General features: G+C 43.0%; 1 pseudogene; it reads right to left on the bottom strand.

Annotated features, from left to right (window-relative positions):
• Rps27a-ps30 (ribosomal protein S27a, pseudogene 30) lies at positions 134,331-134,743 on the bottom strand (annotated as a pseudogene).

The raw sequence follows: 144,179 nt of genomic DNA, 5'->3' as shown, positions 1-144,179 counted from the left end.
GCCACATAGATAGCCACAGCAGTAGTGAGGCTGAAGAGTTCCCAGGGACAGTAATCATATTCCTTTTTGCTCTTCTCTTGTACCTTTATGAAGAGTCCGAACGGGTTTCATGTCATCTGTCATTTAAAGAGCCCGACTTTCAGCCGGGCAGAGTGCTGCATACCTGGAATCTCACCCAGCACGTGAGAGGCCGAGGCAGGAAGGTTGTACATTAGAGACCAGCCAGCGCTACAAATTGAGAGTAAGTCTTAAAGAAACAAACACACAAAGGAGCATCTAAATAAATGGACTAGAAACGTCTGCCAGTGCAGTTCATTACAAAATTACACTTTCTTTTTAAAGTAATCTTATAAAAGCAAACATTTCATTGTTTCATTTCATCTTCCAAGCGGCCAGTGACAAATCAGAGCTTTGTATTATAGAGAAGCAACCTGTACCCAATATCTGATGATCATCATGCGGGACCCGTGACAAAGTCTGCAATAGATCCAGTCACGTTGCACAACTGCTTATGCAGGGCTAGCTCATGTCTGACGTTTCCACAGCTTCACCTACAAGCTGCCAATGTCAGAAGGAATCCTGTTCCTTATCCCTAATCCTACTCAAAACAACCGTGTTGGGATAAGGTCCAGGCAAATCTTTCATGAGTCAGCCTCTTCCCCAACATGCTGCTCTCCTTAAGAGTGCTTGCCTTGAGATGTTCAACTCTCTGATTTCATGAACCCACCGGAAGGACGAAAGGATTAGTAAGAGATTCCTCTGCACATGTTGAATCGTGGTAGGAAAAAGAAAAACCAGTGACTCCAGAATAAGAATGGGTGTCCACAGAGCAAGCTGAGGGTCCGACATCTGGTATCTGGTGTTATCTGGTTGACGTTTTTCATGTTTCATTGTTCTTGTCTATCGATGGCAGGAAGGCTTTCAGAACCTGTGGAGTTGTCTTAAACTATTTAAATCAGAACTAGCCCTCAGGGAATTGTTTCTTTTCAGTTTCAGGAGCTCCTGGAAAGGAAGAAAACGTTTCATTGATTTTAGTTCCATAATTCAATCAATAATACTGGATCTGAAGCCCAATCCATGGGAGGGAGTACATGTTGATACTTCAGACCTGGTTAAAATCATATGGTTAGGGAGGCTGTAAGCCCTAGAGCCCCAGAGTACTGCTGTAGCTTCATTAGACAGACAGATAGGCTGTCTTTTAAATATTCATAGCTTCCTTCTAAATATTCATGTTCATTGTCCGTAACTAGTTTTGTTCTCAGCCTTATACAGAAAGGCTTCTTTTTGCAATAGAAGTGGTTAACACAGACTCATACCTAGTCAAAATGTTGGGAATATGTGACTGCTGAGTGCAATGAGACTCAGGGGGTCAGTGAATATTTACTGAAATTCACCAGAGGCATGGGAGTAGAAAGATCGAAGAATTAAAGGATGGCACCAAGTGCCATGATGCACTGTCTTCTGGATATCATGTGATTGCAATCAGGGACCTCCAGAAGCTATGCTCACCTGCACAGTACTGGGCCCATCAACATCCTATCCATCCTGTCATGGATGGGGAGATGCTCAACAGGTCCCATCTCACTGGGCAGCTATTGGCAGTTAAGGGTTTGTTGGTGAGAGCTGTCATATTCTTCAGTGTTGTAGCCACTAAGTCAGTTACCCATTCTCCAGTAAATCATCTCCTGCCTATCTTCATACTGATTTTACATTCAGTAGGGTCAAAAAAAAAAAAAGACCCATGGGAAGGAAAGAAATGACAAGATAATAATAATATAAACCTGTCTCCTAGCAATTCATATAAATATATGTAGATTAACAAAATATGAAGTTGTCAAGATACGAACAAAACTACATAAAAGTATGGAAGGGAACTAAAACTTAAAGCAAAGAAGGAGTTGATCAGGAATGAGAGAGGGATAAGAGGGCAATGAAGGGTGTTCATGGTCATAACATTGTGTGTGTGTGTGTGTGTGTGTGTGTGTAAGTTATAAAGCCAAATAAGAGCAAAGAAAGCTAAATGCTTATGATAACAATATAAAGAGAAGAAAAAGAATTCAAACGAGTTACAAGCATACAACAAGAAACTAATATGAAACTAGGTTTAGGCCAGCTCTTAGGGAGCAGAGGCAGGCAGATCTCTGTAGATTTGAGGCTAACCTGATCTACAGAGTGAATTTAAGGTCAACCAGGGATCTGTAGTGAGATCTTGTTATAGTGGAGGGGAAGAAAGAAAGAAAGAAAGAAAGAAAGAAAGAAAGAAAGAAAGAAAGAAAGAAAGAAAGGAGGAAGGAAGGAAGGAAGGAAAATGTTTTAAACTACTACATGAAAATGCTGGAATGTCATTTTGTTTTCCCCTGTTTTTCTTGCATGCAGATATAGTACTTTTTATAATAAAAAGCACACACATGCAATAAAATATTACTAGTATCTGCCTTGCTGTGAGGATGGCTAGGGAGATAAATTACATAATTGTTATGGAAGCGTTTTTTTCTCTTTAAAATGTGATCTCTGTGTCAGTCCCTGTGACCACTGTTATATTATGCCATGCTCCACCACACTCACTCAGTAGAACACAGCTGCCCCATTTTTCCTTCTTCCCTGAAATTAAAGTAAAAGCAAACCACCCCAAGGGCAAGCACCAATCCCTGACACTTACTAATGATACTCTGTTATGCTTGCAGACAGGAGCCCAGCATAACCATCTTCTGAGAGGCTCCACCCAGAGCTGACTGAAACAGATGCAGAGGCCCACAGACAAACATCGGATAAAGCCGGGGAGTCTTATAAAAGAGTTTGGGTAAGGATAGAGAGCCCTAGAGAAGATAAGAACTGTCTTGGAAGACCAGCAGAGCCCCCCTGAGCCATTGAGGACTTTCAGAGGCTGTACTACCAATCCAAAACCATACACGGGCTGAATGTAGCCTCTCCCCAAACATACGTAGTGGATGTGTAGCTCTGTCTTCATGCGGGTCGTGCAACAACTGGAGAGGGACTGTCCCTAAAGCTGTTGCCTGTCTGTGGATCCTGTCCCCCTAACTGGGCTGCCTTGTCTGAACTCAGTTGGAGAGGATGCACTTAGCAGTACAGAGACTTGATGTGCCAGGGTAGGGGGACAAGGGGGACCTCCACCCTCTCAGAGGAGAAGGGGAAGAGGGGATGGGGGAAAGTCTGTATGGTGGGGGCTAGGAAGGGGGCAGTGACTGGGAGGTAAATTGAACAAATAAATTAATTAATAGAGAAAAGGGAATTTTTTTAAAAAAGTGAAAGCAAGCAAGGGCAAATTCTCACCCAATTTCATATATAACTAAACTCTTGGGATGCTCGCCTCTCTTGTAGGACTGATTAAATGAAATTCACCAGAGGCTTATTCTTCTGTAGAATAAAACAGGGAAGGCAATTCTTAATGGCTACTACATCTGTGATTACAGGGATTTGAGTGAGTAACATGTGCTTCACAGCACCAAGACTCTCTTCCAAACTTTCTCCAATTCAGGGCCAGTGTACAAATCTATCTTCAGCATTCATGTCCTGTGATTCAGCTTTGGGGTATGCATAGACCCATCTCCTTACCAAGGATCTCACTTGATAAAGTGACTTGGTAAAGAAGACTCCAGAATGAGCAGCTGAAACCGTTTCCCATCCACATGAGAATCACAAACACAGGATCCTTTGTCTTCCCCTCACAGCCTGCTAGCTCTTCTCCTTTTTGTCTCCAGGCCACAGAACACCTTTATTCATGCTTCTCATAACAAACTTCTTTTTACAAAAATAATATCTGTCCTCAAATTGTTCAGATACTGAGGATTTTACCATGAGAGAAAGTGAGCCCAGAAATGAGGAACTACATAAATTGACATTTATCCCTTTGACATTTCCATCTGGGTAAAATTCAAATTATTTTAGACATTTTTATACTAACCACAATCTCAGAAAGAGATTGTGTTTTTGTTATACTCCCACTTCAGCATGTAATATTTTAGAGTGATATGCAAACTGGTAGGCCTGCCATCTACTCAAAGATCCTTTTAAGTTATTATTCTGTTGCTATGGAGAGACACCATAACCAAAACAACTTATAACAGGAAGATTTAATTGGTGGCTTCCTTACATTTTAGAGGTTTAATTCGTTATCACCACAGAGGGAAGCAGTAGCTAAGAGCTTTATATTCTGATCCACAGAACAGGGTCGGGGGTAGGGTGGGGGAGGATAGGAAAAAGAAAGAGAGAGAGAGAGAGAGAGAGAGAGAGAGAGAGAGAGAGAGAGGGGGGGGGAAGGTTAGGAAAGAAAAGGAAAGGAAGGGAAAGGAAAGGAAAGGGAAGGAAGGGAAAGGAAAGGAAAGGAAAGGAAAGGAAGGGAAAGGAAAGGAAAGGAAAGGAAAGGAAAGGAAAGGAAAGGAAAGGAAAGGAAGGGAAGGGAAAGGAAAGGAAAGGAAAGGAAAGGAAAGGAAAGGAAAGGAAAGGAAAGGAAAGGAAAGGAAAGGAAAGGAAAGGAAAGGAAAGGAAGGGAAAGGAAAGGAAAGGAAGGGAAAGGAAAGGAAAGGAAGGGAAAGGAAAGGAAAGGAAAGGAAAGGAAAGGAAGGGAAAGGAAAGGAAAGGAAGGGAAAGGAAAGGAAAGGAAAGGAAAGGAAAGGAAAGGAAAGGAAGGGAAAGGAAAGGAAAGGAAGGGAAAGGAAAGGAAAGGAAAGGAAAGGAAAGGAAAGGAAAGGAAAGGAAAGGAAAGGACTGAGACTACTATGAGCTTTTGAAACCTTAAAGTCTATTCCCAGTGACACAGTTTCTTCAACAAGCCACACCTCCTAATCCTTCCCAAACAGTTTCACAGGTGACTCAGCATTCAAATATAGAAGCCTTTTGTGTGCATTCTCATTTCAAACCATCACATACAAAGATACATGCTTGTCACTGTGTCAAGTGCTATATGGGTTACAAGAAAAGAAAATTATAGATTTTGAGGTTTAGGAAACTACAAAAGAAATGAATTTGCTGGGATAATTCATCTGGATTGCCAACTTGAGTGGATTGAGAGAGGTGTAGAGGAAGTAAGCATCTGAATGTGTCTATAATGGTATTTTTAAACATAGTTAAGTTATAGCTCCCACCAGACTTCAGCTGGGATTAGAGATTTCATCCTAGAAATTTCCAGAATTAATTCACTTTGTCCTCCCCAATCTATCACTAACTTTAAAAATGCCCTAAAGGTTTGCCTACAGCCAGATCTTATGGCATCATTTTGTCACTTGAGGTTTCCTCCTCTCAGACATCTCTAGCTTGTGTCAAGTTGACATAAAACTAGCCAGGACGTCTATCATACATAAAATAAAATGACCTAATATGACAGACAAGACTGTTTACAAGTGCCAATATTTGGGACTTGAGAAAAATGTCAAAACATCAGAAAACATGGATGTGCAGGGATAGTGGGAAGCTTTATAGAGGATGCAGGAATAGAGGGAGGCATGTACACATGTCAGGCTGATGAACAAACAGGGCAGAGAAATGGGACATAAAAGTCACCCTGCAGGACAGGGGTGTGTATGCAGGTGGAAAGGTGGAGGAAGATATAGGAGAAGAATAGTAGATTTTTGTGGAAAACTTAGAGGAGATTGAGCTGAGTATGGAAAAGAAGCCAACACACTTCTGGGAAATGCTCTCAGATAAATTCCCTAATCTGACTTTCAGTTGGATGCAAATTGATAACGGATTGGTCAAACTAAATCAAAGTGGAGGAAAACATGTGATTCAACTCTGAAAGCGGACGACTAAAGAACACCCAAGACAAATGTCATGATGACCAAGAGACTGTAAGGTACATAACCTTCCCAGTACTTCAGTCAATAGAATGCCAGTATTCTACAGACCTTACCTCTCCGCATTCCCACAAGTCTTTAGGAAAGCAAATAGACCAGAAAGCCCAACAGCCATTCCAAAAGAAAAAAAAGTGTTTACCCTAGCAAAATACCATCCAACACAACTGACTTTTCAAAGAACCCTTCTTAAGTTTCCTCTTCATACCTATATAGATGTTTTTGAGAGGAGAGGTCTCAACTGAAGGATGACTTCTGAAAAGTGCCTGCAGTTCTTCCTCAGATGAAAAGCAACACCAGACTTAAGATAAGATCAGATATTTCATCTAGAAAGAAGTGCCTAGAAGTATCTTGATCTATGCTTCTACTAAGCCCATTTTAAGAATGATTTTTATGATATGATTTAAACAATAGAGGTAAAGCACACAGTATACAGAATATCAGACATTCTGCTAACTCATTCTCATATATATATATATATATATATATATATATATATATATATATATATATATGATTACACCATGTTTATACAAGATACAAATAACTATCTCATCCAGATTGGGCACTAATGACAGACCAAAGTACAGATACTAGCAAAGTTCAACTTGGTGAACCAATAAGTTTTATTAGGAATACTTATAGAAATATGAGCTAAGGGTTTACTTACAGGAACAAAAATGACTCAAAGACAGATACATTACTAAAATCTCATCCCAGCACACACGACAGCTCATCAAAACTGGAAATCTGGAGCACACTGCGAGCCTGCAGGCAGCTCAACATGTTGTTGAGTGACAGTTAGTTCCCTTGTTCTGAGCCTCTTTCAGGCAGCTTAACTTGTCTGAGAGAGTCTCTCAGCAGGCCTTGCTTCTTATATATATTTGAGGAGGGATGGGGCTAGTGAATCTGGTCAGTTAATGGGACTTCCTGAAACCATTGAGTTTCTTACTTCCTGAACTTAGTGAACTTCCCTGAAAGATAGTGTTTCCCCACCCTTTAGCATATCCTGTTGTTTCACCGGCCTGCAAACATCCCATCTCAAAATATCTTGTTGTTTCATCTCCCTTGCAATATTCTGTTTCTTAGTGAGCTTAACTCCAAGGTGGAAGACTTTAACTTTAGAGGAAACTGCTACACAACACATTTCTGGGAAGTAGCTTGATTTCAATTTTCACTTCATATTTATTCTGTTTGACTTGCTCTATTTTTGAGTGAAACGGGGACTTGCTGTGCAGGTCAAAGTAAACTTGAACTGGGGATACAGAGTAGGTTGACTTCAAACTTATAATTCTATTCCCTAAGCCTTTGGAGTGTTGCAATTATAGGTGTGTGGTTGTACTGTCAGGCTTGAATTCCTGTTGTTGTTCATAGCTGCCTGCGTCAGAAGGTCAATGAGAAATAACTTACCCCAAATATTACCAGTCATTAAATGACTACTTAAAGATATGTAGATAATGCTATGGGAGGAAAAAAAGATAAACTGAGCCATCCAAATAACTAGAGAGCCAAGATCTATTACCAGCCCAAGGACTAGGAGAAATGGGACTGATAGCAGGGGTCTCAGGACAGGGCCGGCAGGTGCTACAGGCGTGGAGGAATACATAATGCCAGAGCATGCACTGGGGCAGGAGGAGGGAGGACACTGCATCTGTCTCCCCTTTCTTTCTTCCACCTATTAATTCTTCTCTAGCACCTCACACTAGTCAAATCTAGCCTCAGCAGGCAGGTGACAATGAGATTGGGCACAAAAGGCAAAGACCAGAGAATATTTGTAGGCCCTGTGGAGATCACTGGATCACTATCAGGAAAGCCAATTTCAACTCTGACCCAACAAAGAATATTTTTATCAGCAAAATGTGAGTAAAGCAGGAGTCCTCTTGGCGGCAGAAACAGAGAGCACAGAACAAGATGCAGAGTCCATTGTTTCTCACACAGAGGTAGACATGCACATGTGCATATGTGCAAACACACACATACCTGTACATACAAACATACATACACATACACACACACACACACACACACACACACACACACACACTACAGATTATCACATCAAGCTTCCAAAATAGAAACAGTAATACATTAGCTTCTTTCCATTGCTGTGATCAAACACTATGACCAAAACAGTTGATAAAAGGAAGAACTTATTCAGGTTTGTGATTCCAGAGAAACCATTGTGTAGTCAGTCCTCTTTCATAACCAGGAGACATGGCCGTAAGCAGCAGACATGGCTGCAGAAGGATAGAGGTGAAACATTACATCTTCAAATGCAAACTTGAAGTAGAGCAAGAGAGCTGGCAATTACAAAAGACTTAGTCTCAAAAGCCCAATCCCCAGAGGATACATTTTCTCCATCAAGGCCATACCAACTAAACCCTCCCCAAAGAACACCACCAACTGGGGACCAAGTATTCAAATACCTGAGACTATGGGGGATATTTTGCCTTCAAACCTCTATGAGGCATATAAAAGTTAACGTTCTAAAGACTGAAGACTTCAGCATTCATTCCTTAGCCCCTAAATCAATGCTGGGGTAACTTTTCCAAGGATAATGTGAAGAAGTAGTCGACCAACAGCTGACCAGGGAAACAATTCTACTTAAGTTAACTTGGTAAAACGTGAGTTTTTTGAAGTTACAGAAACATGGGCCAAGGGTGAGTCGTCAAAAGCAGTAACAGAAGAGAAAAAACACATTCTTGAGCAGGGGTGACAGGTGAAAGCTGCATCCCTGAAGCTCTCTGCCCGACTTGCAGGCATCTCCACTAAAGAGTCTCCCTCAGCCTCAGGAAATTCTTATGACTTTTAGAGCCTTTAAGGAGAGCTCTAAATTTTCATGAGCTTCCTAGGTCTTTTGAGCCTGGTTTCAGGAGGAAAGTTTTCACTTCAGAGGAAATATCTATACACTAAACAAGATCCAGGTTTAGAGTCTGTCAGTATATTAGAAGTGCCTTTCCTGATGATTCTGACTCTTCAGACAAAAGAGGCCTAAAGATGGAGAGAAGGGCAGACACAGAAGAATCCCTGAACACTCACACTGAACAAGAAAGAAACCTATGAAGATATGGTTGAAGGTCTCTCTCTCTCTCTCTCTCTCTCTCTCTCTCTCTCTCTCTCTCTCTCTCTCTCTCTCTCCCTCTCTCTCTCTTTCCCTCCCTCCCTCCCTTTCCCCCTCCCTCTCTCTTTCCTTCCCTCCCTCCCTCTCTCTCTGTCTGTCTTTCAAACACATACACAATAAAAGAAAAATGTGGGTTTTACATGCAATATCATGCAGACTTAACAAAAAGAAACCCTGTCATTTGTGATAAATTTAAGAGACGGGAGGCTTGGATCTCTACGACGTTGCCAAGACCATCCCATAGTGAGAAAATACTCTTTATCAACAAATGCTGCTGATAGGGTTGGATACACCCAAACAAAAGTAGGGCTCCTTCCTCTTCTCACCCAAAGGTATGTACAAAATTAACTCAAAATCAATAAAGACATAAATATAACAACTAAAAATCTAAGATTCTTAGAACAACAAAACACGAGAGTAAATCTTCATGACCTTGGATTTAATTATGAAGTCATAGGTACGATACGAACAGAATAATCAATATAAGTGTATAATAGGACTTTGAATTTCTCAAAGGCTATATACCAAATTGGTGTGGTGCTATATACCTGTAATCTCAATATTCAGGAGACTGGGACAGGAAGCTAGTGAGTTTGAGGACAATCTCCATTACACAGGAAGAACCAGGATTTGGTTTGCTTTGCTTTGGTTTTGGGTAGTGGTGGTGACTTTTAAGATGGCTGTGGTGGCACGCACCTGTAAGTTCAAATTTGGTCTGAATAGTGAGTTCAAGGCCAACCAGGACTACCTAACGACATCCTGATTCGAATAAAGAGGGGGAAGTAGGAGATAGAGAAAGAAGGAGAAGGTAGATGTGGAGGAAAGGGGGAAAGGAGGATAAGTAGGAGGAAAGGGAAGAAGAGAAAAAGGAAGAGGAAGAAAAGAGGAGTAGGAAGGGGGAAGCAAGGGAAGGGGGTGTGCTGATGGTAAATCATGTCTCCGATGAGAAATAAGGCACTTAACCATGGGTAATGCATTTGAATAGATATTTCTCCACAGGAAAAACAGATATCGGTACCAAGAACATGCCTTCAAAAGATGCTTAATATCTTCAGTCACTAGAACATGCAAATGAAACCACTGTGAGATGTCACCCACATTCTTGAGGATCATTCCAATTACAACACCACAGAGAAGGTAGTGCTGAGAGCGTGAAAAAAGCTCAGTTCCCTTGCCCTGCTTGGTAATGCCTTTGTGAATTGCCTCAGCTCCTGGGGAGGAAAAGGTGTGAGAGCCAGGGTTAGCTTTTAAGTTTTAAGTACTGTCTACGAGATCCACGAAACAAAAAAACGCCTCTAACCTGTGAGCCCCAAAGGCAGAGCTTTCTGAAGTGCTGGAGCTATTATTGATGGGAGATAACAAAGCATGTATTTTCACTTCCCTGAACAAGCTTGTTTGACTCAACTGCACTAAATGTGCTTTATCACATGTAGGCAGGAGATATATGAGCAGCAAGTATGTCAGGATGTGCACTTGCCCTGATTGAATGTAGACAGGAAGTATGCAGGCAGGAAGTTAATCAGGATATGGCTTGCCCCTGATAGGACCTGATGGGAAACAATAGCCTTATGTGGTTTCTTTTTTAAACCTCTGCAAAAGTGACTCGTTGCCATTTTCAGTTAACCCAAGAATTAGCCAGAGCCAATCATCCTGACCAGTATTTATTTAAAACTTGCTTTAAATTTGGCTCAAAATTGTGGTAATGGTCTTATTCTTCCACAGCGGGAAAAACAAAGTCTTGGCAGTTCATTGTAATTCCCGCTGACCCAGCAATCTGCGATTAGGTAGTGTAAAAATATGTATGAGTGAGAGCTTTTAGCTTTATCGATTTCACACAAAAAGTGGAAGCTGGATGCAGTAGTTAGTGTACAGGGATCTGCAAAAGGAGGATGGCCTAAGCCCTGGAGTTCAACAGCAGTTTCACACATGAGACCTCATCTTAGAAATGTTCTCACGGGGGTTGGGGATTTAGCTCAGTGGTAGAGTACTTGCCTAAGGTTAAAATGGCATAAGTCCCATGGCCACTTCTTCAGAAAACATTGTAGAGGAAAGAGGAGGAAAGGAGAAATGGATGGAGGAAAAGGAAAGGAGGGAAGAAAGGACAGAAGAAAGGAGAAAGAAAAAGTTGAACATTTATATTCATCAATAGATGGGCTGATAAACAAAAGGCAGTATATCATTATTGCAGAAGCTCATTCAGACATGACTAAAACTGCAAACATACATAAATAAAATCTTGAGATATGCTAACATGAGAGAGCTTTGCAAATAGATCCTAACTGGAACCTAGTGACAATTTTATATACATGAAAGGGTCCAGCCACAGAGGCAGTGGGTAACAGGGGCTCTGGGAGGGGTGGCAGTGACTGTTTAAGACAAGTGTTTCTTTCTGGATGGCCTAAATGTTCCAGAAGTAGGTACAGATGACAGAATGCTGTGGCTGTGCTGACAGACCCCGAATGTTACACTGAAAATGGTTGCATATGTAAAGCCAAAACATAAATTTTAATTCATTTTAAAACCAGTACCACTTACTATCTCTCTCCTAGACATAGAAACTCACCTTTCTCTTATATTGGACTTGATGTAGGCTTCGTAGACCATGGGTTCAATCTCCAGCATCACAAACCAAAGTCAGAAACAAACAAAGTTTAAAACACACACACTCTGACTCATCTCCTTTCTGCAGAAGGAATTTTGTTTTTCTGTCAGGCAGGATGGTCCATGGCTACAATTCTAACACTTAGAAGGTGTCGGTAGGAAGATACGGAGTTCTTGGCTACATAGCAAGTCGGAGGCCAGCAAAAACTAAGGCATATTGACCCGTCCAGAGGGTCCAGTTATTCAGGGTCCTGAAGAGGCTTTCTACCTGTGGGTCAATGGGGGTGAAGAGAAGGAGACCAAGCAAAGTTCTGTTGTCAAGGTCTCGTTTATTGAGAGAAATGTACAGCATTTAAAGTTCTGAGGCAGGAATTGAAGCTTAGGGTGGGGGAGCATTGGGAAGTGCCCAAGGATATAAGGTGAACCACTAAACTGCAAGATATCCTCCTTAAACAAAGAGACAACAGTCTTCCGGGGACATGTTCTTTGAAAAGGTCGAACCCTTCTCAGGAATCTGCTCAGGGACATCCGGTGTTTGCTCAGGCTGAAACATCCTGTGATTGCTCCCGAGGTCTTCCTCGGAGAGGCTTTTGTCCAACAATCTCATAATCTTACAGCAGTCACCTAGGGGTAAGCTTTTGTGGCCATACAGCTCAGAGTCATGTAGCCACCTTGAGCTATGCAGTCACAAAGTGGAAAGAAAGGAGGAGGAAGGAAGGAAGGCAGAAGGAAGGAAAGAAGGAAGGAAAGAAGGAAGGAAGGAAAGGAGGGGAAAGGAAGAAAGAAAGGAAGGAAGGCAGAAGGAAGGAAGAAGGAAAGAAGCACAATTACTGAATCATGCTCAGGGTTATCGTGCTTTCTGGAGCTGTGGGACAGCAAGCACAGTCCTGTAAACGTGCTTTATCAAGGCTAACTCACACTGCAAAGTTTAGCGAGAGTCAGAGAAATGAAACTGCAGATAAAGTCATCAGACTCTCCCCTCCTAAAAGTTGTCCAAAAACTACTAAACAGAACAATTTAAAAGCAGCATGGACTTAAAAATAGCCTGCTGTTTGGTGTATCTTGTCAATCTGTTACCACATATATATATATTCTCTAACAGCCCTCTAATTAGCACTGGCTTTCACTACCTCTGCCCCAAAATGTTTACGTTGGAAGTTACAAATTACTGTCTAATTATACTGGCTACTTTGTTTTGCATAAAATATAAATAAAATCCCATAAATGCTATTTTCAAAGTACTGTCATCACTTTTTTCTATAGGATGACTAATGAACTTTCCCAGCTTTCCCCCAAATATGAGCAATAAAAAACTTTAATTAAATGTGGCAATGTAGGAATTCACCACCACTTCCACTAGAAGCAGATTGCTTACAAGTGCGAAAAGTTTGCCACCAAGTAGAAACATAAAATTCGAGCAGAACAGCAAATTCAGCATCTGGATTACAAGTTCCAGCGATGCTTCTCAGAAGGTTTCAGCATCTCCTTTCCTGCTATGCGCTGAGGAAATCACAATACCAGTGTAGGTGCGTGGTGCTCCTCACAACAGGAATGGATTGGGAATGAAGCCAGACAAATGGATTGGGAAGATTTGGTGTATACACGCAATAGGATTTTGTTGGCTTATTTTACAGAAGAATTTTAGCAACAGTATACTTTACTCAAAAGTCATGTCAGTCTGTGCCCACATTATTATTTCTGTTACCCAATAAGTCCAAATTGATGTACTTGTTAGCTTTGTTAACTTGATAGGAGCTAGAGTTGTCTGAGATGAGGAAACCTAGTCTGAGATTTCTGGCCTGTAGATGGCCTCCTATGGGGCACGTTCTTGATTGATGATAGATATGGGAGGGTCCAGACTACTATGGATGGAGGTCTCCCTGGGAAAGTGGTCCTGGGGTATATAAGAAAACAGGCTGAGAACGTGATAAGGAACAAGCCAGTAAGCAGTGTTCCTTTGAGGACCCTGCTTCAGTTCCTGCCTTGAGTTCTTGCCCTGACTTCCCTCAGTAATGAACTGTGAGCAGTAAGGTGGAATAAACCCTTTCCTTCTCAAGTTGTTCTTGGCCGAGGTGTTTATCACAGCACTAGAAAGCAAGCTAAAGCAGGGGAAGCTTGCCCACCAACATAACGCCTGAGTACCAAGACTTAGGCCATGTCAGAAGCCAGCTTGGCCAGAGGTAATGATTCTTTCTCATGTGCCTACCCAGTCTGTCTCCGACTCTGCAGACAGCATGGGCTACCGCCCCAGTTTGTTTCACACACACATGTGTGACAGAGATGGGGCAAGGTCCAAATCCCATCCATCAGCAGTACACCTGCTTCCCACATAAGTAATCCCCTTGTTCAGCTCAGCACACCATCTCAGAGCTGCTCCTAGGCTAATTACTAGCTATTTTGGTCACTACATAAAACATTAACACTCATATAAAATTTGAAATTGCTCTGTCCCTGACAATCTTTATAAATCTCCACAGACTGTAGACATTTTAAGATTTAAGTTACAGATTGTAAAAGTGCTATGTGAAGAGATGCTTGTCAACATAACGGGCTGGCATAATTCTGTTAGAAGGTTAAAGGTCATAATTGAATCACTTTCATACACTCCATGTCATCCACAGAGGCCATAGCTAGGAACAACTTCTTATAGAAACAACAGCCTGGAGCAACACAAAGCATCCATGGAACCTGTTTTCCTGGCTGCAGCAGACGTGCCCCAGCAATCCCATATGCTGTGACACTGAGGCACCCCATCTTTCGGAGGTTTGGGGTGAGACAATATTTCTCTGGCTCACAAAGAGTTCACTCTGTAGACCAGGCTTTGTTATCAAAGAAGGGACTATGGTGAAAGTGATGGTGAGGAGATATGAATGAACAGAGCATCTATCATATTACCCAAGGTTCAGTCTTTCACAAGAACAGAGCATCACTTTTTTGCTAACCTAAAATATTCACTCTCCATTCAAATACTAGGCTGCTTAGAATCTTTAGCAACCATATAAGGGGGAGTCAGAGAGATCTGGCTAGGAACTTGAAAGTCAAGGGTTATATAAATAAAAGGTGAATTAACTTTGAGGTACCTATAAGGTATGCGGCCAATCAAATTGTCCCTTGGAAATGAACCAATTTTCCTTCTTCAGGAGCTGTGCAGCACATGTGATCGATGTCCTAGGCCTGTCCTAAGCCAGCAAAGGCAAGGCAGACAAGGCTTTCATATCAAAGACCGGGGAGCTGAATAAGAAACAGAGGAATATTCATAGTATTGATAAACAGTGTTGTTGCCGTGTAAGTGGGAAATACTCTTAACCTACTCCATACGGCTGGTCAGGGCTTCCTTGGGGAGTCATGATTAAGCTAAACTATAAAAGATGCCTGAAAAATTAATCACGTAAGGGCTTGATATAAAAAGAAGCTTCCAGTGAGTGAAGAAAATGTCTATTAGTCTTTTGGTGCGAATAAGCATGGACCAGGAGGAAGAGAGTGATTGAGGAGTAGATTCTAAGGAAAGAGAGTTGAGGATGAGGCCATTAAAAATCTTTCAGTGAAAACTGATTCCTGAACAAATGCTGGGCACTTTGGGGTCTCTGGTGGGGACATGGAGAAGGTTAAACAATAATGAGATCTGCATGCTATTGTCATTGCTTTGGCTTTAATGTGAGAGACAATAAGAGTGCGGGAAAATGTCCTAGCTCAACACTGCTGAGTGCCTTATGGCACCATTTAATAATCGCAATCTCTATGTGCCAGTAACCCCATGCAACACACATAGATTCTGTAGCGCGACCATAGCAAATATCACTCAATATCACCCAGAACTGTGCGGTCGGCTACTGGGCTCAGAAGGGAAACAAACAGAAAGGCAGTAAACAGAAAGAACAAGAATGAGAGTAGGAACTAGAATGAGAGAGAGAGAGAGAGAGAACAAAAAATAGTAGTCACTGCCCTTTTGCAATCTAGTCTCAGAAGGGCACAGTTACCATACTCTCTTCATTGATAACAAATCACTGAGCCCAACCCACACTCATGGGCAGTGTACTACAGATGTGCATGAATAAGAGGCAGAGGTCAAAGTGAGCCATTTCCCATGCTGCCTGCAAGAGCCATTTTGACACCTCAGGCATGAAATGCTATAGCCAGTTTTAAAGTAGATGCAATTGAAGTAGATCACTGGAACAAATACATGGACAGTGGAAGTAACAAGACTTGAACTGTGGGGTTAGGAGGAGATGGAAGTCAGGAATGAGTCTCAGATTATAGCCTGGGCCAACGACAGCACAATGATGCACTGTACTGAGCTGTGAATACTGAAAAGCACAGATGGGTGGGTTGTTTTCTGAAACAGTCTCTTTTTTTGGATTTTTTTTATTTATTTACATTTCAAATGTTATCCCCTTTCCCAGTTTCCTATCCATAAGCTCCCTATCCCATCCCATCTCCCCTTTCTTATATAAGGGGGTTCCCCCACCCATCCACCAACCCTTCTTGCCTCCCTGCCCTGACATTCCCCAACAGTAGGTGAGGGGGAGGGGTTCAGCCTAGGCAAGACCAAGGGCTTCTCCTCCCACTGGTGTCCAACAGTCCATCCTCTGTTACATATGCAGCTGGAGTCATGGTCTGTCCATGTGTACCCTTTGGATGGTGGTTTAGTCCCTGGGAGCTCTGGTTGGTTGGTATTGTTCTTATGGGGTTGCAAACTCCTTCAGCTCCCTCAATTCTTTCTCTAACTCCTCCAATGGGGACCCCATTCTCAGTTCAATGGTTGGCTGTGAGTATCCACTTCTGTATTTGTCAGGTTCTGGCAGAGCCCCTCAGGAAACAGCTGTATCAGGCTCCCGTCAGCATTAGCAATATTGTCTGCGTTTGGTGGCTGTATGTTTATAGGCTGGATCCTCAGGTGGGTCAGGCTCTGAATGGCCATTCCTTCACTCGCTGCTCCAAACTTTGTCTCCATATCTCCTCCTATGAATATTTTTATTTTTCTATGCTGTTCACATGCTGAGCCAGGCTGATCCTCCTGCCTTAGCTTTCCAAGTACTCCAAGTCCTAGACACTGACACTGTGCCTACCTCTGAAAGAAAAAAACATTAGGGAAGAAATTCATAATCCTATTTTGTACATGTTATGTTTAAGATGCCTATGAGACATGGAAGTAGAGCTTCAAGTAAATTTTCTTTCCGGGTCTTATCTGAAATTTAAAAAAAAAATGTAGTGTCTTTCATCAGATGTTCAAGATCAAGAGAATGTTTTTAGGAATGCATGTTTTAAATAAGAGTCTACACATTTGTTGATCTAGTCCTGTGAATATGTGGATGGATGGATGGATGGATGGATGGATGGATGGATGGATGGATGAACAGAGGGACAGACAGACGGATGGACAGATGGATGGATGGATGATGGATGGACAGATGGACAGACAAAGAAATGAAGCTTTTGGTAAAAATATAGAAATTTCGCAGTAATGAGATTCATTCTGTATTAGTCAGGCTTGTCTATAGAAAAAGGACTTATAGAATGGATTTATTAGACTGGCTTACAGGTTGTGATCCAGCTAATACAACAATGTCTGCCCATGAATTTAAGGTCCAAGAACGTAGGAGCAACTTGGCTCATGAGGCTGGATGTTTCAACTGGTCTTAAGTGTATGCTGGAGTCCTGAAGAAGTGGGCTCTAATCCCACTGAAGGGATAGACTCCCTACAGAGACCAAGAGCAAACAGGCAAAGGGAAAAACACTTTCTTTCACATTCCATATATAGGTGTGGCCTTATATCTAGGTAGCCAGCAGAAGGTATGGTCCAGATTAAAGGTGGATCTTCCTACCTCAAAAGACCTAGATTAAAGCTTTATCTTCCAACCTCAAAGATCTACATTAGAAGCGGGCTTTCTCACTTCAAATGATTCAATCAAGGGGGGAAAATTGCTCACAGTTATGCCTAGTCATTTGGGCCTTAGTTAATTCCAGATGTAGTCAAGTTGACAACCAAGAATAGCCTCACACACTCTATAATTATCTACTCCATAAAATTGTGAAGTAAAGAAAAATACGGGAAAATGCAAATATTTTCCCTCTAGTTCTATTCTATTGAAATTGTACAAATCTTTCACTTTAGATGTGATATACTAAACATGACAGCAGCCTTAGCCTGTTGATATTTAAGCCAAATTTTAAGTTTCATGAGGAAATATTACTGGGATTATACTTCTTGAATGGCGCATTTGTTCCTGAGCCCCTTACCTTTTTCTTCCTACTTCCTATCTTTGCGATCTGAACTGTTTTCCAACACACACTTCCTGCCCTGCCTAATGTTTAGCCTTGTCTCAGACCCACAGGCCATGAACAGAAACCATCAGTTACGAAAAGCTTTTCCACCTTTCAAGCTACTTGTACAGGTGTTTTATCCCAGTGATTTGAAACTGTCACAAAGGATGGGCTTTCTGATGTGGGTAGATTGGGTTAGAATAAAGGATTTGACCATCCAATGTGACTCAGAAGCATGAAATCAGGCAATTGCAAGGAAACTGAAATCAAATCAATCTGCATGAGGCAGCATAGAAACCTGGAAGGTGGATTACTGAACCATCAACCAAAGAACATACTCAGGCTCTCCACACAAATGTAGCAGATTTGCACCTTGGTCTTTATGTGGGTCTGGAACAACTGGAACAGAGGCTATCCCAAAAGCTGTTTCCTCTATGTGGGATATGTTCTTCTAGCTGGTCTGCCTTGTCTGGCCTCAGTGAAAGAGGAAGCACCTAGCCTCACAATGACTCGAAGTGCCAGGGTGAGGGGATACCCAGGGGAACTCACCCCCTCAGAGTAAAAGGGAAGGAGGGGATCAGGGAAAAATTGTGGGAGGGGGTGACTGGGAGGCTGGGAGGGGGACAGTGAGTTGGATGTAAAGTGAATAAGTAAAACAAAAAAGATACAAAAATAGATCTAAGCAGTAAGCGTCCTCCATCACCAAGGTAAGAGTTAAGACCCAGCTGACAAACCTTCCACTGAGACTGAGGAAGAATGTTTTGTTTTGTTTTGCTTTGCTTTGCTGTGTGTGGGGGAAAGGGATTTGAGAAATGTCCTGTTATGTAGATCAGCTGACCTAAAACGCTCTATGAAGCCCTGGCTGGTCTTGAATTTACAATCCTCTTCCCTCAGCCTCCCAAGTACCAGGATTATAAACATAACCACACTAGTTTATATCACACAGGGATTCTTGAATCAACAATTGGATCATTCAAGACTCTCTGATCCACTCTCTGAGCCCTGGGCTCTAAGTCATACGGCAATTATTCCCTTTCCTATTAGGGGTTTCTTCTTTGTGCTTTGCATGTCTTAGAAACAAACAAACAAAAACCCCAAGAAACAACACAAATTAGGAATGCAAAACTTTCCTGGTTTTCTTTGTACTTATAGCATCCAAGAGAATGAGGACTCAGGCGAGATAATATTAAAAAATACACGGGGATAACAATGTTCCAATCCCTCAGGGGTTGAACCAACTTAACATCAGCGGGGTCACTTTTGAATTCAGCAAAGCCACTTTGTCTTTTCAGCTGCTGTTACATGATCCCTTGGACTGGATTCATTTCAGAGGTTTACAGATTTCATCAAGGAAAAGGGTTCAACCTTTGAGAATCTGGCTCATAGCTCCTACCACACAATGAAAATACCCCAAGTGCTGTCAGTCCCGACTTATGACACCAGTCTACTAGGTAGGCTTTGAGCATTTGACTTCTTTCATTTTCAAGGGCAAGATTCTTTTGTCTGGCAAACTCCTGAGAATTATTTCCAGCAAAGGATAAAAGCAGGAAAAAAAAAACCACATAATTGAAAATATGCTTGTCTCTCCCTTTCTGACTCTGTAAAGGCTCAGGAGGACCCTAGAACAGTGGACCATTAAAAAAAGAAAAAAAAATTAAAAAAAGACTTTCAGGAAGAGGAAAAATCTGAAGCCATGAGATAGAAAATTAGCTTTTATCTGCCAAAGCTATAAGCCTTCCATTTTCTTTGAGTTTGAATGAAATGAGGACATGACCACTCCTAGGTCGGGTTGAGAAAGGGGGTTTTATTGTGGATATGAAGGAGAAAACAGCCAGGGGCATCTGGAAGAGTCCACAGCAGGGAGCGGAAGTAATACAGTAAGCATGGCCAACAAAAAGGCCCAACATGGTCCAACCAGGTCACATAAAAAGGGAAGGGGGAATGAAAGAGAAAAGAAAGAGAAGAAAGGAGACCTAGAAAGAGGACCAAAAGAGGAAAGGTCAAAGAGAACCAGGAAAGCATACGGCCGAGAAGGCAGGATTATAAACCAATCAGAAGCTGGGGGAAGGAAGCCCATGGCTAGAGAAGTTTAGGTTAGGGGCCAGGGTGAGAAAAGCTGAGAGGAAGCAGGATGCCAGCATGCTCTTTGGTATATTAATAGGCACACGGTTAGCCTCTATGTTCTCTCTGCGGTTTCGTCTCCAGTCCCTTCCATTCCAATCTCCTCCTCTTCCCTCAAACTTTTCTCACTCCCATCTTTCCTTCTCATCCAATAACAGGCCTCGTTCTATCTTGGACCTGCCTTCAACTGCATAATGACATCCCACACAGCACTCCAATTTTGTAATCTGGACCTCAATCCCATCATCCTCCTGCACCAGCTCATGGACTGCTATACCCTGCACTTGCACCTTCATCTTCCTATTCCTCTTTGCATCTCTCCCATAAGCCTGCTCTCTGAGCCCTCTGGGCCAAGCTAAGCTGCCCTAAGCAGCCCACTATACCAGGGGTGTCTCCAACATCCTGTTACCACTGTCCCTACCTTGATCAGACCTGAGGTTCCAGAACCATAACAGACCTAAAAGGTCTGGAACCATACAGCCCAAGGATACCCATCAGAAGCCTGCCACACCAGGACCATCAAGTTTCACTCCCCTCCCAATACCTACTACAACAAGAACATCCAGGGACCAAAACCATCCGCATGGCTAAAGGCCCTCAAAAGAAAACAATCAACAAAAGCCATGGTAATATGACACACCTCCAAAGCACAGCTACCCCACTATAGCTAGTCCAGGATATCCTAACACAATTGGAACACAAGAAAATTACCTGAAATCCAATCTTATAAAGACAATAGAGGCCTTTAAAGAGATTAATTAATTTAAAGGAAATTAATTTATTTTAGAAATGAATTAACTTAAAAAATTAATTAATATTTAAAAATAAAGGAAACAAAATACAATCAAACAGTAGAGGTCTTTAAAGAGGAAACAAATAAATCCCTTAAAGACATAGAGGAAAATACAGTTAAACAGGTGAATGAAATAAATAAAACAGTGTAAGACATGAAAGTAGAAAGAGAAGCACTAAAGGAAACACAAACCTAGGGAAAGGAAACCTAGGGAAAAGAACAAGAACAACAGATGCAAGCATCAGCAGCAGAATACAAGAGATGGAAGAGAGAATCTCAGGAATAGAATATTCAAAGAGAAGAAATTCCTGACAAAACCTACAGGAAATGTGGGATACAGTGAAATGACCTAAGCTAAGAATAATAGGAATAGAAGAAGGTGAAGGGTCTCAGCTCCATGACCCAGATAATATTCTCAAAAGAATCATAGAAGAAAACGTTCCCAACCAAAAGAAAGAGATGACTATAAGCATACAAGATGCTTATAGAACACCAATTAGACTGGACCAGAAAAAAAAATTCTCCCACTACGTAATAGTCAAAACAGAAAATCTACAGCACAAAGAGAGAACATTAAAAGTAGCAAGGCGGGCTTGGGGATTTGGCTCAGTGGTAGAGCGCTTGCCTAGCAAGCGCAAGGTCCTGGGTTCGGTCCCCAGCTCCAAAAATAAAGAAAAAAAAATGTTAAAAGTAGCAAAGGAAAAAGGCCAGGTAACATACAAATGTTGACCTATCAGAATTATACCTGACTTCTCAACAGAGACTCTAAAAGCTAGAACATTTGAAACAAACAAACAAAACAAAAACCACAGGTGACAACCTAGCCTACTATTTCAAGCAAAACTCTCAATCACCACAGATGGAGAAAACAAGGTATTTCAAGACAAATTCTAACAATATCAACCCACAAATCCAGCCCTACAGAAATACTAAAAGAATTCCCACCCAAAAAGGATACTATAGACAAGAAAACATAGGAAATAAGTGCTTCCATATCAGAAAACAAAAAAGAAAGGGAAGCGCGCGCATACACACATACACACACACACACACACACACACACAAACACAAACATACACACGCAAACACACACTACCACCGCCACCGCCACCGCCACCTCCACCACCACCACCACTACCCCCACCATCAAAATAACAATCACTGGTCATTAATATCTTTCTCAACATCAATGGACTCAATTCCCTCAATAAAAAGACACAGACTAACAGAATGGATGCAAAAATAGGATCCATCATTCTACTGCATACAAGAAACACACCTTAGAAATAAAAATAGGCATTACCTCAGAGTAAAGGGCTGGAACAAAGTTTCCCAACCAAACGAACCCAAGAAGCAAGCTAGAGTAGCCATTCTAATGTCCAATAAAATAGACTGTCAATCAAAATTAATCAAAAGAGACAGGGAAGGATACTTGAAACTCATGAAAGGAAAAAATCTACCAAGGTGATATATCAATTCTGAACATCTATGCCCCAAACACAAGGGAACCCACGTTTGTAAAAGAAACATTGCTAAAGCTTAAAACATATATTGAACTTCACATATTACTAGTGGGAAACTTCGAGTCCCTGCTCTCAACAACTGGCAGGACATACAGACAAAAACTAAACAAAGAAATAATGAAACTAACAGACATTATGAATCAAAATGGAAATAACAGACATCTATAGAATACTTCACCCAAACACAAAAGAATATACCTTCTTCTTAGCACCTCGTGGTTCCTTTTCCAAAATTGACCAAATACTTGGTCACAAAACAAACCTCAACTGATAGGAAAACATTGAACTAATCCCTTGTATTCTATCAGACCAACACAGACTAAGGCTGGTCTTCAACAAGCAACAAAAGCAGCAGAAAGCCCACATACATGTGAAAGCTGAACAATGTTCTACTCAATGATAACTAGGTCAGGAAAGAAATTAAAGACTTTCTAAGATTCAATGAAAATGAAGGCATAATGTACCCAAACTTATGGGACACAAGGAAAGCAGTGCTAAGAGGAAAGTTCATAACACAAGTGCCTACATAAATAAATTAGAAAATTCTTATACCAGCAATTTATAAGTATTCCTGAAAGCTCTAGAAAAAAAGGAAGTAAGCACACCAAAGAGGAGTAGAAGGCAGGGAATAATCAAAATCAGGACTGAAAGGAATGAATTAGAAACAAAGGAAACAATACTAAGAGTTAACAAAACCAAGAGCTGGTTCTTTGAGAAAATCAATGAGATAGACAAATCTTTAGCCAAACGAACTAAGAGACAGAGAGACCGTATCCAAATAAACACAATCAGTAATGAGAAGGGAGACACAACTGACACTGAGGAAATTCAAAGAATCCTTATATCTTAGCCATAAAATACAGGTACCATGCTACACTCCATAAACCCAAAAGAAGTAAACAAGAACGAAAGCCCAATCAAGAAAGCTTGACTCTCACTTAGAAGAGGGAATAAAATAGTGATGAGCAAATGTAGGGAGGGATGGAGGGAGGGAAATGGGGGCGGGGTGGGGAGTTCAGGATCATGTGTGGGGAAGGACAGGAGAGATGGCTAGATGGCCATGAGAATGGATAAAGAGCTGCAGCTGATGGGGTTAAGGAGATGGGGGCATCTTGAGGACATGCCAAAGACCTGGGCTAAGAGAGGCACCCAAAAATCAATGGGGATGACCTTAGCTGTGCCTCACAGAACTGGGGATATAGAACCTAAAGAGGTTACTTCCTGTAGCCAGGTAGGAATCCCAATGGAGCAATAGGGATACCAACCCATCCATAAAAGTTTTGACCCCGAATTTAGTTTGTTTACAAGATATGCAGGGACAGGGGTTGGACCAGAAACTGAGGAAAAGGTCAACCAGCCCAACTAGGGACCCACCCCATGGGCAAGCACCAACCCCTGACACTACTAATGATATTCTGTTATACTTACAGACAGAAGCCCTGCATGAGTGTCCTCTGAAAGACTCTACCCAGCAGCTGACTCAGAGGCAGACACCAACAGCCAAACAGTAGTTGGAGCTTGGTGACTCTTATTGAAGAGTTGTGGGGAAGTATTGATGGCCCTGAAGGGAATAGGAACTCCACAGGAAGATCAACAGAGTCAATTAACCTAGACCCTTGGGTCTCTCAGAGAACTGTCAACCAAAGAGCATACATGGGTTAGACCTTGTTCCCCCTTCCCCTCACATAAGTAGTAGGTGTCTAGTTTGGTCTTCATGTGCATTTGTAACAACTGGAGCAGGGGCATCCTGAAAGCTGTTGCCTGTCTGTGGGATATGTTCTTCTAGCTGGGTTGCCCTGTCTAACATCAGTGAGGATCCTCAAGAAAGGATGTGGCTAGCACTGCAGAATCTTGATGTACCAGTTTGGGGGGGAAGAACCATGGTGGGGCTTCCACCCTCTCAGAGGAGAAGGAGAGGAGACAGTGGGAAGGATTGCAGGAGGGGATGACTCGAAGGGGGCAGTGAACTGGATGTAAAGTGAATACTTTTTTAAATTTTTTAATTAAAAAAAGGAAAAAGAAGAAATGGAAATTTTGTGCTTTCCAGAAAACCAGGCAGACTCTTGCAAGGGGTGGGGATTCTGGAAATAAAAAGTACAAAATCTTTTAAAGTACAAACTATTCCTCCTGTCTCTTCAGTATGGCTTGAAGTGTTCCCACTGTTATGGGATAACTGAAGAGAAAAACTCCCGAGTGCTTATCTAAGTCCCGTGGAGTTTTTATTTATTGTTGGCCACAGCAATAATGTGTCCAAAGCACAGTAGCAAGAAGCAGCCTTGATCTCCAGTTTGCTCAAATTTTTAAAGGCAAGGATCACAATTGTGTTGTCTACAGAAAGGTATGGACATCTGCAGCAAGCAAGCGATGTTTACAGAAGTGGATAGTTAAGTGACCAGGAAGTTAACCTTTCGGTCAGAGTCACGCCATATAGGAATTTATGTCTCATCCAAAGGCCAATTTACCATAGGAATGTATGGCTGGTCTAAATGATAGAGACCAGTTTTTACCCAAGATAGCTTTAACATTAATATGTCTTAGGAATGTTTTCACAAGATGGCGTAACTATAACTCAATAGCTTAGTACACTACCTTCTTAGGGATGTTCCCTTAGCCAGAGTTATTGACCCAACCCAACTAGAATATCATGTCTCCATTCAGCTCAGAGGTTCTAGTCTCTTGACCAGGAGTTTTTTTTCCTGCTCTAAAATTTCCATCCTGCCTCAACAGGAGATTGGACTAAGTAGTCCAGAAGTCACATTTTCCTGGCTCTCAGAAATTGGTTACAGGACAGAGTGAATGGGCAGTAATGAGGACTTTGTGGGTCTTTAGGAAGAAGAACTTGCCTTTTTTTTTTTAAAAACCCATCATGAGTCTAATCAGTGACACATCTGAGCCACTGCTGGTAGCTATCTTGCTCAAGTGCAATTTGATCTTGTCATCAAAGTAAAAGAATACTCTTGTAATGGAGGGAAATGAGATGCATTAAGCCGCTGGACCAAGAATTCACCTGACTGTACTTTTTGATTAGCATATGACTCAATAAGGCCCCTATTCTGCCCAAACTGGACTGACTTAGGGATGTTTAGATTATAAAGATTAAAGCTGGGTGGGTGTGCCTGTCTAGTTCCCTGGTCTGGGTTTCATGCTTCAAATGAGTCTCTTATATAAGCAGAACAGGTACCTTTGGAAAAAAGATCAGCAAGCTGCTGCTCACTCCAAGACATGGTACCAAATCCATCATGGTAAACTCTGAGACTTCAAGAGGCCAGCGGGAGGATCATTCCAGACAGAATTGCAGAGTCATATGTGACTCTAGAGAACACCATCTACTTGGGGGGAAATAAATATGCCAAGTCAAGAAGGGAAAACAAACAAGTCAAAGGTCGGGGGTGGGGGTGGGGATAAAGGCAGTGGCAGAAGCAGCAGAATTATAATGAAAGCCTCAGATACCAAGAACAAGAACATCATGGGACACGAGGCTGAAGGACTGGACATGGATGCTACCAACGCAATGTCAGCAGCCTCTATACCGTGATGCTTTGAGATGACAACTAAAAGATGCAAGGTTATACTTGAAATCTTTATTTACTTAATTGTTACCAGACTTGACTTTTTAAAACTGTAACTCATGTAACATTTTCCTCCTATAAACTAATAGAATAGCCATGTACGCCTGGTGCAAGGCGATGGGCCAGTGATACCCAACTTCCAGAAAATGGCAAAGGTCACAATACATGTCAGCCTTCCGATCTGTTCTATTCGCTGCCTCACTGAAGAAATTGAAAGGCACTAATAAAAACGAATCCTTCATACCTGAAAGGCAATGCCAGTTTAGACGACATTTCCAAGTACAGCGAAAATGAAATCCTAGCCCTGAGGATATGGGGATTATTACTATTGCTACTGCAAATCAGGAAATTAATGTTCCTGGTGTCTAAATAAATGCTTTTCCTAAAGTTGACTAGAATTTCAGAAAGTCTGAGTGTCAGGACTTGATTCAACATTTATCCCTATAACCCAAATCTATTTCCTCTTTGGTCCAAGATCTCAGTGAAAGATAGAGAAACTCCCATACCCTCCCTCAAACCACATCACTCCCTCCCTCCCCCGCCTCTCTCTCTGTCTCTGTCTCTCTGTCTCTCTGTCTGTCTCTCTCTTTCTCTCTCTCTCTCTCTCTCACACACACAGACACACACAGACACACACACACACACACACACACTTGCACACTCGCACATGCTCATTTAAACTAGGCTCAGTGGTACACACCTGCATTCCTTGCACTTAGGAGGCTGAGATGAAAAATTGTGAGGTCAAGACCTGCTTTGTTTATCAGGTTATCAGCTCTTTAAAAATCATACATCATGCCAGATGGTGGTGCACACCTTTAATCCTAGCACTCAGGAGGCAGAGGCAGGCGGATCTTGAGTTTGAGAAGAGTGTGGTCTACAGGGGACAGGGTAGACCCTCCTCAGATCCCCAGAAGTACTGCATACAGGTGGTAAACTTACGCACTGCAATACACTCAGACACATAAACACTTTTTTTTTTGGTTTTTTTTTTTTTTGGTTCTGTTTTTCGGAGCTGGGGACCGAACCCAGGGCCTTGCGCTTCCTAGGTAAGCGCTCTACCACTGAGCTAAATCCCCAGCCCCACATAAACACTTTTTAAACAACAAGTAAGTAAAATCACACACCGAAACACAACAAACAGGACTCTAAGGCAGGAAGATCACAGCTCAATACCGGGCTAGCCCAGTCTATATTGCAAGATCTGTCTCAAAAAGACAACAATCAACCAAAGTTCATCTCCAAATCTTAATTATCATTTTTTTTATTTCCAAAGTCATTGCGAATTAATTCTATCTGATTAAAACTGAATATTTCTGGTTCCATGCTGGTAACCATCGGTACACCGGTCATAGAGAAGACTTTGACATTCGGTAAGTAATTTCCTAACGTCCTCCAATTTTACAAGCCAAACAGCATTAGTATACATATACAAAGATAGGATCTGTCCATCTGTTCATAGACAAACTGTCAGGGAGGGCCTTGGTTCTCTCTGAGCTGTCCTTCACAGGAGTTCAAGCTTGTAATTAACCTTTAGCTGGTCATTGTTTGTCCAGAAGAGAAACCAGAAGTATTTTCTCTGAGTCTATAAAAACATTCTACTGGAGGGACTATTCAAAACTAGATTTCCATCCACCTGCGATGCCCACAGCCAGAAAGGATTTATTTTCATATGAAACTTGACATTCCATTTGGTTCTAATTCCTGGCACTATAATCTTTTGGATGAATTGCTACTGAATATTTTCACTGCAGCTGGTTATATAATAGCAACACTGGAGTGCTTTGCATAGTCATGAAAACTTGTTTACTGGTCATGAAATAAAAATCAACAACCCTTGGAAGTAGGGCCAGATGAATTTATTAACTTCCTAGACATTTGGGAGACAGGGGTCTAATGCAAGTGTTAATAAAAGGACTGAGACACAAAGGGTAGGGTTTTCATTAGTATTGTTTTATATATTTTTTCCTCATTAAAAAATATCATAACTCCTTCACTTGTGGAAAAATCAGTGCCACTTTTAGAAATCACAATGGTGGGGGGCTTGATTTGTAAGTGATAAAAGAAGGGTTCCCTTGAGGTGCACCCACACAGTTGTATAGTTATCTGTAGCCTCAGTGGCTTACAGTTCCCCTGAGTTTATATTCTGGAGAAGCAGATGAGACTGAAGATAGGGTTCCAACCAACACCCTGCCTTCAAGCCTTGGTATTGCGACTAACTGGAGTGTTACTCACACTCAAGGGGTTTTCGATATAGTAATTTATAATACTATATATATTAAACGAACATAACTGGAATATACTGGGGCTGGGCTGGGAATGGGGGTGAGGGGTGAGGGTTCCCTCCAGGTATCACAGCTGGCAGGGAAGTAATCCACAAAGAGATGAGAAAACTTGGCACGGTTGGACTTGCTCAGTCAGACTAGATCAAAATTTCTAGAATCTGATCCTGTGGTCTAATTTTCTTATACATTTAAACACAATAAAACTTTGGGAGGAAAGTTTCCTTGTGACAATATTCATTACAAAGCTTTGGGGCTGGCTACATCAAAATCTCCTTGCAAAATACCCTGCTGTAGCAAAGTACAGAGGCCTTGATTGCAAGAATGAATTCTATCGACTGGGGAACAGTGCCAAGGGCTGGCGCCTAGAGAGGAAGAACTTGTAATAAGCGTAAGGACGAATATATTCATGGAGAGTGCAAAGTCCATGAGGCCTCTTTCTTAAAAATGAGTTTCATTCACTGAGAGACAAAGCCCAGGAGTAGGGCCTAAACAATTCTCAGAATTTGGGTGAAATTTAGGTGGAGGCTGGCTCCTAATAAAATAGCAAAGGGTCACCAGGTTGCTGGAACATGTCCATTCCCACATTCCAAGTGACCAGGAAGAAAGTAGAAAGCAGACCTTCCTGTTTGACAATCCTAGTTTCTCATAATGCTTACTCAAGATTGTGTTTCCTACAGAATCATAGAAAACTTAACCATAGCTGGCATGTGTTATTTGGGGTAGTATTCCATTCATATAATCCATGTTGTCAGTTGAAGCTGGAGAGATGGCCCAGCAGTTACAAGCAAGGGCATCTGGGTTCTTTCCAGCTTCTGGCTATTATAAATAAGGTTGCTATGAAATAGTGGAGCACGTGTTTTGGTTGTAGGTTAGAGCATCTTTTGGGAATATGCCCAAGAGAGGTATAGCTGGGTCCTCAGGTAATGTAATGTCCAATTTTCTGAGAAACCTTCAGACTGATTTCCAGAGTGGTTGTACCAGTTCGCAATCCCACCAACAATGAAGGAGTGTTCCTCTTTCTCCACATCCTCGCCAGCATCTGCTGTCACCTGAGTTTTTGATCTTAGCCATTCTGAATGGTGTGAGGTGGAATCTCAGGGATGTTTTGATTTGCATTTCCCTGATGACTAAGGATGTTGAACATTTTTTTAGGTGCTTTTTGGCCATTCATTAATCCTCAGCTGAGAATGTTTTGTTTAGCTCTGTACCCCATTTTTAAGAGGGTTATTTGGTTGTCTGGAGTCAAACTTCTTGAGTTGTTTGTATATTTTGGATATTATCCCTCTATCAGATGTAGGATTGGTAAAGATCTTTTCCCAATCTGTTGGTTGCCATTTTGTACTAATGACAGTGTCTTTTGCCTTACAGAAGCTTTGCAGTTTTATGAGATCCCATTTGTCGATTCTTGATCTTAGAGCATGAGCCATTGGTGTTTTGTTCAGGAAATTTTCCCCAGTGCCCATGTGTTCAAGTCTCTTCCCCACTTTTTCTTCTATTTGTTTGAGTGTATCTGGTTTGATGTGGAGGTCCTTGATCCACTTGGACTTAAGCTTTGTACAGGGTGATAAGCATGGATTGATCTGCATTCTTCCACATGCTGACCTCCAGTTGAACCAGCACCATTTGTTGAAAATGCTGTCTTTCTTCCATTGGATGGTTTTAGCTCCTTTGTCAAAAATCAAGTGACTATAGGTATGTGGGTTTATTTCTGGGTCTTTAGTTCTGTCCTCTGTACCAATCTCTGTACCAATACCATACAGTTTTTATGACTATTGCTCTGTAATACTGCTTGAGTTCAGGGATAGTGATTCCCCCAGAAGTTCTTTTACTATTGAGTAAAGTTTTCTCTATCCTGGGTTTTTTGTTATTCCAAATGAATTTGCAAATTGCTCTTTCTATCTCTATAAAGAATTGAGTAGGAATTTTGATGGGGATTGCATTGAATTTGTAGATTGCTTTTGGCAAAATGGCCATCTTTACTATATTAATTCCGCCAATCCATGAGCATGGGAAATCTTTCCATCTTCTGAGATCTTCCTCAGTTTCTTTCTTCAGAGACTTGAAGTTCTTGTCATACAGATCTTTCACTTGCTTGGTTAAAGTCACACCAAGATATTTTATATTATTTGGTACTATTGTGATGGGTGTCATTTCCTTAATTTCTTTCTCAGTCTGTTTATCCTTTGAGTAGAGGAAGGCTACTGATTTGTTTGAGTTAATTTTATACCCCGACACTTTGCTGAAGTTCTTTATCAGGTTAAGTTGTTCTCTGGTGGAACTTTTGGGGTCACTTAAGTACACTATCACATCATCTGCAAATAGTGATATTTTGATTTCCTCCCTTCTAATTTATATCCCCGTGACATCCTTTTGCTGTCTGATTGCTCTGGCTAGGACTTTGAGCACTATACTGAATAAGTAGGGAGAGAGTGGGCAGCCTTGTCTAGTCCCTGATTTTAGTGGGATTGCTTCAAGTTTCTCTCCATTTAGTTTGATGTTAGCTACTGGTTTACTGTATATTGCTTTTATTATGTTTAGATATAGGCCTTGAATTCCTGATCTTTCCAGGACTTTTATCATGAAGGAGTGTTGAATTTTGTCAAATGCTTTCTCAGCATCTAATGAAATGATCATGTGGTTCTTATCTTTGAGTTTGTTTATATAGTGGATTACGTTGATGGATTTTCATATATTAAACCATCCCTGCATGCCTGGGATGAAGCCTATTTGATCATGATGGATGATTGTTTTGATGTGCTCTTGGATTCGGTTTGCAAGAATTTTATTGAGTATTTTTGCGTCAATATTCATAAGGGAAATTGGTCTGAAGTTCTCTTTCTTTGTTGGGTCTTTGTGTGGTTTAGGTATAAGAGTAATTGTGGCTTCATAGAAGGAATTTGGTAGTGCTTCGTCTGTTTCAATTTTGTGGAATAGTTTGGACAATATTGGTATGAGGTCTTCTTTGAAGGTCTGATAGAATTCTGCACTAAACCCGTCTGGACCTGGGCTCTTTTTTGTTGCAAGACTTTTAATAACTTTTTCTATTTCTTTAGGAGTTACGGAGTTGTTTAGATGGTTTATTTGTTCCTGATTTAACTTTGGTACCTGGTATCTGTCTAGAAAATTGTCCATTTCCTCCAGATTTTCCAGTTTTGTTGAATATAGGCTTTTGTAGTAGGATCTGATGATTTTTTTAATTTCTTCAGATTCTGTTGTTATGTCTCCCTTTTCATTTCTGATATTGTTAATTTAGATGCACTCTCTGTGACCTCTGGTTAGTCTGGCTAAGGGTTTATCTATCTTGTTGATTTTCTCAAAGAACCAGCTCCTGGTTTGTTGATTCTTTGTATAGTCCTTTTCATTATTACTTGGTTGATTTCAGATATGAGTTTATTTATTTCCTGCCTTCTACTCCTCTTGGGTTTATTTATTTCTTTTTGTTCTAGAGCTTTTAGGTGTGCTGTCAAGCTGTTGACATATGCTCTCTCCTGTTTCTTTTTGCAGGCACTCAGCGCTATGAATTTTCCTGTTAGTACTGCTTTCTTTGTGTCCCATAAGTTTGGGAATGTTGTATCTTCCTTTTCATTAAATTCTAAGAAATCTTTAATTTCTTTCTGTATTTCTTCCTTGACCAACTTGTCATTGAGTAGAGCATTGTTCCGTGTATATGTGGGCTTTCTGTCATTATTGTTGTTATTGAAAACCAGTCTTAGAGTGTGGTGATCTGATAGGATGCATGAGATTATTTCTATCTTCCTGTATCTGTTGAGGCCTGTTTTGTGACCGATTATATGGTCAATTTTTGAGAAGATTCCATGAGGTGCTAAGAAGAAAGTATATCCTTTTGTTTTAGGATGAAATGATCTATAAATATCTGTTAAATCCATTTGGTTTATAAGTTCTGTTAGTTTCTCTATGTCTCTGTTTAATTTCTGTTTCCATGATCTGTCCATTGATGAGAGTGGGGTGTTGAAATCTACTATTATCCTGTGAAGTACAATGTGTGCTTGGAGCTTTAGTAAGGTTTCTTTTATGAATGTAGGTGCCCTTGCATTTCGAATATACATATTTAGGATTGAGGGTTCATCTTGGTGGATTCTTCCTTTGATGAATATGAAGTGTCCTTCCTTATCTTTTTTAATGACTTTTGGTTGAAAGTCAATTTTATTTGATATTAGAATGGCAACTCCAGATTGTTTCTTCGGGCCATTTACTTGGCAAGTTATTTTCCAAGCAGTAACTCTGAGGTAGTGTCTGTCTTTGTCTCTAAGGTGTGTTTCCTTCATGCAGCAAAATGCTGGGTCCTCTTTGCATATCCAGTCTGTTAGTCTATATCTTTTTATTAGGGAATTGAGACCGTTGATGTTGAGAGATATTAAGGAATAGTGATCATCACTTCCTGTTATTTTCATTGTTAGAGATGAAATTAGGTTTGTCTCTCTTTTGGTTTCATTGCAAGGAAATTATATTCTTGCTTTCTATACAGTATAGTTTCTCTTCTTGTGTTGGATTTTTCCATTTATTATCCTTTGTAGGGATGGATTTGTAGAAAGATATTGCATAAGTTTGGTTTTGTCATGGAATATCTTGGTTTCTTCATCTATGTTAATTGAAAGTTTTGCTGGATACAGTAACTTGGGTGGGCATTTGTGTTCTCTTAGGGTCTTATGAAATCTGCCCAGGATCTTCTGGCTTTCATAGTCTCTGGTGAGAAGTCTGGTGTAATTCCTATAGGTCTGCCTTTATATGTCACTTGACCCTTTTCCCTTACTGCTTTTAATATTCTTTCTTTGTTTTGTGCATTTTGTGTTTTAACTATTATGTGACAGGAGGAATTTCTCTTCTGGTCCAATCTCTTTCTTTAGGTTAGGGAAGTTTTCTTCTATAATTTTGTTGAATATATTTACTGGCCCTATAAGTTAGGAGTCTTTACTTTCTTCTATACCTATTATACTTAGGTTTGATCTTCTCATTGTGTCCTGGATTTCCTGTATGCTTTGGGCTAGGACCTTTTTGTGTTTTACATTATCTTTGACAATTGTGTTGATGTTTTTTTATGGTATCTTCTGCCCCTGAGATTCTCTCTTCTATCTCTTGCATTCTGTTGGTGATGCTTGTATCTACAGCTCCTTGTCTCTTCCTTTGGTTTTCTATATCCAGGGTTGTCTCCTTTTGTGCTTTCTTTATTGTTTCTATTTCCATTTTCAATTCCTTCACCTGTTTGGTTGTGTTTTCCAGTGATTCTTCCAGGGATTTTTGTGTTTCCTCTCTAAGGGCTTCTACTCGTTTACTTGTGTTTTCCTGCATTTCTCTAAGGGAGTTCTTTATGTCTTTCCCAAAGTCCTCCATCTTTATCAAAAAAATGTCATTTTTAAATCTAAATTTTGTTTTTTGGTCTGTTTGGATATCCAGTATTTTCTTTGGTGGGAGAACTGGGCTCTGATGATGCCAAGTAGTCTTGGTTTCTGTTGCTTGCCTCTAGCCATTGGGTTGTCTCTGGTGTTTCCTTGTCTTGCTGTTTCTGATAGTTACTTGACCCTGATGTAGGCCTCTGTGTCAGCACTCCTGTAGAACTGTTTTCCTGTTTTCTTTCAGCCTTTCCTGAGAACAGGTGCTCTGTTTTCAGGTATGTCAGCACTCCTGGAGACTGTCTTCCAGCTCTGGGCATGGGCAGGAATCAAAAGGTCCTGTCCCTGATTGCTCTTGTAGGTCCTTGCATCCTATAGGCACAGTTGGCACTATGCGATTCTCTTTTGGGTCTGGACTGTGGGCAGAGTGTATTCTCCTCTGACTTCTCAGGAGTATCTGCACTTCTGAGGGTCCAGCTCTCTCCCCCACAGGAGTTGGGTGTAAGGAACTGTTTGGCCGGTTCAGTTTGGTCCTGGTCACAGACCAGAACCATGGGTACTGGCGGCTGTCTGTTCCTATATCCCTGTGTCCAGAAGCACTGTGCAGTTTCCCCTTGGACCAGGGATGCGGGCCGAGGTGTGCACAGAAGCTTTTTAGTTCCATGGAGCTGATGCTATCTACTGAGCAACTATAGTTTTAATCAGAAAGTATTTGCTTTTGGCTACATCATGAAACAATTTTCCTGCTTCCCTTCCTCTAACTGTGCCAGCATTTCCGGCCTTACATTACATAACCTGATCCATTTGGAGTTGATCCTATGAGAGAGAACATTCTTCTACATGAAGACATCCAGTTTTCCCAGCACCATTTGTTGAAGAAGCCTCTTCTTGCCAATGTATGTTTTTTGGCATCACTACCAAAAATCAGATGTCTATAGGTATGGAGGTATGTATTCCCATTCTCTGTTTTATTCTCTTGATTTATACGTCTGTTTTATGTCAGTACCAAGCTGGTTTTATTACTACAATTTTGTGATGTAACTTTGAATCAGAGAGGTGTGTTGATATCTGATAATGCTGATCCCTCTAGCATTACCCCCCCTTAGGATCCAATTTGTCTATCTAGAATCATTTGTGCTTCCATATGATTTTAATTGTTTTATATTTTTGTAAAGAGTGTCATTGGGATTTTGATGGGGATTATGGCAAATGTATAGGCCTCCTTCCACATTATAGCTATTTTTACCATATCTGTCCATTCCCAAAACACCAGAGATCTTTCAGTCCTCTAGTGTCTTCTTCCAATTCTTTTTTAGAGTTTTGAAGTTTTCATCATAGAGACTTTCAACATCCTTAGGTAAGTTTATTCTAGTGGTATTTTTATTTTTGAGGCAGTTGTGAATAGGATGGTTTTCTGGTTTTGTTCATAGTATATTTGCTATTGAAATATATACTGGAATGCAGCCAGGCTACTGATCTCATTTGTTTGTTATTTTGTACCATGCTAGTATCCTGGAACGTTTTATTAGCTCTGAAAGTTTTCTGGTGTCGTCACTAAGTTCTTTTATGTATAAAACTATATAATCTGTAATTAAGAATACTTTGACTTCTTCCTTTTCTTATCTAGCTTGTTTTGTAAAGAATATAGACTTCTTACTTTTAAGCTGGAACTCGGAAGTGATTGTACTCAGCTATAAATGTTTCAGGGCTAACAGTGACACTTCAAAACTGGTGGATAAATAACCTAGAACCCTGTGATCTCTGAAAAACATGATCCTGAGTTCTGTTCTATGTATTGCTAGCACCCAGTCGTAATGGATTTGTTTCCATGGGTTCGCCATGGTATTGTCTTAACAGTCCACCCTTTGCTGTCTATTTTTCCTTCCAATATCATTTTTCACTTCCTTCATCTTTGCCCAGTGCCACCAAAATTCTCCCTGTTTTGGAACTTTTCTACTTCAGAAGCATCAAAGAGGAAGATATTCTCTCTCAGTCAACTTCAGGGCTCACAATGCCAATAAATGACTCATCTTCCATGGTTCACAGACTTATACAATCTCCTAAGTAGGCGTTCAAAACAACTCTGGGGAAGGAGGAGATATTCTTCCTGGCAGCAAGATTTGATGGGAAAAGTACATCCTGACCTTCACCAAGCAAAGTCTACAGTTTATCTCTGACTCTTGGTTCTAGGATCCCAATTTCCCACACCCCTTAGGGAAAATGAGAACATAGTTGTGAAACCAGACTCTGAAAAGTCAAAGCTCCAGCAAGAATCCGTAGACAAAGATGACATTCCTCAGTGTGACAGTCCCCAAGGGTGTCAGCTCTGACAGATTTAACAAGACTCCAGGCAGAGTTGACTGCAGTCAGTACAGTCTCAAGGAAGTTATTCAGAATTAAAGCCAAGTTGACACACCAGCCCTATAATTGAAGCTGAAAGCAAGAGTCATTGTAGATACAATCTGTGGCAGAAAGGACCAGCATGTCACCTCTGGAAAAAGTATGACTCAAGCCAGCAAGTCACCTCCTACTGCCAGCTCTACAGAGACTTTAATGAAACATTCTTAAGGTTAATTCATCCCAAAGCTTGCTTCACCCTGCTCCTGACAAGGGGTAATTTATAGCGTAAATGGATGTCACAGGCCTTAAAAGTCTTTGGATATCATTTTAAAAAAATTACTGGCATCTTACAGGATTAGTTTTTCAAAAGAACACTTCTACTACTTGTACATTTCACCTCCTTCAGGAATGGGCTTGAGGGTGGCATTGTGAGGATCAGAAAGACATTGAGTTTAGCCTTGGAAAGATCTTATCAGCCCAGGAATCCCGTTTCCAAATGATTGTTGTAGCCTGCCAAGTACTTGCCCAAAGTTTTAACAACTTCCCATTTAGAATACACAGAATAACCATAAAACCCAACCGAGTGATACAAAACTGAAAACAAGATATTTATGCTTTCTTTAAGCTTTTTTGAAATTTAAAATATATTTTTTTAAATGACCAAAAATTTAACAAGAAAAGGCAGTATAATAAAAGCCCATTAGATTAAAAATAATAGTATTAGAAAGACTGAATGACATGAATGAGAATTGGATCCTTATCTCTCACCCCGCACAAAACTCAACCCCAGATGGCTCCTATGCAGATTGTAGTTTTAAATCCTTAGGCTGTTATGTTTAACCTGGAATACCTGTAGTAACCAGAAGACTAGAAAAAGGGACATTAGTTTTGGGGACACCTTAAGGGGCTAGCCTAATAGAAATGATATAGAAAACAAAGAAGGGTATTTTGGGAGGGGATGGAATGTTAAGCAGGAATGAGGGTGGGGTGAGAATAGAGATGGGAGGGAGGGTTAGACAAACTAAATAAGTATGAAAGACCCATATGGCTAAGGAGCCCTTAAGTCCTAGGGGCTAACTTACCACCGTTGCATTGCTAAACTGTCATGGTAGCAGACTGCCTTCTAAATATTTACGTTTATAGCTATATTCAAATGCTACTCCCAGCCTTAATCAGACAAGTTTTTCTCTGCAATGAATGGCAAGAATGCAGAGGTGTCCTGCCGCTCAAAGTGCTGGGGATAAGTGATGGCTGAATGTTCATCCCTAAACAGGATGCTTACACCACCACCACCCTCAAGGCCCAGGAAACACAGCAGAGGGGAGGGCATAAAATAATTGTAAGAGCTGCAAGATGTGGAGAATGGCTATGAAATGCTGTCTTCTGGACATGCTACAAGTAATGCATCAACCTCATTGCAGCTGCTGCAATGGATCTACAATCAAGAATCCGGAGGGGTATGATAAAGTCCTAATCGTTACTAAACTATTGGCTTCTGGGGGGATATGGGGGAAGGCAATCCTTATCTGGAGTTGTGTATCCATTGGAGAGCCCACCAGGAGTCAATGGGCAGATCCAAACCCACAGTTATACAAATCATCCTGGTTAAACTCTGTGGATCTGGGGCCGGGGGAGACATGAGTGGTAAAGAGTCTTGTATGGAGGCAGGGGAGTTAAAGAGGTTAGGGACTTACAGAATGCATACACATACACGATATCCACAAATTTATCAAAGTTATTGCACCAGTATTTCTTCCTGTGTATGCATGTGTGGGAGTTGAGGTGTTGAATTCTTTCCTTCCTGTGATGTTCTATGTAGCACACTGCAGGATGGATAAGGGAGGTACAATTTGCAAATCCTGTTCAAACCTACAAAATCATATTTGATGTGTGTCTTGCCCCAGTATAGCTTAGATCATCATTTTGTGGATCAAGTTTCTACCACAACTATGTTGAGTTGAGCATGAGAGATCTCTGTTCTCTCCTTAGCTCTGTCTCTGGGTCAGCATCCGGCTGAATCCCTCAGGTGGCCAGAAAAATGTTCCTGCAGAGCCAGTGTATAGGAAACCCTGGTTTTTCCAGCCAACCCTGTAATGGTAGTGGCTCTGTGCAGCTGGGCATTGATTCGCAGCTTCTCAGGCCAGTTTTCTTATAGAGATCTCAACTGCTTTTAAGCTCTTTTACAGCACTCATCTCCTGCAGGGATAGATTACTGTGTATTCTCTTAACTGCTGTCATTCACAGAGTCTCACTTACTTAGTAAGGACTTCTTTCTTCTTCTTCTTCTTCTTCTTCTTCTTCTTCTTCTTCTTCTTCTTCTTCTTCTTCTTCTTCTTCTTCTTCATTTTCTTCTTCTTCTCCTTCTCCATCTCCTTCTCCTTCTCCTCCTCCTCCTCTCCTTCTTTCCTCCTCCCCCCCTCCTTCCCCTTCTACTCCTTCTGGGTGTTTTAAACTTCCTTTAATTGTGTGTGTTTATATATTTGTATAGTGTATGTTGGAGGGAGGGGAAATATTCTTCCACTTTGCTGGGACAGGATCTCTTGTTTCTGCCACTCTGGATACTCTAGGTCAGTTGGATTTCTAGTTTACAAGAAATTCTCTTCTCATCTGCTAGTAAGAGGTCCAGCATTGCAGGTCCAAACCATTTCATCTGGCTTTTTGTGAGTCCCAGAGATTGAATTTAAGACATCAGGTTTGTGTGCTAAACACTTTTAACCACTGAACTATCTGATCAGCCCAAGTTTGTTTGGTGCTGTTGGCTTTTAGTACCTGTTCTCCCTACATGGTCCAGGCTAGCCCAGAACTTACATTCATTGCACATCTTGAATGCTGCCATGCCCTGCCATGATTCCAAGTTTTCTGTGTCCATCGACTGGAACATCTTATATCTAATTACAGGACTTACCTCAGCCATACAACTTACACAGTGCTGATATGTAACTACAGGCAAGACACCCACAATTCTGACAATAAGACAGGGCTCAGGGATCACAACTGTCACTCTAGAATCACAGATAACAAAATGTGTTCATCCCTAAGTCACAAGAACAAAATTAGTTTGTATAGGAAAGGGTTTAGCATTGTGCCTAGCATACAAATATTCAATAGAGCCCCTTATTGGTTAATTTAGCATTAATATTAGCCATCCTTCAAACCCAAGTTAGAAATAGCCTCGATAATAGGGATGCAAAATATGAACTAAAACCAGCTTTCTGACAAGCCCGTATGGCCTGACTGGGCCAGGAGAACAAAGTCTATGCAGAGTAATGTTCTGTCCAACACCGTGTGGTACAGCAAGTGTTGTAGCATGTAAGTGTCCCCTTGAGGTCTCTAAGCTCAGCAGGACAATGCCTGCACTACAGTTTCAGTCTAAAGTCAGCCTGGGGTAAAGGAGACACCAGCCAACTCTGCAGGTGTCAAACCCATCTGCCAGAAAGGCCTTTAGAAACTCATCCAACACCAGTGACCCTATCCCCAGGCTCAGGGCCGTGATACAGGGGAGGAATGCTAAGAGTCCCTGAGTCTCTGGGGTCCAAGGCATCTGGGAAATGTCACCTGCAGATATCAGATTGGTACTTAGAGTCACATAAACTCAGCAGGAAAACATTTGCCTGTATTCAGAGCTGGAAGACTTCATATTAGATGTAAATGCCCCATCTCTCCTAGACATTCCAGTATGCAGCCCAGAGGCTGATAACCTGTTAGGGTTTCAGAGAGTAGGCCTGAGCTCCTAGCCCACAGCCTTGTTCACCACAGCCTTGATGTATCTTCTGAGAATCAGACACGATTATGCTGTGAAATAAACTCAAACAATTTTACAAGTAACATTATGACTACTTTATCAAGAATTTTTGTCACAACACTTTGTGCAAAAAAAAGTAACTCTGTAACTGAATCAACTTTTAGTGAAATTCATACTTTACTTATTATAAAACATCACCTTGTTACCCTCAGCAAAACCCACTCTCTTGCATTTGGGTCAAGGTTAAAACTCGGTAGTTTTTCTTTAGCTTCTTCTGAACGAAGAACCTTGGCTATCTCTGGATGAGAGTGATGGGCACGCTATGTTCTCATATTGAAATTTTGGTAAGGAAGGGTGACACCAGGTCTAGTCAATATGACATCATCCATACATCTCCTTTCCTCTCAAGAGTCTTCCCCTGGCCATTTCCAAACTGGTCTTAGATACAAAGGACTTTTTACTGTTTGTTCTGTGCATTTTCATGGAATCCTCTTGGGTTGCTTAGCTATATAAATGGGGTCTGCTATGCAATCACGAAGATCAGGAGAAGGGAGTGGGACCAGCAAGGAGGCAGGGAATATATCACATGGGAAATAAGCAATCACTAGCTTTGAATCCAAAGTCAATAGGGCTAAAATACCATCAACAAGGGGGAAAAACAATACTTGCAGGTCGTTTTAGAGGACTGGAAATTATTCTAAGTAAAATGTAGTCATAGAAATGTATGTTTTTTTTATAAACAGGACTTTTTAGTCAAAGATGGTATGGATTTTAAAATTTTTGACACAAAATTATAGCAGAACTTCTTTTTTTAATTATTGGACATTTTTTATTTACATTTCAAATATTATCCCCTTTCCTGGTTTCCCATCCATAAATCCCTTATCCTATTCCCTTCCCCCTGCTTCTATGAGGGTGTTCCCCCACCCATCCACCTACCCCTTCCTGCCTACCTGCCCCAATATTCCCCTACACTGGGGGGTCCAGCCTTGGCAGGACCAAGGGCTTCCCCTCCCATTGATGCCCAACAAGGCCTTCCTCTGCTACATATGCAGCTGTAGTCATGGATCTGTCCATGTGTACTTTTTAGATGGTTGTTTAGTCTCTAGGAGCTCTGGTTGGTTGATATTGTTGTTCTTATGGGGTTGCAAAACCCTTCAGCTCCTTCAATCCTTTCTCTAACTCCTCCAATGGGGACCCTGATCTCAGTTCAATGGTTGGCTGTGATCATTCACCTTTGTATTTGTCAGACTCTGGCAGAGCCTCTCAGGAGACCTATATCAGGCTCCTGTCAGCATGCACTTCTTGGCATCAACAATATTATCTGGGTTTGGTGGCTGTCTGTGTATGGGATGGATCCCTAGGTCGGTCAGTCTCTGGATGGCCATTTCTACAGTCTCTACTCCAAACTTTGTCTCCATATCCCCTCCTATGAATATTTTTGTTCATAGCAAGAATTCTTACCAGAGATGGTAGAATTAACCCAGGAGACATGGGTTTGAAAACATGTAAAGGTGTGGTTGGTGTACAGTATTGTCCTTTAGAAGCACTGAACATCCTCCAGTGCCTATGGTGATTTGAATGACAACTGTCCCCAATAGGCTGCATATTTAAACACATGGTCCTCAGTTAGTGATGCTATCTGAGCAGATTATGGAACCTTGAGGAGGTATAGCCTTGCTAGAGAAAGTACGTCACTAAAAAGTACAACATCACCCTACTTCCAGTGAGTAGACCTGATTCCTGTATGGGTCAAGGTGTGAGCCCCTCACTTCCTGCTCCTACCACTTGCTGCCGTTCTTTCTCTACTATTCAGTACTCTCCCTCTGGAACTATATGCAACAATAAACTTTTTCATCTTTAACTTGAGTTTGGACATAGTATTTTATCAGAGCAACAAAAATACATAACTAATACAGTGTCCCACATAGCTAAGAATGGCCCCATCCCAATTCTTTGATGCTCCTGATGAGAGACACTGGTTGTCTGGCTATGTGGGCACTAGAGTAGAAGAATAGCATGAGTGACACAGAAGCATTATGGTGCGTGCTGAGATACAGTTACAAGAACAGGCCGGAACCTTACAGTAGAGAACATGAGAAAGAAGGTAAATGCAAGTCAACACTGTAAATTGACACATATAGGTTTCTGAGAAGTTGAGTGGAGTTCTAAAGTCTTCAGCACCTTGTACAATTGTTATCAAGGGTCTTAAAGCCACATTTAAGGTGACTGATATGAAAAGTGTCTTGACTCAAGTCCTCAAGAAGTGAATTATTGAACGATAAAAATTCATTCAGGAATGCCCCCAATGAGCTTCTTCAACATGAATAATAGCAATTTTTCTGTTTTAGAGGATCCCTTCTAGAAATTCACCAGATTAAAGTTCAATATATTACCATGTATTCTCCCCATTCCTACTCCAAGAGCCTCAGAGTAATAGTTTGAGTATTTTCTCCACAGTTTCTTTAAAGCCCTTAAATACTTGCCTATCACTCAGAAAATTAGCTCTCATATGTAATTAGGTAAGAATGGCACAATTTCCATCTGAAATGTGAACATGTTATTAGTAATGAAAGCAACGTATGGTGTGCTTGTCCTTCTTCTCTGAGGAAGGGTGACTAAGCCATGAGTGTCGCATATAAGTTCTCGTCAGTCTTCTCCCAGAGAAGCCAGCTTGGTTAGAAAGATGTCAAGGGGCCCCCAGAATTTGAGAGATCATCTTGCTGTCCTGTGGAAATAGAATGAATGTTCCTTAATGTAAATAATACTGTCTTTGAGGAAATCTGGGAATCAAATCTATTCAGAATCTGTAGCACTCATCCAGACCCTTCTGCCTCTTATCAGTTCTTATAAATATTAGAAACAGTCCTGAAATTAGACCAACTTGGGTTTTTCATTCTCAAGGTGTGGCAGAAATATGTTCAGTAGAAAGAAGAAACTGCAGATGAGTGGGTTTTCATGGGGCTTCAAACCATCAGTTTGAAGCTTGTGTGATGAAAATTCAGTCCTGCATGCAACTATGTTGGGAGGCAGAGCCTAACAAGACATCCTCATTGGTTGATTAATGTTCATGTGGGAATTGCTTGGTCATTTTGACAGTGAGAATGGATAATCAGAGTAACCTTCAGCTCTTCTGTGTTCTCCTCTCTCCCAATCATTTGCCTTTCTGACTTTTTCCCCATCATGCTGAAGATCATGCTATACCACAGAAGACAAGACAAGAGGAGAAGGATATAGCACAGATGAACGATACTAAAGCAAGAATAAAGTTATCTGGACAAAAACCACATTCTGAAGCTCTGTGACAGGGATCTGCAGCTTGCAATGGAATTATCTGGAGTCAAGGGTTTGGGAAGCACTGGCTATCTATCTGAAGCACATATAACCTTTCTCTCAGGCCAGCTCCACTCTATGCACACCATTTTCCTCATTAGATATCTCTTTGTTTGGGCATGACCAACATCCTATGGTCTCCAGTGACACTTTAGCCATCACACCATGCATGGCTTCTTGAGGCCTCCTTACAGGAAATTAAACCCTGCTGCACATTGCGTCAGTGACATTTTGGATCTTTGGAGTTAGTCTTGATAAATCTTTACTCTTTTCCATATCATGCCTGGAAAACCAGGACTGCATGGGCACAAACAAGTTCTACTGCCAGTTTGACCCACTTATATTCTGAGGTTTCCGTGTTCCTTCCAGGATGGCCTTAAAAAAATGCATATCAAGGCATTTGTTTTCCAGCAGGAACTCCCTTCAAAAACATTTTTAGTCCAAACTCTCTCTTTTCCAATGAATTTTTACTGTTTTTTTTAAAGGAGCCCTTAGTTTATTGGCTCCAGGCTTCAGGGCATATTGTCTAGTGCCCCACTTCAGCCTAGGAGGCTTCTCATTAGTAATCTCTTTAACAAAATATAGTTTTCCTCAGCACCAGCTTTATCTACAACTTTTAAACTCCATACTTGGGGCTTAGATAGATGGGCCTATGGCTAAGGGGATCTACTGTTCTTGTGGAGGCCTAAGTTTGCTTCCCAGTACCCACTGAACGCAGTAGGTAACTTCTGTAAACACCTGTGCGTGTACACACATACATACAGAGAGAGAGAGAGAGAGAGAGAGAGAGAGAGAGAGAGAGAGAAATTAAAAATTGTTAAGTCCCCTTTCTCCTCCAAAGAGCACATTTTTCAAATCTTTTTATTTGGTCACTAGATTCCTTTCGCCTCAGACCTATAAGAGCTGTAGCATCAGCCTGATGTTAGCCATCCTATCTTGAAAGTTCCTCCATGCACCCACGGATCCCGGCCCGCAGCAGCTCTCTGCTCCCAAACCCCGTGGGAGAAAGACCTCACCGCATGATCAGGTGGGCACTCCTGAGGCTGCAGAGCGGAGGAGACCACCAACACTGCCCACCCCTGCCCACATCCCTGGCCCAAGAGGCAACTGTATAAGGCCTCTGGGTTCCCGTAGGGGAGGGCCCAGGAGCGGCAGGACCCCTGCGCCTGAGACACCGCCGGAACCTGAAGGAAACAGACCGGATAAACAGTTCTCTGCACCCAAATCCCGTGGGAGGGAGAGCTAAACCTTCAGAGAGGCTGACACACCTGGGAAACCAGAAGAGACTGCACTCTGTGCACATCCAGACGCCAGAGGAAAACACCAAACGCCATCTGGAACCCTGATGCACGGAGGCTCCTGGTAAGAGCCGCGCAGATCTTCCCGGTTGTTGCCGCTGCGGAGAGGACTTAGGCAGCACCCCATGAGCAAATTTGAGCCTTGGAACCACAGGTAGGACCAACTTTTCCCCTGCAAGAAACCTGCCTGGTGAACTCAAGACACAGGCCCACAGGAACAGCTGAAGACCTGTAGAGAGGAAAAACTACACGCCCGAAAGCAGAACACTCTGTCCCCATAACTGGCTGAAAGAAAACAGGAAAACAGGTCTACAGCACTCCTGACACACAGGCTTATAAGACAGTCTAGCCACGGTCAGAAATAGCAGAACAAAGTAACACTAGAGATAATCTGATGGCGAGAGGCAAGCGCAGGAACCCAAGCAACAGAAACCAAGACTACATGGCATCATCGGAGCCCAATTCTCCCACCAAAGCAAACACGGAATATCCAAACACACCAGAAAAGCAAGATCTAGTTTCAAAATCATATTTGATCATGATGCTGGAGGACTTCAAGAAAGACATAAAGAACTCCCTTAGAGAACAAGTAGAAGCCTACAGAGAGGAATCGCAAAAATCCCTGAAAGAATTCCAGGAAAACACAATCAAACAGTTGAAGGAATTAAAAATGGAAATAGAAGCAATCAAGAAAGAACACATGGAAACAACCCTGGACATAGAAAATCAAAAGAAAAGACAAGAAGCTGTAGATACAAGCTTCACCAACAGAATACAAGAGATGGAAGAGAGAATCTCGGGAGCAGAAGATTCCATAGAAATCATTGACTCAACTGTCAAAGATAATGTAAAGCGGAAAAAGCTACTGGTCCAAAACATACAGGAAATCCAGGACTCAATGAGAAGATCAAACCTAAGGATAATAGGTATAGAAGAGAGTGAAGACTCCCAGCTCAAAGGACCAGTAAATATCTTCAACAAAATCATAGAAGAAAACTTCCCTAACCTAAAAAAAGAGATACCCATAGGCATACAAGAAGCCTACAGAAATCCAAATAGATTGGACCAGAAAAGAAACACCTCCCATCACATAATTGTCAAAACACCAAACGCACAAAATAAAGAAAGAATATTAAAAGCAGTAAGGGAAAAAGGTCAAGTAACATATAAAGGCAGACCGATCAGAATCACACCAGACTTTTCACCAGAAACTATGAAGGCCAGAAGATCCTGGACAGATGTCATACAGACCCTAAGAGAACACAAATGCCAGCCCAGGTTACTGTATCCTGCAAAACTCTCAATTAACATAGATGGAGAAACCAAGATATTCCATGACAAAACCAAATTTACACAATATCTTTCTACAAATCCAGCACTACAAAGGATAATAAAGGGTAAAGCCCAACATAAGGAGGCAAGCTATACCCTAGAAGAAGCAAGAAACTAATCGTCTTGGCAACAAAACAAAGAGAATGAAAGTACACAAACATAACCTCATATCCAAATATGAATATAACAGGAAGCAATAATCACTATTCCTTAATATCTCTCAACATCAATGGCCTCAACTCCCCAATAAAAAGACATAGATTAACAAACTGGATACGCAATGAGGACCCTGCATTCTGCTGCCTACAAGAAACACACCTCAGAGACAAAGACAGACACTACCTCAGAGTGAAAGGCTGGAAACAACTTTCCAAGCAAATGGTCAGAAGAAGCAAGCTGGAGTAGCCATTCTAATATCAAAGAAAATCAATTTTCAATTAAAAGTCATCAAAAAAGATAAGGAAGGACACTTCATATTCATCAAAGGAAAAATCCACCAAGATGAACTCTCAATCCTCATCTTCGATTGGTTTATATACAAGTGTGCAATTTCTAGGCTTGAAAGTAAAATGATGCTATCTGGTGCTGGATAGAGGAGCCTTATTTTTTATTATGGCAGCTTGCTATTTTTGTAACATGGTGATTTGGTTGAACACAATAAAGTACAGTAGTAACTGATCTCCCCCTCTTCCTGGATGAGTGAGGAGATGATTAAATGTTGATGTCAACATCCATGAGCATATTCAGATGAGCTTCTGCTTCTGTTGAAAAGGGTGCTGTGTTTGATTGTGGTCCGAAGCTTTGAAGCACTACTTGGCATCTCCTTCCTTGGAGGTCTCACTGTTTAAACATAACAGATTTGATAGCTTGTTGGTAAGGTGAGGTCCAGCTTGTCTCCACTAGGTCATCTTCATGTGAATCCGGTAGTTATACGGTTTTGTTCTAGGGATATTTCATTTCTTTAATAACGGTTTTAGCTGACATTCATGGAGAGAATGAATCCTTAGAACTGTGCCACTAGTGAAAGGAAATCCTGTCTAGAGTTTCTTTACAAAGCTGTGTCACACCATCCTTTGGGCCCTCTGCTGGAAAAGTAGAATCAAGTCTCAAATAATGCCTTTTAAATTGTATCCTCTAGTATTATAGATGTAGGACAGTACTGTATCATACCTCTGTGGATGTAAAATAGCTTGTACCTGCTTTATGATACGTAGTAGTGACCGTGCTTTATCAGAGCTGTTTTTAATGATGTTGCTCAGAATGTTTTCTTTCCAGATGATGATTGAGAAGCTAATTTAAAAAAAAAATGGTTCCAGGTACCACAAGAGTAACAGAACTGTGCTCTTTTCTCGGGTTTTGTTTTTTTTTTACTTTTTTTTTTTAATGGAGTGTGCTGGATGTCTCTACAGTTTTGTTCAGATGACTGCAGAACCTGGAAAAGCTGTTGCTGCTGTTGATGCATAACACACTGCTATTATTGGTCTTTTTATATAAATATAAATATATATATACAGATATATAATTTGAATTTTTTGAAACTTTACCTATGCTGTCAACTTTGGAAAAAAGTATCCCCGTTTACTGTGTTGAGTTGGCACTGTACAGAAATTAACAGCCATATTGGTCTAGAAATGTTGAACTTAAGTTTTTTCCATTTGTACAGGGGTAACACACTGTATTAAATATGTAAGGTCTTATATACGTGGGTTTGATTACAAAATCTAATAAAGTATTCTCCAAATTAAAAAAAAAAGAAGAAGAAGATGAAGAAGAAGAAGAAGAAGAAGAAGAAGAAGAAGAAGAAGAAGAAGAAGAAGAAGAAGAAGAAGATGACGACGACTCAAAATTGAGTGGGAAGTTGGGGGAGGGAATATGAATATGTTCTAAATGCATTGTATGAAATTCTCAAAGCATTAATAAAAATATTATTTAAACAAAAAAAGAAAAGAAAGTTCCTCCATGAAACAAATCAGTCCATTCGTTTTTAATTCATCTTGTTCAAGATTGTGGGCATGGAAGGAATTAAACCAGGTTCTTTGCCAGACTATAACATGAATGGATTCTAGTCCAGTTCCCAAGAGAGTCCATAATACCTTGTGAAACTTTACAAGCTAGGCTTCACAGTCTGCATTTCTCTCTGCATTTTGGTCTTCTGAACTCTAGTCAGATGGCCCATTTAGTGTTGTTTGCAACCTTCTAGGGCTTCTCTAGGTTAGAATTCTAAACTCTTCCACATTCTTCCCAAGAACCTGCTCTAAAGGCCTATGAGCCAAGTGATCAGGTGTATGACAGTAATAACCCCACTCCCTGTAGCATTTTTCTGCACTAGTTACTTTTCCTCATTGTTGTGACAAATTGCAAAAAGCAATTTGAGAAAGGAAAGGTTTATTTTAGTTTACAGTTTGAGGTGATACAGTCCATTGTGGAGGCAAAGGCATGACAACAAGAACATTAGACAGCTTGTCACAATGTGAGCAGTCAGAAAGAAGTGAGCATTGATGAGCAACTCTCCTTATATTTGTTCACTATGGGATTCCCCACTCGTGGACTAACACTACAGCTAGCTAGAGTTGGTCTTTACACCTTAATTAGTCAATTGAAATCTTCACAGGCAAGCCTTTGAGGTTTGCTAACTCAATGTCTATATTCCTGGTAGGTTAACAGACTTCACCATCACATATCACAGAAACTGAAAAGATATTCTCCAAAAGAAGAATGACTATTAGCTGGGAGCCAGGTTCGATCTTACCAATCAACAGGGAAACAAAAATTAAAACTATCAGATACCACATTGTACCTGTGGGAAAGCCCTGAAGATGAGTGTTGTCAAGGGTATGGAGAACAGCGATCTCTTGAGCATTTATGGAGATGCACTTCATTTTACTCATTATGGTAAGCAAATACGGGGTTTCTACACACAAAGGAAACCAGCAAACAACCACTAAAAACAGAAATTGGAGGTAGCTCAGAAGGTAACAGTGAACATTTAATTCATCCAGTCTAAGGGCCAAAATTAAGATTTCTGTAGGAAGTCAGATGCCTGCAAGCATCTGTGAAAGGTCGTACACTGTCTGCTGCCCCCCTTGTGCAGCGCATGTATGTACATGTGCTCATGTACTCAGACACACACAGAAATAAAATAGATTTTAGCTATGTGGTGGTGGCTTACACCTTTAATCTCAGGATGCAGAGGCCAGTGATCTCTAAGTTCAAGACCAGCCTGATCTATAATCAGGTAATTGACCGAGTTTTGTGTTTGTTGCTATAGTAAACACCTGACCAAATGCAATTTCAGAAGGTGTCATTGTTAGCTTCAGTTGTCACCCTGACACATTTAGAAAGATAAAAACTCAATTGAGAAAATGTCTCCTGAAGATTGGCCCATGATCATGTCTGTGGGGCATTTTCTTGATAGTTAATTGTTGAGGGAGAGTCCAGGCAGTGCCATCACTATGCAAATGGACCTAGACTATAAAAGGAAGCTAGTGGCACATGAGTCCAGTACTGGGTCAGTAAGCAGTGTCCCTCCATGGTTGCTTCTTCAATTCCTGTCTCTAGGGTCTTGCTTCAGTGTCCCTTGATAATGGACCATAAGCTGAAATAAACCCTTTTCTCCAATGTTGCTTTTTGGTCATAGTTTATGTCACAGTAACACAAAGCAATCCAGAATATGAAGAAAGAATTGTTTAATCTTACATATTAAAGTCTATCATCTGAGGCAACCTGGGCAGTAGCTCAGGGCAAAAGCTTGGAGCACAAACCAGGAAAGAACAGTGCTTAAGGGCTTTTTCCATCGGGCTAATATGCATCCAATTTTCTCATACAACCCAGAACTACCACCCCAGGGATGGCACTGCCCATAGAGAGATAGGCTCCAGGTATCACTTAGCAACAAGAAAATGCCCCATACACTTGCCCACAAATAAATCTGATGGGGTAACTCAACTGAAGTTCTACCTTCCTCAGTGACTGCAGTTCATGTCAAATCGACAATACAATATAACCAGCATTCTCTGTCAATGCTGGCAAAGATATAGCAACTAAGGCAGGGCAGGGATCTGCCCATATCTAGTACCGTGTTTCACATTTATATCTTTTAACCAAGTCTTCCCACATACAACTGTTTTGTCTCTTATAAATACTAAGCTCAAAAAACACCCAATAGAATGCTTGCTGTAGTGAATTAATAATGAAAATTGGAAGAACATTAACGTCCATCTCTGGATCGATAAGTGATAAGTGATGAAATTTAATAACGTTACCTACATTTTCACTTAAAGAAAATCATAAATGTGTTAACCACCGTCATGTGTCATAGAAGAAATATGCAAATGTTTTGTTACTGTATTAGCCTCCAGGACATTCAAAAGTGCTCTTGAGGAACACTGTGGCTGAAGATCTGAATTGCATGAGAATTAAAGATAATCTGTACTTAGCCTTATTTATAATAGCCAGAAGCTGGAAAGAACCCAGATGCCCTTCAACAGAGGAATGGATACAGAAAATGTGGTACATCTACACAATGGAATATTACTCAGCTATCAAAAACAATGACTTTATGAAATTCATAGGCAAATGGTTGGAACTGGAAAATATCATCCTGAGTGAGGTAACCCAATCACAGAAAAACACACATGGTATGCACTCATTGATAAGTGGATATTAGCCCAAATGCTCGAATTACCCTAGATGCACAGAACACATGAAACTCAAGAAGGATGATCAAAATGTGAATGCTTCACTCCTTCTTTAAAAGGGGAACAAGAATACCCTTGGCAGGGAATAGAGAGGCAAAGATTAAAACAGACACAGAAGGAACACCCATTCAGAGCCTGCCCCACATGTGGCCCATATATATACAGCCATCCAATTAGACAAGATGGATGAAGCAAAGAAGTGCAGGCAGACAGTAGCCAGATGTAGATCTCTCCTGAGAGACACAGCCAGAATACAGCAAACACAGAGGCGAATGCCAGCAGCAAACCACTGAACTGAGAACGGGACCTCCGTTGAAGGAATCAGAGAAAGGATTGGAAGAGCTTGAAGGGGCTCGAGACCCCATATGAACAACAATGCCAAGCAACCAGAGCTTCCAGGGACTAAGCCACTACCCAAAGACTATACATGGACTGACCCTGGACTCCAACCGCAAAGGTAGCAATGAATAGCCTAGTAAGAGCACCAGAGGAAGGGGAAGCCCTGGGTCCTGCTAAGACTGAACCTCCAGTGAACGTGATTGTTGGGGGCAGGGCGGTAATGGGGGGAGGATGGGGAGGGGAACACCCATAGAGAAGGGAAGGGGGAGGGGTTAGGGGGATGTTGGCCCAGAAACCGGGAAAGGGAATAACATTCGAAATGTAAATAAGAAATACTCAAGTTAATAAAAAAATAGAAAATATTTTTTAAAAAAAGATTTAAAAAAAGATAATCTGCATTTGTTTTTCACAAAGAAGTTTCTAAACTAGCATGGGTAATTAACTTGAGAGGGATGATGTAAGTATGTCTTCTTGGCCACTTCTCTAGGCTGCTAGTTTGTCTTCTTCTCTCCTGGAACTTCTGGGAGACGGGTCCGCCATCCCTCACGTCTCTTCAGTCTGCATGGTCTACAGAAGACAGTGCCAATAAGCGTCTTGATAAGCAGGTTATGAGAGACAGTGGCAGTGACTAAACTTAAGCAGATGGCTGAGCTGATCCAGGGTGTCCATGTAGGCTGTCAAGACATATGGGATTCCTGAAATGAGTCATCTTCCTTTGACACTTTAATGATCAAATCTGATAAATTGTTAAGAATCTATCCCTTACCGCCAAATGTCTCCCCCACACTCTAGTATAAATTTCACAAGATGGTTTTAGGGCTACTGTGATATAATTTGCTGAACTCTGGCTCCTGATAGAATTTGTCTCCATGCTTCTTGTGGATACGGATTCTGAAATAAGGATTTACAAACTTAAAACGTTTCTTCAGAAGTGAATCCAGGAAACATAGGTCGATGTGTTGAGAATTGAGAGCAGGAGGCAGGGCTGAAGGGCGAGCCTGTGAGCAATGACACTTTGGCCGACAGGATCCCTTTGCACAGTATAAGACAGACAAAGGGAAGAAGAGACACCACAGAAGCTGTGCCATCACATGCCAGCCCAGTTGGCATGCCACTGCGAGTGGTTCACGAGATGATTTCTCTCTTACCAGGTTTTCAAAAGTAAAAAATAGAGCAAACTGTGGCCAGGACACCCTGATGCATGGCTACAGGACCAGCTGAGGCAGGAAGATTGCTGCTCCCAGATGTATGAGAGATTACCCTGAGCACCATAGTGAGACCCCATCTCAACTTTTAAAGCAATAACTAAATAAAAAGAAAAACGTGAGTCCTGATCTAGAGAGAAAGCCCTCAAGTGATTGAAAGTCCCTTGTGTAAAGTTAATGCCTGAAGGGGTCTGGGTGAGACAAGACTTTACCTTTTACACATATGGTATAGTTAAGTCTCAACTGATAGGGAGAACTGAATGAAGATTTATATCTTGGTACACGGCTTTAAAGAATTTCAAGGCATGCCCACCCTGTGATTGTATTTGCTAACTAATCTGCCTAATTCATTCATTTTCCCTCATCTCTCAACACACATAGACTTAAAAATTACGACGCTTTAATCAGAAGTAAAATATTTTGCCAAAATAGATCACTGTGAATGGAAATTGGAGCTTCTCTGTGAGAAAGAGTGTAGCCAGGCTCAGAGGTACCATAGCCGCAAGAATAGCCCTGGGAAGAGGTCGCTGAAGCAGGGTAGCTTCTCACTAATGCGGGTAAATGGTCTTTAGCGGTTAGGGCAGGAGCATGATTATCACAAGGGGAGTCTCCGGGCATGCTCCATAAAAGAGACCATCTGTGGCTATTTGGGAAGATGTGCATCTAGCTCTGCTTTGGCTTCACAAGAGAGGCCACAGCACCACTTCTGAGTTTGTGTCTATGTCCCTAACCTCACCACACAGGAGGCCAAAAGAATCTTACCCTGGCAGGCATGGATGAGTCTCCCAAGAAGAGGCCTTCAATTCAGGGCCTCTGAGTCTTGTGTAGAGAAACTGTTATAGAAAAAATAGAGCCCTAGAAGAAAAGACTATGTCCCTGACAGTTCTAAGTTAAGATCTAGGAAGAAATTCTCCACCTACCAGCTTTTCACAACAACGAGAAGGTCATTTCAAGATATTGAAGAGCCAGGCATACCCACTGTCACTTGTAAAACCAACAAATGAGAAGCGAAGGTAGTAGGGTCATCATGAGTTTGGAGATAGCCTGGGCTACAGAGTCTCAAAATTCACAAAAACAAGAAAGAAAAAGAGAGAGAGAGATTGAAGAAAATATACACAGCAAAGACATTTAAAATGGTTTCCTCAAAAGAAGCAGAAAGGGAGCTAGAGAGATGGCTCGATGGTAAAGAGTACATATTTCTCTTCCAAGGAACCTGAGTTCAATTCTTAGCACCCACATCAGAGGCTCACAGCTGCCCATAATTCCAGCTGCAAAAGACCCAACACCTCTGGTCTCCATGGGCAAACACACACACACACACTCACACACACACACACACACACACACACACACACACAACATACACTCACACAGACACGTGATTAAAAATATATGTTAAAGAGGAAGACATGAAATATCCATATATCGCCTATGTCATGATGCATACAACCACAGGTTTGGGGGCCAAAGAGCTAGGGGATTGGGGCCAAATGCTTTGAACGGTGAATGAACATGCTTTGTCATGAACCTTGTGTATTCCCCTACCGCACGCCAACTGACACTGTCTACTCCATCTACATAAATTCCATTCCTTAAGTTAAATCTCAGCCTGCCACTCCCTCAGTGACCCTTTCCTCTCTCCCTCTGTAATAAAAAGATGATAATCAAAAATTATGTTCAGCCCTGTGAAACCAGTATGCATACTCTTGTTGCCCAAACAGTTTGAGAAGTAGGTATGTTCATGACCCCAACTCATTTCTTCCTCCCAGAGTCATGGCAGACCTTTTCCTGTGTCCCCACCATAGTGATGTGGCCCTCTGAGGTAGCTCTAGCAGCCTCTGCCTTTTGATTTAATGGTGGTTGTTTGATTTAATGGTGGACATCCAAGTTTTCTCACTGAGAACTGTATCCCGAGGATGTGTAGTTTTCAACCATGCCTGCTCCTGTGTGTGTGCGTGTGTGTGTGTGTGTGTGTGTGTGTGTGTGTGTGTGTGTGTGTAGAAGTATATGCACACACCCCTTCAAGGAAGATGGGCAGTAAATTCTTGCTGTATGAAGACATAAAGAAGGAAATATTTGCCTGAGTTTCTAACATTCTTCACTTTGTTTAAGTTGGTTTTTTTATATCACTATGACCATAGGTGCCTGAAATAAACACGTTCAATGAAGAAATATTGACTGCAGTTCATGGTTTCAAAGGAACAACCTACAGAGGCTTGGCCCTATGCCCTTGAGCAGAATCATTGCAGCAGGAACGCATGAGAGAGGACTAAACACCCGCCAAGGATCCTTTTCCCTGTGAGGCACTTCCTCCAAGTGACTCCACCTCCTAAAGGTTCCCCAACCTCCCCAACAGAGCCATCCACTGACATCTGAATAGCATATGGGCCAGTGTGGCATTTCACATTCAAAGTATAATATCTTCACTAAAACTCGAAGCGTGATTCTGAGGATGGCATTTGTTGAACTGTCTGCTTGCGGCTGAGTGAGTAATTTACGGATACTTCTCTCATTTGAAGGTATAAATGTTCTCATCCTGATATTCAATCACACTCTGGTTAGTGTGAAGCCCAATGGAAGTGTGGTCTCAAGGCCAGATAGCTGTTATCACCCTCTGGATAAGAATAAACAGCCTGGGTCTATTCACTTGCTTGAAAGAAGATGATAGTTCAGGAAATAGGCACCTCAATATCTTCTCTCCATACTGTAGGCATAGTCTCGTGAGCCACATACCCAGGTCCAACTACATCACAGTAGCATTGGCTGCATTTTTACCTGTTTGCAGCCAGGAGCCCTTACTGGTGGCTGTGAAAAATACATGTCTCAAAACCCCCAGACATAATGAGGGTTCTATTAGATGAAGGAATCCTTCCTCCATCCCATACTGCTATTCATAAAAGAGGAACTCCGGGAATGTGAGTTGGAAGCTCAGCCTTTAAAAACTTTAGTGGCTTCTGAGACATCCCTCATAGCCATACTACCCAGCTTTGCCAGACTAGGGCTGGTCTCAGAAGGTTCTCTCCTTAATTTTATCCCTATCTACCTGTTCCAGTATAACTTCCAGCCTCCCAGTTATAAAATAAAATCCCCTATGTACTTAATTCATGGACAGTAGATGCCAAAGATGAGAGGCAGCGATGGGTGGGCCACCTGGGTTCCTAGTCATTGGCTATATAGCAACAAATTTGGAAAGCAAGTATCTGAACAGGTTAATTTGCATTTAACAAGCTCTTGGGTATAAGGTTTGCATTTATTATGCAAACTCTGTGGTAGTTGTATGAGGGTATCTATTGCTGCTTCCCATTACACATTAGGAAACTGTCTGCGAAGGGTTAAATAAGTTAACTTAGGTCTCAAACTAGTGTCAGGGCTAGAGTCTGAATGTATTCTGAAATCTTGCTCCAAAGCTAGGCTTTAATAATACAATATGCCACTTTCCATTTTAGCTTTTTTCCACATAATTAAGCTACAGGTTTCTCTCCTGCCAATGTTTCTCTACCAATCTCTAGTTCGTGGGCTTACCCCTGTTCTGAGTTAAATGAAAATTCTGAAGTCATCCTAAATTGCTCGGGGAAGTCACCTTTCCGAGAAGCCTATATAGTCCCTACGGAACTCCCTGTCTCCTTCTTTTAAGCAGGAAATACACATGAAATAAGACCTTTAATTAGCCCCCACTATTAGCACCTACATCCTGTAATAATTATCTTTGGCGATGCCATCTTCAGTCCCCTGGGTAGCATGGATATTATGGACTATTAGAAGCTGTTCTGAAAGCTGGCCGTCAGTCTGATTCATATTAGGCCAATTACTTTTACTAAAATTAAAATTTGTCAAGGAGACTTTGATGAAGAGTCTTGGCAGCTGAAAGAGCCCGTAATGAGCTGCAAGGCACTCTTTGGCATGAGCACAGTGGTTTCATATCAAGGGGAAAGCCTGGTTGTTAGCAGAAGAACCTGAGATCAAAGGAGCACACTTCCCTGCCTCGCATGGCTACCGCCAGTGGAATTGACTAGCAGTTAGGTCGTTACTTGTTTTATAGAAACAGGGGTGGGTTTGAGTATCTAACAAAGACCAAAGTGGAAAGCTTGAACCCCCGATATGCCAACAAGAAAGTTGGTGTCGCCAATCTAGTAGTTACCTACACTGTACCTACATCTGTCCTTTTCTTGTCCTTTACAGAGCTCCACTTTGCTAGGAGTAGCAGTGTGACTAAAAGCGATCCTTTCTCGTCCTTAGGAAAAGGAGGGGAGCTTTGGGTTTCTGGCAGAAGTTTTCTTTTTCTAAAAAAAAAAAAAAAAACTAGCTACTGCTTTGTCTCCTCTTCTTTTATGTTTGCCAGAAGTGAAAGAAGTGAAGCTCACATCTTGTAACATGAGGCTAGAAGTTTAAGGACAGAACACAACCTGCTCTGAACAGAACGGAATCCAAGAGAAGTGCCCAGTTCCTTGAAGGCTCCCGGTGAGCAGTCCCACAGTGCTGCCCTGATCACCCCTATGTTAACGTTACAGTTCGTTTCATTTGCTTGCTCTTCAGAGTGTTGCCAACCGGTACAACTAAGGAGACTACCAGCAAAGAATACACAATGACCGCAGCTGAGTGGGACAAATAAGACAGTGCAGCTGGGAGCTCATTCCAAAGACAGCGCAGGGCTATGGCCAAGTGTGGAATGAAATGCCGAGGCTCTGTCCCTGTTGTGAGTTTTACTCACTTGCTTCTGTTCATGTGTAGACCGATGCCATGCTTTCACATTAGACAGTGGCTGGGGATTAACTAGAAATATGACAATTCCATAATTATAGGTTTTTTTTACCAACATGCCCATCTATAGATTTCACATTTCTAAGGTGTGTCCAGTATCTCACTTCTGGCAATCTGGGACACTTAATTAAGCCTTTCTACCCTAAGCCCCTGAGAATAGTCTTTTCACGGTGTGAAAAAATCACCTTAGACTAGTGCACAACATCATCACAGGCACACCAGTGGAACATTCCAGAATAGAAGAACATCATAAATCTGCCCTACCAAGTTCCCTGGGCAATGAAGCATCAAGGGCTCCAGCTCCCACCCTGTGTCTCAGGGTTTCATCTTCAGTATGCACGGCTGACCTTGATATAATGAATGTGTTCCTGAAAATCTTCATTAAAAATTGACTCTCTGAAAATGCTAAAGGTATTCATTTGTCCACTATTTTAAAATGCAATTGTGTATGTGTGTGTGTGTGTGTGTGTATGTGCAGATGTGTACAAGAATACCATGCTATAGCATGCACATCGAAGTCAGAGAGAACAAATTTATGGATTCTGTTCTCTCCTCTTACCACGCAGGCTCCAGAGATTAAACTCAATTCATCAAGCTTACACGGTGTGCTGGCTAGTTTTTATGTCAACGTCACACAAGCTGGGGTCATCTGGGAAGAAGACGTGTCAATTGAGACAATACCTCTACATGATTCGCCAGTCGGCAAGTCTGTAGTACACTTTCTTGATTGGTGACTGAGGTGAAAAGGCTCAGCTTGCGGAGAGCTGTGCCACCCATAAGCAAATGGATGGTATAAGAAAGCTGTCTGAGCAAGACGTAGAAAGCAAGCCAGCAATCAGCACTCCTCCGTGGCCTCTGCATCCTTTCCTGCCTCTAGATACTTGCTCTGAGGTCCTGCCTTAGATGATAGACTAAAAACTATAAGGCGAAATAGAATCTTGCCTTCCAAGTTGCTTTGGCCATGGTATTTTATCACAGTAATATAAACTCTAAGACATACATACAACAAGCACCTTTACCTGCTGAGTCATCTCGCTGACCCCACTATTCGACTCATATGTAATGTTTGAAACAAGATCCTTCTAGATTTATCCCTGGTCTGGCTTTGAACTCAGTATGTAGTCCTGGAGCTCACAGAGATCTCCACTCTCGAGTGCTAAGATAACAGTTCTGTGATGCCCCTTCCTGGATCCCTGTTTCAATACTGAGTTTAAAGTCTTTTGTAAGATGGCTATTTTCTCCTTTAATCTGCCAGTAATTTGAAGCTACATTATTGGGCACCAATTTTCTAGGCTTTAGAAAAATAAAACCTTGAGATGATGTCAAGAATTATGCAAAGTTCATCTGCACCAACAAAGTCAATGCTTTGACTCTACCTCACCTTTGTTCTACTCCATGGGTGGCAATTCATCCTTTTGGGTAAAAAAACTTTCAGGGGATTCAAACCCATGACCTCATGGAAACAAGGCAAATGCTTCCCCCCAACCCTTTCTGCTACTGCTTCCTTCAAACACACACAATCAATCTTCTAGAAAATACTATTGACCCTCCTTCCAAAGTACATCCTATGTTTGACGCTTCCCTCTGTTGCATGTAATTTTATAAAACCACACTTGCTCCTTGCCCAGTGCCACGGCCTGCGCTATGCTCTGACATCAGCTGCTACCAATGGCCGTCTCACTCAGCCCCCATGGCTAGCTTCGCCAAGCTGCCCTGGTCTCACTCAGCTCCCCTAAGCCACCAGCTTATGTTTTTCTCCCAAGAAGCACTGGTTCCTCTGTGTCTGTTCCTCCAGCTGCCCCGTTTCTCCTCCTGCCCACCTTCGCTGCTGATAGAAAACACCAGACAGACTTAATATTTTAAAACTAGTCAGATAACTCAATGGCTAGGTGAGAAGAGTCTATTGCTCCAAACTCATCAGCTGTCCTATACCAGAATTCTGCCAGTGGTGGAAGCTGCTAGTTGCTCCCAGACCTGAAATCCTTCGTGCTCCTCTCCCCAAACAAAAGTTCTCTCTCTCTCTCTCTCTCTCTCTCTCTCTCTCTCTCTCTCTCTCTCTCTCTCTCTCTCTCTCCTTTCTCTCCCACTCTCCTCCTCCTGTCTCCTGTCTCCTCTCTCTCTTCCCCTGTCCTCTTCCTCTCTGTCCTCTCTCTCCCCCCTCCTTCCCTCTCTTTCTCTGTGTACTCCTCTGTGTACTCCCTCTCCCTCTCCCCTCCCCTCTGCCCCATATCTCTCTCTCTCCCCCTCTCTCTCTCTCTCCCTCCCCCCCCTTCCACCTGAGACTGGAAATCCCACCTTTTTTTCTGTTCACCCATTGTTCTTTATTGTGTCAATAAAGATGGTGGAAGCCAGTAGTTAGGCAGTGCTCTCAGGAAAAACACAAGCTGGCAGCTTGGCAAAGCTAACCATGGGGGCTGAGTAAAAGGCTGTTGGCAGCAGCTGATCTCGGAGCATAGTGCAGTCTATGCCTCTGGGCAAGGAGCAAGTATGTTTTTATAAAATTACACGCAACATCCCACCACCACCCTCCCTAATCTATGCCTCCACTCTCTCTTGCCTCAGTTACAGCAAGAGGCTCCTCACTAAGCTCTCTACTCCTGCCTTGCCTCACTATAGTCATTTGTAAAGCAAACTGGGGGATTTTTCCCTACAGAAGCACAAAGACCACACAAGAACACTCCCTTGAGTGAACACCAAAGTCCTTCAGTGACCTTAAAAGCCTTATGTGGTCATTCATACTGTCACCTGACTCCTCTCTTTACAGTTGGTTTAGCCATATTGGGAGCCTCACTGTCCCATGAAACCTTTACACAGTCTGTGACTTCTGCCTAGAACATTCCTCCAAGGTGTGTTGGCTACTGAGTTTCTTTCTCCCTGTGCCCCAGCTTGTAGTGCTATTTGGGGAGGTTGTAGAATAACTATGCGACTATGGGCCTTATTGTGTACCCCCCCCACCCTTGCCTCCCTAAACAATCTCTGCCATGCCCTCCTGCCTTATCACAGTCCCAAATTAATGAAGCCAACCAATCATTGACTGGAAGCACATAGTGACACATAGCCATCTGTGATTCGAACTGGGGAGGTCAGGTACCTTCATCTGGCCTCCTATGGAACAAGACACATACATGACACACATTCAGACATGAAGGAAAACATGCATACATAAAATAATTTTTTTTAGTGTCAGGTATTTAGCCTGTTAGACTCAAAGTTAGTCTTAACTACCGGGAGACCCCCTCAAATGAGACAGGAGAACAGAGTTCGATGCAAATGCAAGAGGTTTACTTTCCAACACGTCCAGGTCAACTTTCAATCAGTGGTATACACATATATATGGCAAGTGACTAGAAGGTGACCCCAAATGGCTATAACAAGCAGTTTTTATACTTTTTAGGGGCACAGGTTACCTCAGCAAGGTTACAGTTCAAACTTATTGGCTAACCATATTGACCTTTTAATCTATTGGTTAGCAAGCATGAGCAGATCATGATATGCACTCAAGCTCTATCTGGGACCAGAGGGCCAGGTACATCAGTCAGTCAGTACATCCTGCAGTTTTTCAAGAATATTTCTGCTCCTCCTAAGAACTATGGAGGGAGAATGCAACCTGGCCTACCCTTGACCCGAGACAGATGGGTGTAAGGCTGGTGAAAGCCCCTAGAGTCCCTCAAGTCACCCAACTAACACCCTCAGTTTTTCATAAATACTTGTTTAAGGACTCTGCAAACACACAGTTTTCATTCAGCTTATATTTCTGTTCTTCTCATTCAGCCATTAGTAGGAAATTGGAGTGTGTAATAAGAAAGGAGGAAGGGGAGGGTGTGGGGCTCTAACAACCATCTCTTGAAAGGCCTCAGGTGGCTCCCTGGATGTCTGTCCTCTCTACGTTCAGATCCTTCTGCTGTCCAGCTTCAGAAAAAAACGTGCCCTGAGCATCACTTCACCTAATGATATCTAGCCACCAACAACCCTTTAACCTCTTCCTCAGCCCAATGCACAGGGATGTACATTGATTGGCCCAGCTTAGGGTTGTGCTAACCTCTGGGTCAGCTACCCAGCCAGGAGACAGGAACGCACAGAGATACCATATAGTCGGGAGAAAAGGGGAAAGCAGCACAAGAGGTCTTAAGTTATTCTGAGAAAGGGTGAAGAGATCAACAAATAAACCAAAAGTGCCTCGCGCCGGGAGCTGTCATCTTCCCTGTCTATACATAAGCGACTGTAGAAAGCAGACACCTGAACAAGATGCCCCAGCGGGGATCATACAGCAAGAGGAGCAATGGACCATGAGCCCTGTGCAGGGGCGGAATCTACAGATTAGTAGATGGGTAGTGTTAGTCTTCTGCCCTTTCTGCCTATCCCAGAGGGCACACCCTCCTGCCTCTGTCTATCCTGAGGGAAGAGGGGATTATCTGGTCAATGGACTGCATGATGCCCTCCCACAGAGGACCAGTGTTACCAGGGAGTTAACGCGTGAAGAGTAGTAGGTTCTCACAGGAGTGGGGAACTGTTCTCTGATACTCTAACCTGCTCATGTACCCACTCGGTTTCGCTCTTTGGTTTTTCCCTCATTTCAGCCGCATCCTTCCTCCCAAGTCCTTGGTCACCACATCCATCAACATCATTCTGTCAGAATCTGATCTTTGAAGGACAAGAAAGAGAATGTGAGGAAAGTTTCGAGGACTCTGTGGGAAGACTAGAAAGTGCTTGCTAATGCAGCAGAAGAATCCAGAGGACAAAGATTTCTGCTTTCTAAGAGATGCCTGAGCCCTCAGACCTGGCCCTGAGGCAGACTAGTATCTCAGCAGCCACTAAGCATGGCCATCCATCTCCTGCCTCAGCAGCAGTCAAGCAGACAACCTGAAGGGAGCCTTTTAATTATCCTCCAGCTCAGCCAATAGATCAAATGCTCAAACTAGTGCCCACTCCTGGCTGCCACTGCTATCCTCCTGCTGGCAGTTGCTGGCCCATATCCAGGACTTTGTTTGGAAAACAGTAGAAATAACAACACAAATTTTCTTTAGGGGGAAAAAAACGATTCTCCACTCAACTATTTTTATTCCCTAGGCTGACAGTCCTTTTATAATCTCCAGTGGAGTAGACATTAATTGGGGATTTGAATGCATTATTTTGTAGGTGATAACTACATATTATTGGGTTGTCCTACAGAAGAGCAACTTCTCTTTCCAGTCTCAGGGTAGGAGAATTTTGTTTTGTTTTGTTTTGTTTTGCTTTGTTTTGTTTTGTTTTGTTTTTGCATCATCTCTGAGACATCCTTTGGCAATTCACTGTTGAAAGGCTTCATGAAAATCCCAAAGCACACCCTCTTCTTGACAATGAGGTGCACACAGGGCAACTATCACAAGCTCCAAACTCTCCCAGAGGGTAGGGATTAGGTATGGGGGTTGAGAATCATCCCACAGTACCACAAGGGACTAACTTGCAGCGTAGTTTTTTTTTTTTTTACTTTTTGTGTGTATATGCATTCTGTGTGTATATATGTGTAAGCATGTGTGTGTATGAATGCACGTATGTGTGTATGTATTCTGTGTATATATATGTATGTGTGTGTGTGTACACTGTGTGTGGAATGTGTATGGTGTGATACGTATGTGTGTTTGTGAATATGTAATGTTTGTGTGTAGTGTATACAGCATGTATGAGTGTGTTTCTGTATGTACATGTGTGTATTCTTCACCTGTGTGTTTTCATATGTGTGAAGGCCAGAGGTTGATATCAGATGCCCCCCACAAAATTCTGAATTAAGGGAAGATCTCTCTTAAACAAAAGAGCTCATTCATTTGGTTAATCTATCAAGTTCTGTGGATCTTCTGTCTTTGCCTCTGAAATGGTAGGATCACAGGTGTCTACCATATCTACTTATCTTTTATGAGAATGCTCAGGATCCTAACTCTGGTCCTCAAACTTGTGTGATAAGCACTTGACCTGCTGAGCCATCTCCCCAGTCCCCTCCTCTTGAATTTTCACTTAAAACTCTCTCTCTCTCTCTCTCTCTCTCTCTCTCTCTCTCTCTCTCTCTCTCTCTCTCTCTCTCTCTCTCTCTTCTCCCCTTCCTCCCTCCGTCTTTCTCCTTCCCCCTCTGCCTCTCCCCCCTCCCTCTCCTCCTCTCCCTCTCTTACTTTCTCTCTTTCTGTCTCTGGTGTTTCTGTCTCTTTCCCTTATGACATTCAATAAATTGACTGAGCCCCTAAGCCTACAACAAAAGTCTGCAGACAAATTCTGCCAAGGGTTGGGAAGTCAGGATTCAAACATATTATTGAGACAGAATACATAATCAATGATGACAGGAATTGTCATGAGCAGGAAAGGTTTCTGATGAGGAAGAGGTGACAGCCAAATCCCAACACTGGTCATGCAAACCCTCAGCCAAGGCTCTCACCCCACAAGGTATGATAAGCTAACTGCTACCTCATCAGTTGAGGTCTTCCTGGGTGAGACCATCCCTAAATTACTTTGGAAAGATAGTGGAGTAGAATAAAAGGACAAAATTTTGAAACATGCTACAGCCTAGATGAACCTTGAAGACATGACACTAAGCAAAGTAAGTCAGACACCAAAACATCAAGTGTTATATACTTGTATTTTTAGAAGGTACACAAAAACAGTCAGCTTGGTAGACATAGAAAGTAGAATGGTGGGGCACTCAGATTTGGGGAAGGACAGGCAGTTCATTGTTTGATAACTACAGACTCCCCCATGGAGACAAGGTCCCTGAGATGGACCCTCATGACGCATACACAACTGTCTGTCTGTACTTAGTGCCCCACATCTGTACACTTACGGTGGGAAAAGAGTGAGTCGCTTAGATTTATGCTATAAGTAAGCATTCTGTTCCCTCCACTACGATCTTCAAAAAACCCAGTGATGACTACTGCAAATCCTCTGCCCCTCTGAACTAAGTTTTTTGTTCCTTTCTCTTTTTCTTTTATTTCTTTCTTTCCCTCTCTTCTTTCTCCTTTCTTCCCTTATTCCCTGATATCCTTTCTTAATAGAGAATCTTGCCACATAGCCCAAGTTACCCATCAACTCACAATCCTGCCTGAGCCTAGAACAAAGTAGTTTTTTCTTTTGTATTATTTTTAATTATGTGTGTGTGCAAATGACCATGGAAGCCAAAGGTCACCTAGAACTAGAGTTACAGGCAGTTGTGAACCAGCCAACATGGGTGCCAGGAACTGAACTTGGGACCCCCGAAACACCTACAAATGTTCCCGACTGCTTAACCATCTCTTCATCCCCTCGATCAAAATGTCTGTGTTGATTCCAGTGACCCCTGGTGAACATGCTGTTGGATGTCTGTGGAGATGGGAACAAACATCTCTTCACCTCAGATAGGGCACATGGCAGGCCAAAGAAGTTATTTTATCTGAGTCTAGCTTAAGGACTCGGAGAGTTTATTGGGGTTCCTTACCAGAGTAGGAGTAACTGGAGGATGTCTACATCATTAGAAGCCCGTCCCAGTATGAATGATAATTCACAAAAGTTGCGTCTCTGTGCCTTCCTACAGAGCTGGCAGGCAACTTGAGCAAGGGAGACCCCTACCTGGCAGTTGTTGCTATTGGTGTAATCAGTGATGTCTGTGGCACATGTTACCATCGAGGGCCAAGCAGACTTCCATGATATGTGGAACAGCCTGAAGCCACGTCTGTAGGCCATATTGATGTGAGTAGCCTGCACGGCTACCTGAGGCCATGGTGATGTCAGAGTCTTTACTTCCAGCTAGGACCATGTCTGGGTTGGAGGCTCCACTGGCAGCAGGGCTGAAGCCTGTGATGATGTCCCTTCCGTGGCCTGAGTTACCACCAAAGGCTATGTACAGGTCCATGGTCTGTCACTGAGGCCATGTCACTGTCAGGCACCCAGGCAGCTTCTGAGGTCTTTGTCTGGATCCAGCTCCTACTGGAACAGGGTGATGTGTTTGTGATCTGTGCTGTCACCCGAGACCATGTAGAGGTCCATGGTCCATGCTCCTGCTGTGAAAAGGAGGGAGGCTACTTTTGCTGTGTTATCAATGACTGCAGATGCACAGTTAAAAGAGAGGGACATGGAAGGCTTCTGTAACAACTCTTAACCCCACCACCCCAAACAGGAAGCCACTGGAGAGAGCCCTTAAAAAGTGTAATGGTAATGTTGAAGAGTAGCTCTCCACAAGCGATGGCTTCTGGTGGGGGACAAGAACTGAGTTCGATTTAAGGGGCAGGTCACTGAGAGTTTGACCATGCTCTAGTGAGTATATAAATAATTTTTTTCTTATTTTTATCTTTACTTCTTTGGGAGGGTTCATTGCAGGGGTTGGTGTGGCATGGAGGGACTGGGAAAGGATCAGGGTGCATGATGTGAAACTCCTTGAGAATCAGTGAAAATGTTACATGGGAACACAAATTAAAACAAAGAAAGTGGGCTGGAGAGATGGTTCAGTGGTTAAGAGCAATGACTGCTCTTCCAGAGGTCCTGAGTTCAATTCCCAGCAACCACATGGTGGCTCACAACCATCTGTAATGGGATCCGATGCCCTCTTCTGGTGTGTCTGAAGACAGCAACAGTGTACTCATATACATAACATAAATAAGTAAAACAAAGGAAGTATATCCATGAAAAAGATGACGAGGAGGAAGATGACAAGAAGAGGAGGAGGAGGAAAAGATGAGGCAACTGCTGCTGCTTGTGGGTTATCAGACAAGGCAACTGCTTGTCAGTCTCATGCAAATCCCATGCAAATCAATCCCAGCCAGTGAAAAGAGCATCCAAGGAGGCCAGGAGCCCATCAGAGGAAATATGATGCTTTAGCCAGATGCAACACTTCTAAGAGAAAGGTGTCTTCAGAAGGCCTTGAGAAACTGGAAATTTGTTAAGTATTTTGGCAGAGCTGATTCATCTTAAGACTAATTACTTGGTAATTAGAGACTCAAAGGACTGGTTTGTTCTTCTAAGCAAAATTGCCACTAAAATGAAAATTGAAGTAAATATTATATAAATAATCAGGGGCTGGCAAGGTGGCTGTGAGTAAAGGTGCTTCTTGCCCTCAAGCCTGACCACCTTCGGATCCCAGGAAGGAAGGAACCAGAAAGCTGGTCTGGGAAGTTGTTCTCTGACACTTTGCATGCCTTGGTATTGATACACACGCGCAGACACACACACACACACACACACACACACACACACACACACACACGCATACACTAAATGCAATAATTTAAAATTAAAAGATAAGCAAGTTTGTCACATGTTCATATATTTACTATGAAATGTTGGAGATGTATATTAAATAGATTCTATTAGATTATTTTTCAAGTATCATGCCTGCCCACTCTGAAATGGGGAAGGGGGACCGAGCTTCCTGTGGATGCTGTGTGCATATAGCCTATAGCAGATCCTTTCCTCAACTTCTAGCAAAGATTTGGACATCTGAAACAGGGACACAGGGCAAGGAAGCTTTTTTCCAAAAAGCAGCTTTATTTGTGCCAGCATTGGCTCAGCAGACCCATATCCAAAGGCTGAGGCCTGAGTGCAGTGTGCTTTGATACTTGCATACATATAGACACACACATATATGTATATGTGCATATGTTTGCATGCATACATATACTGTTTATATGTACATATATGTATACATACACATATATACATACATATATCCCTCTAATATGGTAACATACATTTTTTCTGGGAATTTTCTAGCTATATGATTATGTCACAATGCCTTAGGGTGCCATGACACTGAGAGCACAGGAATTCACTAAGAATGCACATGCGCACACTGACACTGATGGAATCATCATGAGGTCTCTTATGTGTCTCAAGGTGCTTATCACATATGAGGGCTACAAATAACATTGAGCAAATCAAGTAACCATCCACACTGTATCATGTCTCACTCCCTTAAGGGGAGTACTTTGCACATCTCCAGGAATAAGAAGTAACATTAACTCCCATAGAGGAGGGCCCAGGAGCAGCAGGTCTGCTGTGTCTGAGACAATGCCAGAACCTGAAGGGACCGACCGGATAAACAGTTCTCTGCACGCAAATCCCATGGGAGGGAGAGCTAAACCTTCAGAGAGGCAGACACGCCTGGGAAACCAGAAGAGACTGCACTCTGCACACATTACTGATTCCAGAGGAAAACACCAAACGCCATCTGGAACCCTGGTGCACGGAAGCTCCTGGAAATGGCGGCACAGATCTTCCTGGTTGCTGCCGCCGTGGAGAGCTCATAAGCAACACCCCACGAGCAAACTTGAGCCTCAGGACCACAGGTAAGACAAACCTTCCTACTCCAAGAGACCTGCCTAGTGAACTCAAGACACAGGTCCACAGGAACAGCTGAAGACCTGTAGATAGGAAAAACTACACGCCCGAAAGCAGAACACTCTGTTCCCATAACTGGCTGAAAGAAAACAGGAAAACAGGTCTACAGCACCCTTGACACACAGGCTTATAGGACAGTCTAGCCACTGTCAGAAATAGCAGAACAAAGTAACACTAGAGATAATCTGATGGCGAGAGGCAATCGCAGGAACCCAAGCAACAGAAACCAAGACTACATGGCATCATCAGAGCCCAATTCTCCCACCAAAGCAAACACGGAATATCCAAACACACCAGAAAAGAAAGATCTAGATTTGAAATCACATTTGATCATGACGCTGGAGGACTTCAAGAAAGACGTGAAGAACTCCCTTAGAGAAACACAGGAAAACATAAATAAACAAGTAGAAGCCTACAGAGAGCAATCACAAAAATCCCTGAAAGAATTCCAGGAAAACACAATCAAACAGTTGAAGGAATTAAAAATGGAAATAGAAGCAATCAAGAAAGAACACATGGAAACAACACTGGATATAGAAAACCAAAAGAAGGGACAAGGAGCCATAGATACAAGCTTCACCAACAGAATACAAGAGATAGAAGAGAGACTCTCTGGAGCAGAAGATTCCACAGAAATCATAGACTCAACTGTCAAAGATAATGTAAAGCGGAAAAAGCTACTGGTCCAAAACATACAGGAAATCCAGGACTCAATGAGGAGATCAAACCTAAGGATAATAGGTATAGAAGAGAGTAAAGACTCCCAGCTCAAAGGACCAGTAAATATCTTCAACAAAATCATAGAAGAAAACTTCCCTAACCTAAAGAAAGAGATACCCATAAGCATACAAGAAGCCTACAGAAATCCAAATAGATTGGACCAGAAAAGAAGCTCCTCCCGTCACATAATAGACAAAACACCAAATGCACAAAATAAAGAAAGAATATTAAAAGCAGTAAGGGGAAAAGGTCAAGTAACATATAAAGGCAGACCTATCAGAATCACACCAAACTTTTCGCCAGAGACTATGAAAGCCAGAATATCCTGGACTGATGTCATACAGACCCTAAGAGAACACAACAGCCAGCCCAGGTTACTGTATCCTGCAAAACTCTCAATTAACATAGATGGAGAAATCAAGATATTCCATGACAAAACCAAATTTACACAATATCTTTCTACAAATCCAGCACTACAAAGGATAATAAATGATAAAGCCCAACATAAGGAGGCAAGTTACACCCTAGAAGAAGCAAGAAACTAATCGTCTTGGCAACAAAACAAAGAGAAGAAAAGCACACAAACATAACCTCATATCCAAATATGAATATAACAGGAAGCAATAATCACTATCCCTTAATATCTCTCAACATCAATGGCCTCAACTCCCCAATAAAAAGACATAGATTAACAAACTGGATACCCAACGAGGACCCTGCATTCTGCTGCCTACAGGAAACAAAGACAAAGACAGACACTACCTCAGAGTGAAAGGCTGGAAAACAACTTTCCAAGCGAATGGTCAGAAGAAGCAAGCTGGAGTAGCCATTCTAATATCAAATAAAATCAATTTTCAACTAAAACTCATCAAAAAAGATAAGGAAGGACACTTCATATTCATCAAAGAAAAAATCCACCAAGATGAACTCTCATTCCTAAATATCTATGCCCCAAATACAAGGGTACCTACATAGGTAAAAGAAACCTTACTAAAGCTCAAAACACACATTGCACCTCACACAATAATAGTAGGAGATTTCAACACCCCCTCTCATCAATGGACAGATCTTGGAAACAGAAATTAAACAGTGATGTCGACAGACTAAGAGAAGTCATGAGCCAAATGGACTTAACAGATATTTATAGAACATTCTATCCTAAAGCAAAAGGATATACCTTCTTCTCAGCTCCTCATGGTACTTTCTCCAAAATTGACCATATAATTGGTCAAAAAACGGGCCTCAACAGATACAGAAAGATAGAAATAATCCCATGAGTGCTATCAGACCAAAATGGCCTAAAGCCGGTCTTCAATAACAATAAGGGAAGAACGCCCACATATACATGGAAGTTGAACAATGCTCTACTCAACGATAATCCGGTAAAGGAAGAAATAAAGAAAGAAATTAAAGACTTCTTAGAATTTAATGAAAATGAAGGTACAACATACCCAAACTTATGAGACACAATAAAAGCTGTGCTAAGAGGAAAATTCAGAGTGCTGAGTGACCGCAGAAAGAAACAGGAAAGAGCATATGTCAGCAGCTTGACAGCACACCTAAAAGCTCTAGAACAAAAAGAAGCAAATACACCCAGGAGGAGTAGAAGGCAGGAAATAATCAAACTCAGAGCTGAAATCAACCAAGTAGAAACAAAAAGGACCATAGAAAGAATCAACAGAACCAAAAGTTGGTTCTTTGAGAAAATCAACAAGATAGATAAACCCTTAGCCAGACTAACGAGAGGACCCAGAGAGTGTGTCCAAATTAACAAAATCATAAATGAAAAGGGAGACATAACTACAGATTCAGAGGAAATTCAAAAAATCATCAGATCTTACTATAAAAGCCTATATTCAACAAAACTTGAAAATCTACAGGAAATGGACAATTTCCTAGACAGATACCAGGTACCGAAGTTAAATCAGGAACAGATAAACCAGTTAAACAACCCCATAACTCCTAAGGAAATAGAAACAGTCATTAAAGGTCTCCCAACCAAAAAGAACCCAGGTCCAGACGGGTTTAGTGCAGAATTCTATCAGACCTTCAAAGAAGACTTCATACCAATATTATCCAAACTATTCCACAAAATTGAAACAGATAGAGCACTACCGAATTCCTTCTATGAAGCCACAATTACTCTTATACCTAAACCACACAAAGACCCAACAAAGAAAGAGAACTTCAGACCAATTTCCCTTATGAATATTGATGCAAAAATACTCAATAAAATTCTGGCAAACTGAATCCAAGAGCACATCAAAACAATCATCCACCATGATCAAGTAGGCTTCATCCCAGGCATGCAGGGATGGTTTAATATATGGAAAACCATCAACGTGATCCATTATATAAACAAACTGAAAGAATAAAACCACATGATCATTTCATTAGATGCTGAAAAAGCATTTGACAAAATTCAACACTCCTTCATGATAAAAGTCCTGGAAAGAATAGGAATTCAAGGCCCATAGCTAAACATAGTAAAAGCCATATACAGCAAACCAGTTGCTAACATTAACTAAACCGAGAGAAACTTGAAGCAATCCCACTAAAATCAGGGACTAGACAAGGCTGCCCACTCTCTCCCTACTTATTCAATATAGTTCTTGAAGTTCTAGCCAGAGCAATCAGACAACAAAAGGAGGCCAAGGGGATACAGATCGGAAAGGAAGAGGTCAAAATATCACTTTTTGCAGATGATATGATAGTATATTTAAGTGATCCCAAAAGTTCCACCAGAGAACTACTAAAGCTGATAAACAACTTCAGCAAAGTGGCTGGGTATAAAATTAACTCAAATAAATCAGTAGCCTTCCTCTACACAAAAGAGAAACAAGCCTAGAAAGAAATTAGGGAAACGACACCCTCCATAATAGACCCAAATAATATAAAGTACCTCGGTGTGACTTTAACCAAGCAAGTAAAAGATCTGTACAATAAGAACTTCAAGACTCTGAAGAAAGAAATTGAAGAAGACCTCAGAAGATGGAAAGATCTCCCATGCTCATGGATTGGCAAGACTAATATAGTAAAAATGGCCATTTTACCAAAAGCAATCTACAGATTCAATGCAATCCCCATCAAAATACCAATCCATTTCTTCAAAGAGTTAGACAGAGCAATTTGCAAATTCATCTGGAATAACAAAAAACCCAGGATAGCTAAAACTATCCTCAACAATAAAAGGACTTCAGGGGGAATCACTATCCCTGAACTCTAGCAGTATTACAGAGCAATAGTGATAAAAACTGCATGGTATTGGTACAGAGACAGACAGATAGACCAATGGAATAGAATTGAAGACCCAGAAATGAACCCACACACCTATGGTCACTTGATTTTTGACAAAGGAGCCAAAACCATCCAATGGAAAAAAGATAGCATTTTCAGCAAATGGTGCTGGTTCAACTGGAGGTCAACATGTAGAAGAATGCAGATCGATCCATGCTTATCACCCTGTACAAAGCTTAAGTCCAAGTGGATCAAGGACCTCCACATCAAACCAGATACACTCAAACTAATAGAAGAAAAACTAGGGCAGCATCTCGAACACATGGGCACTGGAAAAAATTTCCTGAACAAAACACCAATGGCTTATGCTCTAAGATCAAGAATCGACAAATGGGATCTCATAAACCTGCAAAGCTTCTGTAAGGCAAAGGACACTGTGGTTAGGACCAAACAGCAACCAACAGATTGGGAAAAGATCTTTACCAATCCTACAACAGATAGAGGCCTTATATCCAAAATATACAAAGAACACAAGAAGTTAGACCGCAGGGAGACAAGTAACCTCATTAAAAATGGGGTTCAGAGCTAAACAAACAAATCACAGCTGAGGAATGCCGAATGGCTGAGAAACACCTAAAGAAATGTTCAACATCTTTAGTCATAAGGGAAATGCAAATCAAAACAACCCTGAGATTTCACCTCACACCAGTGAGAATGGCTAAGATCAAAAACTCAGGGGACAGCAAATGCTGGCGAGGATGTGGAGAAAGAGGAACACTCCTCCACTTTTGGTTGGATTGCAGACTGGTACAACCATTCTGGAAATCAGCCTGGAGGTTCCTCAGAAAATTGGACATTGAACTGCCTGAGGATCCAGCTATACCTCTCTTGGGCATATACCCAAAAGATGCCCCAACATATAAAAAAGACACGTGCTCCACTATGTTCATAGCAGCCTTATTTATAATAGCCAGAAGCTGGAAAGAACCCAGATGCCCTTCAACAGAGGAATGGATACAGAAAATGTGGTACATCTACACAATGGAATATTACTCAGCTATCAAAAACAATGCCTTTATGAAATTCATAGGCAAATGGTTGGAACTGGAAAATATCATCCTGAGTGAGGTAACCTAATCACAGAGAAACACACATGGTATGAACTCATTCATAAGTGGCTATTAGTCCAAAAGCTTGAATTACCCTAGATGCCTAGAACACATGAAACTCAAGAAGGATGATCAAAATGTGAATGCTTCACTCCTTCTTTAAAAGGGGAACAAGAATACCCTTGGCAGGGAATAGAGAGGCAAAGATTAAAACAGAGACAGAAGGAACACCCATTCAGAGCCTGACCCACATGTGGCCCATACATATACAGCCACCCAATTAGACAAGATGGATGAAGCAAAGAAGTGCAGGCAGACAGGAGCCGGATGTAGATCTCTCCTGAGAGACACAGCCAGAATACAGCAAATAGAGAGGCGAATGCCAGCAGCAAACCACTGAACTGAGAACAGGACCCCTGTTGAAGGAATCAGAGAAAGAACTGGAAGAGCTTGAAGGGGCTCGAGACCCCATATGAACAACAATGCCAACAACCAGACCTTCCAGGGACTAAGCCACTACCTAAAGACTATACATGGACTGACCGTGGACTCTGACCTCATAGGTAGCAATGAATATCCTAGTAAGAGCACCAGTGGAAGGGGAAGCCCTGGGTCCTGCTAAGACTGAACATGATTGTTGGGGGGAGGGCGGCAATGGGGGGAGGATGGGGAGGGGAACACCCATAAAGAAGGGGAGGGGGAGGAGTTAGGGGGATGTTGGCCCATAAACCGGGAAAGGGAATAACACTCAAAATGTAAATAAGAAATACTCAAGTTAAAAAAAAAACAGTACCTTATAGTAAGAAGTGACATTAATATGAAATTGAGAAATAGTGTTACCTAAAAATAACCTTCAAGGGTTTTTTTTGTTGAGAGAATGTCTCGTGCTGTATGTAGGTCAATAGTCAAGGATGTCCTATGCTCCTAATCCTCCTGCTTCAACGATCTGGGATGACAGGCCTGTTCTATAACACTCAACTCTCCTTACTGGGCAAATGCCTCTTATAATAACCAGAAAATAGTTTCAGCTTTGTGGGGGTGTCAGCTACTTACTCAGTCCCACTAGTCAACAAACTTAGGAAAGTCTACAGTATACCATAGCAGCCCTATCAGACTGTGGTGAGTAGAGACTGTGCCCCACAGACAAAACCTCACCCTCCCTCAGCCCTGCAGTCTTGCACCTTCCAGATCACCACCTTTGGTCAGATTACCAGACTTCCACATCAAACTGATCTACTTCTGTGAGCTTAGCCTCTGTACCCTGTATTGTGATGGATTTTGTTAATTCTCAATTCGACAGGATCTACAAGCATTGAAAAGACCAGTCTCTGGGGATGGCTGTAAAGGATTACCTAGAAAAGGTTAACTGAGGAGGAAGATCTACCCTAAGTGCTGATGATAGCATTCCCTGGGATCTGTCCATTTGAATATAAAGGAGAAAAGAAGCTGAGTTTCACCAGATTCACCTTTCTCTGCTTGTTCTCTGCTTACAATGTGCCATGACAAACTGGACCCCCTGAAGCCATAGGGCAAATAAAGCTTAGTATTTAATGGCAGCAACAGGAAAAGTAACTAAGACAATCACCTTGTCCCCACTGGACCTGCTCTGAGATCAGCACCCTGAGGAAGGAGGCAAAGAGCTGGCAGGCTCACGGAGAGTGCTAGATACTGTGAGCAGGAGGATCCTGGGAGTCAGCACTAGCCACAGGAATGTGTTGAGGTAGGAAATGCCAACCCTACTTGTCTCTAGCTGGTGACACTTATGAATAATAATAACTCACTTAACTTTAGTGGACCTTGATTCCCTTGCATTAAAATTTTGCAACGGTTTTGAAATGTATATTTCTCTTGCTTCTCACAAAAGTTCTTGAATTCTGGGGAGAATTCATGAATGAGATCATGAAGACCTATTAAACTCTAAGGGACTGGAGAGATGGCTCAGTGGTTAGGAGAACTGGCTGCTCTTCCAGAGGACCCAGGTTTGAGTCCCAGCACCCACATCAGGCTGCACACAACTGCTTCTAACTCCAGTTCCAGAAGAACCGGTGCCCTCTGGCCTAGGCAGGTTCCTGCACACACAGAGTACACATAAATTCACTCAGGCACATATAATGCCCTAATAATAAATAAGTAAATAAAGCAGTGACCCTAAAAAGAAACCAAGGAATATTGTAACCTACAAATACCCCCAGTACCCAATTTAAGCCAGAGCAACCAATTTGGCTTCCATGAATAGATATTCCAGACCCAATAAATTTAACAGCAATAGTGAAAACCAAATGAAAAAACACAATTATCTCACCAATCCAGCAAACGTATTACATTTTTTGCATTCTTCTTTAGTTTCTGTACAAAGCTAAGCACCCCTAATATAACCGTGATAGCAGTACACGTATTGTGAATCCTACATCTGTCTATCTATATGCCATCACCATCTGCAAACATGAACAAAAGGCAATATGGCAGTATATAGTTTTTCCTTTTACATCTCCTACCCAGTCTCTTCCCATACATAGAGGGTGAACGAATTGTCCTTGGAGTTAATGCCAAATAAGATGAGGTTTTAAAGCAAACCAGATATGGCGGCATGGGCTTGTTGTCTCAGATTCTAAACAGGCTAAGGAAGGAGGATCATAAATGCAAGGCCTGCCAGAGAAATCTGGTAAGACCCTGTTTCAAAATAAAAAAGCATGGGAAACCCAAGACTGAGCAACAAGAGATGGACCCAATCGGTTTTAAGTTTGGGGAGTGGGAGGGCATGAAGTTGGATAAAGTGAATTTGAGAGAAGTTAGGGTACGGGGAAATAAATATTATCAAAAACACATTGTATTAAATTCTCAAAAAGTTCATTAAAAAAGAAGAAGGTTCTCACAGTTCCAAAATATGTAATGATAACCCAAACATGCAACTTTAAAATACCTCAAAAGGAAAAAAAAAATCATAAAGGGTAGAACTCCCTCCGTTAATTGATTTCTGCTTTAGACTAGAGTGGCAACCCTCGCCTGTCATTTGATTTTGTAAATAGAGTTTTGTAGGAGAACAAAGGAAAGGATAAAGGGCTGGGGCTCCAGCTAAGCCTCAGGGGTAGAGCCCTTGTCTGTACCTCAAAGCTCTGACTCAGTCCTTAGTGCCCAAAACAGAAAGCACATCATAGATTTGCCACTCAACACCAGGATGTATGCAAACATTCTGAAGTAAAGACAGGGGTCAGTATTCCTACTAGCCAGAAAGGTGTGACCTGCAAACATATTGACTCTGGGGACTTGGAATATGGCCAAGGCAACCGATAAACTGAACGTTTTGCTTTCTGGCTTTTGTTTTGTTTTCAGAAAGAAGAGCGAATTTTTTTTTTAGATCTCAGTGTACAAAAGAGGAACAGGACTGCCTTAAACTCCATTTAACATCAGTTAAACCTCAATACCCACAAATGGCTAGTGATGACTCTAAAGGACAGTGCAGGGTCACTCAGACTGGCTAAGTCTTCTCAGAATATGTTAATGTGGGCCAGGGCCACTTTGGTCCAGAATTCTCCCCACTAAATCAACTCATTTGAGCCTATTTAATGTCCATACTCTTTCATAAAAGCATCACAGTTTTCTTTGGTCATTCAATCACCAGAGACAAAGCTCAGAATCTCGTTTTCTGCTGTAGAAAACAAAAGGTCCTAGTCAAGAAGTGAGAGTACTACCCAAGCCCTGAATCTCATTAGTCTTTCCAGGATGTTGGAATCGTGAGAATCCAGGACTCTAGCTGTCCAATATGGTAGCAGGAAGTGATAAGGTCCCTCCGACATGGAACCCCCTCCCTTCCTGCTTATTCCCAAACCTGATTCTTCGGCCCATGTCACATGGCCCATGAATGTGCAAAAAATGAGACAGACACTGTTGTTTGCTGAGCACTGCAATACTGAGCATAGTCAGATGTCCTGTGCTGGTTTTTACTGTGTCAATGTATCCAGGTGTCCTGTGCTGGTTCTTACTGTGTCAATGTATCCAGATGTCCTGTGCTGGTTCTCACTGTGTCAATGTATCCACTCAATCTGTTTGCCATCTGCTGTTCACAAGTGATCATGGAGATCCAGAGTCAGTCAGAGGAGGCTGCAATGGGGGACTTCCAGAGCTGATCAGCTGGCCCGCCAACAGCTTATCCGAGCCAAGAGATTCTACATGGGGGACCAGAAGGTTCTATCTAATGTTTCAACATCTGCTTGCAAGGCTCAGAGAAACAATACTTAATTCATATTCCTAGACACAATATACCCCTTCCAAGAGCTGCAGTAATCATGGGGGCCGGGTATTTCCCATGTGCTACTCAACTCATTTCATTAGTTTGACATAATGAAGAAAGCATGCGACTTTGCTTCTGACGTTCCAACACAGGGAAGACAAGTGCTGATTACCAACAGCACAACCAAGAAATGGCCCTATGGGGAGCACTTCCTAACATATTTACCTAATTAGCCCATTATAAAGTGTAATGCGATTTCTTCCCTTAGCCTGCAATTAGTTTGATAGGCGTCTTCCAGAAATGACAGAGATAGAGAAGGCAGAGGCGTACGGTACTTAACTTCACAAGCTGACATTGAATTTTGCAGTTGTCTATGAAGCCCCCAGAGCTTAGCATTGGGGGCTTGATTGCTTTGATAGACTGTGAGGAGAGTTCCCCCAGGCCATTTCATATGCTCATACCTCTCTGCTCCATTCCCAAGAGCTTTGCAAAAGAGGAATTCAGTCAAAATGGTACAGAAAGTGAGGCAGGCTGCAACCTCGGGTGTGCTTTTGAGAGAGAAAGATCTCATTCGCTTCAGCAGTTCACAGCTCTGAGCCTTAGATGCACCTTCAGCTGAGTAGTGGGAATATCATGTCCACCTAGTCCATTAGCATCCCCACGAGTCCAGGAAACAGGATGTGGGTATGTTAATCACAGCAATTGCTAATATGTAGTGAGTGCTTGCCCCATGCCAAGCATATCTGGATGACCGTCCCATAGCATAATCAACACATTACAAAACATTTCTTTATTCTAGTGCAATGGCTGTCCATCTCCCTAATGGTGCACCCCTTTAATACAGTTCTTCATGTAATGTAAAGAGCAGAACAAATGCTCCCCACAAGGGTTCTAGAAGTGGCTCTCCAGTGCAGCATTAAAGTTGGGCAGGAAGCTGGAAGAAAGCATACAGCGTCACTTACACCATGCTAGGACTTTCAGTGATCTACAGCTGACAGGAAGTCACCTGAATATTGTATGTCAGCCCTCTCCTCTGCTCCTGCGAGCAACCTTGGAAAATACATTGAGACTTGAGTCATTTCTTTGGGCTGTAGTTCGTTGCCCTGGCTGGGTTGAGTAGACACTCACGTCTTCCCAGGAAAAGTCATCTGCTCTCAGCATTTGCTCTCTCCTCTTGGTAGACAGATTAAGGAGACAGCACGTCAACGGCACTGAAGAGCACAGGTCAGAGGATCCAGGCAGTCATCTGGTTTGTGGGCGAGACAGAGAAGTTCCTTTTACCCGGAAGACAGAGACACTAGACATTGCTTTATTAGCCCCACAAGAGGAAGAGAAAGCTGAGACTTGACATTGAATGCCTCTGTACAATCCTTGGTTGTGATGAATCATGTGGCTCACCTTTAGGCAAGAAAGGTTCCCGTCAGGCAGTGTCTGGCCAGGGATGATTAACTAGTGGCTGCCAGCTAAAGGTCACTTGTAGAAACACTTCATTTAGCTCAAGATGTCTTTAGGTGGATCGTGCTATTTGCCCAGACACAGAGAAGACTTGTCCGGCCCCAGGAACCTGAATCTTTCTCATGTGGCTGCTTGGCCAAGAATCAGATCAACGAAGTCTCAGCCAGGCTACAATGGAATCAAATAGATCCCCTGCTTTTCGTAGCCTCCAATGGCCAACTGACTTAATGACTACAGTCATAGAGGACTAGACTTTATGACTGCCACAAAGGGAGGCATTGTGCCTTCCTGGGGGAAGAATGCTGTTTTTATACAAATCAATCCAGTCTAGTACAGGAAAATGCTAAATAATTATTTAGAAAGAATTAAAAACAGAAAAACAACAGGCAATACTTTCTGGTGGAATGTTTTACTACTTGGGGGACAGTGGATCACCATCTTGGCCAGCTCGATCATGATTGCACTAACTTCGCTCTTTCGTCTCTACCCTTTCAGCTATATCACCAAGTTCCTCCAGCAAAAACTCCAACACACACACACACCCCCACACACACACACACATGCATGCATATTCCGCAGACTCTCTTAGTGTGCTCAATCTTTATTCTACCAGAAGGCCGAGGACCCTCACTGTTCCAATAAATCAGTCTCTGCTTGTTGATATAGAGTTTGTCTGCTAGTTTCCATATATATGTGTGGAACATACATATATATACATACATGTATACATACATATATACATACATGTATACAAACATATATACATACATATACATATATATATGAGCGTGTATATATAATGTGCTCAGTCTGTTACTGACACACCTGTTTTCTGGGCTGACCACTTGGAATTTGATAGACAATTGGTGTATTTCTCCCTGGGGAAGGCTATTTCTCCCATTCCCAGAATTCTTTAGTTGCCTATAGTTCTTCGTTGAGGTATCGTGGGTTTTCCCTGTAGCTTCCACGCTGTGTCTCTCTGTACCTCTTACACCACAGAGCAGAGGACATTGGGGTGCTCACTCCTGCTTTAGCAATCGACAATTCAGCTACTTGCATGCTTTGCATATAGAGACAGAGCCCCACTCGCTGTTACAGAAGGAAGAAAATGGAAGGGAGGGGCAAAAATAATAACTAAACTGAACGAAAACCCCATAAATCTTGTAAGTTTAATTTTTCAAACACTATTTTCAATGATGGTTCTTAAATGTTTTAACCTCCCTTCTAGCTTACCACCCACCAGAGGTAGTGGGAAAGAAAGAATGGGGTGGTGGCGGGGCCAGGGGCGGGGGCTGTTTAGAAAGGTTCTTTGGCGTAACTCCCATCCTCGTTATCTGGAAATCAGCAGTTCAGTTCACAGGTTAGCAGCGGCAACTTGATCCATTCACAAACACTTCACGAATAGACAAGCAGTCTAGTTCAGCAAAGTCAGGATAGCAAACAGAAACCAGTAGCAGAGGCACAACCTAGGAGAGACAGCCAGGTCTCAGTCCTCAGCATGAGTCAGCAGGAAGAAGCAGGAGAAACACCAGGAGAAGTTCTTGGCTGTGCCCCTCTCAGGGACTCAAAGATCAGCACACTTGAGACCCACAAGCATTGCACAGCTAGCTCTGTTAGCAAGCCTAGCTCAGCCTCATCACTGTCCACTGAGTCCTATTTTTACCAAGCTAACATTCCATGCCCTCAGGGGTCTTGCCTTAGCATGTGTACTCTGCCAATGAGCCCCAGTTCACAGAAGTTTTTTGGTGCATTTCTCTCTATAGAATCCTGACAAATGGAGCTCAACTATGAAAAGTGGACCAATACATGCGTGTAGTTATTGAAGAATCCTTCATCATGTGCTTGCTGTAGCAGAACATCCTTTCACCTGTGTCTGCATCAACAAAACATTCCTTCACAAGTCTGCCTTAGCCTTTCCTTTGTGTCCACTTCAGCAAAATGTTCCTTCATGCATTTGCCCCAGCAAAACACCATCCAACATAACTGACTTTCCAAAGAACCCTTAAGTTTCCACTTCAAAATCCCTTTAGCATTGGTGCTCTCCCCTGCTCTGGGGTTCTTTCTCTATCTGAGAACTCTGTCTTATTTGGCAATAAACTTTGACTGTTCTCTGACCTGTTTTCCTGTGTTTTAATTCTTTAACTGATGAGGGAAAAGGAGCTTAGCTGCTAGCCATTATCAGAAGTAAAGAAGGGAGAGTGGGCGACAGAGGGAGGGAATGATGGATGGAGGAATGAAGGGAAGTTTAACTGTTTGAAGGGGTGATGAGCAAACCACAGGGCATTTACCATTCTGTCCTGCATTTCTCTGTGGCTGGCAGGAGACAGGTTGAGGGAGTCGGCTTTGTTTTGCTCAATCAGTTCTGCATTGGTTTCAAAGTCAGTTAGAAAACCCCAGAATTTGGCTGTCTTGTCTAGCTTCAGTGGGAGAGGATATGCTTAGTCCTGATGGGACTTGGTGTGCCTCTCCCTCTGAAGAGGAGGGGAGGGAGGAATGGGAAAAGGTGAGTAGTAAGGTGGGACTGGGAGAAGAAGAGGGAGGGGCTGCGATCAGGATGTAAACTGAATAAATTAACGAAAGAAAGGAAGAAAGGAAGGAAGGAAGGAAGGAAGGAAGGAAGGGAGGGAGGGAGGGAGGGAGGGAGGGAGAGAGAGAGAGAGAGAGAGAGAGAGAGAGAGAGAGAGGCCTAAAATCTGTAGCTGTCATACACATACTTGCCTGAATCTTGCACATTTCTAACAGTGACTATCTTTCAGTAAATATTTACACAATGCTTACGCCCCAAGGTGATTCTAAACACCATTTCCTAGTGGAAAGACTGCCCGAAGGAGCCGCAACTTCATCACAAGTCACTGAGGAAGTGAACTCAAAGGAGCTGACAGAGGACTGACCTGACCATTGGCAGGTATTACAAACCAGGAGACAGAATTAGTGGAGTTTGTCCCCAAGGTCCCCAGAGTTTACCCAGGACAATGGAGCTAAGTTTTTTCTTGGTTCTGGGAGATATTTGCTCACTCCAGGATTGACTACTATAAGCGCACATTGCAAGCTGCTGTGTCTCTTGAGTGAACTTGCTGCTGTGTTAATGACGAAAGTAACCCATCTAGTGAACTTTCTAGTGTGTGAGAGTAAGGAAAGTGTTGGCTATGTTTCCCCAATTCCCCGTTCTTTCTGACGTTTGGATGAAGTTTCCATGAAACCTTTTGACAGAAAGTTTTGAGTAGGAAAAGTTTTTGCCTTCATGGCCTCTGGTTTGCTGTTTGGCACATATTGGTGGGCTCCAGCTTATGCAGGCTCTGAGGCACAGAGATCTGATGTTTGTGACTGGCACTTCATTTATTTCTCCATCTCCCCCCCCTTCCCTCTCCTTCTCCTCCTGTATTCCGTATCTCATTGTAAGCTATTTAAAAAGTGGTCTTGCATAAAACATTATAAGAAGAGCAAAAAGAATATAAATTAAAATTATCCTGTTGCCATCAATTAATTGGCTAATCAAATGAACATTTATATCCGTCCCTTTTATGTCTGGACGGGCATGCTGTATTCTGGGCAGCCTTGCTTTTCTAGATTTTTCCACTTCGTGGAAAAAGACCTGAGTGTCACTGTGGACACTACACAAGCCCACATCTTCCTTTCCCTACCTTTATAGCCAGGGTGCCGCCATAGGGATTAGTTCAGAAGCTCCTATCTACACACAGGTGGACCCAGGGGACTCCTCTCTCTAGAACTCTTGCCACTTTTGGAAAGACTTCCAAAGGCAGTGGTTGTAGCATCATGATTATTATTCATGGGTATTAATGGGTAGAGCAAACCATTCTGTGTAACCGTCTTGGTTCTCTTAGCTCTTAAAGACACCGTCTTGACTGGTTCAGCCCTTGAATGGTTCAGTAAAGCTGTACTCAGTAACTGCTTTTGGAGGTAAAGTCTCTATATGTTCCAGCTTGATCTGACTCTCAGTCTCCGAAGCAGCCCATGTTAACACTCCTGTGTGAGGTGCTGATGCTGGTTCCCATTTTGCTGTCTGGACTGGTTAGACTCCTTACTTGACAGGAACCTTGCAGTGAACTGGCAGCACTAAGAGTAGTGGACAAGAGGACCACAGATACCAGAGGCAAAAGAGCTAGAAAAAATTTAGACCTGTTTTTCCTTTATTAGTTGAGGAATCTGAGTTAAGAAAGGGGGAGTGATTAAAGCAAGTGACCCACTGTGAAGGCTTGTGGGGAGCAGGACCAATAGCCTGTACAGGATGGTGTTTCATGGGGCTCTCACTAAACTGAAAACACTGTGGGGTGATGTCTTAGTTAGTGTCTTATTGCTATGAACAGACACCATGACCAATGTAAGTTTTATAAAGGACAACATTTAATTGGGACTGGCTTACAGGTTCAGAGGTTCAGTCCATTATCATCAAGGCGGGAGCATGGCGACATCGCAGCATCCAGGCAGGCATGGTGCAGGAGGAGCTGAGTTCTACATCTTCACCTGAAGAAAGCCAGGAACAGACTGAACATCCACAGGCAGCTAGGAGGAGGGTCTCCAAGCCCACCCCACAGTGACACACTTCCTCCAACATAGCCACACCTTCTAATAGTGCCACTCCATGGGCCAAGCATATGCAAACCATCACAGGTGTATTGAGATAAGGTAAGGACTGTTGATCCAAAGACCGATGTCCAAAACTGTAAAAATAAGTATTAGCTATTCATTCTGTAAATATGTATAGAGACCAGCAAGGCTTTGTAACAGGCACTGGGTTAATCTGTATCATGAAAGGAGTCTGCAAAACTGTTAATATCTAATGTGGATTCAAAGAGAACCATTATGACAGTGTATATATTAGTGGTAAAAGGTATCATTGATCTAATCTGGAAGCATGATGTTGGGTTTTCCAGATGTATAGCTTTAAACCAGCAGAGTGAGCAATTGCCCTTTCTGGCCTATTCAGCATACTAATGCAATTACTAAAGCAATGCTAATTCGATGTAGCTACAATGTTACAAAATACCTGGCAGAAATAACTTCAGGAAGGAAAGGTTGATTTTGGCTCACGCGTTCATCATTTAGTCCATCATGGCTGGGAAGGCATGGCTGAGTTCACTATGGCTATCGTGCATGGCAGAGACTCCTCAGATGGGGCAGAACAGAAGGTATTTAGTGTAGACCACAGAATCAGGAAAAACCTTCAAGGTCTTCTTCTGCGTAAAGCCCCATCCTGCAAAGGTGCCACAACCTTCCCAGCTGGTCCCAACTAGGGACCACATAAACAAATGCCTGGACCTGGGGGGAATGCATAAGACTCAAACCCTAACACTAGACGGAGTCTGGTTTGGGAGGTGGCTCATGTCGAGCATGGTGGTACCGGCATGTATTCCCAGCGCTCAGAAAGCTGAAGCAGGAGTAGGGTGAGTTGGCGCAAACTAATCTAAAACATCAGTACCTTGTCTCAGAAGAAACCTAAATAGAAAGACAGAAAGTATATCTGCCACTGGATCAACTTCCTGAAGGTCTTGAGACATAAGAACCCCGTCCTCTGTATCGTGGGATTCGTAGGATGATGGTAGAATATACAGTTTAAGGGTTGCGCGAAACTGGAACGCAAACGTGCTCGCCCTCCGAGGCGGACGGGTCAATCTTAATATTTATCTAGCGGCAATTATATGACAATCGTATGCTTTGTCTCGTGAGGTCTACAGTATGATGGAGGAAACAGGTGAAGCCAGTCAAATCTTAATCCGAATTTCGGCCTCACAAGACACACTTCAGGGGCTAAGAAGACAAAGAGTGACGGCCAAGAGAGGGTGGCGGCAGAGACCCATTTTAGATGGAAACATCTAAGCAGACCTCGGAGAGCCTACTGATTTTAAGCAGATTGTCTCGGAGGTTTTCACTAGAACAGCGGTTCTCAACCTGTGGGTCTCGACCCCTTTTGGGGGGAGGGGTTGTCAAACATCCCGTTCACATATCCGATATCCTACGCCTCAGATATTTACATTATGTTTCATAACCGTACCAAAATTGCAGTTATGAAGCAGCAACAAAATAATTTTGTAGTTGGGGGTCACCACAATTTGAGGACCTGGGTAAAAGAATTGAAAAATAAGGACATTTGAGAACCCCTGGTCTAAAGTACAGGCTTATCAGCAAGGAGGCAGTCCTTCCCATATGGGCTAACTTTGGTCCTCGATTGGGGTTGAGAGATTGGGGTAATCGCACCCAGACTGCAAAGATAGAGGATGAAAAATACATGACTCACATTCCATTTAAAGGTTAGACAAAATGCAAAAAAAAAAGGAGAAAATAAAAAAAATCAGCCTTTAACATGTAAACCTATAGCTTATAAAGGCTGTACACTAGCGGCCCACTTCCCTCTTATCGCAGACATTGAAGACTGTTCTTAAGTTGTCTGATCCTGTACAATGTGATGCTCTAGCAAGATAACAGCCCATGAGACTAACTGCTATTTCTGCTTTTGTAAACAAACTTGCTTGCTCTGCGCAATGACTAGGACACCTGTAAGGCGTGTGTGTTAGAATCAGCCCCTCACTACACAGAGGAGAGACTACATGTAATCTTGAGGGTTTTGACTTTATATGCTTTGGGCCCTAGGGCTAGAGAATATCTTGGGAGCGCTCTAGGTCACAGTCCTGGTCTCATGAGTAACTGGTACCGATATTTAGTGAAACCTTTTCTTATTAAAAATGTATTTCCAGTCAAGTTTGAAGAAGGTGTGTGCTTAAACATAGTGCCAGTACAGAGAGGAAGACAGAACTGAGCTGGGGGTAGGAATCGTCCAGTATGCGTGAAGTCCTAGGTGATGCCAAATCTTCCATGAGCTTTCCAGGCTCTTGTTAGGGCTGAGTGAGACCACTCCCCACCCCCACTGGACACACTTTTTCTTGAAGCAGACAGGTTCAGGGCTAGTATTAAAAATGGTTTTTCTGGCTCAAGGATATTTTAGCAATCGGGAGTCAAGGAATAGCATCAAAGTCACACCATGAAACAAACCTCATGTAAGATATTTCTTGGGGAAAAAAAACACGGAATGGTTGTTACCTCTGAGCAGGAATGGAGATGGCAGTGGGCTGGTAGAGAGGGCGTGCATTATAGGATTTTGGAGCACGTGCAGTGAGCTGGTGGAAAAGTACAATGGAACCAGAAGTATTGCTTGGCTGTTAACCTCGAAGTGGGGTGGGGATTTCCAAGTCCCAGGATCAGGGACAAGCCAGGGGCTTGCCTGGTACACCAACAGCTGAAGGGACAGCAGGAAGCAGTCTGCCGATGGCGGTTAGTGTGAGTATCTAGCAAGTATCTCCAGCGATCTTTGGCAGCTTTCTTACAATTTTCTCCACCTCGGCAGAGTCAGGGACAGGCAGACCTGATAGAGAACTTTAAATAAACCTAAGTTCTTCCTTACCCATCCAAGTTTGACAGCCCGTCTCTGGTTGGTCTTATTTTCACCTTCTTTGCGTATCTACATTCAACCAATCAGTATTCAACTGGCATATTGACACATTTATAAATTTGGATATGTGGGGGCTCAGGGGCAAAGATCCAAAATTGCTTCGGAAGCTGAAAGAGAATAAAATAGAAGGAAGATTTGAGAATCCGTCTTTTGTTTTTAGCTAGGAGTCCCACCCTCATCCCGAAGACTCTCTCACTTTCTTCAGAAGAAGCCTGAAGGCCTTAGGGTTTGGCTCCCAGTCCACTCACTCCCTGAGAGAGGATTGCCTTCAGACTCACCAGAGACAGATTTCCTGAAAATTCCCTGTAGCTAAAGACTCTGCCCCATGCGGCTACAGGAAGGGAAACTCCTTCCTGCCTCCAGCCCCCAAGAATTGACTGAATTGCACAAAGCTGTACTTTACTGATCTCTTGGGTATCTCAGAGTCCCATCAAGTTAACCATTGGGATCAACCATCACACTCTTCCTGGCAATCCTCCTTCTCCTCACTCCAGGTGCTCCACAGCCGTCGACTGAGTGAAGTGCTCACGAGAAGCCTCAGCAGATGGAGTCTGTTCTAGCCTTTCATTCACCTCCAGTGGCCCTCAAAAACCTATGCTCTTCCCTAGCCTTCTTCCAGGAACACCAAAGGAACCTGGAGCTCAATATCTCCTTGTAACTCAGGCATCTAAAGTCCAGGGATTGACGGAACCAGAGAGAGGGAGCCTCATCATTAAGAAGGATGCCAAGGCAAGGAACTCTGCAAGAACATTCTTAAAGACCAGAAGGTAGGAGAAAACCCAAAAGGAAGAAGGGATGTAAAGAAAAGTCAGAGAAAAAAAGAGAAGAAAGGGGGAAACATTTAAATTACCCAGAAATCATCCTTGTTCAATTTACCTTCAAAACCAAATCATATGTCCTCAATACTGTCTGGAAAAGATGTTTACATAAACAGTAAAGGACTCTGGAGGTTTGAGGAGAGACACAAGCACGATTTGGGAGCCAAGGCAACGAGAGGAGGAATGTCTGAGGCTTCAGTTCCATAATAGGAATGACTGCTTCTCCTTATCCCTAGCCTATTCATTCAACCAAAACAAGACAATTCATTTCAATATCATTTAGCTGTATTCTAGCAAAGAGGAGCCCCTTTTTGCCAAAATCCATTGGGCCTCACTCGTGAGGAAGAGGCCATGAGCGTGGAGATCTCAAATTCCCTCTGCTGCCTGGGGGTTCCAGCTACTTACACGTGTCTTAGTACAAGACGGAGAATGAGAACATACCAGTCATGTTAAGAAAAAAGTCAATACAGTAAGCAAGATAACCACGTATCTGCTAGGAAGCATAGGTGAGGGACAGATCTAATGTAGCCTCAAAATAAGGGATGGGCCAGACCTACCAGAGTCTTTGCTATTTAAAAACATGTATTTTATGTGGGAAACAACCTGCCTTGCCAATGACAGGAGTGAATGAGAGTTCCTGGAAAGGAACTGTGCCTGCGAAGGCTGATGGTTAGAACTGCAGAATTACGGAGAGGGTAGAACGTGGCAGGCCCAGAGGCTGATGATAGTTTATCTTTGCTATATTTAGCCCACTAAAGATTCTTTCTTTGCCCACCTCTGTCTCGGACCTAGCATTCTATGCCAGCAGATAGAGCTAAACCTGACATCATGATAAACAGATTAGAAACCTTTGGAATGTATTAATAAATCCCTATTCCTGACTAATCAAAGGGCTAAGAATACCATCAGATCATATCTGGGGCATATAGCTGAGGTCACTGTACCAGGATCACCTACCTAGCACTTCCATGAATGTATTTAAAAAGTGCTTTGACTTACGACTGCTCTCTGTTCTGTTACAATGAAACTGTTTCCACATTGGAACATAAAATTTGAGGTGAACTAAATCTGTCTTTCTGGGCCACGGTCGGTCGCTTATATTTGGCTCCAGAATAAACTTCCCTTTGAGGTGAAAGATGCGTTTTTTGTGTTGAGTTGGGAGAACAACTAACTAAATTCAGACACAGGAGTGGAGAAGAGGCAATGCTGTGACCACAGGGAAAAGCAGCCCTCTGCTTCTATCCAGGATACTTTTCTTTCAGGTCCCTTGCCTCCACAGAGAACATGGGCCACAGGTTGAGGCAACAGGTGTCCTCATGTGGCTGGGTTCCCCTACACATTAGAAAATATTTTTATAGAATATGTTTTATTAATCGATCTGGATTTCAGCTTTTCTGTATACATACTATATGGCTACATTTTATTATTTTTATCTTACATATTGTACTAACATCAATATGACTCTGGTGCCCTACATCGAGTTGATTTTTTTTTCAGGTTACATGTGAGATCCTTTATAAAAAAATTAAGTGGTGGTAGTTAGATGTGGTGGTACAAACCTATAATCCTAGAACTGTTGAGAAAAGGAGGATTATATATTCCAGGATAGCCTGAGTTACACAATAATTCTAGGTCAACCTAGACTATACGGCAAGAATCTGTTTCAAAAACAAACAAGAGAACAAAACAAATGGAAACCTCAACTAATCACTCAAAATGAGGGTAGGTACCCTCCCTCCCCAACTCCCAGCCCACAACTCACTGTTGCTTATGTGTACATTTTCAAGGTATATAAAGAAGGGACCTTTCCAAGAATATAAAGTAAAGGGGAGAAAAGGAAAAGGAATGTAATAGCTGTGCCCATGGCTGTGAATAAAGAATAAAAACCTATTTCAAATTCATGAACTCCTGGAGAGAAGGTAATCATAGCATTCACAAAGGACTTAACCCTCTGGCCTAGCAGCCTCTCTGCTTGCTTACTTGAAGACGCTCTGGTGCTCTCTCACTGACAGAGTTTAAGAAACACTTCCACAAGCCTCTAAGCTTTTACCCTCAGAGCTACTCATTAGGATTACCTAGAAAATATTTTCCAGATGCCATGTTTTATAATGCATATATTTCCAGGATTCCCCCATAGTGCAAGGCAGATCCTTTCAAGGGGAAACCATACCTGTAAGGCCCTGTTATCTTTAGGCCAGCTGGACAGCCTTGGGAGAACAAAAGAAGCAAATTGCTGTTTATTGCTGATGCCTTTGGAGAGCTGAGTATCACAGTGGGAAATCTCGTGACCTCTCTGGAGTAAGGCTTAAAAGCACACATCTGGGACAATGAAGATGACCACTCACTGTCCTCAGCTTCTTCACAATACCATCCTGCGTCTTAGAGTGATTTGCAAATTTCCTTGTTTCCACCATGCATCTGACCCCATGATACACATGAATGCCCCACAGATGACATAAAAGGGGATGTGCAGTAAGATGTCACCCACAGTTTCTGCCATTTGAATCCTTAGTTCCTAGCTGGTGCTGCTGTGTGAGTAAGTTTAATAGGTGTGGCCTTGCTGGAGGTAGTGTGTTACTCCGGGGGCAGGGGGCGGGGGGATATGGGGTTTCAAAAGCCGTAGGCCATTTCCAGTTCAATCTCTGAACACCCTACTTGGGTTTCAAGGTGTGATGTCTCAGCTACCATAATAGAGATGAACTTTTAGCCCTCTGAACCATACTCCCAAAAAAATACTCCCTTGGTCATGGTGTTTTGATCACAGCACAGAAAAGTCACTGTTACAGAGGGATATGCCCATTTTGGGAAAAATCCACACATTCTTGGACTTTCCTGCCCCCTTTTTTTTTTTTTTTTTGCCCTATCTTAAACTCACTAAGGATCCTCCCTTGACTGAAAGTTTACACATAAGATGATCTATCAATACCCCCCTACACAACTCTCATTTGAGAAGACCTGGACGTGTGCTTTCACCTTGTAATAAGCTTCTCAGTTTCTTACTTTGAACTCTAAACTATCTGTGATGATAAAACAAACTTGGAAAAATGGGACCAGTCTTTCAAGAACATACTTAATCTCTACCCATAGGTAGAACTATTAAGAATGCTTGAAGGCTAGCATAAAACAACTTAAGGAAGGAGAGGTTGTAACAATTGCTGTACAGAGAGCATATAGTCTTCCACTATTATTACTTTAGCTTATGTCCCCAGAAAGACAGAATACACAATGTTAGGGAAAGCATGGCAGCAATAGCAGGAAGCAGAAGTTCCAGTTCATCTAAACACAGGAAACAGCGTGCAAGGACAGAAGGTAGAGTGATGGTCCAAACCCTCAGATCCCACCCCTTATGATGTACTTATTATCAAGCAATTCTCCATTTTCTATGGGTTCCATAATCTCTCAAAACAGTGCCATTGAGTAGACCAAGTGCTTAAAAGTATGAGTTTATGGGTGACATTCCTTGTCCAATCCACCCACACAATGCAATATTTCAATTCCTGATCTATGAACTCTCCAATGAGTCTAACCAGTATGTTATATGTTTCCAATAATACCAAATGACTAAGAATGACATTTTCAATACATCTGATAGTGTGTAAACTCTAAATAGAAATTGAAACTAGATGAAGTGTTATTTTAAAAAAAATGGTTGAAGGCATGTCGGGTCGCAGTGAAGAACGCCTATAATCACAGCACTTGGGAGGCAGAGACAGGAAGATCTCTGAGTTCAAGATCAGCCTGGTCTACAGAGCTAATTCTAGAATAGTCAGGGCAACAAAAAGAAACCTTGTCTCAAAAAACAAACAAACAAGCAAAGGAATGGTTGAAGACATGCCTGAAATCCACTACTTGGGAGGCATAGGCAGATGGGTCTCTGTGAGTTCCAGGCCAGCTTGGTCTACATAATGAGTTCCAAGACAGCCAAGGCTACATACTGAGGCCCTGTTTCAAAAACAACAACAGTAACAAGAAGAAAGAGTAGCTGAAGTAGCTGGAGGGGTCAACCGTGGAGGACAAAGGTTCTACACTAAGTTCTCTTTAACTAATCCTTGACCTTTAGTCTTCTCTTTGACTTGATTGGTTTAGTTATTAGCAATATTCCTATGGATTCACTATGGAGACAATCTTCCAATTGTGCTATCCCCACTCTCTATACCCTATCACCCCACTCTGACTTCAGTAGAAATCCTACTGAATCCTGTTTAGTTAGCTTCCTGTTCCTATCCCCACCCTCATCCTTCCTGCCCCTGGCCTACCCCCACCCACGCCCTTCCCCTACCCCTGTTCTGATGTTTTCTCTTAGTTATTCTTTGGCCCCACCTGTTCTGTGGCTATAAACATACCTCTACTTACTCTTGTCTTCATAGTTACAACATTAAGTCTCAACACACAGGAGGGTAAACTCAGCAAGAAGATCATGAGTTCAAGGCCAGCCTGGGCTACATTAGGGGATGTCTCAAAAAAAAAATAACAAAACAAAATAAACAACAACAAAAACAAATCACAAATAATCTTTCCTCTTAATAGGAAAAAGGAATGTCATAGTAATATAACCTAAAGTTTTTCTCCATCCAAAGAAGTTCCCTCAGTGTCTTAGTTAGTGTTCTATTGCTGTGAAGAGATACTGTGATGAAATCAACTCTTCTAAAAGAAAGCATTCCATGGTAGCCTGGTTTACAGTTTCAGAGGACTAGCCCATTATCATCATGGATGGGTGTGTAGCAGCCCACAGGCAGGAATGATGCTAGAGAAGTAACTGAGAACTTTGCACACTGATCCTTAGCCAAGAGGCAGAAAGGACACACTAGGCCTAGTATGAGATTTTGGAACCTCAAATCCCACCCCAGTAATGTACCTCCTCCAACCATGCAACACCTCCTCCAACATAACCACACCTTCTAATCCTTCCCAAACAGTTTTACTAAACGGGGACCAAGCATTCAAACATAAGGTTCTTAGAGAGTCACTCTTCTTCAAACTACCACACCCAGGAAAAGGGGGTCTATGTACCTTGACTGTGCAAGTTCAACTCCTGAACTAGAACAGCAGCTAACAATAAAGGGACCAACTTCATCAAGTTACAAAGCCAGGTTTCAGGCCAGGATAAGCTGAATTTTAAAGATGGTGAATTAAGCTTTCCACAAGAGAAACATACTAGATAGGGGACTCAAAAGGAATTTTACTGCATTGTGAAACTGGTATATAAAAGCATACATTAGGTAATTGATTAAAATTTCATTAGGTAACCATATTGTTGATATTTCATGGGTGCAGCTTCACTGTCTTCACACAGAAGATAAAAATGTCACAAGATGTCCTGGTCTGATGGTTCTTCTGTGATGTTCCCTGAGCCTCAGATGTAGGATTTGTGTTCTAATACCAAGTGGGCAGCCATAAAATCTTGTAGGCTTAGATTTTATAAAACATACTTTTACTTTTTGGCCCGTCTTCTACCCACCTTCCAAAGGTAGGGGGGAAAAGATGATAAATTGGACAAGAGGAGGTGGACCTATTTCGAAGTAATTTTTTTGGGATGATTCCAGTCTCCATTTGTCAGCATACCAGCCATCCAGTTGAGTAGTGTCAGGATACCAAACATGAATCAACAGTAGTGGCACATTCTCGAAGAAATAGCCAGTCCTCTGATGAATTGGCATTAGTCATCGGGAGCGACCAGAACCAGCTGGGACACCAGGAGAAGTTCTCTGCTGTGCCTCTCGAAGTGAAGTAAAGATCAGCAAAAATTGTGAGACCAGTGAAAAGTTACAAGGCTATGCAAGTGTGCCATCACTGCCCATTAAGTCCTAGTTATACTTTCTCCAAACATCATGTGTCCTCCCATGGGTCTTACCTCAGCAAAATAGCACATGAGTCTGCATCACATGACACAACTAGAAACTTTCATTTCAAAATCTATACATACAATTGTTATACCAAATTGACCCAATAGATTTTGTTCGTGTGTGTGTGTGTGTGTGTGTGTGTGTGTGTGTACACAATAGTAATTAAAGAAAAGGAGGCTATGAATTTGAAAAGGAGTGGAGCTAAAGAGAGAAGAGGAAGGGGAGAAATGGTCTAAATACAGTACGCATACATGAAATTTAAAAGTAAATCAAACTACCAAAACCTTTTCCATGATGTCATTAAGTGGTGATGTGTCCTCAGACATGACACAGACATAAATACTAGAAATAGAATCCTCCAGGTTTCCAAGAAGGTTTGGGCATTGATTAGTGTTCCGTGTGGTCAGTGAGGGTGAAGTGAGGTAAGGCATGGCAGGTTGCAGAAGTCTGTTTTGCTGCTACCTCAAGGACACAGCTAAAGATTGTCCAAGGTGACCGTGAACTCCACAATCATGTGTACTCCGCTGACAGTTCCATTTGAATGCTGGGAGCACCATAATGCAGGAGGCTTTCACGAATGGGGTGAGCAGAAGCTGGTGGCAGAGACACACACAATTCTAGGAACTCTGCCTTGGAACAGGCATAACAATGGAGTCTAGGATATCACATGGGCCAAAAAATAACATTCCTGGGAAGGGTTTGTGAATAAGTTAGAGAGAGGCAGGGATACTTTTGCTCTCGTGGGATCATTCCTTAATCCATGTTTTTATAATTGTCTTCACCAATGAATAACACCAAAATAGGTGATTAACAAGCTCCAGTCTGTGTGACAGACTATCCTAGAAATCATACTCTGGCTTGATACACTATTACACATTAAGTATCTTGGCTAGAGAACATAACAATTAGAATTAACAACTATGGGCAGTTATTAGGCATCAAACCGTAACTGATTTTAAATGCTGCAAATCAAGCCTATGAGATAGAAATTCTAATGCTCACTACTCTATCAGCAAGCTTATCCAAGGGCAGAGTCAGGTTTGACTCAGAATCCAAAGCCATCACCACTCTGATGCTCAACCGAATGTTAATCTGGGGCTTGAGTACTGTCTGGCATACAAGGCTGAGTCTTTTGACAATGCTTATCTAGACCATAACTGAAGGTCTGACAGAAAGAAAATATACAGGCCCCATTGTATCACGGTGTGGATGAACCCTAGCCTTCCCAGAATGTTCCCAAGCTTGTCCCCTAACTCACTAGGACTCAGGACTCCTGTGAGAACCTAAACCAAGTCATGACTAGGTTTCATAATCATAATGACATAATTGACAGACCAGCATTCCCTAAAAAGCCATTCTAGTGCTCAACAGAGTCAATAGGGTAGAAGGCAGTTAGTTGTTCACACTGCAGAAGAGAGAAATAGGCTCAGTAGAGGCAAGAGTTATGGTTATGTGGAGCCATTCTTGAATTATGCTTTCACTGGATGTATTGGGTTAGTGAAATGTGGTAAAGAAGTCTGTCAGTCATTAAAAGTTCCACCATAGAAAGAAGGGAGCCATCTCCCAAACATATCAGCAGAAGGGAAAAGGTGGCCTCAGAAAGCTCTTGGAAAGATTGGCATTCTCGTATTATAAAAGGCAATAGGGGTGACAGAGGAGTCCTCAAGAGTGGAATAGGAGCCACCTATTTCAGTTATAGGGACAAATGTAAGGATATGAAGAGGACAGCAAGGTCACCACAGTTAGAATCGTGAAGACCATCTCCTCCTGGGATGACCACGGAGTAGCCTGAGGTTACTGGTTATATTTTTGTACTCTAATCTTCTCAAACCCTATTTGAAGGGATTCTACCCAGCCTGAGCATAGCAGACATGCTGAGCTCTGGCAGGCCTTGTCTTTCTCCCCAATTCCCTCCTACTGGCTAAAACCTGTTGAATTACATTCCTGAAGCTAGCCACCAAGTTCTATTCCCTCACTTGGCTACATCCTCCTCCTGAGGTTGACTACCTAGGTTCAGCTATTAAACTATTGAAGTCCAGCAATCAAAAGTCTCCATTGGTTCACTTAACTAATGTGCTTGATTAAAATTAAACATCTCATTCTAACACAGAGGTTTCCCTTTTACCTATAAACAACCATACCTATGGGCCATGTCTGTCTCTCCTCTATCCAGAGGCAGTCCTTTGTCACACCCCCCACCCCATAGCAAATATCCTTTCCCGCTTTCCTTTGTCGCCTTCCCTTTCTCCTTCATCCTCTATCTTCTTCTGCCTGTCTCTTATTCCCTACCCTTTGTCCCTAGGAGAAAATAAAATCTCTTTTTGGGTTGAGAACATGGGGACCCTAAGTTGTTACTGATACTTTCACTATTAGCATGTACAGTCGTTAACACTCATTATAAATGAGGAAACTGAGGTGTACAACACATGAATGAATATGTCCAAATTACACAGTTACCCTAGGGGAGAGTAGTAATCAAATATAAGTTGTTTATACTCTAAAAGTCATATTCTGATTGGTAAATATAGCTCAACTACAAGACACTTGCACAACATGGGCAATGTCCTGGGTATAATCCCTAGGAACACGCACACACACACACACACACACACACACACACACACACACACATACACATATGAAAATCCTGTTCTCTCTGAGCTGGAGAACTCTAGGGGATGCTTAGCTGAAAGCTTATATTCCAGGACGTCATTGATACTGAATACAGTATCAACAACAGAAATGTCTATAGATGTTTACCAGACACCCATGAGGTTCTTAATATAATTCATGCAGCAAATGAACTATGCCACCAAATAGAAGAACTGGTAAGGTTGAGCAAGCCTAAACCCCAGGAAATCTCGGAATTGAGAATAGTAGGTATGAGGCCAGCTCCCTGACAAACCAATTGACCTGGAACATGTAACCATGATACCCCACTGAGAGGACCATGACAGTCAGTCACATAGCATAAAATCTGAAGTTCTCTGTGCTAATGAGGTGTCCTGGGTGTTTTGCCAACGAGCTTCCCTTCCATGGGCATTCCTTCCCACAAAGGGTATTTAATCCCTGGTTTCCCCTGGGATCTGCATTCACATCTACCATCAAATAATGCAGTTTGGACAAGCAAGAACTGTGTTCTTCATCAAGGATCATCTCATAGAAGGCCTTCCTCAGCATAAAGACCAGTGCCTATATCTCCCTGAGAAGGCCTTCTGTCTTCCAGTCCCTCCGTATTCTTGGTACTTACTTGGAGCCAAACAAGATACCACCCCTGAACTGGACTCAGCTATCCCCCTCAGCTAACTTGCCTGGTGTGTAGGGAAAGTACAGACCCTCAGACCCCTGTTCTCAACTCCCTGAGGTCCCTAGTGACGTCTGGATACACAGGAGGCTGAGAACCACATCATCTGCCCCAGAACCCACTGTTTCTCATCCAGGAAAACATAGGCTGGGACTCCTATTATGGAGTGCGTTTTGAGCGGCTAACTCAGACACCCCAGTGGTGTTGCGAACATACAACTGGACAAAATTGGTATTCATGTTTTGTAAATTAAAATGAAGTAATCATCATTTATACTCAAGACTTACCAGCCCTCTTCTGCTTCCTGTCCCTGAAGGAGCAATATTCTCTACATTAAACAGTGTGCTGGCTTATTTTCTATTGTTGTGATAAAAACCATGACCATAAACAAAAATAACTTGGAGAGGAAAGGGTTTGTTTAGCTTACATGCCACTATCAAAGTCTACCACTGAGGGAGGATAAGGCAAGAATCAAGCAGGGCAGGAAGCTGGAGGCAGGAATTGAAGCAGAGACCATGAAGAAGAGCTGCCTACTGGCTTGCTCCTCAAACCTTACTCAGGTTGCTTTTTCATACAATCCAGGATCACCAACACCAGGGTTGGCATTGCCCATGTTAGTCATTAATCCGTTAGTAATCCAGAAAATGACCCTCAGACTAGCCAACAGCCCATTCTGACAGAGGTGTTTTTTCAATTGAAGTTCCCTCTTTCTAGATGAGCCTGGCTTATGTCAAGTTGACACAAAACTGACCAGCACAAACAACAATCAGGTTAGCTAGCAACCTCCTTTTGTTCTTTGCTATGTTAAATCCTTCTATCTATCTGTGACTCTGGCTATGACCCAGTGAGCACAGTCAACTCAAAACTGAAACCCTGGCTATTCAAGATTATCCTCTGGACCATACAGAACTCCATTAATGGTGCTAGTGTAAGACCCCAACCCTCGGTCAGTGGTACTTACTTAGAGATGCCCCTGAATGAGACAAAGAAACACATTGATGCAAAAGCAAGAGGTTTATTTTCCTGCACATTGGGGTCAACCTTCAATTAGTCCCTCAAGGCGAGCAACTAAAAGGTGACTCCAAATGGATATTACAAGCAGTTTTTAAACTTTTTAGGGGCACAGGTTACCTCAGCAAGGTTACAGTTCAAACTTACTGGCTAAGCATATTGATCTTTAAATCTATTGGCTAGCAAGCATCAGTCAGTACATTCTGACAATTTTCTACTCAAGAATGTTCCTGTGGGTGGAGAATGGAACCTGGTCTAGCCTTGACCCAATGCAGGTGGGTGTAAGGCTGGCAAAAGCCCCTAGTGTCCTTCATTAGTAAGATAGCTCATCAGGTAAAAGCACTTATCCCTAAACCTAAAACATGAATTTCATTCCCAAGACTCACCCAGAGAAGGAAAAAAATAACTTCCACAAATCACTTCTTATCTACACACATGCACACACATGCTGTGACACAGACAGACAGATAGACATATACATAAAAGTAAATAAATATAAAAATTTTAATAGTACCATTAAAAGTCACAAAATTCTTATTTCATTGAATATGCTCACATAATGTTAATTTGCACAACCCATCCATAAATGCAACAGATACCACAGTAGATAAAGCATTCCATCTTGGAGGAAAGCTCCTTAAGATTCAATATGTTCTATGTAGCAGATGTGAAGTTTGGTTTTCATGTAGTTCCCCCAACAACTGGAGCTGGGGTTGGCCCTGATTTTGTTGCCTGTCTGTGGATCCTATTCACCTGACTGGGCCGTCTTATCTGGCCTCAGTGAGAGAAGTTGTGCATAGTCCTGCAGTGACTGATGACCATTAGGGGAGAAGAGGAAGGGGATGGGGGTTGGGGTTCGGGGGAGGAGCTTCAAGAGGGTGAACTAGAAGGAGAGGAGAGGCTGATATTGGGATGTAAAATGAATAAATAAATGCATTAACTTAAAAATAAAAGGAAAATATATTTAAAAAAACATTGAGAATGTTCTAAGAGGAGGGTACAACCTTTTGGCATTAAGGGAAACACCTTAAAACTCATGGGGGAAAAAACAACTCAAAAGCTTCAGGAAGTCCCTAAAACTGACCACATACACTAGTCTACTCTCTTCCTAAGTGTATGTGGGGGGTGGGGGGGTGTATACTCTCAGACCAAATGATCTGACTTGGAAAAGGCTTAGATCACTGAATTGCCTAAAAGAGGCAGAGGCCAACTGAGCTACCTGTAAAGGACAAGTTACCCTCCAAGCTGCCTATGGGTGGTGTGATGAGAGTCAATGTTCCAGCTTTTGTGAACCATCATCACCTATGCTGTGTCAGGCTTTGATGAGACTGCTGTCATTTAAGACATTTCTGCTTCTATAAGAATCCCTTCACCCATACTCCTGTAAGTAACCCCAGTAAAGTTGTTGGTTAATGTAACTGGGCTTAGGCAGCCTCTTAACTTTTGTCTGTTGTCAGTTCCTTATTTCAAGACAGTAGACATTTGTCCACATCTCCCCAGAAACAGTGCCACACAAAAGGCCCTCACTAGCAATGCTGCATTGGTATTCTGTGTATAAACTCTGAATTCTTCTAAATAAAATGCTTGCTTTCTGCCCTGCTGTTTGCACCTATCAGTTTTTCAACCAACCAGACCAAGAATACAGACAGAAAACAATCTGTCCTAAGTGGTGGATGTTTTCTTCACAAAAGGAAATGAATTTGGTAGAAAGAGAAGGGCTAGAAAGAGCAGAGACCAAAAAGACAAACCAGTTTGTTTGCATTGAGTTATTTGGTGGACTTCATATCATGCCATAAAACAGGTGGAATTCTGATTTATTTATTTGTGACCCTTGTGTCACAGAGTACCCAAACATGTGGAAGTCTGTTCCCCCTTCTACTCCTGAAGGTTCCCAGGATCAAACTCCTCAAGTTTGGTAGCAAGCGCCTTTACCTGTGGAGCCATCTTGACAGCCCATGAAGTTCTGATGGTTTCTTTTTGTAGCACAAGGGATTTAATGTTGATGTCTAATACCATCCTTGTAAGAGTTTATTTCAAAACAATGCATTCCTGTCATTGTTACGTAACAGAAGGGAAAGGACAAGATAGATATCAGAAATAGGAAAACTCCACAACTTGGCTTATTTTAATATGACTCCGTCTCCAGTCCACCTCATCCCTGAAGAACAAGATACTATCATTGTTGTTTGCATGGTCATCATCTATTTCATCTGATGTCCATAACAACATTTCAAATTGCAAAGCTGTGTGAAGTATTCTTTTGTTGAGCCAGGAATGTCCTCTAACTAATGACACTAGCTAGCTGTGCAATACAAAGCTATGATTTGTGAATAAGAAGGTAGAGTGAGCAAGGGGGAGGGCAGCCCTCAGCTGGTTCCTGCCTCTTGGCCAATATTTTCTTGACCCTCAGAAGCACCTGGGCAAAGGGGACAGGAACCAAACTCTAACTGTGCTTATCATTCTGGTATCTAGGACACTTTCTCAGCTTTTTGTTTCTTTGTTTTGTTGTTGATGATGTTGCTTATTTGTTTTTGTTTTGTTTTGATGCTAGTGATCAAGTGGAAAGCCATGTTTAATGCAGTGGGAACATTTAGCAATCCCCCAGACAAGCCCTTTGTTCCTGAACAAGACAAAAGGCTTAGAACTCAAAGCTGCCCCCAAGGAAACTGAAGCAAGAGATTGAAAGTAAAGCCAAAAGTAATACTGCAAAGGCCTCCAGTGAGAGTCCAGCTATTTTGGATCCCCATACCTCCCCTTTGGTTCCAACTGCCTGTGGCTAAGGTGTCTTTAAGTCTCCTTGATGAGAGGTTTAAAAAGGTGTGTGTTTGAGGAGGATGCACACAGTCACAACTGGACAGCCTGAGGGCCTCCACAAAACAGCCTTAGGCAGGAATCAATCCTGTTCTGTAACCCTTTAAAAGATATACCTAGTCCTCAGAGAGCCCTGCAGGGCTGGGAATGTGGCTCTGCAGGAAAGCACTTACCTCAAGTGCAAAGGTCTAGATTCCCAGAGCCTTGCAGACACAGTGGCTCAGGGAAAGATTTCAGGAAAGGAAATGGTACAAGGGGACATTAGGATACATTGTTAAGGAAATAGAGTTTATTAGAATTATTAACACCATAGGCAGACAGACAACAGCATGGTGGGAGCCCTGAAGAGAGTTCCTGTCTGTCCCACATGTCAAAAATGGGTGGCTTTCAGGGAATGGAGGAACAGGTTCTCTGATCCTCAGGCAGGAAGCAAGAAAGGGATGGGAAGGAAGCTGTGTGACCACCCACACCCCTTTGATGTAGGCTCACTTTTCCCTGGAAGTCTATTATCTGAGATTCACAATGTCTCAGCCGGGTGCCTGTTAGTAGCTGTGTGGGAAGAGGGGCTACTGTAGGACTCTGACCCAAGCAGCAGCTGGATTCTGACATATTTCTATCCTGCAGTGTTCCTTAAACTCAGATCCCCCCATTGCCACTGCTTTGGTCAGTACCTTGTCACAGTATCCAGAGTTACATCCTGTAAAGTCAGCACATCCCAGAGGCAAAACAGTCAGGGAAGAGCACTTTGTAGAAAGGGAAACCTTTGAGGTAGCACTGTCATCCAGACATGGGCCTTCGGAGCAGAAAACAAGCACAGGCCATCCTCTCCTCTCAGCCCTCTGCCTCCAGGAAGTCCCCCTGGATTTCCCATAGAAGGGGACACCCCCCTCACCCCCTCCTTAATGGCATTCCTTCCTGGAAGCTCTTATTTTCTCATTTAGACTTTAGAATGCTGAGGGCTCATGACTGTGATGTTTGGTTCATATAATTGTCAAAGTTCTTTCTCACATAGAAGGGGTGGGGCAAAAGCTGTGGCCTAGACGTGAACAGGCGTGAAATGAACACAAATAAATACCACTCAATACGTCGATCCAAGCTGGGTGGGATTTGGCCAATTGACACTGACTAGAGTCACTTGAGAAGACAGACAGAGCCTCAATTGAGAAAACACCTCAGTCACAATAGTCTGCAGACAAGTCTGTGGGGGCACTTTTTTTTATTAATAATTAATGTGGGAGGACCCAGTCTGCTGTGGTGGTGCCCCCTCTGAGAAGATGTCCTTTGGATGTATAAAAAAAAAAGTAGGCTGCACAACCAATGAGGAGCAAGCCAGTAAGCAGCACCAGTCCCCCATGGTCTCTGCCGAAGTCTCCTGCCTCCAGGTGTTTTGCTTTGGCTTTTCTCGATGATGGATTATAGCCTATAAATTAAAATAGAACATTTCTTCATCCCAAGTCGTTCTTGGTCAGTGTTGATCATATAAACAGGGAAGCAGAGTAGATCAATGGAGAGACACAGAGAGATCTGGAATGCGTGTGTGTGCGTGTGTGTGTGTGTGTGTGTGTGTGTGTGTGCATTTTGGTTTTGTATCATATCCGTAATTTCTGGAATCCTATTTCTAGATTCTGAAGAACCCGCCTGCTTCCATGATAGGCTTAAAAGCTATCTTACAATAAAGACAAACTAGATTCATCTCTGCTCATGATTAAACCTCTGTTCATCAAAGATTATGCGATGCCCTACCTGAGATCTGTAACAAATAGTTCTCTGCTTGCTCCAGAAATGGTAATCATGCCTTTGTTTCAAAGCAATAACCATCTTGCAACCCTACCTTCATTTCAAATGGTTGGTATGGCTACCTTGACATGACTACCTGTTTTAACTAACACCTTGCAATCATGTCTTTGTTTCAGGAGGTCTTTAGGACTAACTTGTTATGTTTATGTTCTGCTCCTGTAACCCGACCTACTTTGCCCACTAAACCCTCCATTTGGAAACCCTCGACCTCTGAGCTACAAAGCCTTGTCTTCCTCACATCCAATGTTGACCTCTTGAACCCCACTTTAGGGGGAGGCAGTCTGTGTACATGAATAAAACAGCTTGCATTCGTTAACTTGGCCATGACGATCTGGGTCGGTGGTCTTCCTGCTGCCATTTGGGATTATCAGTTCACTGCCCCCTTTATACATGGCCACATTGGCTAGAATGCAGGGATTCCTAGCCAAGAACTCTGTTCAACTACTTTCAACTGGCCCCATCAGGCCTGTCCTTTTATGACAATGTGGAAACAACAGATTGTCAGGCTTACTCTATCACTGTTTCCTTGGGACCTAACCCATCTTATTCTTCTATTTCTTGTAGAGATTCATATTAGAAATCTTTTTCATTTCCTCCCTACTATAAAGAGCTTACAAAACCAGCATAAGAGTAATTAATGACAAGCAGACTTAGTACTTAGCATCAACTATGTATGGAAGGGCAGCAAGGAAGAGGACAGTGTGGTAGACTCCTTGAAAGGCAGCTCCTACTGCCATCCAGAAAGTCAGGTCCTGTGATGTGGGATCTTGAAAGGTGGCCTGGTTCCTGGTTGAGCTAAGGCTCAAAACCCCAGAGACCCTGAAAGGACAGTAGAAGTTTCACCTGTTCTCAGTACCAGGCCCCTGTCACTAGTCACAGCCCCCCATAGATTTGTGGCCATCAGTTACATAAGAGCAACACCCCAAGCCCCTCCACATGTAGAGGATGTGACCTGTAGTCATGTAGGGTCCAGACAGATCTCCACACTAATGAGGTAGCTAAAGGCCTGGAGGCTTAACTAATAACATTTCCTTCCCAGACACTCCTCCCTGCAAAAGGTATTTAATCTCAGGCCCACCCTGAGAATTGAGGTATGGTTTTACACATTCACTTTCTGCCATGACATTAAATGTCTTAAAAACATAGACTGTCTCTTTTCATTGGGATCCATTGTGGGGAGCCACGGAGAAGGCCTTTGCCTACAGAGCTGCCTCCTAATCTCCCCAGAAGATCTCTCTGAGCTTCCAGCCACGTCTACCACCAAGCCCAAGTCCAAACCAAACTCAAGCCAACATCCAACAAGCCAAGGACTCCCAGAGGGACCAGCCAGAACTCCCCCCCAATAATCCCTACCCCAGACCCCAGGTCAGATTCAGCCCTAAGGCCACCACTCTCTTCTCAGCTCTTCCACAGCATCCAGTGACGCCTGGATGCCCAAGAGCCTGAAAACCAGATGGCCCTGCTTCCTTGCAGGCCAAGGGAACCCCTGAGCCAGCTCCGGCTGTCCTTTGCCTCAGACTACGCTTCCCCACCCCCTGAGTGGTGTCCTGCGGCTTCCCTATGGAGCAAACATGGGACCCCTAACCCTACAAGCCCTGAGGATATTTTTTTCAGGAACTAGAAATTCAGACTATCATGCAAAATTTCTGTATTTTAAAGTGGTTCTCAATAATCTGATTTTTGAAAAGCTAATGTCATATCTGAAGGTCTCTCTAACAAGCCAAACATGGCACAGACAGGTTTCGCCCTTACTTCTTCCCTCCCCCTTGCTAAACTGTTAGATTACATTTCCACAGTTAGTCCCCAAGATCTAGTCCCTTATTTGGCCATTTCCTCATGCCTGACTAAGTCACCAAGGTCCAACAATCAAAATTTATTATTTGGCTACAATGGCTAACCTGCCCAATCAGGATTTACCAACTCACCCTACCACAGACTTCCCTTTCCTCTCCTGAAAAAGCCCTCTTCTACTCTCATCTTTGTTCAATCCAGAGGCAGCACCACCACCACCACCACCACCCTTAGTCCCCTGCTTGTCCCTCTGGGATAATAAATCTTCGTGCTGAGAATTTGGTGTCTGAGTGTGTTTAGCCAACCATGGGCATTTAGGCCAAACTTCATTTGAGTACTAGGTCTGGTCTTCAATGAATGCCAGTGTATGACTGCTACAGCAAAACAAGGGGTGCTCCATGCCCCGTATTGGCCTCTATGGTGGGGACTATTAGCACAAGAAATCCTCAGCTCATCCCTAGAAAGAAGCTATGAAATTAAAGGGTGATGAATTACATCTGACACACGCTGAGTTTCCAGCTGTAAACACCAGTACTTTGTCAAAACCCGTTTGTTACTTCTCCATCCCTCCATCACTCTCCCTAATGACAAAAATAATTAACACATTCATATAAGAGCAGAGAGCGAGGGAGAGCTTTAATTTATCCACCTATTTCAGGGTCATCCCTGTTATCAATAGATGACAAGTTAATGGGTCTTAATTAAGAAAGCAGCAGTGAGGTAATTTAGGAAACTGAAGGATGATCATGAGACCTGGCAGTGACAGCATGTTTTGTGCACCATAGAGGATAACGGATTTGTTTCCCATGGAATCTCAGATCCATCATCCTGAAACCACCTGCTTCTGAAGCCTCAGACACATGGTCCTGTCTTAGCAAAAAGTGCCTGGGCTTGGTAGATGCTTCCAAAATGACAGCAGTAATGCATTATGGGAACAAGGCAAGAGTGTGAGAGAACTAGACCCAGATTAGAGGGTTTGCAGGCCTCATCATGCAGGACATTGCCCATGACCCTGGGAACATTCATAAGCCAAATGTCAGGGCAGAAGCACACACCAGGGCCTTGTCTGCCATTCGTCCAAACACAGTAAATTTCTAAGAGCGTGAAGTCAACACAGACAAACTCCAAATCATCAAACATCCCATGTCAGTTGCTTTTTCTTATTACCATGACCAAATATCTGACAGAAAAAAAACCTAAGAAAGGAAAGATTGATTTTTTTTTAAACTCGGTGCCTCTGAGGGTTCAGTCCATAGGTGACCATGGAGGGGTCATCACAACAGGACAAGACTAAGGCAAAGAAGACTAATAGCAGACCTATAGAAAGGACATTGCAGAAGCCATAACAGGAAGAGGCCAGGCATGATATATGCAGGGTCCTATTTTCTCTGATTGGGTACAAAACATTAAAGTTTCATCCCCTGCCAAAATTTATTCACAATATGAAGAGCACGTGTATAGCATACGAGCCTAGAGTGGAACATTTTGCATTCAAAGCGTTACAGGTTCCTCTCCAACTTTTTTAATGTCTCACTTCGTGACTTACCTGAGCCCAGGCTTACCTCTTCCCTACCCCCTCACTCTTCCATGAGTATACCCCGTCACCTCTGTAGATCCCAACCAGCACACTTCATACTGGGATTTTTCTCACCACTGATCAAAGTCTCTCCTCAGGTCAGTAGTGTCTTGATCCATTTAACTCTGAAAGGACTGAAGAGTCCATTCCACACATACTTTCCATTCTAGGTCTTTTCTGGCATTGTTTTCGAGCCATCTCTGTCCCTTTTCTGGAATGTTACCTGTCTAGGCCACTGTAGAATGGGTCTAAAGCCATTTGGATACTGTCTCATCAACTACTGTAATGTCTACAACTGAAACTGAAAGCTGAGGAATCTGACAAAAACATCTTTCCTCCCATGTTTGGTTGACATTCCTATTCTTAAGGGAAATGGAGGGCTGGAGAGATGGCTCAGCGGTTAAGAGCACCAACTGCTCTTCCAGAGGTCCTGAGTTCAAATCCCAGCAACCACATGGTGGCTCACAACCATCTGTAATGGGATCTGATACCTTTTCTGGTGTGTCTGAAGACAGCTACAATGTACTCTATAAATAAAATAAATCTTTTTAAAAATGCTTTCTTTTTTTAAAAAAAAAAGGAAATGGAGGAGAGGTGGGTCTGGGGAAGAGGGTGGGGCTGAGGTGGGGGGACTGGCTGAGAGGAGAGGGGGGAACTGCAGTTGGAGTATAATATATGAGAAAAGAATATAAATAAATAAATAAATAAATAAATAAATAAATAAATAAATAACAACCCCCCCAAAAAACCCACTTGGCTTAATCTGGCATTCATCCAATGATGAATTCATTAATTAATGAATTATTGATAACCTTGGAGTTTACGAGTCACAGTGAATTAAAGACCTGAGACTGAAAAGGGAAACTGGAGACACATGACACAAAGATTTTAAGGAAAATGTCTAGGTAACTGATTGAGCAAAATGTCTAGGTAACGGACTCGGGACTGAACAGGTTCATGGTCAGCCTGACAAGTTCATCTAGAGAGAAGGGTAAGGACCCAAGGCAGAGGATTCGGGCTGAGAGACCTCACAGCTCTGAGTTTTGTCTTAAGAAACCAAGAAAAGAAGACATTACAGTGCATCAGAACTGGGCATTCTTTAGACTTGACCTTTAATACTGGAACTTCAATTCAGGGTGGCTCCTTCAAAACCTCTGCAATCCAGAAAAAAGGAAGAAGGAAGAGGACATCTGCAGCCTTCTCTGCTGTGCATTGAGCACCATCATGTCTGTGCTTGAGTCCCTGGGGTCATTGAACCCAATAGGTTCCCAAGCAAAGTTTGCTTTTAGGTACTCTTAGCCCAATCCTTACTCAGAGGCTAAGCAATCCTTGTAGCATTAACTGTGGCCCGAGAGTATTTTGGTCTCTGACCATTCAGAACTGCTCTGAGGTCTCTCGGCTGTGACTATAAAATCCCTACTGTCCAGCTGATCTGGTTCTGGGAACACATGTGCTTAATCTCTGAGACACAGGCCTCTGTGCCTAGTGTAGCCCCAAGCGGTCTGTGAAGTTACTTCCGGCCTATCTAGCTGTGTGCCTGTAAACCAAAATAAAATAAATGAGAGTCCATTTAAACAGAGCCCTGTAGGGTGGAAGCCCTGTGCCCCAAGCTCCTTATGGTACGTTTTTCTTCTTGTGTCTCTTTCTTTATATATAATTTTATTGGATATTTTTATTTACATTTCAAATGGCATTCCCTTTCCTGGTTTCCTGTCCATAAACCCCCTCTCCCATCCCCCTACCCCTTGCTTCTATGAAGGTGCTCACCCACCCACCCACCCCTTTCCACCTTCCCACATTTCCCTACACTGGGGGGGTCCAGCCTTGGTAGGACCAAGGGCCTCTCCTCCCATTGGTGCCCAACAAGGCCGTCCTCTGCTACATATGCAGCTGGAGCCATGGGTCTGTCCATGTGTACTGTTTGGATGGTGGTTTAGTCCCTGGGAGCTCTGGTTGGTTGGTATTGTTGTTTGTATGGGGTTGCAAACCCTTTCGGCTCCTTCAATCTTCTCTAACTCCTCCACTGGGGACCCCATTCTCAGTTCAATGGCTGGTGCGAGCATCTGCCTCTGTATTTGCCAGACTCTGGCAGCACCTCTCAGGAGACAGCTATATCCAGCTCCTGTCAGCATGTATTTCTTGGCATTGGCAATATTGTCTGGGTTTGGTGGCTGTATGTGTATGGGATGGATCTCCAGGTGGGGCAGTCTCTGAATGGCCATTCCTTTAGTCTCTGCTCCAAACTTTGTTTCTGTATCTCCTCCTACGAATATTTTGGTTCTACCTTCTAAAGACTGAAGCATCCTCACTTTGGCCGTCCTTCCTGAGCGTCATGTGGTCTGTGGATGGTATCTTAGGTAGTTGGAGCTTGGGGCTAATATCCACTTATTAGCGAGTGCATACCATGTGTCATTTTTGTTGGTTTGTTTTGCTTTTGTTTTTCTTTTGTGATTGGGCTACGTCACTCAGGATGATATTTTGTAGTTCCATCCATTTGCCCATGAATTTCATGAAGTCGTTGTTTCTAATACCTGAGTAGTACTCCATTGTGTAAATGTACCACATTTTCTGTCTCCATTCCTCTGTTTCTTAGGACTCAGGTTGCCAAGGCTCAGAAGTGGAAGCCTGGAGTTGTCGTTACCCAGAACAGCTGTGAGCCTGCCCAGATTTGAAGAAACAGAAAGTCATTTACACCCGATTTCCTGAGGTCAGCCCAACCCCTGGGCACCCACCCCTCCCAGAGCCCCTCAGTGGTCCGGCAAAGTATTAGACTAACAAGTGAAAATGGAGATTTGGAATGTTCTTCCAAATTACAGCAAGACGCATTCCAGCTAAACATCACTGCTATAAAACCCACATTATTTCTGCACTCTTTGTCTGAGGTGCACATTGTCACAAACCCTGCCTCTGTCTGACTCAACGCGATTTTAGATGGAGAGTTTTCTCTGCTCTATCCCTTTGACCTTATACAAGATGCTCTGTGAAAAACAGTTTAAACTTGTTTGTTTAATATCACCAAAACCCGTCATCTGCAGTTTCTTCCGAGTTAGTAATTTGATGCAATAATTTGAAGCTCTCAGAGAAAGATGCCTTGAGCCCTTCCAGGTATCAGGGAACGGTGGGTCCTTTATTAATCCGAGTCCACGGTACTTATGTACCAGAGGCCGGGGAACCGTCACTGCCCATCCAAAGCGCAGATACAGCAGGTGTTGGTTATAATTGCCTCCAGACTCCATGCCATGGTCAGTTGAAAGTCAAACCCATAAACACTGCCTGACTACAATAAAATTGGAACGCGCAGACAGTTTTGCATCATTGCCTGGTGAAGATATACTGACTGACTGGGTAGATGAAATGAGGCGCACACACGAGGAAGGAACGTTGCTGGAATAACAACGAACAAACGGTCAGTAAATGTTGCTTTTTTTTAAAAAAAAAGCCGATGTTGTATTTTCATTCGAAGACCAAAGAGGGGGCCCTAACTGTGAGGAAGGTGTCTTTCCACTCACAGAGGCATCTTTTAGTACTTGGATCTTTCTAAAAGAAAGCCAGTGGAAGCCATGTTTGGTGCTTTGGGTTTTAGCTTGTTTTCACCAGACCCCTCACTTGGACATTTCCTCAGTTCCTGTAGGTCAGCTCTATGCTTTAAAGTCCCGGAGGCAAACACATGATGTATCCGGTTTTGAACTTGAAAGGATGGTCATAGTCCTTGGAAGTAGCTGAACAAGTACCGCCATTCCTAACAGATCCTATGAAGTCCCAGGAGAGACACCAATGCCAAATGGCTGCCAAATTACCACCACAATATAAACAGAGAATGGCTGTGGTGATGGCAAGATAATATGTAAACATAATCTGTACCGGACCCAACTCAAAGCTGTTTGAACATAGTAATCCATGTGTTCCCATGAACAATTCCAGGGGCGCGTGCCTTACAGATGAGAAGTCTACGGAACAGAAGGGCAAAGCCATTAGCCCAAAGGCACACAGCAGAGGTTAGAATGGAGGCTACTGAGCCTGTGCTGTTGGTCACAATGCTGCTTTGCCTATGCCACAGGTTATAGCTTCCAGGAAGAAGCCAGCAGGCAAAGACTGTCAGGCATAAGATGATGATGTTACGGAGACTCTGGCTAATAGAGAGGCATGTGCTTAAACTTGAGGATGCATCTGTACTCTCATTTAGAGAGGAAGTCAGACCTGGTGTCATTATCTTCCTTAAGACACGGGAAATAGGAACTTCTGTGAAGTTGGCGACTTAGTCAAAAGTCACAGTGTATACTAAACCAGACCCCACTAGACTTGTTTTGTGGGAAACTAGTTTTATCACCATCAACACTGGTCAAAAACTCAGTTCCCTCCTGAAAGGACCTGTATTGGCTCAGGGCCCCCAAGACCAAGTTCTCAGCACAAGAGGAATTTATTCGCCCCAGAGGGACAAAGGGCAGGGAATAAGAGACAAAGACAGGAGGTAGAGGAAAACGGAGAAGGGGAAGGGACCAGGAGAGAGGGCAGGAGTATTTTTCCCAAAGGGGAACAGGACAAAGGATTGCCTCTGGATAGACAGGAGACAGACATGGCCCATAGGTAAATGGCAGTTTATAAAGGTAAAAGGGGAAACCCTGTGTTAGGATAGGGTGTTTAATTGTAATTGAGCATGTTAATTAGGATGGCAAAAGGGGCCTTTTGATTGCTGAAAATCAATACCTTGATATCTTGGTAGTCGGTCTCAGGAGGAAGAAGTGGTCAAGTCAGGGGATAGACTTGCTTGCCATATTCAAATTGGCCAGAGTCCCTTCACCTCCTACCTCTCTGGGGACAGAAGTACCAGCCATTGCTATGGCCCACAGAGTGGGTCACTCAATGCCTGCTGTACAGTGGAAAATTGAGGGGAGCTGGACTTGGCACCCTTAGAGGTTCTGCCAAAGGGAGCAAAATGTTAAGAATTTAAGTCAATGAACGAGTAGAAACATAATGGTAGTGATGACAGCTGTCATCTGAGTTTTAAGAACCAGGTAAATGTCCATCCTGATAGACACTTGGTAGCACCAGAGAGGACCTCAGGGTTGTCCCCCTACCCTTCTGCCAGATCAACTCTGCCACAAAACACGCATGAGGAGTGGAGTGAGGACATGACCACACGCACTTATTTTCATCTGTCCAGAGAAGATTTCCCCCAACAAGCTTCCTCCCTTCATTTTCAGAGACAAGACGTCCCTTTGTAACCTAGGCTGAGGTAAACTTTCCACTATCCCACTTAGCTCTCCAGAGTGCTGGAATCGTAAGCATGGCCACCAGACCCAGCTTAGGCTTTAACCGAGGGTCTATTGGTATGTCTTTGCTGGGCAAAGAGATGGGGCTTACCCCCCAAATACCCACAGTCTATGCCCATCATTTATGTCAGTAAGGGGGACAGGATCGTACCCAGTGCTCAGGACAAGATGTTATATGCAAAGCTGTGGCCAGAAGAGGGAATGTGGGTACAAGGGGACAAGAATGCTCAGAGTGGAGCAAGTAATAGGCCTTTTCTCTCTCCGCTCCTCTCCTCTCCTCTCCCCTTTCTTCCTCTCCTCTCCCCTTTCTTCCTCTCCTCTCCTCCCCTCCCCTCTCCTCTCTCCTCTCCTCTCTTCATTTCTCCTTCCCTCCCTTCCCCTTTTCTTCTTTCTTTCTTTCTGTCTGTCTGTCTTTCTGTCTTTCTGTCTTTCTGTCTTTCTGTCTTTCTGTCTGTCTTTCTTCTCCCTCCCCCAAGAGCATAACTATTAGGCCACTTACAGGTACTGTGGGTTTTACGTGGATATCAAGGAGGTTCTATCAAGAGAAAAGAGATGCATTCACTTTGGTTCATATATCGCCTAAGTTCACACTCTCCCAGGGACTCTTCAGCTTAGTAGGAAGGTCATTTCTCTTCTATCTGACCCCTGCCTTGGAACTCAGCCCCTCTGGTGTGGAGCATACTCTAATTTGGATTATCCTAACTTATAATACAGTACCTATGATTTTTATAACCAACATTGCCAGGGTAAGGGAAATATTCCCCAAGAACATGGGCTCCTGGCATTCTGTGATTAAAGCCTCAAAGGCAGGTCCGCAGAGAGACATAAGTATGGCTAACAGAAACAAAAATGCACAGAAGCTAAAGATTGTTCACTGGGACTAAGAGGGATATGGGCATCATACCTACCCACTTAGAGCCATGTTCACGGTACAGTCTCTAGCCCGCTGCACTCTGGCCTCTACAGAGGCAGAAACTAGTCTCTCCTCCGTCAGACTCTACCAAGGACAAACAGAATCAGGAATGGAGAGACTTGAGTATTTTTCATGAGTGTAAACCCTTAAACATGATACTTTTAAGATCAGGGAAAGCTTGGTTAGGTGTAGTGCACACCTTTAATCCCAGCACTGGGAAGGCAGAGGCAGATGGATCTCTGTGACGTCTAGGCCAGCCTTGCCTACATACTGAGTACCAGGAAAATAACAGCTACATAGAGAAGTCCTGTCTCAAAAGTTTCCCTGAGTCATTACTTTTCTATCTTCATTTTATTTTTACATTTTGCAGTATTAGAAACATAGGACTGGACTGGAGCGATGGCTCAGCGGTTAAGAGCACTGACTGATCTTCCAGAAGTCCTGAGTTCAAATCTCAGCAACCACATGGTGGCTCACAACCATCTGTAATGGAATCCGATGACCTCTTCTGGTGTGTCTGAAGACAGCTACCGTGTACTTATATATAATAAATGAGTAAATAAATCTTAGGAAGAAAGAAAGAAAGAAAGAAAGAAAGAAAGAAAGAAAGAGAGAGAGAGAGAGAGAGAGAGAGAAAGAAAGAAAGAAAGAAAGAAAGAAAGAAAGAAAGAAAGAAAGAGAAAGAGAGAGAAAGAGAGAGAGAAAGAAAGAAAGAGAGAGAGAAAGAAAGAAAGAAAGAGAGAGAAAGAAAGAAAGAAAGAGAGAGAGAGAAAGAGAGAGAAAGAAAGAAAGAAAGAAAGAAAGAAGGAAGGAAGGAAGGAAAGAAAGAAAGAAAGAAAGAAAGAAAGAAAGAAAGAAAGAAAGAAAGAAGCCTGGCAGTGTATTGCTATGTTACTTCCTTGTCCTTAGAAGGTGTTTTTAAAAATAATAAGAAATGACTAACAGATGCCAAAAATGTAACAGGTACTCCATGATCTCAGCAGTCACTGAAAAAATGCTTAGGAAAATCGACTACCTGGCAATCTTTGATAAAGAAAACTGTCTGTCCCCAGTAAGTCTCAGTGGCGGATTTGTGAGCACAAGATAGATAGATAGATAGATAGATAGATAGATAGATAGATAGATAGATAGATAGATAGATAGATAGAGATAGGTAGAGATAGGTAGATATAGATAGATAGATAGATAGATAGATAGATAGATAGATAGATAGATAGAGATAGGTAGATAGATATAGATATATAGATAGATATTATAGATATTATATATATCCCAGATCCCCCAGCACATTAATATGGCATTACCCAGACAAGAAACTCACTCATTGAGAGAAGGTCTCTGAGATGTTGGGCCTCTAGTTGCATTTATTCCTACCCCTGGACTTCCAGCATCCAGTCCCTAACCTTTATAGCTGTAGTAACGGAAGCATGACACAGTCATTGATCCTGAGTTACAGGGCTCAGTTGCAAGCGTGGTCCCTCACACAAAACCTTCTTAGCATCTATAAGATCGGCAGTAACACCTGCTTGGAGGTCTCAAACATCTAATTGAGCATAAAGGAACAGTAAAAGTATAAAGCCCCTTTAAAGTTTAACATCTCACAAATGCGAGCTTATTATAGATTCTTTTACTCTTTGTAAATAGCACTTGTGTTAGGTCAGTTAGTTTCCCAATAGCTGTCTGGAAGCTCCGTAGTAGACCTCCTCACAGCAGGAGAGTGATCTGCATGGGCTGAGTGTGACTCTAAAAGCCATGCCTGGCTTATCCCACCTCTTGGATCACCCCCATGTGATCAATAAAGTGCCTGACTGAGGTTTTCCGAGAGCCGCTACCAGGTCAAACTCATCATGTCATTTATGCCTGTGGAGGAATAGGGTTTAGCACACAAGACAAGGCATGCCTGTCTTATTCCCAACACCTTTTAGCTAGCAAGCCCCCATTCTGTTTCCAACCACTTCCCACTATCACAGGAGTACACAAGGTTACTCTTCTCTCTGCAAATTACACTACAGCCTTGCAATGGAATGTGAGAGTCTGGAGAAACACCTGGCTACAGGTCCAGACAGAACCCCCCAAAGAAAGAAAATCAACCCACTGCTCACAACACCCCTCCTCAGACAAACTTGGAAATAAGTAGAAGCTAACAGATCTGTAAGGTTTCCTGCCCAAGTGTAGATCTCGGCTTCTTGCATCTTGAGAGTGTCAAGGCAACTGACAAATAAGAAACCATCGCCCTGCCCTCATCTCCAAGGGCTCTGGGGAAGCAGAGCTTAGTAACAATGACCGGCAGGCACTGTCCTCTGCAGGTCATTGTCACTAGGCTACGATGCACACCAACTGCTCACCACCAAACCCATCTAAATACATGGAAAAGAACGCTATCTTATTTCTTGTTCTTTCTACTCAGTTGTGGCTGAGCAGAGAACCTGATACCAAGGGTAACCTTTAGACACTGCACAGGCAGGCAGCAGCATCCCAGGTCACTCCCCAGTGCCTGTATGAGCACAGTCACAACATAGGCTCATTTTTGTCAACTTGTCACAGCTAGAGTCATCTGGGAAGACAGAACCTCAGTTGAGAAAATTATTCCATCGGGTCGGCCTGAAGGCAGGTCTGTGAGGGGCATTTTCTTGATTGATGTATGAAAGCCCAGAGTGGGCAGTGCCACCCCTGGACAGATGGTCATGAGTTGTATAAGAATGTGTGCTGAGCAAGCCATGGGGGGCAAGCCAGTAAGCAGCATTTCTCTATGGCCTCTGCTTCAGCTCCTGCCTCCAGGTTCCTTCCCTGGGTTCTTGCCCGACTTACTTCATGCTGAACTGTAAGCTAGGAGCTGAGATATCTCCTGCCTTTCCTCTCCATGTTGCTTTCAGTCACAGCGTTTATCCCAGCAGTGAAAACCTAACTGACCCAGGGAACCTTGCAGCTTTGCTTCAGTCCTGCAGTTAGAATATGAGAAATAGTAATAAGCAACTAGAGATGGGGACCCTTTGTGTCCTTCTTGTCCCTACAACTCATCAGATACTCATTGTGCTTTTTAATTCTGGCTTTCCAAACTATGATGATAAAAGCAGTCATTGCTGTGTGTGTGTTCAAGACACACTTCCGAGTACATTACAATCTCTAACTGACGTCTCTGTTACGAGCTCTCGTCTATGAGGTAAGAGCCTAAAAGAATGTAAGTGATTCGGACAGAATCATAAGGTAAATGAGAAAGTCTGTATCTGAACCCTTGACATACATCACTTCTAGGGGGACCGGAGGGATTATGGGCTCCTCCACACACTCTTCTCCTTCATTCCCACCCCCATGACGTTCTGCCCACACAAGGCGCTGAGCAATGATAGCTAAGAGAAAGCAAACTTCCCTTGTTCATGTTGGGAATCCTGTCACAAAAGTAACAAAGACAAGCACGGGAAGAGACAACACATCGCCAAAACCCTACTTCCGGTGCCCAGCTTCCTCCAGCAAAGTCTAACATAAGTTTTCAGCCTCCCAGAACAGCTCCACCAGCAGGAGGCCAGACCCTGAGCACATGAGCCCAGACGGAACCCCACATCCGAGCTGTGACAGGAGCTTCTGCATACACTGCTTACGAGCTTTCTTACAATAGGGAAAACACAACCACCCGTAACTCTAGCTCCAACGTATCTGATGCCCTCTCCTAGCCTCCTTTCATACAGATGTTAAAAAACAAATTGTTGTTGTTGATGATGTTTTTGTTGTTGTTGTTGTTGTTGTTGTTGTTGTTAGGATAGCAAGCTATTCTAGGGCAATAAGTTAAGTGTGAAGTGTTTAAAAAATCCAAAATTTCTGAGTCTAATGGAGCAGGTCTGAGGCAGGAGAATTCTGAGTTCCAGACAAACTTGGGTTGTACAGCAAGACTCTGTCACCAGTAAAACTAACAGTCCCAAAGTTGATTTCTTGTTCATGAAAATGGCAGGACCATTCTAAAGGGAACACTCCACACAGGACTCAATATCCCTTACCCCTTCACACTGTATTCCTCTCAAATCCACCCCTGGTCACCACGGTTAAAAAGTTGAGACATCTGAATTGTGAATATGAGTATAAATGCTTTGAAATGTCTGCCTGCCACGCATTAGTCAAGGCACAGAAAATACTTCAGCCATGTGTGACCTGCTTCCGTTACCTTTTCCCACCTGTTTATAACTCCCTTAAGAAATCAGTGCTGGAAGCTTCTGTAAGGCAAAGGACACTGTGGTTAGGACAAAACGGCAACCAACAGATTGGGAAAAGATCTTTACCAATCCTATAACAGATAGAGGCCTTATATCCAAAATATACAAAGAACTCAAGAAGTTAGACCGCGGGGAAACAAATAACCCTATTAAAAAATGGGGTTCAGAGCTAAACAAAGAATTCACAGCTGAGGAATGCCGAATGGCTGAGAAACACCTAAAGAAATGTTCAACATCTTTAGTCATAAGGGAAATGCAAATCAAAACAACCCTGAGATTTCACCTCACACCAGTGAGAATGGCTAAGATCAAAAACTCAGGTGACAGCAGATGCTGGCGAGGATGTGGAGAAAGAGGAACACTCCTCCATTGTTGGTGGGATTGCAGACTGGTAAAACCATTCTGGAAATCAGTCTGGAGGTTCCTCAGAAAATTGGACATTGAACTGCCTGAGGATCCAGCCATACCTCTCTTGGGCATATACCCAAAAGATGCCTCAACATATAAAAGAGACACGTGCTCCACTATGTTCATCGCAGCCTTATTTATAATAGCCAGAAACTGGAAAGAACCCAGATGCCCTTCAACAGAGGAATGGATACAGAAAATGTGGTACATCTACACAATGGAATATTACTCAGCTATCAAAAACAACGAGTTTATGAAATTCGTAGGCAAATGGTTGGAACTGGAAAATATCATCCTGAGTGAGCTAACCCACTCACAGAAAGACATACATGGTATGCACTCATTGATAAGTGGCTATTAGCCCAAATGCTTGAATTACCCTAGATCCCTAGAACAAAGGAAACTCAAGACGGATGATCAAAATGTGAATGCTTCACTCCTTCTTTAAATGAGGAAAAAGAATACCCTTGGCAGGGAAGGGAGAGGCAAAGATTAAAACAGAGACTGAAGGAACACCCATTCAGAGCCTGCCCCACAGGTGGCCCATACATATACAGCCACCCAATTAGACAAGATGGATGAAGCAAAGAAGTGCAGACCGACAGGAGCCGGATGTAGATCGCTCCTGAGAGACACAGCCAGAATACAGCAAATACAGAGGCGAATGCCAGCAGCAAACCACTGAACTGAGAATAGGTCCCCCGTTGAAGGAATCAGAGAAAGAACTGGAAGAGCTTGAAGGTGCTCGAGACCCCAAAAGTACAACAATGTCAAGCAACCAGAGCTTCCAGGGACTAAGCCACTACCTAAAGACTATACATGGACTGACCCTGGACTCTGTCCCCATAGGTAGCAATGAATATCCTAGTAAGAGCACCAGTGGAAGGGGAAGCCCTGGGTCCTGCTAAGACTGAACCCCCAGTGAACTAGACTATGTGGGGAGGGTGGCAATGGGGGGAGGTTTGGGAGGGGAACACCCACAAGGAAGGGGAGGGGGGAGGGTGATGTTTGTCCGGAAACCGGGAAAGGGAATAACACTTGAAATGTATATAAGAAATACTCAAGTTAATAAAAAATAAATAAATAAATAAAATAAAATAAAATAAAAAAAAAAAAGAAATCAGTGCTGGAGAGGCCGTGCCTTGGAGGTCCCATGGATCTGTGTCTTGCTTCCACTATGTTTAGACAGAACAGACCCAGGACTCCCACTTTATTAGCTTCCAACTGTCTCACGATTTTTTCAGTCAAAACCTCTGGGACCATCTCCTCACCACCTTTGGGTCCTAGGACCAGTCAGTACATCTCCTCATGGTTAGCCCCATACTCCGGATCACCATGACCTCTCAGACTCATCAGAATTATTCCACCAAAGTGGAAACTGCCGTGAACCGCCTGGTCAACTTGCACCTGTGGGCTTCCTACACCTACCTCTCTGGGATACTATTTTAATCTTTGATTGAGACGACATGGCTCTGGAGAATGTAGGTCTCTTCTTCTTCTTCTTCTTCTTCTTCTTCTTCTTCTTCTTCTTCTTCTTCTTCTTCTTCTTCTTCTTCTTCTTCTCCTCCTCCTCCTCCTCCTCCTCCTCCTCCTCCTCCTCCTCCTCCTCCTTCTTCTTTGAATTGGTAAAGGAGAAACACCAAAGGCACCAAGCATCTCCTCAAGTTTCAGAATGAATTCGGGGCCACACACTCTTCCAGGGTATACAGAAGCCATCTCAAGACAAGTGGGGTAAAAACCCAGGAGGCCATGGAAGTTGCCTTGGCCCTGGAGAAGAACGTGAACCAGACCCTCTTAAATATTTTCCTTGGGTTCTGCCCCCACAGACCCTCACTTCTCTGACTTCTCTGAAAACCACTTCTTAGATAAGAAGGGGAAGTTCATCAAGAAGATGGGCAACCACCTGACCAACTTCCATAGGGTGGCAGGGCCACAACCAGTCCAGTGCAGACAGGCATGCCCCAACCATCTCTGGGTGAGCGCCTCTTTGAGTGCCTCACTCTCTAGCACAACAAGAAGGCCTCTGTGCCTTCTCTGCTCTGCACAAGCCAGCCTCAGGACCTCCACCTGAATGAACCTCTCAAGGCACTAGGCAGGTTTGTAACCACCCTGGAGCCTCTCCCAAGTCTTGACCAAGTAAAAATGAAGCTTTTTGAAACAGCAAAAAATACATACATACATACATACATACATACATACATACATACATACATACTAATGCTGCCCCTTTGAGACTCTTAATGACACTTAATTTGATATGATTTAAATTACCAAGACCACATCTCTTCCAATCACATTATGCCATCTTCTGTAATCTTGCTACTCTAACATCAAATTTATGATAAAAATATATTTAAGCTACCTACCTATAAGAAATAAGGCCACTAAGCATCTTTGAGTCACTGTTACTTGAAAAAAGAAAAAGGAAAAAGAGTCTGTCTGATCATTATCTAAGGGAAAATATACTAGAGCCTAGAGATGAGCACTTAATTGCTTTTGCTTTTGGCACTGGTGAGTCTTTTGACTTATAATAATTTCAAATAAATATTTCTCAAAGCCCAGGGCATTCGGTACATAATAACATCTGAAAGAACTCTAGGCTATGTTGTTCTCAAAGTTCTAGGAGGCTGTCCATTGTAAAACTCATCTCTATATTAAGCAGTGAATTGCCCAGTAAGTGGCACACGTCAACCTCTTTCGTCAGCCTAACTGCCCATTTTAGCAAAGATTCCGTTTCTTCATTGTGTAAATGGATAGATGGACTCAAAGTCTATAACTCTACTGTTTCTTTAACCTGAACATCTTATAAAAAAAAAATTACGTCACCCCAGTCCTGTGCCTTCCCCTAAGGAGACTAAATCTAAATGTCTTGTGGTTATTGCTGTTGTTAATGTGGGGCTTTGAGTGGTTTTATGGTGTTATAGTTAAGGTCCTACTGTGGGAGACATGCACTTTTTTTTTAAAGCCTGGTGTTTTTAAAAAAGAGTCTGCAAAATGGTGATGCTGGGTGTCTTCTTTAGCAGCAAAATACAAAGTGCTCATGTTCTGCTTGTCTGTCAATTCCCCGAGGCCAGTTGTTTCTCGGGATGAAGCCAGAAGTCTACCATAATAATCAATATCCAGTCTATGGGGGAACCTGGCCAGTAACAGTGTGGAGAGAGGCCCAGGGACTTGGCTTCTGTTTTTTGTTTGTTTGTTTGTTGTTTGTTTGTTTTGGGGGATGTTTTGTTGTTTTTATTGTTCCCACCAAACCTGTCCCAGCCATAGACTAGAAGAGGATAGAGTGGAGGGGGTAGGGCAACAGTAAGGAGAGGTGACCTTCTAGATCCCTCCAGTTTGTAAAATGAATGCAAAAGGTAATCGGAATGAGATAGCTGGAGATTCAATCCTTTAGAGAGAGTTTGAATTCATTTGTCCCGTGTGGGTGGGGGCATTATTAATTTAGGCAATTAAAAAAACTTTGAAAGCAATACCTAGTACTTTTTTCCTATTAAAACTTGTCCCCAAGAGTGCAGCCCACAGCCTAGGAAAGTGAATTCTATAGCAATTACAGTGAAGAAAGGTCATTTTTTAGATGTGCTTGACAAAAGATTGTAATTTTCAACAAGTCATTTTAATGAGAACAGAATTTTTTTTAAAAAAAATTAAAAAAAGGAGTGAACACTTGAGTGAGTTTGAAATCAATTTAGAATGAGCCTGTTCTGCCTGTCACTCCCAGATCCCTCTGTCTCTGCACCTCCAGCCTCCTGGAGAGACACGGAAGCTCCCAGTGGTTAAGCCTGTTGGCATTCCTGAAGTATCTGACCCATGGGCTGCTTCTCTTCTCTGGTTGATACACTGAACACATGCCAAAGGGCTTCTCCTGTGCTCAGAGAAAACAGGGTGGTAGGCTGAAGAGCACAGGGTGAAGGTGGGACTGACCCCCCAAAGAATCTTGCCTCTTCTGCCTTTCACGTATGGCAACTGCAGGGGGTCACTTAAGGAGCTTTGGGCAACCGGGACCACAGTGTCTGGAGGACCTAAGTGTTAACCCTATCTGACCTTCCCCACCCTGAGAGACTGATTTCACTGGTCTGGTGGGCACCACTTTGAACACTGAATTTATTTTAAGCTCACCAATTACTTTATCACCAGCCAGAGCTGTTAGCTAGTGTTACCTCTCAGGAAAGAAGGAAGGATTATTAGCAAGGTGACAGAGAGAAGGCAGCTGAAGAAATGTTATGAATTATCAAAAAGTAAGGCTGGGGGATGGGGAAAATGAAGTGTGGGGCCTTGCCACTGGTTTCTGGTAGCGGTAGCTCTAAGTTCTTGAAAGCTATGGCAAGTCAAACAAGGCTAGAAGCACAGGACAAGTTAGATATTTTTTTACCATGTTTATGGTGCTAAAAGGAAGTTTATGGAAGAGCTGAGAATGTTCCTCAGTGATAAAATGATTCCCTAGCTTGTGGAAGGTCCCAAGGTCCAATTTCCCAGTACTGAAACAAAACAAAACCAGCCAACAGACAAAAACTTTCAGGAGCATGTGGAACGTCATGCATTTCAGCGTGAAGGTCAGAGGCTCTAGGGAAACACTAGGCCACCTAGAAAAAGCCCTGCCTACTAAAACTCTTTGAGACTCCCTTCATGTGACTAAGGGAGACTCGGGTGACAACAGTGACCTTGCAGCTATGTTTGAGAGCCACCTTCTTCAGTTCCTAGTGTGCCACTGACAGGTCTCACCCCCTCAGTGTCCACCTTCCCCAAGCCAGCAAGTCATTTTAGAGAGCCATGCTTCCCTTACAAATACGCAAAGCCTCTGTCTCCATCCTGACACTCTCAAAGCTTCTTCAGCATTCTAACAGAAGTGCTTATTTCCTGCACAAGAGCATGGCACCGCGGGATTGTGACTGGGGTGAGAAATGGGTAACAAGCAGCCACGTGCAAACACACGGCTGTTGGATACGCACGTGGCTGCTGGATCTGCCCTCAGTAGAGGGTGTCTCTTCTCTCATCTCCTTCCTGGATAATAAACATGGAAGAACATGGAAGATTCCCAGCTAGGCGCTTTGCTCACAGTTCACAAGAGGAACAAGAGGAAAACGTACAAGCCGGACCTGTTGATGCTCCCCCTGGAGAGCCCGGATGGGACGATGAGAGCCTTTCTCTAGATGAGAAGGAGGAAGATAAGGAGGAGGGAAGAAGAAAAGGATAAATACAAGAAAGGGAAGAAGAGGAGAAAGGCCTGAACCCCCACGCCACCCACAGCACACCCATAAAACCCACACTCAACACCAAATACCCCACACCAGCCTCTCCCATTTTCCACCCTCTCGTGGCACTCCCTACCTCTACCCCACAGTTTTCAGATTTCCCCACACACATGCCTCACACCCATACAACACAAAAACACCTCACATTCTATACATCTGTTAACCTATAACTCAATACTCTTACTTCACTGTCACTTGCCCACATCCCCCACCCTATCACACCACTCTTCTGCCCCTCTCCCACAGTCCCTAGATTCCTACAGCCACACAAGCCACATCACAACACCTCACACTTCCACACCTTACATCCCATCCCACTCTATCCCTTAATTTCCCATTTCACCAACCTCTGTCCCACCACTCCTTTACCCCACCCACAATTCTTAAATCCCCACAGCCACAAACACCACCTTCCTACACTCCCTACTCCTCCGTTCCCAACCACAGCTGCCCAACAGCCAACCTCCATCCCTACAGCATCCTATACCCTGTAAACCACACTCGTACTGTACACCCCAGCATCCTGAATTGCACACTCCACATGTCCCTATAATACCCCTTCATCCTTATACCCCTTCACCATTCCCCTACACTTCATATCCTATATCCTTAACCCATCCTCTAACCTCATTTCCCACCCTCATAACCCTCACATTCCTCGTATTCCACTCCCTTGATATTCCCACAGCCCCAGGTCCATACACTTCATCGTCTACCTCCCTTCTCCTGTGAAGAAAAAGCTTCATCAACCAGAAGAAACCCACCTCTGCTTCTTCCTGTCCGTTAGGCCTGGCCTATAGAAATGAAATATTTCCACAGATGTTTTTCAGTCCCTGGGTTATTTTCTCGTAGGATTAACTTTCCTTCTGCCTCAGAAAATGACTCCCCACAGTTCAGTATCCCTGGTTGTTCTGAGCCAGTAAGTGGTTCAGCCTTTTAGAGATCAGCCCAGCATGCCACAACCCTGGGGACATCCTGGGACACCCTGGGACTCTAGGAAGACCCAGATCTCTAACACTGCCAGGTAAACAAGAGCTTGTAGATCTGTTTCCTTCCATTTCGCCATTCTCTGGGTCAGCCTTTCAACAGATCATCCCTCAGTATTCTTCTCTCTGGGTGAGGAATAAGACCAAACACAGCAGTAGAGTTTGGACCTTAGAGCTGTCAATCAAACATCAAGGGCTTGGGCAAGAGATTTGAGAGGGGAGGTAAGCATCTTGAGGAAGCTTCAGAGGTGAATAATAGAAATTTAGAGCTGTACACATCTTTGGCATGGCTAGTGTGTACATTGGGGTCTGGCCCCTGGGACAGATTTCTATTCTGTAAATAGCCTGAGAACATAGTGTGCTTCAGTTACAGGCCTGACTGCCTCTGTTCCTACTGTGTATGTGTTGGGGAGGGTAACTGTGAGCTGTGTCTCTGGGAAAGTAGAAGGGAGTCTGAGAACTTGGTAAGCTAGCTAGTTCAGCCTCATGCCTCTTCCTGTAGCCTGTCAACTCAGTCATTCACTTATCCCCATAGAAATAGCTTACTACATTGGCTTAAACTGCTTTATGGGTCTGAAGGCCCCTTAATGCTCACTAAACATTTAGCAATCTTATTTTTCCACTCTCTCGGGGAAATCATTGGGCATAAAGATTGTCACTGTTAATGGTTGTCCTCAAGTAAGTCCCATATATCCCAGAACGATAAATTTCACATCATTGCTGCAAATGGACCACTTAATGTTTGTGAAGCTCCAAGGAGAAGTCAGTGGCGAAATGGTCACAGCTCCTTGCCATGTGTTACGACAAAGGACTTAGAGGGTGGGTGCTGGGTAAAGCTCAAAAACAAATGCTGGCAGATCCTTCAGTTCTGCATAACAGACTGAAAAGCAAGGAACAGAAGTGTGGTAGGCAAAGACCCCACTCAAGGCAACAAGAAGCAACAAGGGCTTCCTGTACTGAACTCCCATATCATGGACAGTTGAGAGAAGTAAGGGTCTCACCCCTGAGGTCCTTACAGTCTTGTAAAGTGTTTCTCATCCACCTTTATACTTCATTGTACAATCATATCATCATTGTTCTGTCTTTATTTTTGTTTTCTGGTTTCTCAAGACAGGGTTTCTCTGTGTAGCCCTGATTGTCCTAGAATTCACTCTGGAGACTAGGTTAACCTCAAACTCATAAATCTGCCTGCCTCTACCTTCCGAGTGCCGGGATTAAGACTGTGTACCACCATGCCTGACTGCTTTGTTTGTTGTTAAGACATGGTATCACTTTGTAGGCCAAGCTGGCCCTGAACCTGCACACCTCCTGTCTCACTGGCTGGAGTGCTGGGATTAGAAGTGTAAGTTATTACATTGTGTCTGCTTTTAAGAGAATGCACTGTGAGGAAAATGCCTGCTCATAAGCCATCCCATTCTGTAAGGCATGCATATGAATGAGACTTGCCAATCACCCAGAAGATCTGCTTAAAGATTGCAGTACAACGCAGGCCTGCACGTCCCATGATAGTCTGGCCTCTCAGTCTGAAAGACATGAGGCTTTCAACCTGTGGTGTCTCCCTTTCACCACCTCCCTTTCGAGTCAAATATCAGGTAGCCTGAAGGTCAGACATTTACATTACAATCTGTAACAGTAGCAAAATTACAGTTACGAAGTAGCAATGAAGGTGATTTCGTGGCTGGGGTCGCCACAACATGAGTAACTATATTAAAGGGCAGCGGTGTTAGGAAGGTTGAGAGCCACTGCTCTGAGTGAGTAACTGTGCTTTTCCTCTTGTAGCTCTGCCGTCCATTTAATTCTCAGAACTAACAAAAATGAAAACCGAGGTCTATAAACATAGCTCTCTACAACAGTGGTTATCCAGGCAGATTCTGGGATAATTAGGATCTAGACGTGAACATGGACAACGGGAAATGGAGGAGAGAAAATGCACGCAAAGCCTCCAGGTGCAAAGTCCTAGGCTTGTTCCTACACAAGAGGCCAAAGGCCTGGGCAAAAATTCCATTAAGCAACAATGATGGATTGATGGTGGTGGTGGCGGTGCTGGTGGTAACAACGATGACGATGACAATGACAGCAATGATGCTGTGAGGTTATCCTGTGAGGGCAATGGTCTTAGAGAATTCTGAGTTTAGACCTGAAGGGCTTTGCTCTAAGAATATGAGCATGACAAAAGATGGGTTTACCAATCATTTAATTGCTCCTTTTAGGATTAATGGGTAAGGGACAAATACTGGAGTCTGGAAGGCTGTGAGAAAGAATAAAATGGAATGTCCAGATATCTGTCTCGCTCTGTGTTATTTGGCATCCTCCTTAACAATTGTCCTCTACCTGTTTGTTCCTTTTCATCAAGAGTGAAAGAGTGGAAGTCACTCTGCTTCGCAGATCTACTGCATGTAGCAGTGGACAATCTCTTTGCGTTTGGCCAAAGAGTACTTAAAGAAAGCATATGGGGCTGGTGTAGAGCTGCACGCTGTTATTCTCAGCACTCAGGATATAGAAGTAGGAGGATCTCTGACTTCTAAGCCAGCCTGATCTACAGAGCTATTTCTGTTCCAGGACAACCAGAGCTACACAGAGGAAGCCTGTCTCAAAACTAAACAGATAGGAAGGAAGGAAGGAAGGAAGGGAGGAAGGAAGGAAGAAAGGAAGGAGAGAAGCAAGCAAACATTTGCATCACAGTGGTTCTCAGCCTTCCTAACATTTCTACACTTTAGTGCCATCCCTAACGCTGTAATGACCCTAACCATAAAATTATTTTCGTTGCTACGTCACGACTATAATTTACTACTGTTATGAGTCATAATATAAATATCTGAGTTTTCCCATGGTCTTAGGCCACCCCTGTGAAAGGGTAGTTCACCCTCCAGAGGGGCCTGACTCACAGGTTGAGAACCACTGATTTTAGGTGAAAGTGAGGTGGGTACTTTGAAAAAATACTACTTACAGATATCTGAAGAGTAAATTAACAGAGAGTGGATAGATTAAATTCTCCTCTGGTCATACAAGATACATTTTTAACTAATAGGATTTTGGTAGAATATTTTTAGTTTCATAAGAGAAAATATTGAAGGCAATTGATTAGTTTAAATATATTTTTGGTATTTCCTTTAACAAACCTTAAATAGGAGAAACAAACATACAACACACACACACACACACACACACACACGCCAGCCTACAGGCACATGCACACATCCCAGATGCAAACTAAGGGCTAGTGATAGTCAATTCTAGTCTGTCGTGTTTTATATAATGATATCTGGCCTATTTGCCATGTCTGAGGAAGAACTTTTAATCCTGCCAGGTACCTACAGCCCTCAGCAGGCTTCGTGGATCCCTTAATTAGCACTTAGTGAAAGTGGTTCAAACTTGAAGTGCCGAAAGGTAAATAATAATTTAGGAGTTTTCAGTGTTTCTGAATAAAGCCTATTCCTGTTTTGAGTCCCCCGGATCTGTGAAAGGTTCATGTAGGCTGCGTGCCACATGTAATTATCTCGATGGACTAAGCTCACCCAGCCCCCACGTGATGGTGAATCAACTCTAACTGGTCATTCCGCATCTTCATGTGGAATTATTCAAGAAGTAGACCGTCCTATTCTGTTTGGCCTGGAAATGTGCATATTTATCAAAAGTTTTTGCAATTCTAGCACCTTAGATTTTAAGACATTGTGTATTTGTAAGCAATCAGACTTCATGAGTCTTAGACTTCTGTCTCACTTTCACTAATTTGGCTTTTTACATGGCAGGGAAAGGTCAGCAGGGCATCCTGGGTAGGTGGAGGACAAGGCATGGCCTTCTCAGCTGCTTGTCTTTGCCTCACAACTTCATGCAGGATCAGGGCCCTGCTCACAGCACCTGAACAGTCTCTCTGGAGTCAGTAGCAGTCACATCGTAGAAGTAAGGAAGTATCAGACGATGCGGTTGCTTATAAATCAAAGGAATTCAGAAACAATGCTGGCAAGATGGTTTAGTGGATAAACTTAGAGAACAACTCTGATTACCTAATTCAATCCCTAGAACTCACATCAAAGGAGAAGAAAGCCAACTCCACTCTGATTGGTCAACTTTGGTCAGATTGTCCTCTGACCTCCACATGAAAAATGTAATACAGACAGACGGACAGACACACACACACAGTCACACACACACAGTCACACACACACAGTCACACACACAGTCACACACACACACAGTCACACACACACAGTCACACACACAGTCACACACACACAGTCACATACACAGTCACACACACACAGTCACACATACGCAGTCACACACACAGTCACACACACAGTCACAGATACAGTCACACACACAGTCATACACACACACAGTCACAGACACAGTCACAGACACAGTCACACACACACAGTCATACACACACAGTCACACACACAGTCACACACAGTCACACACACAGTCTCACACACAGTCACACACACACACAGTCACACACACAGTCACACACACAGTCACAGACACAGTCTCACACACACAGTCTCACACACACAGTCACACACACAGTCACAGACACAGTCTCACACACACAGTCACACACACACAGTCACACACACACAGTCACACACACAGTCACAGACACAGTCTCACACACACAGTCACACACACACAGTCACACACACAGTCACACACACAGTCACAGACACAGTCACACACACAGTCACACACACAGTCACACACACAGTCACAGACACAGTCACACACACACAGTCACACACACAGCCACACACACAGTCACACACACAGTCACACGCACAGTCACACACACACAGTCTCACACACACAGTCATACACACATGAATGCACACAACAATCAATCAATGAAAGCTTAAAGTCAGATAATGAAGTAAATTCAGTCAATAAACTGAAAGTAATTGAACAGGAGAGATCAAGTCGTGCAGAGGTCCGCAGAGTGGAGGTAGACCTTCCAGCTTTGAAGAGCCAGCCTCACATTCCAACGTAGCCTCAGCTCCTCAAGACACCAAAGCCAACAAGAAATGGTTCTGATGGTGACACAGCCCGGGGTTTCACTACGGCCAAGTGCTTACGACTCATCTCTTAAGTTGTCTGCTTTGAAATGAGAAACCAAAACAGCAGAAGGAACCAAACTAAACTAAACTAAACTCAGATGAGCCAAGCAGCTGCCCCAGGAAGGCCATCCAAGAGCTGGCAATACCTTGGCAAGGTTTACTTGCCAGGCAGAAGCCCGGTAAATATGCTGCATTCCACTGCAGCCTTCAACCTTGTGAGTAGCCAGCTTTTCACTCCTTCAGCCGTCACTATCCCTGCCCCCTCCCTGTGTCTGTCAGGCACACAGCCAAGTCCTAAAGTACAAAGGCTGATTTATGAAATTAGGTCTCAATCTGCCACACGGTCACTCATCCATTCTATAAGCATTACTGGTCTCTACTAGGTGACTGGTCTTTCAGCTCTGGGTTCAAAAAAAGAGGCCCAGCCTTCGTGGGGTTTAGCATTTTCTTGGGTGGATACGTGGGTCTCTGCGGTCTTCTGTGTTCCTTTGAACACAGGTCTTTGTAACTAGGAAATCCTAGTTACAAACTATCCATAATATGAAAGGGAAGCACTCGTATATAAAACAAGCAGAACAGGAACAATTTTCTCATCAGGGATCTTAGGGAAGGCTAGTCTGAGGAAATGAGCAGGGAGGTGAAGGGTCAGAGGCACAGTAAATGTTTGGAAGAGCATTGCAGGCCGCTGAGCCAGTGCCTATGAAAACACAGATTTAGAAGGAATTAAACCTAGACACAAAGAACTCCCTGAAGAAATTGGTACAACGTCAGCAAAGAAAGGGGGACGGATGTGGAATGGGGATACAGGAGGAGGCCTAATATAGGCTCAAAGGTCTCCCATGGGGTCCATCCCTAGAACCCAGGGAGTAGGAGGTTTTTATATTTACTGACTTGTTAGGGAACTGAACTGGTAACACTTTGGGTAATGGCATCTATAAGACTGGTGATGACAGTCCTTACAGTTTTCACACTGCAGCCCAGCAGATGTGGGTACCACATTCATTGTCTCCCAATTAGGGCCCACATTACAATGTATTAATAGAGAAGCTTGTGTTACTCTATTGCCCTCGGAATATGCTGATAAATGTATTTGATACAATTTGTTAGTTCTGAGTGTTTTGCCTCTTGCATTTACTGACAATTGTTGTTTTTGCTCAAAGGAACCCAGAGCTAACAACACCGCCCCCTGCCCCGCCCCCTCACAGAAGCAGCTTACCACCCATAGAATGTACTTTGGTACCAGAATGGGCTGAACTATGAGAGTGACAGTCTCAGGGACCCCGGGAAAACACAAGAGATAACAATCCTTGTCTCATTGGGGAAGCATCCCTGACCCAGGTAGCCAGAAGCGGTCTCCTCAAAGTCAGTTTCTGCCTTGTGAGGGCAGAGGGGGACCAAGTACAGAAACTGTCATCCCACATCTGCCTTACCCTGGGCCCGGATTGTTTTGCTCCAGAAAGCCCGCCATTCCCACCCTCATTACTGTGTCCCATCACCATGGAGACTAACTAGCATGTGGGGCTGATGCAGACAGAAGTCAGTTCCTTTTCTCTGCTGTTTATTGGTTTATAATCTCTCACTCACTCACTCATTCATTGCTTCCCTCTGCCTTTCTCTCCCTCTTCTCATTCCTACTGTCTATTTTTTTATTGTTCTTTTCCTTTTCCTCCATTTCTCCCTCATTCCTTTCACCTCAGTTCATGTCTACTTTATTCTCCCATATTTATTGTTTACTGCCATCAAGACCCGGAAAAGTAGACAGCAGAACGTGTAACTGCTAGTTAAGACTTCTCTCTTCCTGATTTTTAAGCAGAAGTCAAACAACCCAAACAAAAACCACTCAGAGGACTGAGAAGTCACAGTCAGAATCATAAGGTAGTCTTTTCACATCCCTGCTTCCAGCCCTGATACATCTGCCCCTGGGCCCAGCAAAGACTATGTGAGGCCAGAGATGGACCACAGTGTCTTGCAACATGGCCAACTTCTCGAAACAGAGTTCTGAGGGCCTTCCCTTCCTGTTAGTAGCCTTATCAGATGTCCATGTAGGAGACGGGGGCAAAGTATCAGCTGCTTCATCAGACCCCTCTCTACCTTGTCTACAGGCAAACTATTTCCAAAGCAGAAAACCAGCAGATTCAAAAGCAGTTAGCCTCCCAAAGAAAGGGACACACCCTCTTTCAGGACAGTGAAATTGAGCACATCTCTCTGCTTCTCACCACCAGCCCCTGGGCAGGGAATCCTCGCTGGAGAAACTATGCTGAGAAACAAGAAGCCCAGTGGTATCCTGCAGAGCACAGTGAGAACCTCTGTGCAAAACAGAACAAGGTGACAATGACCCTTATGACTTCAGTCATAGGTGAAGTGAAGAAGGACCAGGCTGAGGGTTGGCACGTACTTCCCTGACCCCTCTCCCTCTTCAGTTTCTAGAGCATTCTGCACACTCTCTGTAAGCAGCATAGCAGCACTTCCTGATAATTTTCAGTTTCCTTAGCTATGCTTTGCTTGAGCGTGAAGCCTGGCAGTGAGTCAGAAGCTGTCACATTCTGGTTTGCAATGTGGGAGTTTAAGGAAACAAAATTCTGCCCACAGAAATAGGATGGGAGTGGGGTGGGGTGGGGTGGGAATAAAGGAAATGGAGAGAAGAGCTGATAAAGGTGGAGGGATGGTCCCAAGACTAAGTGCCACAGAATCTAGGTGTTGCAGTAAAAAATAAAAAAGGCGCAACCTGTTCCCGCCCGTAGCCTGGCTGACGCACTCTCGCTAGTTCCGTTCCAGCAGACCATTGGAACCAGCGCTAATTTATCTCAGCAGCACCACATCCCCCCGCCCCCCCAGTAATTTCTGACCTGCTGTCCGAGAGAGCCGTTCTAATGAGGCACCCTAGAAGGCTGCCCCACCCTCATTCACAGCTCTCTTGGCTGGTTTCCACCACACCAGGCATACATATCCCAATTCAATGGTGGGCCGATGCGTCCTGCCACCATTCATATTCTCTCTCTCTCTCTCTCTCTCTCTCTCTCTCTCTCTCTCTCTCTCTCTCTCTCTCTCTCTCTCCTTTATTAGCTTGAGTATTTCTTATTTTCATTTCGATTGTTATTCCCCTTCCCTGTTTCTGGCCCCTAACCCCTCCCCCTCTCCTTCTATATGGGCTTCCCCTCCCCATCCTCCCCCCATTACCACCCTCCCCACAACAATCCCGTTCACTGGGGGTTCAGTCTTGGCAGGACCAAGGGCTTCCCCTTCCACTGGTGCCCTTACTAGGCTATTCATTGCTACCTATGCAGTTGGAGCCCAGGGTCAGTCCATGTATAGTCTTTAGGTAGTGGCTTAGTCCCTGGAAGCTCTGGTTGCTTGGCATTGTTGTTCATATGGGGTCTCGAGCCCCTTCAAGCTCTTCCAGTTCTTTCTCTGATTCCTTCAACGGGGGTCCTATTCTCAATTCAGTGGTTTGCTGCTGGCATACGCCTCTGTGTTTGCTGTATTCTGGCTGTGTCTCTCAGGAGAGATCTACATCCAGCTCCTGTCTGCCTGCACTTCTTTGCTTCATCCATCTTGTTTAATTGGATGACTGTATATGTATGGGCCACATGTGGGGCAGGCTCTGAATGGGTGTTCCTTCTGTCTCTGTTTTAATCTTTGCCTCTCTATTCCCTGCCAAGGGTATACTTGTTCCCCTTTTAAAGAAGGAGTGAAGCATTCACATTTTGATCATCCGTCTTGAGTTTCGTTTGTTCTAGGCATCTAGGGTAATTCAAGCATTTGGGCTAATAGCCACTTATCAATGAGTGCATACCATGTGTGTTTTCCTGTGATTGGGTTACCTCACTGAGGATGATATTTTCCAGTTCCATCCATTTGCCTACGAATTTCATAAAGTCATTGTTTTTGATAGCTGAGTAGTATTCCATTGTGTAGATGTACCACATTTTCTGTATCCATTCCTCTGTTGAAGGGCATCTGGGTTCTTTCCAGCTTCTGGCTATTATAAATAAGGCTGCTATGAACATAGTGGAGCATGTGTCTTTGTTATATGTTGGGGCATCTTTTGGGTATATGCCCAAGAGAGGTATAGCTGGGTCCTCAGGTAGCATACACTCTCTTGAACTCAATTAAGTCACCTCATAAAGGAACACATCACACAATAACCTCTGATCCAATTGATAAGATATAATTTGCCCATCTAGACAGCACAAAATCCTGTACACTCCCATCCCTTAAGAATAGTCAAACCAACCTGTAACTATGTGCAGAGCAGCATCTTAACATCCGCCACCATGTTCTCTCAGCTGCTTTCTCCCTTTCTCTAAAACTTTTCTCCTGCTCATCCTTCCTCCTCGTCCAATGACAGGCCTCGTTCTATCCTGTACCTGCCTTCACCTGCACAATGACATCAACCTACATCTAGGAACAAAGAAAACAACAAAACAAAACAAAACAAAACAAAACAAAACAAAACAAAACAAAACAAAACAAAACAAAAGCAAGCTGAGTTACAGGCTGCAGAACCCATGCTTGCCCAGAAGAAAACTGATCGCTCCGGACCTGTTGAGAACATGGACACAAGGTGGTCAGTTTTCCATATTTTTGCCAGTGTGTTTATTTTATTGTTGTTGTTTGTTTGTCTGTCACTTTGTTGTTGTTATTGTTTTGGGTTTTTGTTTTATTTGTTTTTTAATATTTATTTATTTATTTATTTATTTATTTATTTATTTATTTATTTTTGGTATTCATGTGAAATCCGATTGTTAAGCATTGGAGATAAATTCACTTGCTTTTAATCACTCTGCTAGGTGTGTTCACACAGGAGGGCTGGATCAGACAGGGCCTCACTGTCACCCTCAGGAGCATCAAGACACCCTGCATGGGGCTCGACACCCACATTCGGCGCTCAGACAGGCAAGCGCAGCTCCTTCTTAGGAAAGAGCCACCCAGGTTCAGACCTATTTTCAAACACGGGTTGTTAATGAGCTGGAAAGGAAAGGAATAAGCCCATTATGAGCTCTCTAAGAAAGCAGCTCGAATTCATGGGTCATTTGCTATTGATTATCAGAACGCGCACTATTGTTCACGCCTGCGGCTGGCTGTAGACCCTGTCTGTCTGCAGAGCCCTTAATGCTTTCAGAAGCATGCCACTCACTCCGTCACCACTCCCCATAGTCGGACAGATGATCTTGCCGTGCATGCAGGTGGGAGATGAAGACCTATAACGTTACTCCGAGGAGAATAAAGCTCACCACATTTGAGTTTTGCCACAAAATAACTTCGGGGTCCACCAAAAATACATCCCCCCAGATTTGTATTGCCATCCATCCTGAGCCTCTAGAAATCATGGACAGTGCCTAAGAACTGAAGGTGGCGTTGGGCCACCCTGCCTTTACTTCTCACACCTATGGAGCCCCGCTGGAGCCAGACTGTGCCCACAGGTGTGCTACTACAAATATATTTACATATTATACATGTTTATTTATAATCCCTTCTCTCCGTCGCCAAACGCCTTCTTACAGAAACTCAAAGTACTGTTCCTCATATGTTAGTCTGGGCAAACAATAAACTCAGTTCCCTTCATTTGCCTGCTCTCACTTCTGCTTCTTTAAGACACATGTCCTAAGGGGGAAAAAAAAAAGATCGTTTCTCTCTGACAGAAAATGTGCTTCTCATAGTGCCTGCCCACAGCAGTGGCCTTTGGCCTTTGTTCTTCCCTTAGCTTTCTCAACATCCTTCTAGGTAGGTAAGAATTCCACAGCACAGCTTTTCCTCCTCAGAATTCACTCTAGAGCAGATCTCTTCTGAACCTACCCTACACCCAAACCACGAGGATCTTGTCAGGTAAGCCTGGCTGGCCTGGGACCCAAGATGGTGGGTCACAGGTGTACATCACCATGCTGAGTTAACAAGAGAATGGAGAATTTTGTTGTCGTTGCTTTTAGATTGTCTTTCTGTTTCCGCTCCCCAGTACTGGGGTACAACCCGTGCCTTAGATGCCCAGTCCTGTTACATAATCTCGTGGTTCTAACTTCTGATATTTCTAATTTTCCTACTTCTGCTGTCTGTTTATTCATTGTTGTACTATAAATGCTGCTTCTTTATAGTAAATAAAATTTATTAAGTCCTCTTCAGTCAGATCTTTTACAAGTCATTCCTTTGTAGCCTCGGTTTTATCAGTTCAATTTGTTTAAATGAAATATCCAAGGAGAAGATGGAGAGGAAGGAGGGGGGAGGAGGGGGAGGAGGAGGGGGAGGGGGAGAGTGAGGAGAAGCAGCCACAGTGTAACTATATTTTCACAATGGTGGGATTGTGGGTGAGTTACTGAATTGTGGGTTTTTTGTTGTTGTTACCATTTCTCCACATTTTACACATTACCCCAGTTTCCCCATGTGAGAAATAAGAGACTATTGGGAATGAAACCATTTTAAAAATACAGTTCTACAGAACGAGGGCACCAGCATAAAGAAAAGGCAAAAGTCGGCATGTTTATTTTAAAGTCCCTTGATCACAAGACATTCCTATCCCCTTCTCCCATAGGCTGGGACCTGCCCCCTCCTAAACCCCCAACCTCAGGGCTTTAGCTCACAAAGCATTTTCAAAGGAAGAATTGGGGTTTGCGACTGCCCCCTTTTCTGACTATGTGCTTAGATTTGTAGTTCTTCTACTCTCAGAGATATGTGCCAGCTGCTAGCTAAGGGAGAAAGGGACCGAGCACCCCCTGCTCCTCTGTACCTCTGGTGAACTCTAAGTTCACCTCACACTGAAAACAGACACTGATGATCTCCTTCATACACGCACACGCAGAAAACAGTTTATGCCAAACACTTACATTCTAAAGCTTTACTGGAGAAATGGGGATGCAGAAAACGTGAAGTCAGTGAGAGAACAGATAAAAATTAGTGCAGTTCCAAGGTGGTCACAAAGCGCAGCAGATTACTCAGTGACTGAGGCATCACCAGAGAAGACACACCCAGCCATGACACGGTGGTCATACTAACCTGCAGTCGGTACCTGGACTTCAAAGTTGGCATTAACTCCTCACGTGCTGACAGGATGTGGAAATGTTTGCTGCTTCCTCACCTGCCCCCAGAAGAAAGGCAATCTGCTGTGGTGAAGGTCCCATAGCCCCCAATGCGGACTGGATGAGTAAGGAAGGAGTATAGCTTTTTGCGTGATAAAGAGCTGGGGCCTGGTGCCAGGACAGAAGGACCTGTAAAAAGACTGAGGCAACGGGACAGAAGCAGCAGCGATAGAAATGAAACAAGGAGTTAGAGGAGAGAGAGAGAGAGAGAGAGAGAGAGAGAGAGAGAGAGAGAGAGAGAGAGAGAGCTTCATGGAGAGATTCAATGGTAGAGAAGTCGGCTTAAATTAGATGGGCTAGCATAGAGACTGCCCCAGCAAACAGGCCAACAGCCTTATCCTGTACAGATGCCTCCGTGTCTTTATTATTAAACCCCAAGCAGGACTTCTAAAGCCCCATAAACAGTTACCTTCTAACTTTCTGGTCCATGCTGGCAGAGCAGTTTGCTTGAGCACTGCCTGCGGCTTCCTCTCTGTGTCCCTTAGGGACCATGGAACATGATGACCTACTTTTCGCCCTTAGGAAAAGTAAGCTGTGGGCTTGGTGAAGGCGGTAAGATTTGAAGCCTGCTGTCCAGGATGGCATGCCAGGCTACAGGAAGACAACTTGCTTAGGTTTATTCTGACAATTTGACCTGTATGCCCAATGCAAAAAAGATTCAAGTCACCATCAGTAATCAAGAAAGCTAATGAGCAAATATATCAAGACCTCTTTCCAAGGATTTTGTAATCAAGAAATCATGGATGTCACCAGTGATGGTGACAGAGCTAGAGTTGGGTAATAGTGAGGAGAGGAGTGGAGTTCCCTGTGCATCTCAGGAGGTCATAAAGCATGACACTGATGGTGATCATGCCACCCACCCTCTCCTAAACCTCTTTTTCTTGAACCTATTAAAGAGACTAAGACACATGAGTGTCTACAAGATAGGAAGAAAAGACACCACTGGCCACCCTATGCCAGATAGGCGACTGTGGCCACTTCCCTTCAGGAATGTCTCTTATCTCTTTCTCCTTTTGCAACCTGGCGAATGGGAGTGGGACGAACAAAGCTTTCAGTCTTTGGAGCCAGATTTCAATTCACGGAGTCTTTCTGAAGTTGAACCATGAACCTATATTTTGAATTGTTCATGGGCCACTGACTAATTCAAGAGTATACCATCCATCATACACTCATCAAGCTCCGTGACCTAGATTCTGTTTAATCACTGGATACTTTTTTTTTCAGTTCCTTCTTTTTATTAACTCATACACAACTCCCTGTCCTCTGGTTTGCTGAAGCAGTAAGTCAGACAACTCTTGCCACAGTAATGCCTGTCTGAGTGGCTACCCATGAAACTCCAGCACCACATTCATCAGAAGGACACTTGACGAAGTCGGCTGGTTTTGCCATTTTCATCTGCCTTATGGTATTTCAGCACCGCCAACTTAACCTTCTTCCTCCTGTGCTTGTTCTTCTTGGGGGAGGGGTAAGACTTCTTCCTCCTTTTCTTAGCACCACGAGATGGAGAGTGCACTCCTTTTGAACGTTGTAGTCAAAGTACGACCATCTCCCAGCCCCTTACCAGCAAAGACCAACCTCTGAGGATCCAGAGGAATTCCTTCCTCACCTGGATCTTGGCCTTTACATTTTCTATTAATCACTGGATACTTACTAACCAGTTGCTTTGTGCTAGATAGTCCTGGGCTCTGTGATTGACTCAAAGTGGGTGCTAGACGTGGTCTTTGCCCAACAGACAGGACTGATGTAAAGAGAATAAACTAAACCAGGGAGTTGTATTCTTACACATCAGAAGACACTGTCATGTTTCAGGCACAAGTGGGTCTGGAGATACAGTGTTCAAAAACCACCAACGCCTACAGAGAAGCTTCCTGAATATAAGGCTATGAAAGGCAACACAGCCTGGGAAAAAATAAGGAGGAGGAGGAAAGGAAGAGGAAGAGAAAGAAGGAGAAGGATCTAAGGCTGGCCTCAAACTTACAATCCTCCTGCTGTATCCTCCCCATCGCTGAGATGACAGGTATGAACCACCATGTCTAACACCAACATCCCCATCTTATGCTGGCCTCCCTTGCTGAAGATTGCTCACCTCTCTTACACAACAGTGAATGAGCTCCATGGTTCAGAGAAAGTATCTGCAATCACCTCTGTATCTTCATTGCATATTCTTTGGCCATAATAGAAATTCAATAACTATTTCATTGAGTCAGTTAAGCAAATATTTACTGAGCACCAACTGCGTGCCAAGCACTACAGCAGTATTTTTTTTTTTTTACAAAAAGTATATCAGTTAATTAAAGCAACCAAGATTTCTATGCTCTCAAGAAGAAAAAAAAAAGGTCAAATCAATGAATGAACACACATGTCAAAGATTCTGACACTGGGTAACAGCATAGTGGAAGGAAGCTGGGAGCATATTCATGGAGGGAAGCACAGAGTGCACAGTTCACAAGTTCCTCTCTCCTGGTGAAGCTATCCTGAACCCCACTGGAGGCCCAATCAAGGTTTAGTTCTCACAAACCCACATCCTGAGGAGTGCCTTCTGGTCCCTTGTGACACAGTGAGGCCTACAGGGAGATGAGCAAGAGCCATGGTCTGACTCCTACCCAGCTTTCCTGGAGCACAAGACCAGGCCAAGAGTGTTTGCTAAGGACACTCTGAAAAATGTCAAGGGTCATCTGCCTGCTGTTCCACACTTGACTTTTGCCAAGATGGAGGCAATCACAAGACTGTTCCCAAGCCTTAAGTATGGCTTGATGGTGCTTGAACCAAGTTAAATGTGGGATGTGAGTAAGAACCCCATTTCTCAAGAGACAGTGCCACAACCTGCACGACTGTGCCAAACGAAGAGCCAGACCGAGGTGATGCTTCGCTCTGTTTTTTTTGTTTGTTTGTTTGTTTGTTTGTTTGGTTGGTTGGTTGGTTGGTTGGTTGGTTGTTTGTTTGGTTGGTTGGTTGTTTGTTTGTTTGGTTGTTTGTTTGTTTGTTTGGTTGGTTGGTTGGTTGGTTGATTGGTTGTTTGGTTGTTTGGTTGTTTGGTTGGTTGGTTGGTTAGTTGTTTGGTTGTTTGTTTGTTTGTTTGTTTGGTTGGTTGGTTGGTTGGTTGGTTGGTTGGTTGGTTGGTTGATTGGTTGTTTGGTTGGTTGGTTGGTTGGTTGGTTGGTTAGTTGTTTGGTTGGTTGGTTGGTTGGTTGGTTGATTGGTTGGTTGTTTGGTTGGTTAGTTAGTTGTTTGGTTGGTTGGTTGGTTGATTGGTTGGTTGGTTGGTTGGTTGATTGGTTGGTTGGTTGGTTGATTGATTGGTTGGTTGGTTGGTAGGCTGGTTGGTTGGTTGGTTGGTTGTTTGGTTGGTTGGTTGTTTGGTTGGTTGGTTGTTTGGTTGGTTGGTTGGTTGGTTGGTTGGTTGGTTGGTTTGTTGGTTGTTTGTTTGTTTGGTTGGTTGTTTGGTTGTTTGGTTGGTTGATTGGTTGTTTGTTTGTTTGTTTGGTTGGTTGGTTGGTTGGTTGGTTAGTTGTTTGGTTGTTTGGTTGGTTGGTTGGTTGGTTGATTGGTTGTTTGTTTGTTTGGTTGGTTTGTTTGTTTGTTTGTTTGTTTGGTTGGTTGGTTGGTTGGTTGGTTGTTTGGTTGGTTGGTTGATTGGTTGGTTGGTTAGTTGTTTGGTTGGTTGGTTGGTTGATTGGTTGGTTGGTTGGTTGGTTGGTTGATTGGTTGGTTGGTAGGTTGGTTGGTTGGTTGGTTGGTTGGTTGTTTAGTTGGTTGGTTGTTTGGTTGGTTGGTTGTTTGGTTGGTTGGTTGGTTGGTTGGTTGGTTGTTTAGTTGGTTGGTTGTTTGGTTGGTTGGTTGTTTGGTTGGTTGATTGGTTGTTTGGTTGGTTGGTTGGTTGATTGGTTGTTTGTTTGGTTGGTTGGTTGGTTGATTGGCTGTTTGTTTGTTTGGTTGTTTGGTTGGTTGGTTGGTTGGTTGGTTGATTGGTTGGTTGGTTGGTTGGTTAGTTGTTTGGTTGGTTGGTTGGTTGGTTGGTTGGTTGGTTGGTTGATTGGTTGGTTGGTTGGTAGGTTGGTTGGTTGGTTGGTTGGTTGGTTGGTTGGTTGTTTGGTTGGTTGTTTGGTTGGTTGGTTGGTTGGTTTGTTGGTTGGTTTTGATTATTTTTTATGTGTATGGGTATTTCATACACATGTATGCCTATGCGTCATTTTTTGTGTCTGGTGCCTGAGGAGGCTGGAAGAAGGCAATGGGTTCTAGGACTAGGATTACAGATCGGTATGAACTGTCATCTGGGTGCTGGAACTGACTTTAGGACTGCTGGAAGTGCAACCATGTTCCATGGTTTGTTTGCTTCGACTTTTGTTTCCTGAGACAAGGTCTTACTCTGTAGCCCTAGGTGGTGTGGAACTCACAGGGACCTGGCAGCCTCTGGGTATTAAAGTAGTTCACAACCATGCTCTGAACAGCAAGTACTCTTAACTGCTGAGCCATTCCTGGTTCACTTTTAAAAAAAAAAAAAAGAAAGAAAGAAAGAAACTGCAATTCCCCATGCTTTAGGGGCTCAAACTATTCATCTGAAGAGTACAAAGTGATGTATTTCATGATCGCACTCTAACACATACGTGTATCATACTTTTATAATATTCACCCTTTCATTAATCTAAACCCCTTCCCTGTGTTTCCTGCTTTTACTACTTTATTTTTATATCTTCCTCCTAATTCCATGGGTGTGTGTGTGTGTGTCTGTGTCTGTGTGTGTATGTGTGTCTGTGTGTCTGTTTCTGTCTGTGTGTGTGTGAGTGTGTGTGTATGTGTGTGTGTTTGAGTGTGTGTGTGTAAGTGTGTGTTTGAGTGTGTGTGTGTCTATGTCTGTGTCAGTGTGTCTGTGTCTTCTGTGTGTGTGTGAGTGTGTGTGTATGTGTATGTGTGTGTGTTTGAGTGTGTGTGTGTAAGTGTGTGTTTGAGTGTGTGTGGGGGGGGGGTGCTTGTCTTTCTGAGTCTGGTTTGTTCCACTTAACATCTCAGTATCTTCCTGCAGATGCCACAACTTTACTCTTTGTAGAGTTCAAACAGGACAAAACCACCCTTGTGTGTGTATGCCCCCTCATCTGTGGATGGGCACATTGATTTGTAAAGTAACAGTTGACTTCCTTGAGCCATAGCCCTAGGCCCAGTCCCTGCCTCCGGTTTCAGCAATAACTATCCTTTTGAAATCAGTGTATACTCCTGGACTTTATTTTTCCTATACATTTCTTGAATTCACTGTTTTCTTTCATAGAAATAAAAATGTCTTTGAAATGAAATTTCGAAAATGAAAAAATTACTCTTTAGAGCTCACAACCTTCTTTGTTTTCTATGATTTATCTTAATAACTTGGTCCTTGTTCATCATTGTATGTTTAACAAGTCTTCTATTAATAAGCATTTGACTTTTCCCAATTTTTTATGGTCTCAAACAATGCTGTGATGAGAAACCTTATATACACCCTTCTGAAGGTACGGGTGCTTGTCTAGGGTAGATGTTGTCAGGTTGGGTCAAGGGGATCAGACATTTATTTTAATGTACTTTATGATATGAATATCCAGTGTTCCCATAAGTTCATATGTCCAAAACTTGGAGTCTACAAATGACATGAAAACCTTAGAAAGTAGCCTTAGCACAGGGACTCATGGGATCAATCACTGGGGCAGGTCTTTAAAGGTTACAGTTGTTCCTGAGTCCCTACCCCTTTCTACCAGGAGAGTAATAAGGTTCTTGACTGTGTGCTTCCATAGCCGAGTTACTCCTTCCAAAGGCATGAATGACGCCTAGCAGCCATGGGTTGAACCCCCTGAAACTGTGAGTCAAGATAAATTTTCCTCCTCCACACGGTTCTCTCAGGTCACAGAGGTCACCACCCAGCCTAGATCTGTCCCCTCATGGCACAATATAAACATGCGTGGTCTCCTGTGGAGATTTGCAAGGCCATCTCTTTCTTCCAAACTTATTCAGAAAGTTTCCTCTAACTCCTGTCAGGCCGATTATGGTTGTCATAGCTAAGGTTTCTAGTGCTGTGACAGAAGACCATAAAGAAAGGGTTTATTTGTCTGACAGGTTATATAGTCCAACATCAAGAGAAGTCAGAGATGAGGCAGAGACTATGGAGGAGTGCTGCTCGCTGGCTTGCTCTCATGGCTTTCCTGGTCTTTTTTTTTTTTATACCACCCAGGAACAGACTTGCCTCCAGGCAACCCAAAGGAGTCATTTTCCCAATAGAGGCTCCTCTTCCCTGATATTTCTACACTGTGTCAAAAGTATATCAGCCAGGTTAGGACGGTGACCACCTTTAATTGCAGCACTTGGGAGGCAGAGGCAGGCAGATCTTTGTGAGTTTGAGGCCAGCTTGGTCTACATAGTAGATTCCAGGACAGGCAGAGCTACAGAATGACACTCTCTCCCCTCTCTCTCCTCCCCCGCCCCATGTCATTGGAAGTATTAGAAAATGAGTTCTAATGGTCATGGGGATGGAGTTCTTGCCGAACAGTGTGGATACCATCTAACCTTTCAAGGTTCCTCCCAGCACTGGCACATGTTCACGGCCTCTCCACGAACACTCTCCACTCATGCATGAAAGAGTAGAATACCAGGGAAAACAACAAAAACAAAAGTTGGGGACTGGTCCTAGGCATGTGACCTTGAATACAGCTTCCCAACACATTCCGGTTTCCCAGTCATAATAAGACTTGGCACAAACCAACACCAAGACTCCCCTGGTGCCTTTATTTCTGCCTCACTTAGCCTAAGCCTAAAAGGACAGAACAAAGGTTTTGCTTATTATGTTCACAAACATCCACACCAAGACACACTTAAGGAAAACAGTATCTGGTGACAGAGCAGAGCACAGCTAAGTCCTTACTGCATAGCCAGGCCCTACCATCACAGTGAATAACCAGGCGGCCCCACGGGGAAGGGAACCAGAGCTCCCTGGACAGGGGGCTGGTGGAGACCTGTGCTCAGTGTGAACTCAGCACAGCACTGACTACACGCTGGACTCAGCTGGGAAGATGTTGAGGTCCTAGGAATCCATAGCGCACTGTTTAGGAAGCTGCTCGAGGTCTTTGACTTTTAAAGCCTCTACTCACCCTGGAGACTCTGAAGTGAATAGAGGGTAAGAAACAGTAGCCCAGGGCAACCTCAGATGCAAAATTTGATGTTCTGAAAGTAGGGAATTTTCTTTTCTTGTAACTTACCATGAACCTTTAATAAGAAAATACAGAAAGATGAATGGTAACATAACGGTTCAGAAATTAGAAGTACACAAGGTAAAGATAACTTGAGGCCCAGAACCTAAATGAAAAAGCCAAGACATGGATGAAAAATACTAGGCTATTTGCTCCTTGGGAAAGGAAAATGTACACTAAGTTTTTAAGACATTGTTGTATAAGACAGTTTTAAGGTTATATGTAGTATTTAACTCTAAGAATTCTCAGTTAGTTCCTTGTTCAGAAAGGCTGAGGCTCCTCTGAGTATCAAACAAAAGAGAAACAGAAGAGGCCTCCTACCTACCCAGTCGAATTGGCAGATGGACAGTGGGCCTCAGTGAGGTAGGTAGTCTTGAGAGGGTCAAATGAACTCCCAGACATCAGAAAGAATGTTCTGATTAAATGGAGCCTGGAATATAATTGGTGAAATGGACTGACTGTACGAAGACCATCCTGTCTGACTTTTCTGCCTGACCCAAGAGGCCCAACCCCCACTTCTCTGTCTTCTCTTTCAGAGTGAGAAGAGTTCAGCCTCTGGCTGTGAGGTCTAATTACCCATCCAGCTGTGGCTTCCTGCTGCCTGCTGGGCTCCCAGACACCCCTTGGTTGTAACTTACAGCTTGGAAACATTGAAAATGAAAGTCTGGAAGCTCCTCTACTGTGCACGCTCACTCCCAAGTATTTATCAAACCCATTTCCTAGGAGGAAGCAAGTGGGAGATGGTTGGTACCCACGTTCCCAGGCCCTGCAAAAGCCATAAGGTTCCCTTTCCTTGAGAACACAGCGTTCTCTGTGTGAGGTAAAGCCCTCCGGAATTGAATCCTACCCCCCACTCTGAAAACTTGGGGACCACAACGAATTCAGATAAGGCGCTGGCAACTTCTGTCTGAATGCACAGTTCAAATCCTCATTCGGCATTTGGAAACTGAAAAGATTGTGATGGTGAGTGACACTATGCCTTCCACTAGCTCTATGGCAGCCAGAGTGCCTGTCAACAGCATTCCACAGTCCATTTCTCACTGTAGTTCACCAGGAAACAAATTCTCCCAGAGCTCTACTCAAAGGTACTTCGGGCAGCCCAGTCACTCAGAAGATGTCATATGACAGGCACATAGGCAAGGTCAGGTTCAGCAGACTTGGTATGCTTCTCTGTTGTAATCCTTTTCTTATTTTAAATATTGGACCATAGACCCTTTGTTCAGTGGATTTTGCATGCCTCAAAAATATTCTTGGAAACGTCAATTTGCTTTTTCTAAGTTATCTTGTGCTAAGACATAAACTTGGGGCAACACTAACCAGTAAGCCAGCCTAGTGTTAGCAAGAGGGGAGAAACACATTCCTTCCCCAGAGACGTATTTTCAGTCCAACTGTTGAAAAAAAAAAAAAAATCTAATGCAGACTTTACTGGGACAAAGGACCCCATGGAAGTTAGATGGAACTTCATTGCCATCTACTGGAAGATTTTTGAATGGTACCACACTGTCATGTGGATAAAGCTTTTGCGGCTTCCCAGGGTGATGAACCTCCCTTGTCAACTTGATAGGGTTAACAAACATGAGAGGGGGGTATTAAGCATGCTTCTAGGTGTGACTGAGAGAACATTTCAAGAGGCAATCAGATGATCAGGACTCTGGTGTATTCACAACATACTGCTTTGTTGTTTTTTGAATGGTGGTTAAAGGTGAGACCTAATTGGAAGAGGGAGTTCACCCAGGCTGAGTTCTTTGGGCTATGTAACAAATATCAAGAATGAATCTTACCATAACAATGTGTTTAGGGCAAATAATTTTAATATTCTTATCTCCTTACCCAGTAAAACCTTCTGTTACTCAAAGCTCTACTTCTGTATTCTAGGAATTTAGTGACCTGGAGCAGTGACCCTTTCCCCGCTTAGAGCTGTGCCTCCTTCATTTCCTAAGCAACAATTCTTTTCAAACTAGCCAAACCAATAAGATTGTGAGGCTGGACCCCAGCCAATGAGGGAAAAACATAATTCAAGTCAAAAGATAGTCACCACATTCCTTACAATAAAACCCAAGTTCCTATCTAGAGGAGTGTGGGGCAGTGGACTGTGAAAGGTATCCTGGTTCTCAGTTGAGCTGAGGTTTGAAACCCTGGGACCCTAAGGAACCATAGGCATTTCCCTAAACTCCCAGGAAACCAGGTCCCTGTCAGATAGCTACAGCACTCCCCCACAGCCCCCCACAACCCCCTGTAGAGAAGTTTGTAACCATCAGTCATGTAGGAGCAGTACCCCAAGCCCTCCCACATGTAGATGAGATATCCCCAAGCCAATAGAAAGTACCTACTTTTAGACTCTGACCCACCCCAAAACTGTATATAAAAAAACCTATCCAGAAGGAATAAAGGTGTACAAGAATTACTCTGTCATCTGAGAGCTTCTGTCATAAGAGCTGTAACATTGACACTTGGGGAAGAGATCTGCTCTCCTGAAATTGCCATCAGAAGCTCCCCCTGCACCCCCTCACTGGTTAGTCAGTCTCCTGCTGTTCTCTTGGAGCAACTAAAGCAGCAGTAGCTGAGGTGGAGGTGGAGCAGCACCAGCAGTGGAGGTGGCAGAGGCAATCCCCCTTCCTGCTTAAGTTCTCTCCCCTTTGCCTGAACCCTCACACCTGGCCAGGCCAGCGATCCCCTTGGAAAGCCTCCAGTACACAGGCCCACAGAGGAGTTCCCTCCTCAGGGAACGCTTGCACTAGAGTGAAGTTGCCTTTTCCAGACACTCCATTTGAAGTGGTAGCCTCTTTCTTTGAGACCCTGAACTTCCTCCTAACAGCCATATATCTCTGTGGACTCTTGCCGTACCCACCACCTCTCTGCTTCCTTTCTGCCACAAACAGTTCCTTGGCCATGAGCTCCTACTTCCGTGAGGATATGCCCAACCACCTAATTCCTGAACCCTCTGAAACAGTGAGCCAAAGCCAACCCTCCATTTTAAAGTATGTTCTCTGGGCTGATTTATCACTTTCGTGTGCACTTGCGTATGCCTGCGAGAGTTTATGTGTGTCCTGTGCCTGAAGGAAGCTGTGGAGAGTACAAGAGTTTATTGGCTACCTTAGAACTGGAGTCGTAGGTGTTAGTGAGACAGCCTGTGAGTGCATGGCACTGAACCTGTGTCCCCTGCAAGAGCGGTTTCCATTTCCTTCCCCGCACCCACTGTCACGTCCGATTGCTCTAGTCATTTTTTGTACCCCCTTCTTCTCAAGAGAATGCAGTGCCTCAGAAGTTCATCAGGACCAGTGTGTCTTATTCACTGTTCCTAACCCAGGGCAAGCCATTGCTATGCCAGCTGCCTAACATTTGGCTTTGCCAAGTGAGTGAGCTGTCTCTCTGACTTTAAGTCACAGACTACCATTTCTATGAAAAATTACGCCCAATCTCTCACCATAAATGGGTCCCTAGAAACTGTAAATAGTGTGTCCTCCCACGACCCAACCTCCAACATTTACAGTGGTTACTTTGTTCCACAATCATTAAATATCTGAGAGAAATCACATAAAGGAAAGATTCATTTGGGCCAAGGGGGTGGCCAGTTGGTACCACGTATTAGGGAGATGTTTGTGACAGCAAGAATATATAGCAAAGGGGTGCTGTTCACTAAGTGGCTGGCCAGGAATCCGAGAGGGAAATAAGAATGCTTCAAAGACCTGGAAACAGTTCAGGTATATATTCCCAAGGATTCACCCTCAGTCTCTTACTTCCTTTAGCTTGATCCCACTCCCTAAGTTGTCTAGAACCCACTAAGATCACACAGCCAGCCAGAAGCCAAGTCCTCAATATCAGAGGGCAGAGATTCGTATTCAAATCACACAGAGGCTGGCACCAGTC

Source organism: Rattus norvegicus, chromosome 1 (assembly GCF_021556685.1).
Source record: "Rattus norvegicus strain SHRSP/BbbUtx chromosome 1, alternate assembly SHRSP_T2T, whole genome shotgun sequence".
In the NCBI taxonomy this organism is placed as follows: domain Eukaryota; kingdom Metazoa; phylum Chordata; class Mammalia; order Rodentia; family Muridae; genus Rattus; species Rattus norvegicus.
The sequence above is the reverse complement of the archived record's forward strand: the minus strand, read 5'-3'. Positions and strand labels throughout refer to the sequence as shown.